This window comes from Aedes aegypti, chromosome 1, assembly GCF_002204515.2.
Source record: "Aedes aegypti strain LVP_AGWG chromosome 1, AaegL5.0 Primary Assembly, whole genome shotgun sequence".
Lineage (NCBI taxonomy): Eukaryota > Metazoa > Arthropoda > Insecta > Diptera > Culicidae > Aedes > Aedes aegypti.
The window spans coordinates 43,629,861-43,774,039 of record NC_035107.1 but is presented as its reverse complement, the minus strand read 5'-3'; the positions used below and the strand labels follow the sequence as shown (position 1 = coordinate 43,774,039).

The window sequence follows — 144,179 nt, the reverse complement described above, 5'->3', positions numbered from 1 at the left end:
GCCTCTTTGGCTCATTGGCTTTTTGGCTCGTTGGCTCTTTGGCACTTTCGCTCTTCTCTTCTTTGGATCTTTGGCTCTTCCTCTCTTAGGATTTTTGGCTCTTCGCCTCTTTGGCTCTTCAGCAACGGTTTGGCTCATTGGCTCTTCTCTTCTTTGGCTCTTCTCTTCTTTGGCTCTTATCCTCTTTAGCTTTTTGGCTCTTCTCCTGTTTGGCTCTTTTGATCTTCGTCTCTTTGGCTTTTTGGCTTTTCGCCTCTTTGGCTCTTTGGCTCGATGGATCTTTGGCTCATTGGCTATTTGGCTATTTGGCTTTGGCTTTGGCTTTGGCTTTGGCTTCGAGTTTTGGCTTTGAGCTTTGGCTTTGATCTTTGGCTTTGAGCTTTGGCTTTGAGCTTCGGCTTTGAGCTTCGGCTTTGAGCTTTAGCTTTGAGCTTTGGCTTTGAGCTTTGGCTTTGAGCTTTGGCTTTGAGCTTTGGTTTTGAGCTTTGGCTTTGAGCTTTGGCGTTGAGCTTTGGCTTTGAGCTTTGAGCTTTGGCTTTGGCTTTGAGCTTTGGCTTTGAGCTTGAGCTTTGAGCTTTGGCTTTGATCTTTGGCTTTGAGCTTTGGCTTTGATTTTTGGCTTTGAGCTTTGACTTTGAGCTATGGCTTTGAGCTTGGGCTTTGAGCTTAGGCTTTGATCTTTGGCTTTGAGCTTCAGCTTTGAGCTTTGGCTTTGAGCTTTGGCTTTGATCTTTGGCTTTGAGCTTAGAGCTTTGGCTTTGAGCTTGGGCTTTGATCTTTGACTTTGAGCTTTGGCTTTGAGCTTTGGCTTTGAGCTTTGGCTTTCAGCTTCGGCTTTGAGCTTTGGCTTTGAGCTTTGGCTTTAAGCTTTGAGCTTTGAGTTTTGGCTTTATCTTTGAGCTTTGGCTTAGAGATTTGGCTTTGAGCTTTGGCTTTGAGTTTTGAGCTTTGAGCTTTGGCTTTGATTTTGAGCTTGAGCTTCGGGCTTTGGCTTTGAGCTTTGGCTTTAAGCTTTGAGCTTTGAGCTTTGGCTTTGGCTTTGAGCTTGGGCTTTGAGCTTGGGCTTTGATCTTTGGCTTTGAGCTTCGGCTTTGAGCTTTGGCTTCGAGCTTTGGCTTTGAGCTTTGGCTTTGAGCTTTGGCGTTGAGCTTGAGCTTTGAGCTTTGGCTTTGAGCTTTGGCTTTGAGCTTTGGCTTTGAGCTTTGGATTTAAGCTGTGATCTTTGAGCTTTGAGCTTTGGCTTTGAGCTTTGGCTTTAAGCTTTGGCTTTGATCTTTGGCTTTGAGCTTTGGCTTTGAGCTTTGGATTTAAGCTGTGAGCTTTGAGCTTTGAGCTTTGGCTTTGAGCTTTGGCTTTGATCTTTGGCTTTGAGCTTTGGCTTTGAGCTTTGGCTTTGATCTTTGTCTTTGAGCTTTGGCTTTGAGCTTTGGCTTTGAGCTTTGGCTTTGAGCTTTGGCGTTGAGCTTTGGCTTTGAGCTTTGGCTTTGGTTTTGAGCTTTGGCTTTGAGCTTTGGCTTTGAGATTTGGCGTTGAGCTTTGGCTTTGAGCTTTGGCTTTGAGTTTTGAGCTTTGGCTTTGAGCTTGAGCTTTGAGCTTTGGCTTTGAGCTTTGGCTTTGATTTTTGGCTTTGAGCTTTGACTTTGAGCTATGGCTTTGAGCTTGGGCTTTGAGCTATGGTTTTGAGCTTGGGCTTTGATCTTTGGCTTTGAGCTTCGGCTTTGAGCTTTGGCTTTGAGCTTTGGCTTTGAGCTTTGGCATTGATCTTTGGCTTAGAGCTTTGAGCTTTGGTTTTGAGCTTTGGCTTTGAGCTTGGGCTTTGATCTTTGACTTTGAGCTTTGGCTTTGAGCTTTGGCTTTGAACTTTGGCTTTGAGCTTTAGCTTTGAGCTTTGGCTTTAAGCTTTGAGCTTTGAGTTTTGGCTTTGAGATTTGGCTTTGAGCTTTGGCTTTGAGTTTTGAGCTTTGAGCTTTGGCTTTGAGCTTGAGCTTCGGGCTTTGGCTTTGAGCTTTGGCTTTAAGCTTTGAGCTTTGAGCTTTGGCTTTGGTTTTGAGTTTTGGCTTTGAGCTTTGGCTTTGAGCTTGGGCTTTGATCTTTGGCTTTGAGCTTCGGCTTTGAGCTTTGGCTTCGAGCTTTGGCTTTGAGCTTTGGTTTGAGCTTTGGCTTTGAGCAGGGCTGGAACGCGTCAATGTAAGCAGAGGGTGTCGCGCGACTTTTACATAGATGCTTCCCTCACTGTCATCGGACGGCGAGACAATGACAGTGATTCTCTTCAAATTCTCTCTCATTTTTCCGTCACTACGGCCTGTGACGGAATCACGAACTTGACTATTTTTAGTTCATTATCTGGTATAATTATTATTTATATTGATGGAACCAAGGAAGGATTTCCACTTAACGTTTTGCTTCGGCTTTGAGCTTTGGCTGTGGGCTTTGACTTTGACTTTGGCTTTGGGCTTTGGTTTTGGACTTTAGCTTTGGCTTCGAACTTTAGCTTTAAGCTTTGGCTTTGGGCTTTGGCTTTAGGCCTTGACTATGAGCTTTGGATTTGTTCTTTGAGCTTTGGCTTTGACTTTGAGCTTTGGCTTTGGGCTTTGGCTTTGAGCATTAACTTGGAGCTTTGCCTTTGGACTTTGACTTTGGGATTTGTCTTTTGGCTTTGAGCTTTGGCTTATAACTTTGAGTTTTGGCTTTGGGCTTTGGTTTTGGCCTTTGGCTTTGGCTTTGAGCTTTGGCTTTGAGCTTTGGCTTATAACTTTGGTTTTGAGCATTGAGTTTTGGATTTGAGTTTGGTTTTGAGCTTCGGCCTTGTCCTTGAGCTTTGGCTTTCAACTTTGGCTTTGAGCAATGGCTTTGAGCTTTGGCTTTAGGCTTTGTCTTTTGGCTTTGAGCTTTGGCTTTGAGCTTTGGCTTTGAGCTTTGGCTTTGAGCTTGAGCTTTGAGCTTTGGCTTTGAGCTTGGGCTTTGAGCTTTGGCTTTGAGCTTGGCCTTTGAGCTTGGGCTTTGAGCTTTGGCTTTGAGCTTTGGATTTAAGCTTTGAACTTTGAGCTTTGGCTTTGACTTTGAGTTTTGGCTTCGATCTTTGGCTTTGAGCTTTGGCTTTGAGCTTGGCCTTTGAGCTTTGCCTTTGAGCTTTGAGCTTTGGCTTTGGCTTTGAGCTTTGGCTTTGAGCTTTTGATTTGACTTTGGTCTTTGGGCTTTTGCTTTGAGCTTTGGCTTTGAGCTTGGGCTTTGAGCTTTGGCTTTGAGCTTTGGATTTAAGCTTTGAGCTTTGAGCTTTGGCTTTGGCTTTGAGCTTTGGCATTGAGCTTTTGCTTTGACTTTGGTCTTTGGACTTTGGCTTTTGCTCTAAGATTAAGCTTCAAGCTTTGGCTTAGGATTTGGCTTCGGCTTTGAGCTTTGGCTATGGGCTTTGACTTTGACTTTGGCTTTGGGCTTTGGTTTATGACTTTAGCTTTGGCTTTGAACTTTAGCTTTAAGCTTTGGCTTTGGGCTTTGGCTTTGGGCTCTGGCTTTTGCTTTGAGCTTTGGCTTTGACTTTGAGCTTTGGCTTTGAGCATTAACTTGGAGCTTTGGCTTTGGGCCTTGGCTTTGGGCTTTGACTTTGGGCTTTGGCTTTGGGATTTGTCTTTTGGCTTTGAGCTTTGGCTTATAACTTTGAACTTTTGCTTTGGGCTTTGGCTTTGGGATTTGTCTTTTGGCTTTGAGCTTTGGCTTATAACTTTGGTTTTGAGCTTTGAGTTTTGGATTTGAGTTTGGTTTTGAGCTTTGTCTTTGAGCTTTGGCTTTGTCTTTGAGCAATGGCTTTGAGCTTTTGCTCTAGGCTTTGTCTTTTGGCTTTGGGCTTTGGCTTTGAGCTTTGGGTTTGAACTTTAGCTTTGAGCTTTGGCTTTGAGTTTTGCTTTGAGCTTTGGCTTTGGGCTTTGGCCTTGAGCTTTGGCTTCGAGCTTTGGCTTTGGCTGTGAGTTCTTGCTTTGTGCTTTGGATGTGGCTACTATGCAAATGGTTCCGCTATCTATATTTTACATTTTTGACATAAAAGTAGATACACACTAGAGCCCAGTCTAACGACCGCTTTGACCCATATCAGATTGATTTCATGCAAGGAAAACTTATTGGAGGTTTTTCATGGCAGACACGTACACCCAGCGGAATAAATGAACTTGGTATTGCAATAAACGCCCTAGAGATGTAAACACATTCGTTTCATTCGATCGTCGCTGCTAGATGACGGCAAAAAATGGGATGACGTAAAACTTTTAATTTTGAAATCTGCAACTGCAACGCACTTGCGAGGGTAAACAGTGTTCAAATAAAGTAAATGAACGGACTGTGTGCAGAAATTTTAATCAACTTTGTGACGATATTGCTTTGCTCCGAAGAAAATCAAATATATCACGTGACGAAACACTAATCATAAATTGATAAATAAATTCAAATGCCACAATGTCCCCTCAAAGCAATAATAGTAATATGATTTAAAAATTTCATTAGTCTTTTAAAGCTCATCAAACCCAGTCCAGTCAATATTGCAAGCAGCAGAGGTGAAATTACCAGCAAACTCTCGTAAATCTCATCGGAAGTAAACTTCTTGGAGAAAGTCTTCCCAACGAAAACGACGATGAAACGCCATCAAGAAACTTCTCCGGGAGCTTGTTTGTCTTTGTTGTTTACAGTCTGACTCGGTAAAAGGACTTTGGCGCTCGGAAAGTTAACTGCCATGAACATTTTCATTTCCGTTTTACCATCCCAAAGTTGATGTTTCAATTCGCCGGAATCACACTGGAAGTATGTTTTGTTTCTTTTTTTTTTCTTCACCCCATTTTTTTGAGTCGAGTGTTTCAATAAAATCATCTTGTGAGCGTTACTCGCAAATGTGTTTATCATAACTTTTTAAGTGGCGCTTATTGCGGTTTGTTTGCTGCGGGAGGTTAACATTTCTTTGACCCGATGGGAACATGTTATGATGTCAAAGCATAGAAAAATCTTGATAAAAGAATCTTTTCTACAAAATATTTTATCTATATTAAGGAGAAACGATGATCTGTTATTTGTGTCAAAAAACGTTATAATCTGTTACTCTATATTTTTGTAAATGCTTTCAATACACTATTTGCATATACTGGTTGAGTAGAAAATTTCTTTAGCTGAAGTTTCTTCGTGCTTACCACATGATTTATAATTGCAAAGATGGAAAACTGCCAAAGTTAGCTCTCAGATAATACCTGGTATAAGTGCTCATCTAACTCTAAAGTGAGAACCAGTCTCTGTTTCGGATAGGATGTAATACCAGAAAGAGTTATTTAAAAGGATTTTTCATGTACTGGCGGAATGTAATTTTGCAGGTATTTTGAAGAACAGTTCTATTACATGTGAAAATACTTTTGAAGCTTTCCGATGTGGAAAAATTCCAGAGAAGTTTTTCATCTTTATGAAAATCTGTTTTGTTGTTCAGTTTAGCATTCAATCCGTTGCCAGATTTTATTAAACCAGAGAGATGTTGTTTCCTGCTCCGCAAACCATCACTTGCCAAGCACAAAACCGAAAAAAAATCCAAATCACTCCAAGCCCATTGATCACCGAGCGTGCCGTGTGAGTTTAGAGTATTTTGAACTTGAAAATAGCACGGACAATGTAAACATTGCCTCCCACTCAGTTCATATACGGGATGGTTTCATTCTAGCAGGATGCAAATTGATCGCTTCTGTCGCTCAATGGGATATTTACTGTGCTACTCTAGTAGTTAGGAATTTCAATAAAAAGTCGAGTTATTCTCAACACAACTCAACCATTTGTTTTGGCTCCAGCTTTTTATAATTTTTAAATTTATTTGCATACAAATTAAACTGTCCTTGAATTTTTACGCCATTTTGCTTTTTGTTTTTCAAAATAATGGAAGTTTTTAACGTATATGGCTACATTATTTGCCAAAACAGAAAAAATAGATGAGAAGAAGACCATAGGTCTTACGGACGCATGGATTAATAGAATCGGATAAATATTTCATTCTCACTACAGTCATCTCTCCCTTACTCGATATTGAAGGGACCATCGAGTTAGGGAGGTATCGAGTTACAGAACACAAAAGCAGTGCAACTGCGTTCCAAGGGACCATCGAGTTAGCCATGAAAACTAATTTTTACTATGGTTCTCTAACTCGATATCGAGAATCGGAATATCGAGTAATGGAGAGTTAACTGTTGTTTGATGAGCTTATTACAGGAATAGATCATTTTTTCATACGGTTGATTTGAATGGTTATCTCAAGGGCTCAAGATCCCGGTCGAGAATCTGTTATTAATTGAAATTTTCTCGACTTCCCCTAGGCAACTTCCATTAACTATGTAATGTTAAAATTGGGAATTTTGAATGTTTGATGTGCAAAATTATGTGCAAAGGGGGCCCAGATAGCCGTAGCGGTAAACGCGCAGCTATTCAGCAAGACCAAGCTGAGGGTCGTGGGTTCGAATCCCACCGGTCGAGGACGAAATTTTCTCGACTTCCCAGGGCATAGAGTATCTTCGTACCTGCCACACGATATACCAATGCAAAAATGGTCAATTGGCATAGAAAGCTCTCAGTTAATAACTGTGGAAGTGCTCATAAGAACACTAAGCTGAGAAGCAGGCTTTGTCCCAGTTGGGACGTAACGCCAGAAAGAAGAAGAATGTGCAAAATTAAGATTTCTGTTAATATGAATACTTTGCTTGATTCATCAGATGATTTTGAAGTAATGAAAAAAGCTTTGCATTGCTCTACCCCGTTTGGCATATTGGCCATTTAGCATAATAGTCGTTTGGCCTGCACATAAGAAGGAAAAATCGATATTGAAATGTAACATTGGTTGATAATGTATGGTAAACAAGAAATATATGAAGTGAAAGAATAGCTAATGCACATAAAAACAAAAAATAATGATAAGAAAGTATTCCTCAGTTTCATTTCGATTCGATTAGGTACGGTTTTCCATGTGTTTTTCATAAAACTCATATTTTTTTTTTACAATGATTATCCCTTCTTTTGTATATAAGCTGTTCTTTCAAACTCGATTGATTTCCTAATGTTTCATATATAATCATTCCCATTGATTTTGTTATGACTATCCCTAACGACTTTTATATCAAACGGTGTTGAGCCATTCTTTCCATCATTTCTTTAGCGATTCCTGTTCCTAAGACCTATAAGGCTTTACATTTGTATCAATACTTTTAACATCTTCCCTGGACATAGAGTATCATCGTACCTGCCACAAGTGATACGAATGCGAAAATGGCAACTTTGGCAAAGAAAGCTCTCAGTTAATAACTGTGAAAGTGCTCATAAGAACACTAAGCTGAGAAGCAGGCTTTGTCTCAGTTAGGATGTTAATGCCAAGAAGAAGAAGAATAAGACGTAGAGTAAAGTGGGGCAAAAGTTCGAGTGGGGTAAGAGTTTCTTTTTAAGATTTCTAGCTCAAATCAAATCAAAACTTAGAAATGTCATGGTGGTTCGAATGTTATTCAAGTAAGAGACTTTCACTCCAAATATCATAAAAATCGATTGAGATTTGGAAAAGTTATGGCTATTTGTTGTTTTTCGACGTATATATTGTAATATTTGGTCAAACTTTCGATGCATGGAACCAAATGAAGATAAAATATTTTTCAATATTTTATGTAAGGGCGTTTCTAGGCCTATCATAAGGATGCTTTAACGTGGATTAGTTTTTCCATAAATAGTTGGAATCAATTTTTGGCCCATAGCGGGGCAAAAGCTCGAATCTGCGGGGCAAAAGTTCGACCCATGTATAAGCCCACGAAAAATTTTTCAAATTTCCTGAAATCTACATATTATCTTCAAATTTAGCGAAATTTGCCTGATCGTGCGAAAAATGTCCCAAAAATTTTACATTTCCCTTAGTTTTGCGAAAAACTGCTATTTATTGGGTGTATTACAATTAATCCTGTTTTGGGCATTTTTTGATGAAAATTTAGTGTGTATTTTTCGGCAAACATAAGTTTACGGCTGGTAGAAAGTATGCCTGGCATAAAAGTATTGATATTTTGTGTTTTAGCCAACGATCTTTTGCCCCACACTAGATTCGAACTTTTGCCCCACCGGTGGGGCAAAAGTTCGAATAAGACAATTAATTTTGAAACTGTTATAACTAAAAATGGGTAAATATTTTGACACAAGTTTGTTCAGCAAAGTTATAGCCAATATGATGAAGGTTCGCTGTATGGTATTTGTTTTGTTTCATCTGCTATTGTTTTCCTGGAAACTTTGATTATACCACTAAGGTCGAACTTTTGCCCCACCTTACTATTAGTTTTTGCATAAATGCTCTAAAACATTTTTTGGCCCATAGTGGGGCAAAAGTTCGAATCAGCGGAGCAAAAGTTCGACCTATGTATAAAATCACGTAAAAATTTGCAAATTGCTTAAAATCCACATATTTTCTTCAAATTTAGTTACATTTGTCTGATCGTGTGAAAACTGTCACCAAAATTTTACTTTTCCACTTAGTTTTGCAAAAAACTGCTTTTTTGGAGTATATTACAATTAACCCGGTTTTGGGCAGTTTTTTGAAGAAAATTTAGTGTGTATTTTTCGGCATACTTAAGTTTAGGGGCCCAGATAGCCGTAGCGGTAAACGCGCAGCTATTCAGCATGACCATGCTGAGGGTCGTGGGTTCGAATCCCGCTGGTCCAGGATCTTTTCGTAAAGGAAATTTTCTCGATTCCCAGGGCATAGAGTATCTTCGTACCTGCCACACGATATACACATGCAAAAATGGTCAATCGGCAAAGAAAGCTCTCAGTTAATAACTGTGGAAGTGCTCATAAGAACACTAATCTGAGAAGCAGGCTTTGTCCCAGTTGGGACGTAACGCCAGAAAGAAGAAAAAGAAGAAGTTTACGGCTGGTGTAAAGTATGCCTGTCATAAAAGGATCGATATTTTGTGTTTCAACCAGCGAACTTTTGCCCCACACTAGATTCGAACTCTTGCCCCACCGGTGGGGCAAAAGTTCGTTTAAGACAATCAGTTTTGAAACTGTTATAACTAAAAATGGGTTAATATTTTGACACAAGTTTGTTCAGCAATATTATAGCCAATATGTTGAAGGTTCACTGTATGGTATTTGTTTTGTTTTAACTGCTATTGTTTTCCTGGAAACTTTGATTATACCACTAAGGTCGAACTTTTGCCCCACCTTACTCTATGTTCTCCTTGACAAGTTGGAAGCTGTGAGATACATAGGCATTAGGGCGATTCAAAATTTAAAAATGTTTGATAATTCAATCTCCCTTACCATCCTTACCATAAAAATAGTGATCTGTAAAATTTTCAGCTTTCTAGGTGGTGATTTGAAGGTGATCCAAAAACAATGTATCTATCTATTTTGACCAAGCAAGTATTGCTCCCTACATCCTTTAGAACCTTTCCACAATGGCTGGAATGTTGAATGAATGTTAACGGTTTGGCTTCTAGCCAGTGGCAGCATCAGCAGTAATCCGTCGATTGGTGATTGGAAAAATGTTCCAGGTCGCTTCAATTTGCAGTCCTGGTTAGTAGCTCCTGCTCCCAAGCTAAAATATATAGACAAAAGTTTATATTTTTGTTTTTTTTTTTTTTTTTTAATTTGATTACGTGAGAAACCGGTTCGAAAATTGTGACATTTAATCGTCAACATAAAAGAAATCATGATCCCAAAGCTTGCTTTGATTTAACCATAAAAATTATAGTGTGGGCACAAAATGTCTGAAGGGAGTGATTCGCAATTTATGGCAAGCTAAGCGTAAAGAGCTGGATGCAAATTACAATGGATAAATTTTGAGATGTGTTCCAAATACGCTAGTACTGTAATTTAAGTATAAATTTATTATCCCATAGTAAAAATTCATTCTTCAAACCATAATAAAGAAATTTGCTGAAGAGAGAAATTCAATCCGATGGATAGCAGAAAAGATATTCATGAGTTTGTTTGCTATTATGTAGCCTTATATGGGATTATAGCTCTGCAAACATTTAAAAAAAATCCCGAAAAAAATAGCTCGAAAGGGATTTGTTTCTTCAGCAACATGCTGCATTAAGGTTTGAAGAATGAGTTTTCAATAAGGGATGATATAATTTTCACACATTCCCAAGTAACAATTATAACAGCTTTTTCGGCTAAAATATAATTCATACAACCTCCTTTCAGCTGAATAACTGCTGTTCAGCTACCAATGTTACCTGGGTTACATTACAGTACTAGCGTGTTTGGAACATTTCTCAAAATTTCTCCATAGTAATTTCCATATAAACCTACATTGTCTTTGGGCCAACTTTAAATCACCTCCTAGAAAGCTGAAAATTTCACAAAACACTGTCAGTAGCATATGGCAGATTGGAATTTTGAACATTTTCAAAATTTGAATCCTCTTATTAGGCATGAAGGCTGGTTGCACAAATGACGTTTCCTTTTATTATTATTTGAAACGTCATTACGAATCAGGATTTGGCTCTAATGAAGGTAATGATTTTTGCGAATATAAAACGAGGGTTAAAAATTTAGAGCAGAGAAATTTAAACATAGGTATTTCTATATAAACATTTAAAAAAGATCCAACATTTGCAAACTTCAGCTTCTCTCGTCTATCCTATGCATTTATTTTATATATAAATTTAAACCGCTAGGCAAACGAAATCTCTTGTAGCTGCTGAAATTTTCCAATTTTATTCCAAGATACGCTTGTTGGGGATAAAATACCTTTCATGTTCCAAAGACTATATAACTCTTTACACAAAAATGTACTTAAAATTATACGAAAATTTTACTTTCCAAATATGAATAGTTAAACGTGATGACAATATTCTGGCATTGATTAAATCCACATACTTCGAAGCTTGTTGGAAAGTTTAGATGCACATACATTAGCGTTAAATCTTTCTTTGCCTGTGATAAACACGTTTTCAAATTTTTCAACGAACGGAATAATAAGTTGCTGTAAGAAGCATCAGCATTGCAGATAATAAATTTCCAGTTTGTTGCAGATATTTGTGATTTTTGAGCCTAGGCTCGGAATCACTATCTCCCTAATTTTTTTCCCACCATTTTCATTTGTAATGATTGAGGGTAATAAAATATGGTTAAATACCGACTAAAACTATTTGAATCTTCAAACGTTGCATCAATCAACTGTTTAAACGGTCTCAATATGCATGCATATCTGCTTGTATGTTTGACAAACTTCTCGTTCGAAACATGCAGTATATTTATTAATAAAAGGCAAAAAATCCGTTTTTATTAAACTCTTCGGAGGTCTTAGAATTAAAAACCACAACTTATAAGCCGTAACTGTAATTACAACTTACTGCTCAGGTGTTTGTGCACTGTAGTGTTGAATTTCTAAAATGTATTTGATAATTTTTTTTCGCCATCTTTTTAAATTTTATTTTTCAATTATTGATTTTAAAAACATCATGAGAATGTTATTACAGCATCCTCATGGAACCAAATGGCACCCAGACTTCGGAACTGTCCACTTCGAGCCAGATTCCTGTAGGATTGGATAATGCTACGAATCTATAGCCCCGTAATGTTAATTCTGACATACATTTTACAAACTTTTAAGCACTTCATCATTTACTTGTGGGCCATGTGAAATCGATAATCGCATAAGTGACCTTTATTCAATAAATTGATATTTCCTTAAAACTGCGTAAGGATACAATAAACAACAATTAAATGTATTACTGTATTTTCTACGCATTGGTTAAGAAAAAATAATAATAAAATGCTAGATATGGATATTACAAAACTGTATGAGTTTTTTTGATTTACAGAACGTTGAAATCAGTTTAAGTTTTAGGCCCCAACGTAAATGAAACAAATGTAAGTTAAGAATGATTCCTATAGTTTATCCTTCTGACAAAGTAAGACATTTTATATCGAATAATTTACTGCAGTCAAAAAGAAAAACAAAAAAAAAACTTCTTATCATTTTTGTTTTCATTGAGCTTCAGTTGTATTTTAGAAGTTGAGCTCGATGTATGTTATCAACTTATAGAAATTTACAGGACTTTGCTGTATATTGCTAGGAATCTACAGAATCCCAAGTGTATCACCTACTGTCACCTACTACCATACTGGTTACACAGTATGAATGCCTGAAAACAGATACTGGTGGAGATTGATGAAACGTTGTGAATGCGACTCTATGACACTACCCCGAACGCAACTACCCCGAACGCCACTACCCCGAATGCCATTAGCCCGAACGTCATTACCCCGAAAGCCATTACCCCGAATGGGTCATTACCCCGAACGCCATTACCCCGAATGCATAACATTTTGAGACTTATTTTAGTTAGAGAGTGGGAAGATAAATAAACGATTCCTTATAAGTATTTAAAGAGTTTGGCTCAATAATTTATTTTTCAAATATTAGAAGATAAAAAAGCAGCTAGTTTTTCAGCAAATAGTTTTTACATATTAAGTTTTGTTTAAATTTGTCCTCTAATTTTGATGAGATTCACACATTCACATTGCAATGCTCTGAAGAACAGCCTATTTCGAAAAGAAGGGTGAATTTATTATGAACAAGATAGCTATAATATGCACAAAAATAGGATGTAGTAAAATCGTTTATTGGACGTCGGCACCCGCTTCCTTTACTCATTTTTTTGAAGGGCTACTAGCATTAAGATCTCCTTAAAGATTTTGTTTCGTAAACGATGGCAATGAAAGATCACCCTGAGATAGTTGCTGCAAGTGTTGTTCTAAGGAACCCGCTTAAAGACCAACCTTATTCCGCTATAGCAAGGAAACGTTAATACACTTGTACATGCTAGAAAAACGGCGGCATCTGACCGCTACAGTAAAAACTTTCGTTGGTTTGAGGGACCATTAATTTGAATTTCAATGATACAATCAACATTTTTTTTTTTTTGATTCAAGACAATGAAGAAATGATGATGGCAGAACTCTTATAGATTTGTCTGTTTTGATACAAGAGAAAGATAAAGGAAAGGGAAATGGAAAGGAAAGATAAAGGATAGGAAAAAATTTATGATTAAAATTATAGCAGGGTTCACTTTAGTGAATGCCTTCAGTATATATTCCTTTAAAAAAAGCTGTTCAACAGTGAACCCTCAATGAGTCGTTGATTCGATATTGACTCATGGAACCATATTAAAAACAAAATTTCATGATTATTATGATGGTCCCCTCAAACAGCTTTCCAAAGCATTTCTGTGCCTTTGCTTGATATTTCCATGAGTCGATGGTCCCCTCAGGTATCAACTCATGAAGGTTTGACTGTATATGGAGATACTAGTGACTAGCTTATCCAATGAAAACTTGAAAGAACAGTCTATTTTAGAAAGAAGGGCATATTTCTTATGAAATGTTTGCAGCTATGACGTGAATGATCACTGTAACAACGTGATGCTATGGCAAAGTAAGGAAAATATTTGTTTAAAAACAAAATTGAAATGAATACCACCAAGAAGTCCAAATATCGGTAATCTCGCAGCTGTTCACCAAGACCATATTGAGGGCTATGGGTTTGAATTCTTCCGTCGGCGGAACTTATACATTGAACATTTGCTTGACATCCCTGGGCCTAGAAGCACATGTACTAGAATGGTAAATTGACAAGGAAAGTTCTCAATCAATAAAAGGCTTATTTTATTAAAAGCCCATTCACAAATTTCGTAACGCTAAAGGGGGCAAACATTGTTGATTGTCCTTAATTTGTGAATGAACCCTTTAACTGCGAAAGTGCCCACTGAGCTGATAAATAGGCACTATCTCAAAAATAATGAGAAGAATATAGTTGCGAACAGCTATTCAGCAAGACCAAGCTGAGGGTCGTGGGTTCGAATCCCACCGGTCAAGGAACTTTTCGGGTTGGAAATTTTCTCGACTTCCCAGGGCATAGAGTATCTTCGTACCTGCCACACGTTATACACATGCTAAAATGGTCATTGGCATAGTAAGCTCTCAGTTAATAACTATGGAAGTGCTCATAAGAACACTAAGCTGAGTAGCAGGCTCTGTCCCAATGGGGACGTAACTCCAGAAAGAAGAAGAAATGGGGAAAATACATGGTGAACATTTTACCGATGAATTTCACTCACCATTAATTACCAACTTTCATAAGAGACGCATTTTTGCCCACAAAACAATATGTTGTGCTGTACCTCATACTATTCGGGGTAATGGCTCATTCGGGGTAGTGGCGTTCGGGGTAATGACCCATTCAGGGTAGTGGCGTTCGGGGTAGTGGCGTTCGGGGTAATGGGATGGAGCCTGCGAATGCATGACCAATGACCATCCCGAATTAAATAAGCACGTACGCGAACCCGTAGTAGTTGGTGGGATTTGGGAATATCAAAAACGATGGAACTCTGGAACGTAGTCGGTGTGTAGCTGATCTGTAGGGGAACTCCGGTGCGTATTTTCCTCGAAGAAAAGAAAATGTTCTTGCTGGTGAGTAATGGAAGAAAATTTCTTCTTTTCGAAGAAATTGTTCGCCGGAATTCACCTACTGCTGTTTAAATAACTTAAGCAAAAGACACGATAATACTTACAAAAAATCACATATTTTAGTGGTATCTATTGATGTTGCCAAAAACGAATCCATTATCTTGACAAAATCGGGGGTAGGGGTGGTGGTGTCAAAAACGGAGCATGCCAAAAATGGAGAATGTCAAAGACGGAATCTATCTGAATTTCGAAGGAATTTTTTTCGTGTTTTTACCCTAAATAGATACACATACAGGTCGGACTCGATTATCCGGGGTATCGATTTTTTTTGCACTCCGGATAATCGAATCCTCCGGATAATCGAATCACTAAGAAAAAATTGAAATCTTTGATAAAAGAACTTAAATATTATATTTTTTCGTCATTTTATTTATATGATTCGGTGACGTAGCCAAAATTTTTTTCTTCGAACAGTAGGGGTCTTCACAAGAAAAAACAAAAAATGTTGACCAGCATTCACAAAAAAAAAACACTTTTTCAAACCCTTCTTTACCTCAATACGTTCTAAACTGAAACACCATTCATATTGTATATTGCAATACCAAATTATCTCAGATTTATGCATAAAAATTGAAATACAAGAACATCAAAAAACAAATTCTGGATAATCGAGTCTAAAATTCCGAAAAATCGAATCCCGGATAATCGAGTTTCCGGATAATCGAGTCTGACCTGTATCTGAAAACCTTCATTTTTGCTTTAAAACTCAACTATTTCATCTTTACCAAAACTCGTGCAATTAAAGGTTTTAACGTATGTTTTTCTGACCGGTATCTCATTTTTATCTATATTATACTTTTCTGTATGCAAATTTATTTTCATCTGTCGTTAACCCCATCGAATTATCAACTATTATTATAGGTACCGTAGTCCGGGGGCAAATTGATCACTATTTCAAACCTTTTTGCTATGTTACAGTACTGTAATTTCGGGTGAAATTGATCATTTGTCACGATTTTTCTAATCTGTTTTCTATAATGTTAACAATGCCAAACAACTAAATGCAGGAAAACAAGTACGAAGCTGAACGTCATCGACTCATATACCGAAATTTCCTAACAAACATTTTAGTCTAACGGAGTGCTTCGTGAAGCCCATGCATGACAGTTCGGCTTTGCGACGTCCGATAGATTTTGCTGACAATTTCGCGCGTGTTTTCGTCGCCGGACAATTTTTTGTTTTCCCTGTTTTGGAGCGTCTTGCTGGGTAGGTATTTGGGAAGGCCCAAGCAAGACGGTTTGTTTTCGGGACGCCAAAAAGTTTTGTTGTCAGTGTCAGTTATGTGTTCAGTCAAGAATGGATTTCCAACTGTTGAGTTGATTCTACTCCATTACCCCGAATCCCATTACCCCGAGTGCCATTAACCCGAACGCCATTACCCCGAATTCCAAAACCCCGAAAGACCCATCACCCCGAATGACATTACCCCGAATTCCAAAATCATGGGAAAATGTCATCAATATCATCATGTCCAGATAATTGTGAATTCGGGGAAATAGCATTCGGGGTGATGGAATTCGGGGTAATGGTACATTCGGGGTAATGGAATCCGGGGTGATGGGATTCGGGGAAATGGCATTCGAGGTAATGGGGTAGAATCGTTGAGTTCGTTTCATGTTTGTGATAACACATTTTTTCTTGAAAGCGTAACTTTTATGTAAAATTAACCTTCCGGCTGTCGCGCAAATTTTTGTAACGCGAGTAGTCGCGCGTTGTACTTTGTACAACACGCTTGTTTTTGCGAATATCCCAGGAGCCTGACTGCTTAGAGGGATGGCGTCTTCGGCAAAGTTGTTCAGTGGCTGAGGGGCTGTAGTTGATTGAGTTGGTTGATGCTTCATTTTGCCAACAGGTGACGCTGGTGAGCATGAAACATTTGTTTTGCTGATCTTAGGATCTTGACCACTTAGAAAGATGGCATCTCCGGCAAGGTTGTTCAGTTGCTCAAATCCTTTCTTTGTTTAATCCTTGAAGTTCGAGATTAGCTAGAATAATGATGGTCTTTGAGCTACGCATTAACTTTCACAACAAAGTTGATTTGACTACGGATTAATTCGACTTATTATATACGTGTATACTAGACGAGAGAGAATGCACTAGTGAGCTCAGAAAATAGCGTATAATGAGAAAAATGCTATCCTTCCTTGGTCGAACGGTTAGAGTCCGCGGCTACAAAGAAATTCCATGCTGAATCGTGCCTGGGTTCGATTCCCGGTCGGTGCAGGATCTTTTCGTAAAGGAAGTTTGCTTGACTTCCCTGGGCATAGAGTATTATCGTACTTGCCACACGATATACGAATGCGAAAATGGCAACTTTAGCAAAGAAAGTTCTTAGTCAGGCTTGACAGAAACTCCTCTGTGATGCAAAGATAAGGCTATTTTGCCGTTTTTATGAGGAGTAAAAACTGAACTCAAAATTTTTTCAGATATTTTCAGATCTTCAAGCGATTCGAGTGAGAGTGCAAAACAGATTGAGAGTTGCAAACGAGATACAGCGATTCATCATTCACAACTTTTGGTTGTTTTCGGATGTTTTTCGAGTTGATAAAATAGAGAATATTTTTTTCTGAAAGCATTTTATTTCATGTTCTTATACAATGATGGAGCGTCCTATTTTGATACAGATTTCTTACTTTTTCATAATGTTTACATTTTTTTTACTATCATTACAGTTTGAAAATTGCCTAACTTCTATTTTATCTACAAAAACTGGAATAAATGAATGGTATTTTTGTGTTTCCTGAATAGTTATTGCTTTCGAATATTGTTCATTAAGCTGCTCCTTGATATGTTCATACTCTGTTGTAGTTACATAAGAAAAGAAAATTTGTGTTTGTTGCTCCTCCTTTCGCTTTTGAGCCCAATCAAATAATTCCTTGGTATAATTGTTCACGTTCTTTAGCTAGACTAAACTTGATTATCACTTGCTTGTTTATCACTTGCTTGTGTCTTTGCTGCATAAGCTCTTTTTTATACCAACATGGGTACTTAAATAAACTTTTAGGTACGTTTCTGTCCGACCACAAAAATATACCAACGTGCTATACTTTAAGAAAACATCAGAAGACAACTGGGCACGTTACTCCTTTACTCATAAAGCTTTGGTTTTCGAAGGGAAATATTTCATTATCTTAAATCGATATAAATGCATTTCACGTATTGATTCTTTGTATTCGTTATTTTGTTATTTTTTAACTTTTAACATTTTGTTCTATATTTTCTTGATAATTACATATAAAAATATCACAATGTTGAATGTTGAAGTTGTGTTTCGTTGAAAAAAAAAAATAAATCATTTTTACAGGGCACATTTTTTTTTTTCGCCGTAAATTACCAAATCAATATTTTTTCAAACATTTTAATCAAAAACTATCTGCTCTTTCAGACAATGAACAAATTTCTAGGCTTATTAGCCTCGAAAAACATTCGAAAATGACCGAAAATTGAAAATTATGTCATAATTTTGTATTATAATCGCTGTATATTTAAAACGGTAAAAGTTAGCCTGATTTTCCCGTACACTTTTTTTGTTGTAAATTTTGCGTACTTTCATAAAATCGAGTTGAAAAACATTTAAAAAGTTTATTATGACCATATTCAAATATTCACCTTTTTTTAAAATATCATAACTTTTTTGTCCATGATTTCTCCATCTTGACCCACTGTGCTAAAGACTTAATTTTTTGTCTACTTTAACATATAAAAAATATAAAAAAAATCAAAAATACGATTTTTGAGAAAATTGATTTTTAAGCTTTATTTTCGAAATTAGAATAAATACAACATTTTATTTACAGTGTATATTTTTTTCAGATAGTCCCAACAAAAACCTAAAACTTTGCGGAAGACACCAAACTGATCGGACAAACCGTTTCTAAGTTATAATATTTTGAAAATAATTAAGGATTTTTTTCTTAGGTCCTTCTCAGAAGTAAGGCTAGAGTCAAAATGGCGAACCGATGATGCAAAAAGGCATATTTGGGCATAAAGAAAGCATGTGCAAAATTTAATCCAAATCCAAAAATATAAAAATGAAATTCGGGAAAAAAGGCGGCATTTTCTTTTTTTTTTTTTTTTATTTGATTATTTATTTAATAGGCTCATGCGCCATTAGGCATTACGGAGCCGAATTTTTTGAAATATATTTACAATTTCAAGCTTGCTTCTTAAGTATAGTGTTAGCTTTGGGGAACCGTAAAACTCGCGGTTTGGTCGAGGTTAGGGGTAACAATAATATATAGGGAGGGATAGGGTAATAGGGCTTGGCGTTGGCAGTCAGCAGCATGAAGTTGAGGCGTATTTGCTGCTGGCCTAACGATGGGTGGACTGTACAACCTGTAACGATGCAGAAGAAAAACAATTTTCAAAGGGGACACAAGGTGGACAAGTGGAACGACAAGACAAGAAATTAAACACTAATTTCAGCTTGCTTGATAAAAACATACACAAGCTTCATATACTCTAGGTCAAGTCTACCCAACACATCTCTAATGTCTTCCTTTTCTGGTTTCCCTTGGGCCCTGAGGGATACACGTAATTTGGATCTGGCAACACCGTGTTCAGGGCAATCCCAAACCACATGATTGGCATCTTGATAGCCTGCACCACAGCTGCAGTGATTGCTGTCTATGAGCCCTATTCTATAGAGATGCGAGCCTAGTGAATAGTGATTGGACATAAGACGACACATTACCTTGATAAAATCTCGGCTTATGTCCAAGTCATTAAACCACGGTTTCTTCGATACCTGCGGGAGAATGGAATGTAACCATCTGCCCATGTCTCCTGCATCCCATTTTTGTTGCCAACTGATCAAAGAGTGCTGACGAGCAATTGTAAAAAATTCATTGAAGGCGATTTGTCTGTCATAAATGTCACCTTCCATAGCGCCCACTTTGGCAAGCGAGTCCGCTTTCTCATTGACCGGAATCGAGCAATGAGAGGGGACCCAAGCCAAAGTGATAGTATATGATTGATTCGATAAAGCACTCAGAATAGTTCGTATTTCACTAAGGAAATACGGAGAGTGCTTTACCGGCCTCATTGAACGAATAGCCTCTATGGAACTGAGGCTATCAGTAAAAATGAAGTATTGATCAGAGGGAAGAGAGGCAATTCGCTCTAATGCGTAATGTATAGCCGCTAATTCTGCGACATATACGGAACAAGGGTGTTGAAGTTTATGGGCGGCGCTATGAACCTCATTAAATACACCAAAACCAGTGGAATCATTTGTTTTTGACCCGTCGGTGTAAAACCTTTTATCGCAACTAACATGACCAAATTTGCTTGCAAAAATTTTTGGTATGTGCTCCGAGCGAAGCAGATCTGGAATTCCACGGATGTCTTGCCTCATGGACAGATCAAAAACTACAGTGTTATTCATGGAGGCTGGGAAACAACAACGATTGGAAACATTCGAAGAAGGGTTAACCTCCAGAGTCATGTACGAATAGTACAGAGTCATAAATCTTGTTTGAGGATTACGTTCGATTAGCTTTTCAAAATTCTCAATTACCAATGGGTTTGACACTTCACAGCGAATGAGGAACCTCAACGACAATTCCACGAAACGATCTGATAAAGGCATTACTCCTGCTAATACCTCTAAACTCATGGTATGAGTCGAGTTCATGCACCCTAGTGCTACCCGGAGACAGCGGTATTGGATACGCTGTAGCTTCAGGATGTGTGTATTCGCGGCGGATTGAAAACAAAAACTACCGTATTCAAGGACCGACAGAATCGTTGTTCGATAAAGCTTTATCAGATCTTCCGGATGGGCTCCCCACCATGTTCCTGTGAGTGTACGCATGAAGTTGATTCGTTGCTGGCACTTCTGGTACAGATACTTGATGTGCTTTCCCCAGGTGCATTTAGAGTCGAACCAGACCCCTAGATACATATGTGAAAGGCTTTGAGTGAGTTCCTTACCCATGAATTGAAGCTCGATCTCTGCAGGATCACGCTTCCTAGAAAAGACAACCAACTCAGTTTTCTCCGGAGAGAATTCGATACCCAGCTTTACAGCCCAAGTGGACAAATTGTCCAGAGTCTCTTGCAATGGTCCTTGCAGATCGTCCGCCTCTGGTCCTGTAACAGAAACAACGGCGTCATCCGCAAGCTGTCTTAGCGAGCAATTTCCCATGAGACAATCATCGATATCTCTAACGTAAAAGTTGTAAAGGAGGGGGCTTAAGCACGAGCCCTGGGGGAGACCCATGTAACTAATTCGTGAAGTTGTTGAGGTTCCATGAGAGAAATTCATGTGTTTCTCAGACAACAAGTTATACAAATAGTTATTAAGAATCGGGGAAAGACCACATTGGTGGAGTTTGTCTGAAAGGACATCTACGCAAACTGCATCAAAAGCCCCCTTAATATCCAAGAAAACTGAACCCATTTGTTCCTTTCGAGCGTAGGCCAGTTGAATTTCTGTAGAAAGCAGCGCAAGACAGTCGTTCGTTCCCTTGCCTCTGCGGAAACCAAATTGCGTATCTGAAAGAAGGCCATTCGATTCAACCCATTTGTCCAGTCGAAAGAGAATCATCTTCTCTAACAACTTTCGGAGACACGACAACATCGCAATTGGACGGTACGAGTTGTGGTTCGATGCAGGCTTTCCTGGCTTTTGGATAGCAATAACTCTCACTTGTCTCCAATCATCCGGAACAATATTGCTCTCCAAGAAAACATTGAATAAGTTCAACAGGTGCCTCTTCGCGACGTCTGGGAGGTTTTTCAGCAAGTTGAACTTAATCCTATCCAATCCTGGGGCAGAATTGTTACATGAAAGGAGAGCAAGTGAGAATTCTGCCATCGAAAAGGGTAGGTCCATTTCGTTTCGTTCGAGTGGATAGTCACGAATTATCGGTTGCACTTGGACGGAATCCGGGCAAACTTTCTTCGCGAAATCGAATATCCATCGAGAAGAGTTTTCGCGATCTTCATTTACCGGTACCGCGTTCCGCATTCTTCGGCCAACCGTCCAAAGGGTTCGCATCGAGGTTTCTCGTGATAGCCCGTTGACAAAATTTCTCCAATATCCGCGTTTTTTCGCTTTCACGAGATTCTTGAACTTGCGATCAAGAAAAGAATACCGCTCGAAATTATCCCGCGTGCCGCGTTTTCTGTAATCTTTAAACGCGATGGATCGTTCGTGATAGACTCTAGTGCATTCATCATCCCACCACGGAGTAGGAGATCGTCTTCGTACCGAAGACCCCGGGACCGGTTTACGCTGCGCTTGTAGAGCACTGTTTATGATCAACGCGGACCAAAACTGGTATTCTTCCTGCGGAGGAAGTGTACAAGCCGATTGTACACCTACGGAAATCGTTTCGGCATAAAGTTTCCAGTCGATATGCTTCGTAAGGTCATAGGCAACATCGATCTGGTGTGTCTGACGCGAGTTATTGGTAACTGAGATTCTGATAGGCAGGTGATCACTACCGTGGGGATCTTGAATAACTTTCCACATGCAATCCAATGATAGTGAATTCGAACAGATTGAGAGGTCTAACATGCTCGGAGGATCTGGAGGTTTAATTCGTGTTGCTTCCCCAGTGTTTAAAATAGTCAAATTGAAATAGTCACAGAGGTCATATATTAAGGTTGCGCGGTTGTCATCCCTCGGTGACCCCCAGGCTGTACCGTGAGAATTAAAATCTCCTAGGAGCAACCATGGCGCAGGCATAGCTTCGCATATAGCAGCAAGATCTTTGCGAGACATTCTAGCGTTTGGCGGAATGTATACGCTAGCTACGCTGAAGCCTTTACCTCGGACTGTAATATGACATGCAACTACTTCAATGCTTGTCATCGAGGGAAAGTCGATTCTATAAAAGGAGTGGAGCTTGTTGATCCCCAAGAGCACCCCTCCATAACCATCCCCTCGATCCAAACGAATAATATTAAAATCGTGGAAAGTGATATCTTTATCCGAAGTAAGCCATGTTTCACAAAGTGCAAATATATCACAGCTTGTGCTATGAACTAAAAATTTAAACGCCTCAATATTTTTTAGAATGCTTCTGCAATTCCACTGTAGCACTTCGATCATATCCCTGACCTCATTGGATTGATTATCCATCGAAAGATATGAAAGATTCAAGGATCGGCCATTTTGAAGTCAGTTGCTTCAAGAAAGGTTTTACCAAAGAAAGTGCCATATTTATAACATTTCTTGTAGCGGGGGAGACTTCTAACATTTCGAAGATGAAATCCACTAACCCAGAAAGAGTCAGTTTTCCAGTAGCATTAACATGCTCCTGCTGACGAGTTTGTTGATTTTCTGGGCGAGAAATTGGAACAACTGGGGTTTTAGATGTTCCTGGAAGCGACGGAAAGTCTTCTGATGAGAACTTAAAACCAGGAGGTGAAGCCTTTTTGGTGTTTCCGCCACTTCTTGATTTAGCCAGAGGGGTTGGATGATTTTGTTGACCAACAGGGACGTTATGTGAAGCATGCTGTTGCGAGTGCCGTTTTGCAACAGCTCGCTTCCTTTTCGTTCCTGTCTCAATGACGGTATACTCTTCTTCCCCCTCAGTGTCAGAGCCTTGATCCGGCAGGGATGTGAAGATGTTTTTGCTGATAATAGAATGGGTCGATGGAACAACCGTCGGAGCGATTTTTTTTAGCATTTCAGCATAAGATCGCTTCGACCGTTGCTTCAAAGAATTGATTGTATGTTTCTCCCGCTCTAAGTACTTCGGGCATGCGGTAAGCTCGTGAGGAGCCTGGCCACAAGAGATACACTTTGGTTCCGTATTGCAGGAACCACCAGCATGTTGATCACCGCATTTGCTACAACGTGGTTTGTTGCTACAGTAAAGTGCAGTGTGGCCCAACTGCTGACACTTTTCGCAGTGCATTACCGTCGGTACATAGAGACGAACAGGTAAACGAAGACGACCTATCACTAGTACACTTGGTAGAGCTGATCCGGCGAAAGTTACCCGAAAGGAATTTGACGGCTTTTTTGAGCCGTCAGGGAAAGCTTTGTTCATTTGACTAACTTCCAACACCGGAACAAGTGGAACGGCACGATTTTTAAATCCACCAGCTCCGGACATGATGTCAGCACGAGTTAAATTGTGTTCTGTGATCACACCATAGCATTCTACCACGTGACTTGGTATATAGACCTTGTACTCAAGCGAAAAGAGCTCAAAAGAGGCAATCTTGTTCGCCTGGTCGCGATCACTGACTGTGACTCGCAACTTATCACGGCTGGGTGAGTCTATCTCCAGGATGCCGTGAAACCATTTTGCCAGATCTTTCTCGATTTGAAGTTTATTCAATTGTTTTCCATTAGCTTTGGGCCGAAAGAAAACCAGAAAGGGACCCTTAGATCCGGGTGGATAAGCTTTTGGGCGGGGGTTCGCTGAGTTAGGAGATAGGCTGGTAGAAGGGAATGAGAGGGGTTCGTTTGAAAAAACAGGTCGACTACAGTTGTCATCCGTTGGGGTTTGAGACGGGTGCCGAGTTTCATCAGTTTCATCAGCAAAAAGGACATCAAGGGGAAAGCCAGTGTCTACGGGCGCTTGGTTGGTCTCCATGATCTCAACAGATTGGGTTTGTAATGATTGCTTACGGGCCTGACCTGCAGTAACTTCATCATCTGATGAAATTAGGTACTCCGGCGAACCCCCGCCTGAATCATGCGGCTCCATTGCACAGCCACAATAAGGAGGCTGTTAGCTCGTGATTAACTAAACGAATTATTCACTTTTCCAATTTGGAGCAAATAAGTTACTGTATTACAACTTATAAATTGACTACAAACTAAAAAAATAAAAAAACAACAGGGTGTTGTCTCAAAAAAAAAAAAAAAAAAAATATTTGCGAAAAAAAAAAAAAACACTTAAGGAGAAAAAAAAATTATATACAAAAAAAATTATAATAATAAAAAAAAAAAATCTTAAGCGTAGTCCTACGTCGAATTCAATTCAGTAGTGCTACTTAAACAACGGGGAAAGAATATAGCACAAAAAAAAAAAAAAAAGCAAAAAAAAAAAAAAAAAATTGGGGACCACTGTAGTTTGTGGACCACTGAACAACGGGAGAGCGGCGAAGAGAGAGAGAGAGCGGATCAAAATAATTACCAACACTCAGCAGTACTATTCGATGACCTTGCCGCCTCTTGCTTTCCGTCCTACACAATGCCTGGCTGCACGGCCGATAGGTACACCGATTGTTTGCTGTCCGTATCTGCTCGCCCTTCGAAAGTACGGTGCTTTGTTGGGCTGACTGCGGGTGATCACTTTAGGTGCGACTGCACTGCGCCGATGATGCCGATGACGGGGAGATTTGATGTGGCGTTGTTGGCAAAATGTTTGCACCGCGGATCCAATGGTGGTATAGTCTGATTATAGCTTTGCTATAACCAGCTACTTCCTCCACTAACGATCGATGCTTTCTGATACGCTACCGGTGGGATTTATTACCCGTACAAAAAAAACTCACTAGGGAGAAAAAAAAAACCACTGTTTTAACTCTCGCGCAAAAAGCAACACGTCCGACTCTGACGAGTGATCGGTGAGGAATCAAGCGGCATTTTCTGTGGAACCGCTCCATAGCTTGATATTGAAGGGACCATCGAGCTACAGAACACATAACCAGTGCAACTGCGATTCAAGGGATCATCGAGGTGGCCATGGAAACCAACTCTTACTATGGTACACCGAATCGTTATCGAGATACTAAATATCGAGTACCTATGATTAAACTAGTTTTAAGGCCCTAAGTGCTCATAAGAACACTAGAAGCAGGCTTTATCCCAGTGAGGACGTAATGCCAAGAAGCAGAAAATTTGATTAAATGACGATTTCATTCACCATGTTGTGCGGATGTATGTATTCATACAAGTAAATTACTTTTTACGTAAATTCTTATGCGGTGTCTGATCGTCTGGGTACTTCTAGACCCACTCATATTCGTGATCAAACGTCATCATCCCACCGCATAATCACTAGTTCTTAGAGGTAGTGTTTTCTTCCAAAATGCGGAATAATCACCTCCAACTTAGTTACAATACCTTCCGTTATAAGAGGGATGGAGACGCTTTGATCATTTTAACAGTCAATGGAATGACAATAGTCTATAAATTCAACTGTCAAAGTCATGTTGAGCGAATTTATTTGGTTTACAGAGACTCCAGTCGAGTAACTTTGGTCGATTCTACTTATAGAATAGACTTCTTTTTTATTAATCACAACTTAATTCGTTATCGATTTGATTATTTTGATGTTTCAAGTCAGAAGGAAATCTGGTTATTTATTTTGACATTTCTTCATTCATTCATTCATCCTAAAGCGAAGTATGCTCTTCAATAGAAAAGTAATCGCCTATCTCGATGCGTGTGAAATTTCTTGCAAGAAATGCTCAAGAAAAGCATTTTTCTTTGATCGCAGTACGCAGTCGAAAAGAAATGCCATTTCAAATGGAGCTTGCTGTAGAAAATTTCTTGACCATTTCTTCCGCAGAAATTTTTACTTTTCTTGAGCAAAACAGCATACTTAGCTTAAGCATCGCAGTTCAACCTAGCGACGTGACACCGTAGCTATACTGCTTAAAATCAGCGATGACAAATCACGGCAACACTCAGCTCTGCTCCTCGTACATTACATGCGGGAGGAAATTCCTGTCTTTATTTTGAGAGACCAGCACTCGAACATGTTTGTTTAAATTAGTCTCATCTTTCAGGATGGACAGGAAGGCAAACGAAAGAATTTAAACTGACTACGCACCGCCATCTTCAGCAACTGGGGGAGGACCCAACTGAAGACGAAGGAAATGTACGACCAAGGGGATTAACACACTCTTTTTTTTCGGCTACCGTGAAACCGAAACCTCCCATAAACAACCGGATGAAGGCGAGAGCGTAGGTGTGGATGATTTTTGCTTTTATATATTCTGGAAATCAAGCTATAAATAGTCACGTCCGTCATATCGTTTAATCAACAAGGCTTTTACGGTTGTGCGTAGTAGCCAATTGGAAAAAAGGGAAAATTCATCTAGATGGCGTTGTGTGATGGATTCAGTACACCCCGCAAAGACGTCATCGTGACGTTCTTCGATCTGTCAAATCAGTTCTATAAATGGAGAACGGTCAACTGATGACTTCGCAGCGCAGTGCACAGCTCGTTGCTTTGGAAATAGAAAATGCACTGCAAGAGGCCAAATGCAACGCGGGTTGCTTTGTTTTCGCAACCGAGATTGATGTCAAGCTTCTTGATGGAGGGACGCTGTCAACGTGTCACGCGCCACCGAAATGTTTATCATTGTTTGTCACGGCGGTGATTTAGCGTACAAAATAATGCTTGCTAGCACGAATGTCGCCATCCGACGAGAGTGTGAGTACTTGAAAATCGTAAATTTTTGATTGCTAGTCGAATGACTAACCATTACGCGTGTCAATTTTTTTCGAGAGAGAATTATTGTAAAAGTTTGCTCGGTGTCACTGCGCTAACACGTTCGTAAACCACAAGGGCGATATTGAGGTAGAATCATAATATTTTCTAGGAGCGATCATTTGCACGCTCACACGATTTGCCGAGGCGAAATATTTTACGATGATGTGGTTTTGGCTCAGTGGCAGTTGGTGTGAATGTTTGTTCCACTGTGGGGGCCCTCGAAGCAGGCGTTGGACGTTGTTTCTTTGGTATGCGTTGCCCTCCTTCCTTCTCATTTCCCAGTTTTCCCACCACTTACTTAGAAGTGGATGATTTAGGTTTATTTAGAGGTTGCTGCAGCAATTTAGGTTAACTGGCAAGGGCACACTTGTTTCTATATGCAGTCAGTGGAAGAGGCTAAAATAACACCTATGAACGAACGAACATTTATTCTCTGACTGCTGATGATGCTGCTGGTGTGATGTTGTCTTCTCCTCTTGTACCCGTAGCAGGTCAAGGTGAATAGCGAAAAATATCGCAGACTTAATGATTCATAAAGGTAACGTTGAGTTGGCTGGCTGCCAGGTAAATAAAATATATTTCAGTGAAATTTTTCACTGGTGGTGTTTTGATTCAATTATAGAATTGTGATTCTGTGGTCGCGCGAGCGCTGTTTGGGCCACGCCATGTAGACACGTATTTGAATGCGTTCAAGCTAGACAAAATATGAACGACCATTCGTCTCCATTGAACTGGTAGACTTTGGTAAATGTAAGCGCAAAATCAAGGGACTATTTTGATAATACAGCGTAACAAAAATGACATTTTTGCGTGTCTCACGGATCAAATTATGTGTCTTGAGTAGATTTGGAGTTGCTGAATCTGATACCATTTTCAGAAATGTTCCAGCACGTCACTATTTTTAGCTACAGGTCACCAAAGTTGTATTAAACACTGGATTTATCGATGTTAACATAAAATTTAAGGAATAATTTATCAAACTTTTTCGTGGTCTTATCCACCAAGCATGATATTTTGCACGTAAAATAAAGTTTTAGACATAATTTGGTTGAAATCGCACGACTAAATTTTGATTAAACCGGTTTTTTCAACATACTTGTTGTCTGCATACGAAATTTTTCGTTTCTCTTGTATGGAAATATACAAAACTTTTTTAAAACATCAAAAAATAACTTTTCCGCATCGAAAGTATTATAAATTTTGTTGATAAGTATTGTTATACGCATAAAGTTTGAATTCTGAGGCAATTGAAGCGAATAAATTGACTTTTAAGCCTTGATTACACTACGCGCGTGATGCACGAACGTTTGCTCAAAAATGTTAGTTTAATATTCGCGCGAACTGTTCGTGGTTCTGTAAGTACGAACTGTTCGCTTATACAGTCGACTCTCCACATCTCGATGTTCTATATCTCGATATCTCTCCCTATGTCGATGATTTCTTCGGTCCCTTCATTTTGCATACATTCTCACTCTCCGTATCTCGATATCCTCTATATCTCGATATCTCCCTATCTCGATGTGTACTTGGTTGATTTCCGTTCCAGTTTTTCTCTCCGTATGTCGATATTCCTATTATCAAAGGTTACTAGACCCAACTTCACTGATTCAAAACAGTTCGAGAGCACGAAGTGACGTCTGCTTGTTTATTATTTTCCTGGTAACGGAGTGGTTTTCAATCTAGTATTCATTAAAAATGCGTTCTTTGTCTCGATCTCTTCCTATCTCGATGGTCGCTTCAATATCGAGATGTGGAGAGGCGACTGTATATTACACAGTTCGAACATACACGTAAGCAAGGTATTTAGAAGGGAGGTAGGTCAATGTGTCAATAACAGTGTTTCGCCATATTGAAAAAATAGTTGACAGCTAGCCGATTTGTTTAGCTCGATCAGGTCAGCAAGCCATGAAATCCGAGAAACATTTTCTTCTCAACCCATTTCATATGAAGAAACGTCATTCAACATCTAGTTCTATCCATTTTTGTTTTAGATTTCAGATTGCATTTGATAAATCAAACAACTTTAAGTTCAACCATTCATTTTATTCAAATATATTTGCATTATATGAGATCATACAACAAATTTAGTTCAAATTCTGAACATTCTAAACAGAGTCATGATAATCAAAAAAAAACTTTATCTTCGAATTTCAATCTCTCGGCTTTTATGCATGACCAGTTCAGCTGGAGCTAGCGTTGTACATATTCAGGCATTGCACTATACCACATAACATATGTGGAACTCCGAAGGGAAAGCGAGTTGAAAAGTTGCACCCACTTCCAGCTGCTGGCAAGTGGTATTTCTAGTATAGAAGACATATGATTCGATCGGTAGACCAGTTGCTGCGAAGATTACAGACATTAAGATCGGGGAAAGGTCGACAACGTTGGAAAGCAATGTCTGAAGATAAAACATATTTATTTATTCATAAAATGTAATTTTTTCTGCCATACTATTTAATATTCATGTTTCATAACCACAGAATGTGATCGTTTCGAAAATATTATTTCCTATCAAAAAACTTCCTGTTTCGTAACGTGAAAAAGCTTTTGCTTTCGAAAATCCTTCCATTCATTCACCCAAAGGATATAATTCTAGCATAACAACATAGATATCTAATACATTGACTAAATTATCTCAAATACGATTGGTAAATCTCATTTTCATTCCCTTCGTTGCCACTTTGGATATACACGGAGCCGCAAATCAACCCAACTTTGACTTTTTTTTGACGCAATTCGGCTCTTCCGTGGGATAACCCAAATTTGGGTTAACTGATATATACCTATCATTGAGTTGTTTCCATTTGACAGCGGCAAAACAAACAACCCAGTGCAAAAAAAAATCTACCCAGCGTTAGCTTTCGAAGTCTCCGTGATGGGTAAAAACAACTTAACGTTGGGTAAACTCGAAAGAACCCAAATTTGGCTTATTCCATTGAACTTCGACGATGGGTCGGTGCATCTCTCTCTGATTTTGACAACATTGCTGTTGCGAGAGAGGCAAAACAACCCAACCGTGGGTAAAAACTAAATGCAGTTTACCCAAATTTGAGTAAAAAGAACTTATTTTTTGGGTAGTCTGATTTCTCCGTGTATGTTATCTTTGGTTCATTTCAATACAATGCCGCATTAGGCCAGACCGCAAAATTAAATGAAAAAAAATATTTTGATTATGAAGATGATATTTTAGAACACTTAGGCAAAAATGTTACATATGATGAGGACTACATTTTGACATTAAGTGACATTAGGGTGGTGCAACAAAACACGGAAATATTTTTGCAACCTTTATGCTTTGCAATTTAACGCTTCTATAAAGTTGATCTTTGTTTAATTTTGAACAACTTTGCCCAAGACGCTAATTTTGTAAGTCTATTGTAGCCTCCCTACTGAAAGCTTCCTATGAAGTTTTCAATGATGCAGGGTAGGGTAGTCCATGAAAAATTAATATTTTGCCCATATCTTTTTTATTTTAAATTCTATCAAAATTACGTCTTACGTAGATTTAAAACTAGTTGAAACGCGTATTTTGGTGAAATAATTAAGTGATTATATTCATTCGTTTATGAGTTATGACCATTTTCATCCAATAAAGTTTTGTGTGAAATGGAGTAGGCATTGCAATATGCACAGAAGAACCGCAGCAGCAAAACAAATCCAGTGAAAACTATCGACATTTCAATCAACAATCTTCAATTATCGCCTACTAAGACTAAACTATAAAATTGATAGCCAAGAAATGTCAAAGACAAATCACCCCCCGTTGTTTTAAAGCTAGCGTAAAAAGCTGGATTGTTCTGATAAATTTCATTGTTGTTTCAACAATGTTTTTTATTACAAAAAATCGAAAACACTTATTGAAAACAACAAAAATATTTATTATTTTGAATAGCTGTCAATTCTCTGCGTGATGAACATTACTGTAAAGTTCTAAACATAATTTGGTTGAAAACTTTTAAACTGAATATTTTTTAGCATATTATACTCATTTATATAATGTTTGGATTCATATTCCGAACACTTGCGGCTTAGGCTGACTTGAAATGCAACTAATAGGCAAAAATCAGCCTGAATTGGCGAAAAAAATATTACAGTGGGGATTCGCCCGTTGGGGGTCCGCTACATGGAATGACTCGATGGTTGGATGTTCGCTGGATGGAAAATATTCCAACTAAAAAGCACTCATATGTCAACAGAAAATGTCAAACTGACTTTGACGTCTGAGTACCGTTGCATTGAAGTCTCCAGATATAGAACAAATGCGTATGTATATGTGCGTTTCGTGACGATTTGCTCTCCAGATACGTTAGTGTGGAGCATTTTCACCAGCTGTCAGTCGTTCCAACTAACGGGTCGGATTCGCTAGATGGAAGGCAGTCGTGTTCCAACCAGCGAATCCCCGCTGTAATAAATCTCTTTTTATTGTAAGTTTTTCTTAAAAATATTGAATAATATTTTGTTTCCATTGTCAATCACTGTGATTATTCTGCCGCATATTCCGAACAGCACGAATAAATCCTATTCATATAAATAATTTAGCATGCAAATTAATTTAAGCTGGTTTACCTGACATCGAGCTAGAAAGTCATTACTACTCCCAGGGTATAAAATAGGTTCAAACACAATAAATTTGAATTGCAATTGATTTCCACTTCCTGGGAATTGGATGACATATATCAGTGAAATATTTCAACCACCACGCCATACAAAATCCGCGAGTTCGGAATATAATCCCTCTTTTTTAAACATCAATGAAAAAATTTTGATTCGTTGTACATTTCCAATGAATAGGCTGTGTATGGTTGAAAGTGATCAAATTTAATAAACAAAAAAAAATGTGAAATTGCTATGCTTTTTGGTTTTGTATAAAAAATAACTTTGCAATTGAGAAGCACGTGCTTGGATCAGTTTACACTACAGAGAACAAACGTTCAGCTTCATTGAACAACATGCGTAAATGCTTGTTAATGCCATTTCATAGTATGTCATTATGTCATAGATATGTACTCTGATTATTTCGTATTTATAAATTTATATGTATTTATAAAAGAAAAATATAAACATGTATTTATAAAAGAAATATATAAACACATATATTCGATTTAGAAGATTTCCGATGGTTTTGACTTTGTTTTTGACAGCACTCAACAATATTTCAGCTAAAATCATGAACTTTCTGTAAAATATGTTCGTTTTCTCATCAAAATTGAATTCTGTTTGATCCTTCGTCCTTGGCGCTTGTCCCTGCGGGGGCGGCGATGGGGACATGATCAAACATGTCGCGCTTAAAAAAAGGTCAAAGGTGTCGTGATCTATTTGATCCTTCGATCTTGACGCTTGTCCCTTCGGGGGCGGGCGATGAAGGCAGGATCAAACATATCGCGCGTCGGTCGAGTAGTGAAATGAAAAAGCGTCGCGGATTGTTAAGGTGAAGATGAATCGAAGCCAAAGTTCAAATTTTCAAGAGCACGGATCTGGAGAACCAAACACCCGTTTGAGCTGAAAACCTAATCGATTGGTCACTAGCTGGTGGTGACCAATCGATTAGGTTTTCAGCTCAAACGGGTATTTGGTTCTCCAGATCCGTGCTCTTGAAAATTTGAACTTTGGCTTCGATTCATCTTCACCTTAAAAGTGTTTGATCTATTGATCGTGTCGCTTGCTCTTGCGTGGGCAAGTGATGAACACATGGTCGGCGTACAATACGTTTATCGAATGATATGTTCATTTTCTCATCAAAATTATACGGTAAATCCTCCAATATTCTCCAGTAATACAATATACCATTTGAACCTCTAAGCAGGGCTGGCATCTCCTCAGTGAAAACAGAAAAACACAAAGAGCGCGCACTTTGTGTTGATCATGAATTTGAGTGCAGTGCGACAGCTACACATTCTCACTGGTTCTTCCCTCTTTGACGCCTCTTTGTGTTTCTGCTCTCGCTGCAATGCATCCTTCGACACAAAGTGTTGATAGAAAATGGTGAACACACACTCTTTGTGTGGCTCATTGAGTACCTACCGAATGCTTCTATAGGAGCTTATATTGGAATATATGGGAGTATTGTTGGAACGGGACCGACGAGTAGGTAAAGGAAATCGATGTCTGATGTCATTTTGGAATCCAAGATGGCGACTTCCGGTTTGTGAAAATCATTTTGATCCCATGCAATATGGGTATTTTTGGAACGGGGCCGACGAGTAGATGCCGGAAATCGATGTCCGTTGTCGTTTTGGAATCCAAGATGGCGACTTCCGGTTTGTGAAAATCACTTTGAACCCATGCAATATGGGTATTTTTGGAACGGGACCGACGAGTAGATGCCGGAAATCGATGTCCGGTGTCGTTTTGGAATCAAAGATGGCGACTTCCGGTTTGTGAAAATCACTTCAAACCCATGCAATATGGGTATTTTTGGAACGGGGCCGACGAGTAAATGACGGAAATCGATGTCCGGTGTTGTTTTGGAATCCAAGATGGCGACTTCCGGTTTGTGAAAATCACTTTGAACCCATGCAATATGGGTATTTTTGGAACGGGACCGACGAGTAGATGACGGAAATCGATGTCTGGCACCAATTTGGAATCCAAGATGGCGAAATCCGGTTTAAAGTGATTTTCACAAATCTTGGATTCCAAAATGGCGTCAGACATCGATTTCCGTCATCTACTCATCGGCCCCGTTCCAAAAATACCCATATTGCATGGGTTCAAAGTGATTTTCACAAACCGGAAGTCGCCATCTTGGATTCCAAAACGACACCGGATATCGATTTCCGGCATCTACTCGTCGGCCCCGTTCCAAAAATACCCATATTGCTTGGGTTTGAAGGGATTTTTGCAAACCGGAAGTCGCCATCTTGGATTCCAAATTGGTGCCAGACATCGATTTCCGTCATCTACTCGTCGGTCCCGTTCCAAAAATACCCATATTGCATGGGTTTAAAGTGATTTTCACAAACCGGAAGTCGCCATCTTGGATTCCAAAACGACAACGGACATCGATTTCCGGCATCTACTCGTCGGCCCCGTTCCAAAAATACCCATATTGCATGGGTTTGAAGCGCTTTCCACAAACCGGAAGTCGCCATCTTGGATTTCAAAACGACACCGGACATCGATTTTCGTTCATCTACTCGTCGGCCCCGTTCCAAAAATACCCATATTGCATGGGTTTGAAGGGATTTTTGCAAACCGGAAGTCGCCATCTTGGATTCCAAAACGACAACGGACATCGATTTCCGGCATCTACTCGTCGGCCCCGTTCCAAAAATACCCATATTGCATGGGTTTGAAGTGATTTTCACAAACCGGAAGTCGCCATCTTTGATTCCAAATTGGTGCCAGACATCGATTTCCGGCATCTACTCGTCGGCCCCGTTCCAAAAATACCCATATTGCATGGGTTTGAAGCGCTTTTCACAAACCGGAAGTCGCCATCTTGGATTCCAAATTGGTGCCAGACATCGATTTCCGTCATCTACTCGTCGGTCCCGTTCCAAAAATACCCATATTGCATGGGATCAAATTGATTTTCACAAACCGGAAGTCGCCATCTTGGATTCCAAAATGACGTCGGACATCGATTTCCGTCATCTACTCGTCGGCCCCGTTCCAAAAATACCCATATTGCATGGGTTCAAAGTGATTTTCACAAACCGGAAGTCGCCATCTTGGATTCCAAAACGACATCGGACATCGATTTCCGTTATGTATTCATCGGCCCCGTTCCAAAAATACCCATATTGCATGGGTTTGAAACGCTTTTCACAAACCGGAAGTCGCCATCTTGAATTCCAAAACAACTACGGACATCAATATCCGACATCTATTCGTTGATCTCGTTTTAAAAATACCCATGTTATAAGGTAAAAAGAGCCAAATTGTGTACACTTTGAGCATGTTTTGCCAACACACTCCGTCAGCATTACTCTTTGCGTAATCGCTTACACTCTCTTTCCTACTGCGTGCCCTCATTGTGTTCGTGTTGTTACACTTTGCGCGCGTCTGTCTCCTCTTTGTGCAGTGGTTAAATTCTGCTCTTTGCGCGCATTGTGCGAGTTGATGCCAGCCCTGCCTCTAAGTTATACCTTTCAGATCCTGTGCAAATTGGATCCCCGTTATTGTCGATATTGACGTTTGAAAAATATGATTTTTTTTTTAATAAAACTGATCATATTTCATAAAAAAATGAATAGAATCACTTAACTCTTTCACCAAAATGCGCGTTTCAACTAGTTCTGAAACTTTGTAGAAGACGTAATTTTGATAGAATTTGAAGTTAAAAAGTTATGGGAAAAATATCAATTTTTCATGGACAACCCTACCCTGCAACATTGAAAGCGCCATAGCAAGGGCCATAGTAGACTAACAAGGTTGGCATCTTGGGCAAAGTTGTTCAAACTTTAACAGAGATCAACTTTTTAGAACAGTTCAAAGCACTAGCTTGAATAGCATAAAAGTTGGAAAAAATATTTCCGTGTTTTGTTGGGCCACCCTTATGTCACTGAACGTCAAAATGTAGTCCTCATCATATCTAACATTTTTGCCGAAGACAGTTTTGTTCTAAAAAATCATCTTCATAATCAATTTTTTTTCTCCTAATTTTGCGGTCTGGCCCAATGTGCAATGTCGATTGATGTATTGAAGGTATAACACTTTTGACATTCCGATGTCCTTATACCAGCATGCAAATATTAAAGTGGGTGCCACTTTTTGAGCTCGAGTTCCACTTATGTTATGTGACTATACGGTATGTCTTTGCCATAGATGATCAGTCTTGTAGTGCTAAAAATGAGATAAAACGTTAGTGTTGGGTTATAACTCTCGTCTTAAAAATATAGTGAAACATCCCACACTCAGCACTTGCTCTGGTCAATTCAGCTGGTAGCTTCCGATGAAGTGTTCGCACAATTCCACTCGGGTTTCAACACGTTCTCTTGTCTACCCTACTAGCTTGTGCACCTCTTGAGTATCGTAGAGAGTTCAGTGTCATAACGGTATCCTGTAAACAGTGCGCCAATATTACAAAGATTTTTACTTACTACCGAAAGCTTTCGAAAACAATAAACAAATGAACAATCCCATGGAAACGATAGCTGAGCAACAGCAAAATCATTGAGACAAACTTGCCAGCACGCTGACTCGCCAGCTGTCATTTTCCTCCCCCTCTCGGTTTACCACTATCCGCATCCACTGACTGCTTAGATCCTTTTACCTGTCTTCTAAATACCTTGCACGTAAGTTCCATGACTGATGATCGCAGCATCCTGTAGCCACCAATGTGTTAATTGTTTGTCAAAATGTCGCTACCAAGGTATCTAGAAGGGAGGTAGAACAATGTGTCAGATTTTCCATTCCGCCATTTTGAAATGCCAAGTGACAGCTGGCGAGTTTGTTTTGGTTGTTTGGATATCAGGTGCGTGGCGTGACAAAGTTAAAGTTACAAGAATACAACCGTCAGACGGCAACACCGTGACACATCCTCTCTTTCATCGGTAGACAGTCGGTGGTGGGTGGCTCTCACCTGCAGCACGATTCGAAATTTCTACATTAATGCATGTAAATGTAAACCAATTGTAAACAAACTTTTCAAGTAATCTACTTTTCTTCGACACGATACACCGGAATACTAATCAACGACGAAAATTTGATTCGCTACAAAACAGCTCATCAATGCTGGAGAAAATTTTCACTTCACTGTGCTTATGTTTGTTGGAGTAAACATTCCCTAACAAACCCATAGAAACGGTAGAGTGAAATAGAGTGTTCACAAACCCGCCAGCTGGTCAACTCGCCAGCTGTCATTTTCACCTTCCCCGCAGCTAACCACACCGCGCACCCACTGACTGCTAAGATCGGTAAAACTGTCATTATAAAAACCTTGGTCGCTACTGCTGTTGCTGTTATTGGAGTATATTATTAACAAATGTTTTCCCTCAACTAATCCTTCTTTATTTTTAAGCGAAGTATGCACTTCAACAGAATAGTAATCGCCTATCTCGATGCGTGGAAAATTTCTTGCAAGAAATGCTCAAGAAAAGCATTTTTCTTTGATCGCAGTACGCAGTTGAAAAGAAATGTCATTTCAAATGGAGCTAACTGTGGAAAATTTCTTGACCATTTCTTTCCGCAGAAATTTTTACTTTTCTTGTGCGAAACAGCATACTAAGCTTTAGGTATGAATTCAAATTCTCCGATGAATGCCTTCATAGGCCCTTCCAAAAAGGAATGCAAGAATTTTCAGAATTGCCTTAATGAATGACGCAATATTAATGTCGAGGAAGTCCTTTGGAAATTTCGTTCGGAGCTCGGAAATTGCATGGTTTTTAGAAATTCCTCCAGGATATCGTCTATTGAACTTGCAGCGATTCCTTCCAAAACCCAGTTACAGACTTTGTGCTAAATTTCTCCTGCGTTTTCGTCAAGATTGTTTCCAAAATGTGTTTTCAACATTCTTTGTCAGTTACTTGTAGAAGATACCTCACGAATACGTCCTAATATTTTAAGGCCATCGTCTAAAAAACTGTGAAGAACTTCATTGAACGTTTGAAGAGATGTATACGGTAATATTGATGTAAATTTCTGAAGTATCCTGTACATTTCTCAGATACATAAAAATTTGTAATCTGAAGAAAAGTTACACAAACATGTATTCTAAGTATTGCTACATCGCATTCCTTCAGAATTATCTTGGTAGATCTACAAATATTTCAAGAGTTTCCTCCAGTGCTCTAATATTTCTCATAATTATCCAAGAGTAGACTACCAGGCTTTTAACCAAAAATATCCACTTTTTTATAATGTCACTTTTTTGAGGACTCGGTTTGGAATGGAATAGAATTTTCAAAATTGAATTATATATGATTAAATTTCTTTTTTAATGTATTTGAAAAACTAATGGAGCATTGCAGATCCAGATTATTTGAGGAATCCTTAAAAAAAATAAATCATTAATCGGACAGGATCCGGCATTAATTTTAGGATTTATAAAAGCAGATTTTTTTTCTTATTGGAAATTGACAACATTTTCATTAAAAAGTGTTCACTATATATTATTCTTTTCAATAGGAAGCAGAAAAACTTCTTCTGAACCATCTGAAGTTTCGATCATTACGATGACGGATTTTTCAACGTTAAAATATTACGAAATAAATAAAAAAAAATTCTTGGAGACCTTTTTCGCGAAAATTTGGCAACAAATATTCCCACGGAAAAATCTACAAGTGTTTCCTGAAAGCCAATATAAATTCTTCATTTCATAAATATTTACTGCAATTCCTTAATCATTGTTTCTTTTCATTCGCTAAAGATTTTTAATATCTTCTCGAGATTCCTCGGAGATTTCCTTGGACACATAAGCGATGAACTTTCTTGAGATTCCATCAAGAATTTCTTCATAAATCATTTAAGTGTATAGTTTTAGTCAATTTGTAATTAAGTGCTCTTGAAAATTTCCACCGTGTTTTTTTTTTTTCAAAAATGTTAACACATGTATTTCAGAGAATTTTACAGGCCAGGTGTTCTAACACCAGGATTAGCTCTAGAATAAAGGTTTACTGATAAATTTCACTAATTTAAACTCCCCTCGTACGTAGCTTCCAAACGAAATCGAGGCTGGAGGGGTTATTCTCTGGGAGAATTCTAGAAAGGATCCATAATGAATTTCTACAGTTATACTAGTAGCCATTTGTTGAAAAAAACACAGGGAAAAATTCTGGTAGAACTCCTGAAACCACGCTTGGATGAATAACTAAAATAATTGAAGAAAAATGCCTGGTGTGATTCATTCTCAAATTCCTGAAGCATTAAGCACCTTCGAGTTATTTGCCATATTTTGTTTTATTTTTTTAGTTAATTACTATCCAAGAGAGTATTACTAAATGGTTTCCTGAAGGAATGTCTGAAATAATCCTAGAGGAATTTTTGAAAAGACATTGGGAAAGAATCCTTTAAAATTTTTGGACTGATTTAAGTAGGAAAGTATTTTTAAAAACATTCTGCGATAAGTTCTTGGAAAAATTCATGTTTTTATTTTCACGTGGAAATAATAATAAAGTCATCCTATTATGCAGCTTTTTATAATCTACTAATCTACTAAATACTTTTTAATTGGAAAATTGTAGGAAAGATTTTCGATTTAAAATGTTTTGTAAAGATTCCTCACATTCTACAGCTTTCTTTTGGATTTTATTATTCATTCATGGATTTTACTTGGAAACGTTCTTTACCTAACCTAATATATTCCTTTGGAAACTTCTTCAAAATCAATGCACTTTTACGATATATTTACAAAGATACTTTCAAAAACTTTACTGTTTTATGGATTTTTCAGATGTTCATCAAATTTTATATCGCCCTATAATTCCTGCAGGGATTTTTTTTAAAACTCTCCAAGATCCCTTTCTAATGTTTTTCGAGAAATTTATTAGGGACTTTCGCAATAAAAAAACTCCCGAGATTTCATTTCCGAGCAGTTACCCGGCTAACGTTATACTGCCACCCAGTAGGTCGTTTCATAATTCAAAATTTTCTTCAAATCTCTACAATATCTATTTCTCCTGGGATTCCTCTAAATAATTTTTCAATGAATTTCTCCAAACAATAATCTAGGAATTCCTTTAGGAAGAACTTTCAATCACAATCGTATATTCTAAACCAGTTCCAATAGAGCTCCATTCCAATACTCCCAAGAATTTCTCTAAATAATTCTTCCAGAGACTCCTCCGGTGATTCCTCCAGTTGTTGTTTGATGTCCCTTGATTTCTCCAGTAATATTTCCAGAGATCTTTCCTGGTATTAAAAAATAACCATAAAATCCATAATTCGCCAAGGATTATTCCAGGGATTATTCCAGGGAAATTCTACCCCATTACCCCGAATGCCATCACTCCGAATTCCATTACCCCGAATGCCATCACTCCGAATTCCATTACCCCGAATTCCATCGAATGTGATTTCCCCGAATTCACAATTAGCTTGACATGATTATATTGATGACATTTCCCCATATATTGGAATTCGGAGTAATACCATTCTAGAGGATTTCGAGTTCGGGGTAGTGGCGTTCGGGTCAATGACATTCGGGGTAATGGGATTCGGGGTAATGGGGTAGAATCGTCTGAGCATACTCCAGGGATTTCTCTACAGATGATTCCGAGGATTCCTTCAGCAATTTACTCGGGTAATCCTTCTTAGATTTCTCCAGCAATTTCTTAAGGAATTTCCCCAGAGATTACATCACAAAACTCTTTTTATTATTCCTTCGAAAGTTGTTCTAGGAATTTTGTCAGCAATTCCTCCAGATATTTTCTCAGGTATTCCAGAATTATTTCAGGATTTTTTTTCCAAAGATTTAACCAGAGATTCTTCCATGAATTCTCGCAAGGGATTCCTCCATAAAATCCATAAAAGTGTTTTTTTAAGTGCCATAACAATATGATTCAAGTGTTAATTTTTGAAAATTTGCTTGAGCCAACATTAGCTTTTTAATATGAGTTCAAAAATATTTTTCACTATGGCTTACGTGACTCTAAACTTACTTCCTAGCAGAAAGATATTCGAAATTTATTGATTGGATATTTATTGATATTCGAAGTCAATTTTTGATTAGAGCCTGTAGTGAATGCAATTGTGGAGAAATAACTGGAATAATTTATAAATGTTCATAGGTGTAATTGTCTCTTCGATCTTCCAGAAGTCTCTTCAGGGATTCCTCCAGGAGAGAGTCCCTTCAGGAATTCCTCCAGGCAGGGATGAGAAAAGTACTGTAGCAAACATTTACCGCCTCTACATTTACATGTTTCTACACGACCATCAACTCATGAACTCATGGAGATATCCCTGGAAGAGCTCCTGGAGGAATCCCCGATTAATCTCCTGGGGGAATTCTTAAAGGAACTTCTGGTTGAATTTCAGAAGAAACTCCTGGATAAACCCCCGGAACAACTCCTGGAGTAATTCCTGGAGGAACTTCTGGATTAACTCCAGCAGGAACTTCTGGAGGAATTCCTGGAGAAATTCCTGGAGGAATAAATTAATGAATATCCGGAGTAACTCTGGAGAAACTCCTGAAGTAATTCCTCAATGAACTCCTGGAGGAACATTTGGAGGAATTCCTAGAGGTATAATTGAAAGAATACTTGGAGTAATTCTTGGAGAAACTCCTGGAGTAATCCCTGGAAAACTCCTGGAGGAATTCTTTAGAGAACTTTTGGAGAAACTCCTGAAAAAACTCCTGGAAGACTATTTGGAGGAATACTCCTGGAGTAACCTCTGGAAAAACTCCCTGGAAATATTTGGAGGAATAACGGTAGGAATTCCTGCAAGAACTCTTGGAGGAATTCTTGAAGAAATTCGTGAATTAATTTCTAAAGATGAATCCCTGAAAAAATTCCCAATAAAATACATAGTAAAATTTCTTTAAAAATCCTTGGACAAATCTTTTAATAATAAGTAGATGAAAAAACGAATTTAGTACTATACCATTTAATTCCACTAGAGTTTGTATCCTTTGACAGATACGCGTATTTCGACCTCAACTGTAAGGCCGTCTTCAGTGTCGTGTACTGGACTCGACTTTTAAGAATCCCTGGATGAATTCCTCAAAAGACCTCTGGATAAACTCCAGGATGAATCCCACGAAGAACTTGAGGAGGAATTCCTAAGCTAACCCCCTAAGAAACTCTTGTAGAAATACGTGAAGGAACACCTGAAGGAACTTCTATAGGAATTTAAAACTCTGTTAGTCTCAATAATATATTTTTGAAAGCATTACCAGAGATCGCGACAGTCGAACAAAAGCCAAAGGATTGCGAAAATCGATAGCCCCGTAGATAATCTCAAAACTATTCATATCATCTACATATTCTCAAATAATTTACAACATTCACTATTTATTCATGGAATCCTTCAGCAACCTGAATTTCCACTACGGGTGATACACATTCAAACATTAAATACTAAAAATTTTGCTAGCAACTTGTTCTGGGAATTAGCCTATATCATACTATACGTTTATGCTTCTGGTGTTTGCCCTGTAAAGGAAGCACCACACTAGACAACGGACTAGCATGCAACTCTCAGTGGCACAGTTGAAAAACATACCTCACGAAAAGTTTTTCGACCTGAGCTGGGAATCGAACCCACACTTCTTAGCAAGATACGCCTAAGTGCCTTGATAACACTAAACGCACGGCTGCGAAGCCCATTTTATTTAAGGGCACAAAAGCCATCGTAGAATTTCCGCAAAGCTTGCATAAGTTTAAAACAGAAGTCTTCGTAGAATTTCCAAAGAAATATTCATAGAAGATGCTACATAAGTCTCGAAAGTTGTTCCCAAAGATGCCTCCACAGAAGCCTCTACAAAATACTTAAAACAAGTCTTCACGAAAGTCTCCACAATAGTCTTTACTAAAGTTTTCTACAAAATCCGCAACAGTAAATGTCTCCATTGAAGTCTTCACAGACGTCTTCAAAATAGTTAAATAAATGTCACCTTCGAAGTTTTTTCAGATGTCTTCAGAGACATGTTGACAGTTTTCTATGTAAACGTTACATTTCAAGTCTAACATAGAAGTGTGCATAAAGATCTCCACTAAGGTCTCGATGAAAGTTTGCACAGATTTTTATACAGAAGTCTCCACTGAAGAGAAGGCAAAAGCCGCATTAGAACTCACCATGAAGGTTTAAGTAAACGTCTTTACAATCTTCATAAAAGTCTTCACAGGTGCCACCTTGAAATTCTTCACAAGATTCATTACATATATCTGAGCTTGAATTCATATGAGCGTTTCTATAAAAATCTCCAAAAAATACATCACATAAATCTACACTAAAGGCATCTCAGCAGTCTCTGCAGGATACTTCAAAGAAGTCCTTGCAGACGTCTTTCCAGAATTATTACAACAAGTCTTGACCGAAATCTTCATATAAGTGTTCAGATTCAACTTCAGAATAGTCTCCAAAGAAGTCTCTGCAGAATTCTGTTCATAATTCCTGAGACAAGTCTTCACATGAGCCTCTACAGAATTCTGCTAGAAAAGTTGCTGAGTATTACTTGTAGGGGTCACTGGAGGAATCCATGAAGAATTTGTAGGGATGCATCTTAAGGAATTTCAGAAATGTTTCTAAGCAATCTAAGTGCCTGAGTAAAAAAAATATTCTGAAAAATCCTTCTTCAATTACAGGAAGAAATCCTGCTCAAATCCTCATAAAAGATCTAAATTTAGTCTTGAAAAAATCTCCAGAACGATTCTAAAAGGAGAGTGAGTAGTGTTTGATCCTTCAACCTTGACGGTTGCTTCTGCGGGGGTGGGTGATGATTATTTCGCAAATCCGGTTAGGCGTGATTATATCATGGATCGCATCACCAAACATTTGTGACTCCCAGATCTCTACCTTATCCAACGAACCCAATATCCTTTCCATGACAACTGTGGAGATGCAAAGGTGATCTCAGTCTCTAGTAACAACGGTAGTCACACTAACATTCCTTCCCTTTTCCGATGACCGTAAGGACGTGACCGGTGCCGTTATTGACTTATAAAATTTGAGCTCTCGATTTCGAGCCTAGTCTGTCCAACTGCAAAGTATTCTGGAGAGAAATAATGACTAGTGTTAGGTACAAACAATCAATTACACTCTACATAAAAATTGTTGCAAAAGAGTAAGAATTTGTCAAATTTCGTTTGTTTCAGTGTTTTGTAACAGCATGATATATTTTTACCGACCTCAACACCCGAACATATCACCAATTTCTTCCAAAAGCGTTGCGTAATTTATGGATAGAGTGAAAACATTTTACGTTTGTTTGCACTGTGAGTGTGGTAAGTTTTTCGGCAATACAACTGTCTCTAATTTTATTTTGCTTTTAATTTTATTATTTTGTTCTAACTAAAATAAACAAGCATACAAACAGTACACATTAGTTCCATAACAGGTTAAAAAACTGAAAAAAAATTGAAAAAATGTAAACTTGCAAAATATCTCCACATTAGACCCTTACTAGCTACACTACTGCTTCACTCTTGACAATCCCATTCTAATTGCACTATTGAAAAAAAAAACATGGAATGCAAATTCTGTTCTCTACCATCACAACAAATACTCTTTTCACCAAAGTTTCAATTAACTCAATAATTTGCCCCTTTCAGAGTCCCTCCTGACTTCACCACTGGTTCATCACCCGAAAGGCTTTGGGGTTTTTCATACTTCGAAATGTAGAATATAACGAAAATAGTCCGGTTGAAAAACGCGTGTAACACCATCGTGACCTTCCCTTGTGAGAACTAGAGCTGATTTCATAACGTCGGTAACGCCTGCTAACAAATCAAATGGAGCTGTATTTTTTTTCGGTACAGAAAAATGTGCCGCTCATCAATTCCGCAAGTGCAATTGACACTTCACTCATACTGGATCAGCTGTTAAAATAACTTCGGTTAAATAGAGAAATTTTACTTGAGCGCTTCACATTTCAGGTGCATACAACGCATAAGTAGATGGGCGTTACTACCCGTTACAACAATAATATGTACAATTACACTGTGGAACACGTTTTTGTCTCAAGCATCAAAATACCGCTATTAACTTAATTAGGGGTTGCTGAATCCATTACCGTTTTTTTTGAAATATCATGGCACGTCTAGTTTTTGACATATTAACCGTTGAAAATGCAAAATTTGACTATTTAAGTCAACTTGCATGCAAGTTTTCCAGCTTGTACGGCAATTTATTCGCTCAATTTGCCACAGAATTCAAACGTCATGTGTCAAACCATGATTATCAAATATTTAAAAAAGTATTTTAGTTTGCCTTATAAGAGAAACGAAAGTGTGTTGAAAAAAATCGATTTGTTCTAAATTTATTCATGCAATTTCAACCAAATTATATCTGAAATGAAAGTTAAAGTCCTATTTTTCATGCTTGGTGGATTAGATCACAGAAAAAATTGATAAATCATACCTTTAATTTTATGTAAGCATCAATGAGACCAGTGTTTTATACAACTTTGGCGATCTGTGATGGAACATTTCTGAAAACGGCATCAGATTCAGTATCCTCAAATTTACTAGAGACACATAATTTGATCCTTGAGACACGCAAAAATGTCATTTTTGTTGCGCTGTGTTATTGTCCTTTCTGAATTTTAAGCGGGTAAATGAAGCTGAATCGTACTAGTACCTACCTATTGGAACATTTTTCCCTAAAGAAATGAAGGAAACCCGAAAGCGAAAAGGTTTTAGTCCGTTTCTGGTTCTAGCAATTGCTATAACCGTTATGAGATATATAGCGATAGATAGATCTTTACACCAACAAGGTACATCAAAAAGGACGGGCCTGGGATTGAACCCACGACATTCTGCCTACAAAACAGAAGTGATAGCCATTGTACTACCAAGCCCGTCTAGGAGTATGTTGAAGATTTTTTATGACAAATTTCGAATTAAATCTGAGAAAGTTCCTCGAAAATCTCTGAAGGAATTACTGGAGAATGCCTTGGGTGATACCTTCAATGAATTTCATAGGGAAGTAATGGTTGTTGATGAATGGGAGAAACACAACTCTGTGAAATTATACGCTTGACAGTTAACAAGCTTCGTTTGTGGTTAGGTTTTTAATCATACCTTTCTAACCATCCATTACTAGAGCCGTCTATGACCATGATCACTTGTGCTGTCGTCTTCTACCGACGGGATCAAGCGTTCCGCAGAGTTACTCATAGCTAATTGGAACAATTTCTACCGATATATAGCTCATCTAGCTGAATCCTTTTTTGGCATTACATCCTCACTGGATCAGTGCTTGCATCTGAGCTAAATTTTCTTTGAGCAATTTCACAGTTATTCTGTGGGAACTATCCTGACAAAGTTGCTATTTTGACATTCGTATATCATGGGGCAGGTACGACTAATTCCAATACGAATAAATTCTGGATCGAACCCAGACATCTTTGGCATGACATTGCTTTGCAGCCGTGGACGTTATCACTTGGCCAAGGAAGCCTCCAGGATAAGAAGCTAAAGTTGATGGTTGAATCCCAACATGTATGGACAACCACTAACGAGAATCCATTATAATGGTGAGTTCAATGATAAGGGGACACTTTCCATGTATCGAATCTTTGATGAACAAGGATTTCAGTCTAACAATCCTTTTGTGGATTGAGCTGTGCCTACACGAAACACGTCCGTCTTTGTTCTGCTTTTCCCGTAATGATGATCAGAAATGTCGGAAACCGTCGTCAATTACGTAGCTCCGTATCACTCCAATACTTCGGTTAACCTGTGCAATAATCCCATCATACCCTCGAACTCCATTCAAATGGTAGGTGTTTTATTCATTTCCCAGGTGAATGGGCTTCGACCCGAGTACGGAGCACGTGAACCCGTGCCAGATGCTTCAGGGGAACAAACCGTTTTCCATAGAAACTCTACATGACGATGTCCACTTTACTAGTGGTGAACTGACTTTGGCGTCGTCGTCGTCATGCTTAAAATAGAAGTCGGTTTCATTCATCGCCCAACCACAACCACACATACTAACCACACAGTCTGCTATTTCGATCCAGCTGACCCTCTAGGTTTACTTGGCCAGCGTAGGAAAATATATACAGCAAATCCGATAAAATTGCTCCGGTCAGGGGCATCAGAGTACAACTCATGGCTAGAAACAGATAAGAGGACGTAAAATGACTTCATTTCAAATTCCCAAAAAGCGATTCTCAATCCTATCAGCTCCACTTTCAATCACTTTCGAACCGACTAGGATACATATGAAACATATATCGATAGTAATATTGAGGTGAAGATGAATCGAAGCAAAATTTCAAATTTTCAAGAGCACAAATCTGGAGAACCGAACACCCGTTTGAGCTGAAAACGTAATCGATTGGTCACCACCAGCTAGTGATCAATCGATTAAGCTTTCAGCTTAAACGGATGCTTTGAGGTTTGGCTTCGATTTATCTTCACCTTAATGATAACATTTTTGCTAACAAAACCTAATATTGTCAATGATCTCGAAACTTTTAAAATTCCATAGTTGAAGCAATATAATAATAATAAATTATAAGCAATATATGTAATATATAACAATACCAAAATTCGAATCCGTGATTATAGATGATGATCTTAATTTCTTGATCCGTCTTAAAACGTAAGGAGAAGGCAATTCTGCTATGAAAATTATATGGTAGAATCTGAAAAAAAAAATTAAGAACGTTTTGCTCGACTAAGAAACAAAAATTATGAAACTAAAATTTCTCAATTGCACCCTGGCTCTAAGCCCTATTGGAAATTATAGAAAATTTTGAAAAAATCTCAAAAGCCGATTCCGGAATTGAAAGAGGGTAACATTCTGGATCTCTCTCCCTATATCAGGGTACTAATGAGTTACATAGAATTTTCAATGTTGAAACATTGGAGCAAATGTCGCATATAATAATCAATGAGTCCTTCCTGTGCTACCCGGAGCAATGGTGCAGGTGACCTTGTGTTTCTCCGAGATAATCGGCTGCCCTTCTTCAGTCTCTATCTTGAGGCTTAATAAGGGTGGGATTACGAATATGTTGACATTTAATTTAAATTATCACCTATATGGATTCGCATCATGCGTTTTACACAGTGTATTCTGTGCTCTTTCGCCTTTGGCGACTTTAAATAGATACCGATCTGGTTTTTTCGTTGCTGGTCTTTTTCGTGCTGAGATTGCAAAAAGCTTAATCCTGCCTAGTTTGGGTAGTGGCTACGGTTAGGTTAGCTCAGATCAATCTTCAGCATAAAAGAACAGCAACGATCAATCTTTGCAGACTCATGCAAAATGGTGCAGCCCAAGTGGCGCTAGTTCAAGAACCCTACTTTCGTAGAGGGAACTTCTATCTAGGTAACCTTGTGGACCCAGTTTTTGCTACTTTTAGCAAGCTTGAAATGGCAAACTCGCGATCCATGCCCCGCGCATGCGTGCTCGTTAATAAAGCAATCGTTGCTACACTCATTTCTGAGTTAACTACCAGAGATGTATGTGCTGTCACAATCGATGTTTCTGTTGGTGACCTCAACAGGAAATACGTCTATTGTTCGGTATATTTACCACATGATGAACCATCCCCAACGGATGACTTCAAACGAGTTGTCGTACACTGCGTAACAAAAGGCCTTCCGCTGATTGTGGGCAGTGATGCCAATGCTCATCACATCATCTGGGGCAGCTCGGATATCAATTTGAGAGGCTCCAGTCCGATGGAATACTTAAGTAGTTCAGACCTTGGATTACTTAACATAGGCAATCGCCCAACCTTCATGGTTTCTAATAGAGAAGAAGTGTTAGATATAACGCTCTGCTCGAATAGAATCAGTCACGAGTTAACGAATTGGCATGTATCAGATGAGGAATCATTATCTGATCATCGCTACATCTTCTTTGAACATTCAAATGTAACTGCGCAGACTTTGCGTTTTAGGAATCCCCGGTCAACAAACTGGGAACTCTACATTGAATTGGTTGCGACCAAATTTCATGGATATTCTCCGTCCATTGAAAATCCAAGTGATCTGGATGATGCCGTTGATACTACAACATCCTACATTATGGAAGCTTTTGAAGAAGCATGTCCTCTGCGGTCTGTAAAGACTACAAGAGGGACCCCATGGTGGAATTCCGATCTGACTAGACTCAGGAAACAATGTAGAAGGAGTTGGAACAGACGCCGTTCAGCTGGATCAGAGTCGTTCAAGTCAACTCGCAAGGCTTACAAGAAGGCTCTTCGTTCTGCTGAACGATCCGGCTGGAAAAACCTTTGTACAAATGTTTCCAGTTTGAGTGAAGTCAGTCGGTTGAACAAAATTCTTGCTAAATCTAAGGATTTCCAAGTGAACGAAATTCGCTTACCTAATGGTGACTTTACTTCTTCCGATGAAGAAGTTTTAGAATGTTTATTCAATACACACTTCCCCGGATGTGTGGACATAGCATCTACGGATGAACCAAATGTCTTTTCATGTAGTTACGAGTCTCTGGCCTCGGCTCGCAGTATCGTAACTACTGAATCGATTCAATGGGCACTTAATAGTTTTGCTCCTTTCAAATCTCCAGGAGCGGATGGGATTTATCCTGTTCTGCTCCAAAAGGGATTTGAGTTTATCAAACATGTTTTGAAAAAGCTACTTGTAAGCAGTTTTGCTACCGGGTACATTCCCAAATCCTGGCGTGATATTACTATAAAGTTTATCCCAAAAGGAGGACGTGCGTCGTATGAGGAAGCGAAGAGTTTTAGACCAATCAGTCTGACCTCTTTTCTTCTGAAATGTCTGGAACGGATTATCGATCATCACATCCGTGATGTTTATTTGGCAAACATGCCTCTTCATGTGAATCAACATGCTTACATAAGCACCCTATTCGACCTGATGCAAAGTGCTCTTCAGGTAGTCGAGAGTTGGTGTCGCCAATATGGCCTTTCGGTTAACCCGAATAAAACATCTATTGTTCTTTTTACGGAAAGACGAAACCGCGATGGAATTCGACCTTTACGTCTTTTTGGCACTGAGATTAATGTGACTGATCAAGTAAAGTATGTCGGAGTCATTCTAGATTCCAAACTTTCATGGACACCTCACATTGATTTCAGAGTCAAAAAAGCTTGCATGGCCTTCGGTCAATGCCGGCGAACCTTTGGTAAAACTTGGGGCCTCAAACCATAATATATCAAATGGATTTACACAACAGTTGTTCGACCAATATTGGCATATGGATGTCTTGTGTGGTGGCAAAAGGGCGAAGTGAGAACAATCCAATCAAAATTGGGCCATCTCCAAAGGATGTGCTTGATGGCGATGTCTGGTGCGTTCTCTACAACTCCCACAGCAGCGCTCGAGGCCCTTTTCGACGTTGCGCCACTACACATATATCTTAAACAAGAAGCACTTTCTTGCTCTTACCGTTTATGGGTACTGGATCTACTGGAGAAAAATCCAGTGAATCGTAGATCTACACACACTTCGTTGTTTCCACTTTTGGTGAATTGGGACAAAATTGTCCTTGCTCCAAGTGATCTCACAATTGCTTGTAACTTTCCTTACAGGACATTTATCACACAATTCCCTTCACGGGAAGAGTGGACGTCTGGCTATTTGGAAAGAAGTATATCAAACAATATAGTATGTTACACTGATGGCTCCCTTCTTGAAGGTAGAGCTGGTGCAGGAGTATATTCTCGTGAGCTAAGGCTGCATCAGTTTTACTCACTTGGTAGAAGCTGCACCGTTTTTCAGGCGGAAATATTTGCTCTTATGTGTGAAGTGCAATCAGCACTTCAACAGCGCGTAATGGGTAAAGTCATATACTTCTGTTCAGATAGTCAGGCTGCTATAAAAGCTCTCGCTTCGGCCAACTCAAGGTCGAAGCTTGTTATCGCATGTCGAACTCAAATTGAGGAACTGAATTCAGTCAACTCTGTAAACCTTGTATGGGTACCTGGCCATTCTTCCATCGCTGGAAATGAATTGGCTGATGAGCTAGCTCGCGATGGAGCATCGCATGACTTCATTGGCCCTGAGCCGGCTATTCCAATTTCGAAGTGCTGGGTGAAGCTTCAGATAAACTCTTGGGCGGCAACTCAGCACAAGCAATATTGGAATAGTTTGGAGTCGTGTCGTCAAACAAAATTGTATATTACTGAGCCATCTCCAAAGGTGGCGAAGTATTTAACAAATCTGTCAAAGCAGAATTGCAGTCTCTTGGTCAGAGCGTTGACAGGCCACTGCCGACTCAACTATCACATGGCAAATATTCAGCGTGCTGACTCATTTGTGTGTGATAGTTGTGACTCCGATTATGGAACTTCGTATCACCTGATATGTAACTGTCCAGTTTTTGCGCAAATGCGATTCCAATTACTTGGTAAACACTTATTAAGTGAAACTGAATACAGAAGCCTGAATCTTCAGGACATCCTGTTATTCTTAACCCGCTGTGGTAATGAGCTATAGGCTCTCTTTACGCTCATGCGTTTTGCAGTGCCCTTTTTAGGGCGCTGTTCGAACCCATTGTGGTATGGAGCTACATGCTCTCATTTCGCTTATGCGATCTTCCCTCTTCAAGGGACCCCACTCCTATTTCCTCCCATCTTTCCCTTCCCTTTCCTCTCCCATCGGGTAGATGATGAAATAGGCTCAAATATGGCGATGGTACAAATCTCCCAACTGGTGGGGAACGTGCCTTTGGAGCCGGCCTTCTGATACCTGATAATATATAACAATACCAAAATTCGAATCCGTGATTATAGATGATGATCTTAATTTCTTGATCCGACTAAGAAACAAAAATTATGAAACTAAAATTTCTCAATTGCACCCTGGCTCTAAGCCCTATTGGAAATTATAGAAAATTTTGAAAAAATCTCAAAAGCCGATTCCGGAATTGAAAGAGGGTAACATTCTGGATCTCTCTCCCTATATCAGGGTACTAATGAGTTACATAGAATTTTCAATGTTGAAACATTGGAGCAAATGTCGCATATAATAATCAACCATTTTAGACAAAAAAAATCGTTGCTATCTTAATGTCTACTTACATTGGATTTCAAATCATATCAATGAGTTTTCCTGCGAAAACTACCAGATGAAATAACAGTCTATTTGTCTCTGTTCCAGACATCTCCATCTGATTCAGCGGAGACGACGTGTGCAGGTACCACCAGGAATTCCTTACTCAGCCGTACGAAAACGAGAAGGAATGTGCGGTGAAGGTCACCGAATTATGCCCATCGAAAGCCGTGTATGATTGACCCACTCGATGCGCATTTGCCATACGCCCTCACGACGAACCATGATCCCAAGAATCTCGATTAACAGCGCCTTTCAGGACAAGAGAGGGATGTGTAATGAACTGTCGTCGAATGTGCCACGTTTACGCCATTCAACGGACACGGTGTACGACAGACCGTTACTGTAAGAGAAAAATCTCCATTAAATCTGTGAACTGTCAAAGTCGTTTTCTATGGCAAAACAGCATACTTGGGATTTTTTAAAAACAATCGAATTTTAAATTGTTTTTCATTTACCGTGATTATGCTTTGAACTTTTCATGTCAGTGTGGCTATTGTCGGCAGCCTCGTTTTCTTCGTCAGTTGTTCCTATAACTGCGGATCAATCTGTTGTTCTATTATCGGTAACTTAAAATCTACAACGTTTTGAGCCGTGTTTATTTCAATTAATGACAACTCGAACGACATTGTTCGTCTAGTCTTGAAAATATTACCAGAGGCAGTGAATAAATTGTCAACAAACACGTGTCAATAAAGTCCTCTCCTGTTCTTGTTGCAACAATCTCACACCACAACAAAAGTTTATGGCAACATACAAGGGTATCAACCGTGATAATTATATTTTGAATTTGTTTACCGGCATATCGGTCTATTTTGCTCGAAGTAAAAAGAGCATGGAGAAGAAAGCAATTAATACTAGATGGATAGATACCGTAAGGGAACGGCGAGAGAAATTGGATAAGATGTTGAAGAGGGCATACCATATGAAACAGTATTACTTAAATGTCCGTCCTTGTGGCTAACGTCCCCTATGGGAACGGCTTGGCGTGTTTTTAAGAATGACACACCAAGACAACCAAGGCTGTCTTACATCAATTGATAAACCGTTACTACACATATTTTCAGAATAATTTAAGGCGAAGTAGGCCGTCATTAGGGCCGTTATAGGGTGGTAAATGACTGGACAATGGACCAATGCACGTGTTCACTAATTTGACGTTTGAGCGGTGCCGAATTCACTCGTTGCCATGGTTACGTAAGTAACACGGCACCACTCAAACGTCAGATAGTGAACTCGTGCATCGGTCCATGCGTACCATTGGTACTTCGTGTACCTGCAGGTATAAAATAGACCCCATTTGTGGTCCTTAGCCTCTTGTCCAGTGCCGCCTGGGATACGAGTAACCGTAGGGAAGATCGGGTAACCAACCCTGGTGGAACCTTGGTCGTATGCTGACAGGAAAGGGGGGCTCCTCTCTTCTGAGGGTGTAGCTTATCAGAGCGTCTGTTCTCCAAGTTAGGGGCGGCTCAAAACAGCGTCTGTTCTCCATGTTAGGAGCGGCTGATCATCGTCCTAGTGCCAGCGTGGGACTCTAAACAGTGCTGTGCACGATGATCTTCCGGCGAGACAGGGGGTTGGTGCAGGCCTTACAAGCCAGCCGTAAAAATCATCAGTACAGGAAGCATACAATGTAAATTCGGACCGGAACAATCGGCATAGACCCAGGCATCGAAAACGGACTAACGATTGGAAACTCGGATCATGGAACTGTAAGTCTCTCAATTTCTTGGGAAGTACCCGCATTCTTTCCGAATTATTGAGAGTCCGCAAGTTTGACATCGTAGCGCTGCAGGAGGTTTGCTGGAAAGGGTCGACGGTACATACGTATAGGGATGCTTATACCATCTACCAGAGCTGCGGCAATAGACATGAGCTGGGCACAGCTTTTATCGTGATGGGCGAAATGCAGAGGCGCGTGATTGGTTGGTGGCCAATCGACAACAGAATGTGCAAGTTGAGGATCAAAGGCCGTTTCTTCAATATCAGCATAATCAACGTGCACAGCCCTCACCTAGCAAGTGACGATGACGATAAGGACGCTTTCTACGCGCAGCTGGAACGTGAATACGACGGCTGCCTAAGCCATGATGTCAAAATCGTTATCGGAGATCTCAACGCTCAAGTTGGCCAGGAGGAGGAATTTAGACCGATTATAGGGAAGTTCAGCGCTCACCAGCTTACGAACGAAAACGGCCTTAGACTGATTGATTTCGCCGCCTCCAAAAACATGGCCATACGTAGGACCTACTTCCAGCACAGCCTCCCGTTTCGGTGCACCTGGAGATCACCCCAACATACTGACTCACAAATCGACCACGTTTTGATTGATGGAAGGCACTTCTTGGACATTATCGACGTCAGAACCTATCGCGGCGCAAACATCGATTCGGACCACTATCTAGTGACGGTCAAAGTGCGCCAACGACTCTCCGTTGTGAACAACATTCGGTACCGACGCCCGCCCCGGTACAATCTGGAGCGACTCAAGCAACCCGAAGTCGCAACTGAATACGCGCAAAGCCTTGAGGCAGCGTTGCCGGAAGAGGGAGAGCTCACCGAAGCCCCTCTTGAGGACTGCTGGAGTAGTCTTAAAGCAGCCATAAACAACGCAGCGGAAGGTGCCATTGAGTTCGTGGAAGCAAATCGACGGAACGGTTGGTTCGACGAGGAGTGTCAGACGGTTTTGGACGAGAAGAATGCAACGCGGGCGATGATGCTGCAGCAAGGCACCCGTCAAAACGTGGAACGATACAAACAGAAGCGAAGACAGCAAACCCATCTATTCCGGGATAAAAAGCGCCGCCTGGAAGAGTTGGAGTGCGAAGAGATGGAGCAGTTGTATCGTTCTCAAGAAACACGTAAGTTCTACAAGAAACTAAATGCATCCCGCAAAGGCTTTGTGCCGCGAGCCGAAATGTGCCGGGATAAGGATGGAGGTATCTTGACGGACGAACGTGAGGTGATTGAAAGGTGGAAGCAGCACTACGATGAACACCTAAACGGCGCAGAGGAGGAAGATCAAGACAGCAGGAGGAATGGCTTCATCAGTACGGCGAATGAGGGAGACGTGCCAACTCCCACAATAGGTGAAGTTAAGGATGCTATCAAACAGCTCAAGCACAACAAAGCAGCTGGAAAGGATGGTATTGAAGCGGAACTTATTAAAATGGGCCCGGACAGGTTGGCCACTTGTCTGCACCGATTGATAGCCAGGATCTGGGATACAGAACAGCTACCGGAGGAGTGGAAGGAGGGAATAATATACCCAATATACAAAAAGGGTGACAAGTTAGAATGTGAGAACTATCGAGCGATCACCATTCTTAATGCAGCCTATAAAGTGCTTTCCCAGATCATCTTCCGCCGTCTATCGCCACTGGCAACCAGATTTGTTGGACGGTCGATCGACGACAGACCAAATCTTTATGTTGCGGCAGATCCTCCAAAAGTGTCGCGAATATCAAGTCCCTACGCACCACCTATTCATCGATTTCAAAGCGGCCTATGATACCATCGACCGCGTAGAGCTATGGAAGATTATGGACGAGAACGGTTTTCCCGGGAAACTGACTAGACTGATCAAAGCAACGATGGATAGTGTACAGTGCTGTGTGAAGATATCGAGTGCTTTATCGGACCCGTTTGAAACACGCAAAGGACTTCGACAAGGCGATGGTCTTTCCTGCCTCCTATTGAATATTGCGCTAGAAGGTGTTATGAAACGGGCGGGCTTCAACATGCGGGGCACGATCTTCAATAAATCCAGCCAGTTCATTTGTTTCGCTGACGACGTGGACATTGTCGGAAGAACGTTCCAGGTGGTTGCTGAACAGTATACCAAGCTGAAACGTGAAGCAGATCGGGTTGGATTGAAGGTAAAGACGTCGAAGACGAAATATCTGCTGGCTGGAGGAACCGAGCGCGATAGAGCTCGCATAGGCAGACGCGTGACAATCGATGGGGATGAGTTCGAGGTAGTGGACGAATTCGTCTACCTCGGATCATTGGTAACGTCGGATAACAACTGCAGCAGAGAAATTCGAAGACGTATCATCGCCGGAAGTCGTGCTTAATATGGACTCCACAAGACCTTGCGGTCTGGTAAACGTCACTTCCGTACTAAGTGTACCATGTACAAGACGCTAATAAGACCGGTAGTCCTCTACGGGCATGAGACGTGGACAATGCTCGAAGAGGACCTGCAAGCGCTAGGAGTTTTTGAACGACGTGTGCTTAGGACGATCTTCGGCGGAGTATGTGAGAACGGCGTATGGAGGAGAAGAATGAACCACGAGCTTGCGCAACTCTACGGTGAACCCAGTATCACGAAAGTCGCCAAAGCTGGAAGGGTACGATGGGCGGGACATGTTGTGAGAATGCCGGACAACAATCCCGCAAAAATGGTGTTCAACTCAAATCCGGCCGGTACAAGACGAAGGGGAGCGCAACGAGCTAGGTGGTTTGACCAAGTGGAGCAGGATCTTGGAAGTGTGGGGCGACCGAGGGATTGGAGGTTAGCAGCCGTGGACTGAGTTAGTTGGCGTAACATTGTGGCGCAGGTCATGTCTTGAAGGACGTAGAGCCAGCAAAAGTAAAAGTAAGTAAGGCCGTCATTGAAATTTATACACGTCGTTGATGATTGTTGCTAATTCATCTCACGATTTCGAATCAAAGAAAATCAGTTGGTTTTGCACTGACACAGCTGAAAAAGTATCAGCATACTTTATGCATGTTAGTGCGTGTAGTGATACTTTTTCAAGTCAATATAAACGATCAAGACTGAGTTTTATCACTTTGAAAAGCAAGCTGAAAAGTCATCATTTTTACCAAAACGAATGACGGGCTTCTTAGCCTTAAGGTAAATGAAAAGTACATTGAAATGTGATTCAGCGTTTATTTATTTGCGATATTTTTATACGTATTTAATGAAAAACTATGTTTCGATACATATCATTCATATGAAATAAAATGTATCTGTAGATATGCTCATTTAAAAAGATGCAACAAGTTAACGGTACACGTTAAAAATGCGTAAATTGAAAAAAGGAACAAACAATCAAGGAAATTCCACTTGATTAAAACAAAACGCATTAAAAATCAATTCAGCAAGCGCGAAGCATTCGCGATTATGCGAGTCATCAAACATGTGGCTGATTTGTACTTCAATTGAATGGCCACATTATCATTGCGAAGGAATTTGCGGCGTTCATACAGGCGTCCTGTAAATCTATCTATCTATCTATCTATGTAAATAAAAATGGAATGGTGTTTGTATGTCACGAAATGGCTTGAGAACGGGTCATCGGATTTCCATCATTCTTTCACACTTGCTTTCGTCCAGGACTCCGACGTGTTCGTGCGTATAAAAAGTTTAGGAAAGTCTCTGGAATAGTCGAAAAATCTGGAAAAAAAAACTAATCTGCCATTTTCTATAGCGGATTGCATGGCATTTGTCCATAGCCTACTTGATGGAAAGACGAAGTTTGCCGGGACCACTAGTGTAAAAAAAAATAATATTTTAACAATAGGGTAATGACTGTTTATTTTGTTCTCAAACGCTAACAGTTGACGCCAGCAGCAAAAATTACAGACAACAACCTTTCGAACATTCAGTTTCTCTTACCGGCCGCCGAGCGACGATACTGTTGTTTGTATGTCACCCACTGATCGCTCTACGCTGGATTCTCAAATTTCTCAAACTTTCAATACAAGCGCATGGAAGAATGGTAGTCAGAGAACTGTCAAAACGTATGGAAAATAATGAAAATCGTAAATTGCTTGCAATTAGGAAACTGGATCAAAAAAATAGTGATTAGTGAATCAAGTGTAAAGTGAATACATTACTTTTTGTGTTTAGTTCATCTTCCGTGGTGCTTTCTTTGCTTCAGGATTTCGTTTTTACTACCATTGAAAAAGAGCCATCTATTGCCTTTTCAGTTTTGAATATCTCCCTATTAAAGCAAAATATCATACTTTTGATCCATTTCACTTTAACTGGGTCCAGAGACTCAGAAGACTCAGAAGATTCATAAGATTCAGAAGATTCAGAACACCCAGAAAACTCGGAAGACCCAGAAGACTTAGAAGACTCGGAAGACTCAGAAGACTCAGAAGACCCAGAAGACTTAGATGACCCAGAAGACTCAGAAGACTCATAAGACTCGGAAGACTCAGAAGACTCAGAAGACTTAGAAGACCCCGACGACCCAGAAGACCTAGATGACCCAGAAGAACTCAAAGAACTAGAAGTTCCAGAAGATTCAGAAGACCCAGAAGACCCCTGAAGACCCAGAAGACCCGAAAAACCCATAAGAAGACTCAGAAGGCTCAGTAGACTCAGAGGACGCAGAAGACTCAGAAGATCCATAAGATTCAGAAGATTCAGAACACCCAGAAAACTCGGAAGACCCAGAAGACTTAGAAGACTTAGATGACCCAGAAGACTTAGATGACCCAGAAGACTCAGAAGATCCAGAAGACCCAGAGAAGCTTTGGCCGTGTCTCTCGCTGGCCTTGGGACATTTTCGTCCTCATTTTTCGTCCGACCCATGAGGAAAGAGCCACATTATTAGGAACTTGACGAATAGGTAGTTTTTAGTTCCAGCCTCGTTTGACAACTGAAGCATAGTTACTGAATCGAGGAATCCTTTCTCTTGCGTGGGCAGCAGCTTCGAGGTTAAAGAGTCCTGCAGATTTGCACTCCCAAGCAACTCTTCAATGGATTTTTTTTTTTTCGACTGTATGTACGAGTAACCTGCATTGACGGATCACGCATTTCAGCGTCCTTGGTGTCGGAGCAGTGGCCGAAATTAAATGACAGGATCATAACCATGTGCGCCATAGGTGGTTCCGTTTTCATATCGATCGTTTACTCAGTTTCCGTCTGTTTCCCATTCCGTTGACCATAATTTTGGGGACGATTCTGCTTCCTGTAATTAAAATGTTGGTTATGTATTGAGAATTAGGTTATAAAACACGACACCATCCGTATTTTTCAAGAATTCTCCCCGCTCAACGTATAAATAAACTTATAGCAATATATTGATGTGTTTTGAACCAGTTCATCGAATTAATGAGGAGAAATGTCTTGAAAATGGCAAGCATTTCGCCAAAAACCAAAGAGGCTTGTGTGTTTATCGACTATCTTACCGGCTTCAGCTCAACAAGAGATTGCACAATAAAAATGATGTTTTTATCCGTCGCCGCTTTCAGGACGCGTTCTAACACATTTAGCCTTTTACGGAGCATTGCACTTATTAAAATCAAAGTAAGTTTTCACGTAAAACAACAACGAAATAACAAGCGAAGTTTCTTTCCCAGCGCCAACGAAGTGAATGAAAATGACGTTTGTCAGTTACACACAGGGCCGGATTTACAAATGTGGGGACCCCGGGGCCAGAGTCTTGTGGAGGCCTTTTCCCAGAAAACAATTTTACTATAAAATGCTATAGTATGTTTTCATTGCTAATTCCATAAGTTTCATGCTCAATGTTCCACCGTGCGGTGTGACATTGGGCCTAGGAGGTGACTTTGACCGCCCTTTTCGATTCATCTTTTGGCTAGTGCGGAAGTCAAAATACTAATCCATGGCCATCCAGTAGCTATTTATAACGTATTCATGCTTGAAGCTTGTTACATCACACGAAATTTATGGATATGATTTTATTTCCCAGAAGTTAGCTTTGAACTACTGTTAAACCCTCAGAAGCGCAAGTTGGGATCAATGGATGTAAGTGACAAATACCTTCTTTTGAGCAAAAAGAGTTTGAACTTTTTCAGCAATATTTAACTCCGTACAAATTGTGTGATAGCCAAAACAATGAGCCAATCTTCTCCAAAATATGATATTTTGAGATGGAAGTATGACTTGAAAATACCATTGGAAAGCTTGAAAACAGTTATATATTACAGTACACCAAACTTGAAATCGACCAAAATGTAACTTTCAGTTACTTTTGGCCCCTCAATAGCATATCAATATTACTTATTTAAAATATATTAAACTAATGTTGTATTTCCTAACTTTTTGATGATTTTGTTCTTTAAAATTCTATAAATGTGTTTACCGCAGTGTTCCAACACTACTTTTTCATTTTCAGATTTATGTAAAAGAGTACTTAACAAACCCAGAAATCAACAAAAACTGAAACTCTCAGATAAAAAACAGTAGGTCAAATGTACTGCACACTACAGAACAGCCTAAAAATCATTTAGATTTGAAACCAAAATATTATCCTCAAAAATTTAAAATTAGAATCCTTAACCCCTCTACCGGCAGCTTCATTTTTACCGCTAAAAAAATTTCCAAATCACGATAACTTTTTTGAGATCTTGTGGAAAAATTGAGCAAAATTATCGAAAAACAAAAAAGTAATCGCGATTTTAATATTTTTTTTTCCGGTAAAAATGAAGCTGACGGTAGAGGGCTTAATTTAATCAATCTTCCGATGTCATTTATAAATATGGCACAATTTTATCGGTTTCTATAAAAGTTCTCAAATATTTAATAACGCTTAGTTACGAAGTATTTAGTGGGGGCCCATAACATGTGGGGGCCCGGGGGCCATGGCCCCCACTTTCCGCCGTTGTCGTCTGTCACTACACCTCGATAAAATAATCCGCCTTCAAATGTCACTCGACTCTTTTCCGGAATTACAAATTCTTGATTTCCCGGCATTTGCGGATCACCTTTTTCTGCGCGTTATTTGTGAAGCGTTGATTAACCCCATTCGAAAACTCAGCTGCAACTTTTCGAATTATTCTGGCTGGAGGACCAGAATCAAGCTCTGCTTGCCGCTTGAGGTTGCTGCGGAGTTTGAACTCATCAACCGCTGTAGGATCCGGAGCGTGATGATGAGAAGCTGGGTTTCCCGAAATAATTACGTGGTTGTTGCCCACGAATTTTGTCACCAGTCTGGAAGAACACTTGCTCTCTTGTAGCTTGTTGTGTTTTCTTCGGGAGCATTCCCAGTTGTGGATATCATCAGCCTGGTAATACAAAACAATGTTAGGTTTAAGTAAATTAATACAACGTTACTACTTACTTTCTTATTGCGATGATATAAGTAGTCGTTAACTACTAATATTTCGCCACCACGGGAGCTACGCAATACTTCAATATGGTCGGACATTATGACGAAATTCGAAAACGCAAAATCGGCCCGCTTGCGACGACAACGAAATGGAAATAATTTTATTCTTCAGAATCAACAAATATGTATCATAGCAACATACCAAAATACTATAGCAACCACGATGAAATTACTTGTTACGATATTTTTGTTAGAAAGACTCTATGCTTACTTAGTTAATTTGCAGACACTAGATCATGACAAAAGCTGGTTAGGGATCGTTCAAATATTACTTAACGTAACAGAGGGAGGGAGGGGGTCTTACGTAGTGTTACGTTCCATACAAAAAGGGAGGGAGCCTAAAATTAGCAAATTTGCGTTACGTTATATTTGAATAAACCCTTAAATGCATTTATAGGAGTTTTACTATTGTACTGTTAGCCTACTGTAAGTATAGGCATGCGCAATTTTGGGAAGCTCGAGCGCTCTTAATTTAACGTCTTATCCAAAGATTGCTGATGTTAATAGAATAAAAATACAAAAGATGAAAATAAAAGCAACTATAACTGCAATAATAACTAGTAAAGTAAACAATCTGTCAACGTTTAAAGAAGAAATAATATCTGACCTTAGCATGTAGTCAATAACCACTTTGAAGCTTAACATGAAAGAAAAGCCGATGTCTTTAAAAAGGATCATCACTGAAGAAAATGTTTCAAATATAAAAAACTTTTTTGCCTTAAGGAAATTGGACTTTTTTCAGTTTGAATTAATACAGAGTTTTACTGGAGTGGATAACAAACAAAAAATCTTAAGGGACCTTCCATAAATGACGTAGCATATTCGCGGTTAACGAAGAGTTTAAGATTTTGAGACGAACCATGTATATATATTGTGTATCAAAAGAAAAAAGAGTAAGATGGGAGAGGGCGTTTCAGAAAGTGACAAGAAAATGCTGCGTCATTTATAGATGCTTACTAACGAGTATTTTTTATCTACTCATCTATATGACTAAATCTGCATTATCTCTTCTGACTCTATACAGCCGCTGTCAATAATAACTAGAAAGAACAGCCTTCTTTTAAAAGAAGGAAAAAACACTGATTGATGTCTTAGCCATTTTGAAAAAATGTTTGTATTTTGCATCTTAAATATTCAAATGTCATTTCCATTTGATTAACCCCTCTACCGACAGCTTCATTTTTCACCGCTAAAAAAAATTCAAATCGCGATAACTTTTTTGTTTCTCGATATTTTTGCACCATTTTTTTCACAAGATCTCAAAAAACTCTTCTAGTTTAGTAATCCCTGCTGATATTAATCATTGATGAACTAGTTTTGAAAATATTCCGATGTTCCTTGGGGGACCGACATTCTTCATATTAAATGTCTTTGGCAGCCATTTCGTTTTTTGATCAATTTATCAAAAAAATACAATGTGTACTATACAATGCCAGGTAATGAGGAGCTACTCTGAAAAAATCAGTATTCCTAGAGAAATCTGAAAATTACGATATGATTTTTTAGGGGTTTCAAGATCTTTATTTGTCCAGCGTGGTACCAGAAACATAAATGCTCATTACTCAAAGACGGCTGCACCAAATTGTTTCATTTTTTCACAACATACTCGAATTAATGTTTCATTTCGTGGATTGAATATCCGAATACCAAAAAAAATTTGTAGCCTGAGACACCTTTTGTCCCAACGACCCTTTCGGCCTAACGACCCTTTCGGCCTAACGACCTTTTCGGCCTAACGGCATTCGGCCTAACGGCCTGCTCTCATAAAAAAATATAACTGGACTTGATATGTTTGTGATAGATTAAAAACACATATTGTTATATTTATGTTACAATTCATAGAACTTTTTGTAATAAATTTAGTTATTTTAATACCATCCTGCATCAAAATTGTAACAACCTATGCTCGATAAAATTTTCATACCATAATAACATAAGCTGATATAATTTTACTATGTACCCATAGTCGGGACATCATTCCTGTTCTCGACACGACCACCAGCACTAAATGCGTTTTTTGTTCCCAGTTGCATTTTGAATAATTCATCAATCTGTGCATTTGCTAAAGATTCATATTCAAAAATTGACTGGGGGAAGCGTTTAGATTAATTTCTTGCTTTTGTCATCTCAAATATATGGCTCAAATATTTCTCCGATTGAAACAGCAAGCTTTCACAATATTTTAGATTAACTAGAGGAAAGTTAGAGACTAATAATGGAAAATTTAAGTGAAGCAAATATACCTCGTTTGATTAAAATATATCCTTCTGGGTTACATGCGTGCCAACCGTAATACTTTGAAAACTACGCATGGGAATTGAAATAAAGTAAAAAATGAAATAAGTTATCTATACAAAGTCACGACAAATGTTATGGATGTTCAAAACTTTATAGACATATACAAGCATCTTTTTAATGACCATTCATTTTACTTTCAGGAAATAGTAATCACCCTGTGAGTTTTGATGGTGAATCCCTTTTGATTATCACGATTAATTGAAATCCTTACAATTATCTCTGATTTAATTCAATTTCGTGGACCTTCAATTGTGACGCACGATTATTTATTTTTGTCCCAGACATGCAGATAAGCCCTAGAAAAGAAATGCAGCTCAGCACAGATTTGATGGAGATTTTTCCGGACATTGCCGGTCTGGGAAGCACCGCAATGGATGGATGGATGCAGTCGTCCTCAGTGGACATTGTACAACAAAGAGCGGAACGAAATTGCTTGCGCTTGCCTGCAGGAGACGGCGGGCGGCAGGTTGTTGATAGCCGCCATCAGGTGGTCAAACATCCAACGCGACAAGTGCTACGCTCTAAAAGGCAATGTTTGCCAAAGTGAGCAAAGCTGACGCCGATGGTGACAACAAGTGGACGACCATATTGCGACGTACCGACGACGGGGCTATTTTCGTTTCGCACGGTGCATTAAATTGGTTTTCCTTGCCTGCTATTTCGTGGGGCCCTCTAGCAGACATGCTGTCAGCTGTTTTGTGAGACCGACTCAAGTCAACGGTATTACGGACCAAAGCAAATCCCGTTTGGCCGTTTTTGGTGCGATAAAGGATTGTTTTGAAATGGATAATTACTTTGCACTCGGGGGGAAACTTAGTGGGTGTTTCGAAATCTGCGCTCATCCGTGGTGGACATTAAATACTTTGAAGGCAGTAAAGCACGTGATGGGGTTCAGAAAACTTTCGTCTTGACGAAATTAGTCGAACTTGACGAACGTTTCAAACCTACATCATTTCACTTTACCACTTTTTCACTGAGAAGTTCCCAGCAGCGACGCGATGTCAGAAAGAAAAAGAAAAGGAATGCATTATAAATGTTTACATGACGCTTTCTAGCATTCTATTTTCTTCTACAAGTTCCAAAATCCAAAATCCAAAATCCAAAATCCAAAATCCAAAATCCAAATCCAAATCCAAAATCCAAAATCCAAAATCCAAAATCCAAAATCCAAAATCCAAAATCCAAAATCCAAAATCCAAAATCCAAAATCCAAAATCCAAAATCCAAAATCCAAAATCCAAAATCCAAAATCCAAAATCCAAAATCCAAAATCCAAAATCCAAAATCCAAAATCCAAAATCCAAAATCCAAAATCCAAAATCCAAAATCCAAAATCCAAAATCCAAAATCCAAAATCCAAAATCCAAAATCCAAAATCCAAATCCAAAATCCAAATCCAAAATCCAAAATCCAAAATTCAAAATCCAAAATCCAAAATCCAAAATCCAAAATCCAAAATCCAAAATCCAAAATCCAAAATCCAAAATCCAAAATCCAAAATCCAAAATCCAAAATCCAAAATCCAAAATCCAAAATCCAAAATCCAAAATCCAAAATCCAAAATCCAAAATCCAAAATTCAAAATTCAAAATCCAAAATCCAAAATCCAAAATCCAAAATCCAAAATCCAAAATCCAAAATCCAAAATCCAAAATCCAAAATCCAAAATCCAAAATCCAAAATCCAAAATCCAAAATCCAAAATCCAAAATCCAAAAATCCAAAATCCAAAATCCAAAATCCGGATGTATCCGTGGCGTTCCAATTGGATTCTACCATGGACATTTCCCAATTTTTCAGTTTCATCCTGAGAGTGCACTCAGGAATACCACAGAACGGTTCAGGGCCGACAAAGCTTGAAGCTGCACCCTGTCTTGCTAGATTGTCGGCGATTTCATTCCCCTCAATTCCACAATGGCCGGGCACCCAGTACAATGTAACTTCGTTCCTACTGGCCAATTGCTTCAAAGAAAGAATGCATTCCCACACATTGCCTTTAGAGCATTCAAAGCTGCTTGACTGTCTGAGAAAATACAGATCTTTGCAAACCTATAGTTTCTTTTGAGACAAACATTTGTACAGTCAATGATGGCTTGTATTTCAGCTTGGAACACAGTGGGACTGCGCCCCATAGCGATTACCTTGCTGATACCAGGGCCGAAAACTCCAGCTCCGGTATTGACGCCCATCTTTGACCCGTCGGTATAAAACACAATAGAACCTGCACGTAAACTTGGCCCACCAGAATCCCAAGTATAGCGGCTTGGTTTAACCACTTTAAAGGGAACATCATAGTTGGTCTTTGTTGTCAACCAATCTTCTATTGTTTTGTTATCTGAATTCAAATCGAATTCCTTGATGATTTTCATGTGACCAATCAAATCACCATCTAGTATTTTATTATAACGAATAAACTGCAAGGCATTTTTTGCAGCTTGCAGTTTAATGAATTGATGCAAAGGCAGTATATTAAGAAGGGCATCCAAGGCAACCGATGGTGTACTTTTCATTGCCCCTGTCATTGATATACAAGCAAGTCTCTGCAACTTAGCCAGCTTCTTCTGAGCGGTTACCTCATTTGTCTTGGGCCACCATACCAGTGAAGCATAACTAATTTTTGGTCGGACTATTGCTGAATAAATCCAGTTTACCATATTAGGTCGCAGTCTCCAAGTTTTTCCTAGGGCTTTATTGCAGACCCATAGGGCATTAGTACCCTTACTTATGACCTTGCTCAGATGAGAGTTCCAGTTCAATTTCTTATCCAAAGTAACACCAAGGTGTTTAACTTCTTCCGAAAATTGAATTTGAACTCCATTCAAAGAAGGCTGTATAAGCTTTACCTTTTTCCTTCTGGTAAAAGGCACGATAGTAGTTTTTGAAGGGTTTACGCTTAACCCCTCTTTCCTACTCCATTTGAGAGTAATGTTTAACGCAGTTTGCAACCGATCGGAAATCGTGTTATCAAACTTTCCACGAACTAAGATGGCCACATCGTCGGCATATCCAATTACCTCAAAACCTTGATCTATTAAATTTCTGAGGAGTTCGTCTACTACAAGAGACCACAGTAAGGGCGATAACACTCCTCCTTGAGGACATCCCTTCGTAGATCTTATAGATATTTGCGCACCTCCTAGATCAGAAGAAATTGTGCGACCCTTGAGCATGGTCATAACCCATTCGATAACACTTTTATCCAAGCCCCTTGCTTCCATGGCTGAACTCATAGAGCTATAGGATGCATTATCGAATGCTCCTTCAATATCGAGAAAAGCAACCGATTAGAATCTATGGAGAGATTTTGCTAGAATCTCTGGATGAAGTTGACTTGAATCTTTGAAGAGATTCTACTATTTCTCTGGAGAGATCCGACTAGAATCTCGAGAAAGATCCGTCAAGAATATCTGGATGTATTCGACTTGAATCTTCGAAGAGGATCTCTGGAGAGATTCAACAATAATCTCATTCGATATTGCAGGGACCTTTGAGTTAGAAAGGTATCGAGTTACAGAAAACAAAATCACCCAAGGAATTGTCGAGTTCATCGAATTTCTAAGGGCCTTTGAGAAAACAAAGTTTTCCGGAAAGAAACATTCGGGAAACCGATATTCTTTTACCATCTCCAGCAATCACAAGGACATAGTCAGGACAGTTTTCACTTATGGTAAATCAATGAATAAAAAATACTGTTCACGAATCAGCCAAGTAATGAATCTGTTATGAAGTTGAGCGGAATGATTGAGTATATGCTGAAGATAAAAATAGTCAATGTGAACACATTTCCGAGGAATCAACAGTTCACTAAAATATTTTTCTGAAATATCCAGAGACAACCCATAAATCACTCAAGATCCGCGTTCAATAATCATCGTCTTAATAATAATTTTTGCTCCAATCGTGACATTGGCTTCACTTGTTTCACCTGAATACGACGAAGATATCGCACCGTCGATCGCCACCAAATCGAGGAGGTGTTGGATCGTCAAATTATCCATCAAAACGGTACGATTTCCATCCGAAGCTGGCCGCTCACACAAGCACAAGCGATCCACACAACATTCCCACGCCAACCGACTACTCGGGGCGCTCCGTCGATCGTGTCCTCACCTTGAAACACATCTGGTCCCCCGTCCGATTCGTCGTCGTCGTCAATGTATAAAGGTTCCCCCCAAATGGAGGACGAATAAATAAATAAGCAGATCGCTTTGGGAAAACTCTCGCACACATGGACGATCGTGCCGCCTACCTTCGCCATAGCGTCATCATCGCCGCAATGATGGGATTGTTGGAGCCTGGCCAACATTTGGTCAATTCCACGCAAATGCAGCCCGAGTAAAAGAATTTGAATTATGAGCAGCGTTGCAAAAATCTTAAATACTCATATCTCATGCTTAAGATCATTCATGTTTGAGTATTAACTTATGCAACTCAACACGCATCGTTCGAATCTCTCCAGAGATTATAGTCGAATCACTCTGGAGATTCAAGTTGAATCTCTCCGAAGGTTCAAATCGAATATCTCCAGAGAAATTCCAGACGAATCTCTCCAAATATCCTCGTCGGAATTCTCCAATCATTCTTTTTAAATCTCTCCAGAGATTCTTGTCCAATCTCTCCAGAAACTCTTGCCGAATCTCTCCAGATATTCTTGCCGAATCTCTGCAAAACAAATCTTGTAGAATCTCTTCAGAAATTCTTGTCGAATCTCTCCAGAGACTCTTGTCATATCTCTTTAGGTGTTCTAGTCGAATCTCTTCAGAAATTCTTGTCAATTCTCTCTAAAGATTCTTGTCGAATTTTTCCAGAGATTATAGTGGGATCTCTCCAGAGATTCTTGTAGAATCTCCCCAAAGATTTTAGTCGAGTCCTTCCAGAGATTCAAGTTGAATTCTTTCATAGACTCAAGTCGAATCTCTCAAGGGATTGATATCGAATCTCTCGGAGGATTTCAGTCAAATACCTCAGGGATTCAAATTGAATCAATCGGTCCAGAGATTCGAATGCCTCGAGGGATTCAAGGCAAAACTTTCCAGATAGTTCAAGCGAATATCTCCAAAGAAGAAAGTCGAATCTCTCCAGGGATTCCAGTCTCTCCATAGATACTAGTCGAATCTGTCCAGCGATTCTAATTGAAACTCTGCAATGATTCTAATCGAATCTCTCCAGAGATTCCAATCGAATCCCTTCGAATATTCAAGTTTAATATCTCCAGGGATTCTTGTCGGATCTCTCTTGAGATTTAAGTCGGATCTCTGCAGAGAAATAGTAGAATCTCTCCAAATATTCAAGTCGAGTTTATCCAGAGATTCTAGACAAATCTCATCTCTCCAGAGATTCTAATCGAATCTCTCTAGAGATTCTAGTCGAATCTGTATAGTGATTCTAGTCGAATCGCTGTAGTGATTCTAGTCGAATCTCTCCAGATAAATTCTAGTCGAATCTCTCCGGAGAAGAATCTAATTGAAACTTCTCTAGAGATTCCAGTCGAATCCTTCCAGAGATTACAGTCGATTACCTACAGAGATTCAAGTGAAATCCCTCAAGGGATTCATATCGAATCTCTCTAATGATTCAAGTCAAATTTCTCCCAAGATTCTTGCAGAGTATCTCCAGAGATTTTAGTCAAATCTCTCCAAAAACTTAAGTCGAATCTCTCCAGGAATCCCAATCAAATTTATCCATAGATTTGAGTCAAATTTCTCCAGAGAATCTATAATCGATTTTCGATTTTCGATTTTCGATTTTCGATTTTCGATTTTCGATTTTCGATTTTCGATTTTCGATTTTCGATTTTCGATTTTCGATTTTCGATTTTCGATTTTCGATTTTCGATTTTCGATTTTCGATTTTCGATTTTCGATTTTCGATTTTCGATTTTCGATTTTCGATTTTCGATTTTCGATTTTCGATTTTCGATTTTCGATTTTCGATTTTCGATTTTCGATTTTCGATTTTCGATTTTCGATTTTCGATTTTCGATTTTCGATTTTCGATTTTCGATTTTCGATTTTCGATTTTCGATTTTCGATTTTCGATTTTCGATTTTCGATTTTCGATTTTCGATTTTCGATTTTCGATTTTCGATTTTCGATTTTCGATTTCGATTTTCGATTTCGATTTCGATTTTCGATTTTCGATTTTCGATTTTCGATTTTCGATTTTCGATTTTCGATTTTCGATTTTCGATTTTCGATTGTCGATTTTTGATTTTCGATTTTCGATTTTGATTTTCGATTTTTGATTTTCGATTTTCGATTTTCGATTTTCGATTTTCGATTTTCGATTTTCGATTTTCGATTTTCGATTTTCGATTTTCGATTTTCGATTTTCGATTTTCGATTTTCGATTTTCGATTTTCGATTTTCGATTTTCGATTTTCGATTTTCGATTTTCGATTTTCGATTTTCGATTTTCGATTTTCGATTTTCGATTTTCGATTTTCGATTTTCGATTTTCGATTTTCGATTTTCGATTTTCGATTTTCGATTTTCGATTTCGATTTTCGATTTTCGATTTTCGATTTTCGATTTTCGATTTTCGATTTTCGATTTTCGATTTTCGATTTTCGATTTTCGATTTTCGATTTTCGATTTTCGATTTGGATTCCGAGATGTTTCACCTTAAATCTCTCCAGAGCTTCTAGTCGAATCTCTCCAGAGATTATTATCGAATCGCTCCTGAGATTCTAGTCGAAACGCTCCAAAAATTCTAGTCGAATTCTTTTCAAAACGCTCCAGAAATTCTAGTCGAGTCTCTCCATAGATTCTTGTAAACTCTCTCCACGGATTCTTGTCAAATCTCTTTAGAGATTGTTGTCGAATCTGAACAGAGGTTCTGGATCTCCAGAGATTCTTGTCGCATCTCTCCAGAGATTCTTGTCGAATTTCTCCAAAGATTCTTGTTGAATTTCTTCAGAGATTCTTGTCGAATCTCTCTAAAGATTCTAGTCGAATCTCTCTAGAGATTATTATCGAATCTCTCCAGAGGTTCTTGTCGAATCTCTCCAGAGGTGCTAGTAAAATCTCTCCAGAGATGTCGAATCTCTCTAAAGATTCGTTTCGAATCTATTGAGGTCCGTACTTCTTCAGAGCCACAAATTGAAACAGGATAAGAACGGTTCGAAAAGGTTTTATATTTAGCTTGTGGTTTGGCTTAAAAGACTTACTTGTTTTAATTATGAATCGTGGTTTACGGCCAACCAGCCGAGTGGAAGTTTAACAACTACCGAAAAGCTAAACATTACATATAATTTGCAATTGGATTAGATGGACAAATTGATGTGAAGATTTGCGAAAAAGTTACACGTCTTCTCAGTGAGAATCGAACTCACGACTCCCCGATCTCTAGTTGGGGCGCGTTAACCACTACGCCATGAGAGGACTCATGAACGCAGAAGTTAACCTGAATTCGATTTCAGCTCAATAATCACGTGGTCCTCTTTCGCAAAGTGCACCTCTTTCGGAAGAATTAGATGCCCATCCAAACACAACGCTTTCTATATATATCCAATGCCTAGCCCGAGAGCGCATTGTTTTTTAGATATAGGAATAGCACACTACACTAGCCAGCAACTGCGCTGGCTGAGGTTTCTATTGTGTGGGCTTCCAATGGGTCGCGACGTTCTCAAACGACCGGTTACGGAACATGAGTCCGTTGCTCGATAAATACTTGTTTTAATTATGAATCGTGGTTTACGGCCAACCAGCCGAGTGGAAGTTTAACAACTACCGAAAAGCTAAACATTACATATAATTTGCAATTGGATTAGATGGACAAATTGATGTGAAGATTTGCGAAAAAGTTACACGTCTTCTCAGTGAGAATCGAACTCACGACTCCCCGATCTCTAGTTGGGGCGCGTTAACCACTACGCCATGAGAGGACTCATGAACGCAGAAGTTAACCTGAATTCGATTTCAGCTCAATAATCACGTGGTCCTCTTTCGCAAAGTGCACCTCTTTCGGAAGAATTAGATGCCCATCCAAACACAACGCTTTCTATATATATCCAATGCCTAGCCCGAGAGCGCATTGTTTTTTAGATATAGGAATAGCACACTACACTAGCCAGCAACTGCGCTGGCTGAGGTTTCTATTGTGTGGGCTTCCAATGGGTCGCGACGTTCTCAAACGACCGGTTACGGAACATGAGTCCGTTGCTCGATAAATACTTGTTTTAATTATGAATCGTGGTTTACGGCCAACCAGCCGAGTGGAAGTTTAACAACTACCGAAAAGCTAAACATTACATATAATTTGCAATTGGATTAGATGGACAAATTGATGTGAAGATTTGCGAAAAAGTTACACGTCTTCTCAGTGAGAATCGAACTCACGACTCCCCGATCTCTAGTTGGGGCGCGTTAACCACTACGCCATGAGAGGACTCATGAACGCAGAAGTTAACCTGAATTCGATTTCAGCTCAATAATCACGTGGTCCTCTTTCGCAAAGTGCACCTCTTTCGGAAGAATTAGATGCCCATCCAAACACAACGCTTTCTATATATATCCAATGCCTAGCCCGAGAGCGCATTGTTTTTTAGATATATTCTGCGTTCATGAGTCCTCTCATGGCGTAGTGGTTAACGCGCCCCAACTAGAGATCGGGGAGTCGTGAGTTCGATTCTCACTGAGAAGACGTGTAACTTTTTCGCAAATCTTCACATCAATTTGTCCATCTAATCCAATTGCAAATTATATGTAATGTTTAGCTTTTCGGTAGTTGTTAAAAGACTTATTATCTACGGTTGCTGCGATCTACGATCCTCTGCATCAACGATTGCTAGATCCGCAACACCCGCTCTCAATCGGTGACCCCGATCTTGGCTCTAAGGTATTGGAATCCGGTAGCATCTAAAGCTTTTGTGAAAATATCCGCTTGCTGCTCGGTGGTATAAATAGGTTCTATCTTGATGGTCCCGGCAGCCACGTGATCCTTGATGAAATTATGCTTTATATCCAGGTGTTTAATTCTCTTCGATTCAGCATTCTTCGCTAGTTCAATGCAAATAGTTACGGGATCCGTCGGTGCCTTGCAGTTGAGGTCCTCCAGAACTCCAGCTAACCAGATTCCTTCAGATACATCGGCACACAGCGCCACATATCCAAGCAACCAAAAGTTCGGATAAAAGGTCATGTTTTGGCTTAATCAGCTCCCTTTTTAAGTAGTTAACCGAACTTTACAGTTTACATAAAGTTCGTTTAAGTTTGATTGTTACCTTCAAGTACAAAAGAAGTTCAGTTCAAACTTGTTCTGAACTTTCAAGTTGTTGATGAGTTCATAAATTACTTCTCTGAGAATGAAGTTCATTTAATATCCATGGTGTTCTCTTAATCAGCGAAAAAGTTTCACTGAAACTAGATTTGTACCAAAAGTGAACTCTGGAGTTCACTGCCTAAGTACAATCCGAACTACAGGTATGTTCCGTTTTTATCAACACGATCGGCAATTTTCAGTTGATAAAAACGGAACCGTGACAAAAACGGAATAATTTTCTTAGACAAAATATTTTACAAATTTGAAAAGAAAATTGCATATTTGGCAGGATAATACATATTTTCATCATATTAATGTACAGTATTGATGTTTAGGAGCTGTGAGGAGCATTGTGATCGTTAATTTTTATATGTTCGTGATGAAAGTTGATGGCAGAATATGATTTTGTAATAAATCAATAATAGTTTTAGTTTTCTTGGTTGGAATTTTAATTATTGTAATATAGAATATTAAAACTATAATCACATAAATGTCCTTTGCATCATAAGGTGTGTCATATTTGTAAAAATGACTATTAGGAAGTGAGTCATTGTTTTTTTAAGATAGTTCAAACAAGAAACAACTTCTTTTTCTACTGTTCATCCTCATCTTTCTGGTCCTTCTTCTTCTCTATGGCTTTACATCCCAACTGAAAAAGAGTCTTGTTCCCAGCTTCTTATAAATACTTCCGCAGTTATCTATTGAGAGCTTTTTTGCCAAGGTACATTTTCTGCATTTTTGGCCACACTATTGGTGATTAAATTTTATTTATTTATTTACACCATCTTCGACCTACTAGGTCGCACAGATTGCTTGTTAAACTTAGTTTAAATCATACATTGCATCAGAAATAACGAATAGAACACAATTGAAATTAAACTTACGAATCACATATCACACGTTGGACAATACATTGTTGCAAAAGTAAATTAAACTGAAATTTGGGTTATTCGGGTTGCAGGTCGCCACGCTGAGCTGGAGATATCACGAAATTCCCTGCATCGTACTCCACTTGGCCAATTTGCTATCTTGAAGGCAGTTTCACGGAACTGAGCATCGACGGAGACTTTATACGAAACGTAGTTAAGGTCGGAAATATTCATCCATGAAGGCACCAAGCATATGACACGCAGCACCTCCGGGGCTCCTACGGATTCGCATACCATTTTCTCGATCTCATGCTCGGTAACGTCCGGTGCGATATTAGACACGTACAAATGAAGAATATCGTTGCTCAATGTACGTTCTGCAAAATCCACCGCATTGCGTTTCGTAGAAGAAAGAGGCGAGCTGTGTTTGTCATTGGAACGATGCAGATGTCCAGATGACGTAGACGGATTCGATACTGAAGTAGAGTTAATTTCAATTTGGGATATGGTTTCGCTAATCCGTTTCACTTCGGTTTTCAAACAATCCAGTTCACTCCTCGTTACGTAGCTACCATTCTGCTTATCATTGAAAGCCTTCCGAAAACGAGCATGCTCAATTGCATCCCGGCATGAATTGCACATCCAAAAAATGTTTTGGTGTAAACATGCGCATCCTTCGTCGTATGACAGCCCAACACATTTCGCATGAAAAAATCGTTGCACCTCACATAGCCCTTCGCCTGACACAACTACATCTTCGGCAACTATTTCGATGTTGCAGACTTCACATTGTTGAATCATTTTCGGTAGGTATGATAACGCTTACTGTTCAACAGCTTCCAATATAGACGGCAGATCGATACGATTAAAGGCGAGCGCACCGTGATAAAACAAAGAAAATCGTTGCTTGTATTGTTTGGTAATGAAGATCGATGATCACTACGTTCTCGCACGATAATATCAAACAGGATGTAGCTTATGAATTACTCGATAAACTAGACGATTTTAGTACGTTTGCTTAGAGAAACAGTTCACACGATAGATGATAGAAAAATTGGCGATTTACGAGCACAACACACAACGTAATTTGCGAAAAAATCAAGCGACAAAACGACGTGGCGCTAACGACAAACGACTCACTCAACACTCAATGTCGAGATATTTTGCGAAAGTTTTACAAACTAAAAACAATATTTTTGGTTGTCTGTGCTTTGAATTTCCAAAATCTTATGAGTCAAATAATTGTGGTGATCTTTCTTCTAAAGTTATTACTACTAACTTCGACAGGGATGCACTAATCGCCAATTTAGAACAGCGCCATCATCTTTTTTTAGCTTTACGTTAGATCACGAATAGACTGACAATAAAGTAACCTAAAACTAAGTTCTAGTTTTTTTGTAAACTAAAATAATATTAAATACTAGTGGTCCCGTCAGTAGGCTGCTGAAAAATGTCATGCAATCTCTCATACAAAACGACAGATTAGTTTTTAGTTGTTTTTCCAGTTATTCCAGAGAATTTTCTAAATAATTTCCTTCACTCAAACTTCTTAAGTCTTTTCGTGACATACAAACATCATTTCATTTTTATTTATATAGAAGTTCATCAAAAACACAAAAGTATACAAACTCTAGAACAAGCATCACCAAATTAGAACTTTTTGTAAAGTTTTATGAATAAGCGTATGGCTGTTGGTATATGACTTCTTATTGAACTTTTAAACTTCATGTGGGGAAGGGGTTCTTGTCTGCTCAAAGATCAAGATCGCAGCAAATTTGGGATGGCAACGTGCGTGACGTAGGAACTTCCGGTATCAACAGTTTCTCAAATTGTCGGCCATTTCATCCCTTTACCCACTTCCTCGATGCAAACATATTGTATGGAGATAACAAATTTTTCTATAGATTGCTTAGTTTCGCTGGACCTCTTCCCCTACCTCTTTGAACAGGAGCTAATCAATGGCTGTTTGCTATAATATGTGCAATGCTATCGAGTATGAGAGATAGAAGGTAGTGTCCAAATTATGACGGGATCGACAGCCTTATCAAAAATGAAATGAACTCGATCATGTCTCTTGCCGTCACCTAAACATTCTTGACTTCATTCCCATGTGCATACTAAATAAAAAAGAACTGAACATATATGGGTACATCCATTAATCTCGTAAGAGGTAAGGGGTTTGAGATATTTTACCTGCCATACAAATTATTTTTTATTTTCATACAAAAAAAAAACATACTTTAGAGGGAAAAGGGGTTGAAAAATCGCCAAAATTGCCTTTCGTAATTAATGGACAGCCCCTATGTCTATCAAATTTACGTAGAAAATTCTTTGATGCCATATTATATAAGAAAAAGAAGAGGTCTGTTCAACTCTCTTAGGTACGTAATCACCTATTCATAAATTCCAGTTGTTGCTAAGACGTGGCCAGAGCAACTCTCGATTGCTAAAGGATGATTCGATCTTGTCCAATAGACCATGCTAAGTTTGAAAACTCCAAATGATTAGTGGATAAGAAGAAGTCAAACCTTATTGAATCGTATATGACTTGACACCTACCATATATCGTAGGTGCTCAACATTAACATAATGTTGAAAATTCAACTCTGAGACTATTGAAAAGCATTTAAATTGCTGGAAAATAAGTATTTAATTTATATTCTAAACATTTTGAAAATAAAAATAAAACTATTTTTGTGTGTTGATAAAAACGGAATAATTTGTTGACGAAATCGGAACGTGACAAAATCGGAGCGTGACAAAATCGGAACGTGATAAAAACGGAACATACCTGTATTGGTTGCTTGGGTATTCAGCTTCGCTTGAAGACATTGAGACTGTCGATTGTTTGCGAATTGTCCAAGAGACCGTTGAACCGTAAACTTTGAACAGGAAGCCCGTCAACGGCTTACGATCTTTTGTATCGGAAGCCCAATCGGCGCCGACGAACCCTACGAGTGGTCTGCTGTCTTCATTGCTCTTGAAATGGAGTCTTATGATAGTTGTTCCCTTAAGGTATCTCATAATCCGCATCAGTGTTTGCCAGTGATTCTCCGTTGGCGACCGCTGGAACCTTCCCATGTAGGCAACAGGATGGCACAGGTCCGGCCACACACACAGCATTTCGTACATCAAATTGCCTTGTGACTCCCGGTATGGCTGCACAATACGGCTTCCCTCACGGTTCATCTGAAGTACTTTCTCCATCGAACTCTCTGCGGGATTGCATTCGGTAATTTGGTAACAGAAGCCTCCTGAGTTCACCACAATTCTGGATGTACTCCACTCGCATCCTCAGGAATGTGGTCCACAATCGGTCAACTCAAAGTCATCAACAAGACGGCGCTTCAACTTCTTGATTGTTGGGATGTTCCCTCCGACTATCAGAAGGTCGTCTACGTAGAGCACCAGGTAGACTTCATCACCTTCCACGGTGAACACAAACAGGCAATAATCACGGTTGGATCTGCGAAATCTAGTCGAAACTCTACAGAGATTCTAGTCGAGTCTCTCCAGAGATTCTTGTAAACTCTCTCCAGAGATTCTTGTAGAATCTCTCTAAAGATTATTGTAGAATTTCTCTAAAGATTCTTGTAGAATCTCTCTAGAGAATCTTTTAGAATCTCTCTGGAGATTTTTGTCGAATCTCTTCCGAGATTCGTGTCGAATCTCTTCAGAGATTTTTGTTAAATCTTTTTTCAGATTGTTGTTGAATCCCCCCGAGAATCTAGTAGAATTGTTTCAGAGTTTCTTGTCAAATCTCTCCAGAGATTCTTGTCGAGTCCTCCAGGGATTCCAGTCGAATCGCTTCAGAGATTATTGTCAAATCTATCATGAGATTCAAGTCAAATCTCTCCAGAGATTCTAGTCGAATCTCTCCAGAGATTCTAGTCGAATCTCTCCAGAGATTCTAGTCGAGTCTCTCCAGAGATTCTAGTCGAGTCTCTCCAGAGATTCTAGTCGAGTCTCTCCAAATTTTTTGTAGAATCATTCCAGAGATTCTTGTCGAATCTCTCCAAAGATTCTTGTCAAATCACTCCAGAGATTCTTAAAGAATCTTTCCAAAGATTCTTGTGAAATCTTTCCAGAGATTCTTATTGAATCTCTCCAGAGATTCTCGTAGAAACTCTCCAGAGTTTCTCGTAGAAGCTCTACAGAGATTCTCGTAGAAGCTCTCCAGTATAATCTCTCCAGAGATTCTTGTAGAATCTCTCCAGAGATTCTTGTAGAATCTCTCCAGAGATTCTTGTAGAATCTCTCCAGAGATTCTTGTGGAATGTCTCCAGAGATTCTTGTGGAATCTCTCCAGAGATTCTTGTGGAATCTCTCCAGAGATTCTTGTGGAATCTCTCCAGAGATTCTTGTGGAATCTCTCCAGAGATTCTTGTGGAATCTCTCCAGAGATTCTTGTGGAATCTCTCCAGAGATTCTTGTGGAATCTCTCCAGAGATTCTTGTGGAATCTCTCAAGAGATTCTTGTGGAATCTCTCCAGAGATTCTTGTGGAATCTCTCCAGAGATTCTTGTGGAATGTCTCCAGAGATTCTTGTGGAATCTCTCCAGAGATTCTTGTGGAATCTCTCCAGAGATTCTTGTGGAATCTCTCCAGAGATTCTTGTGGAATCTCTCCAGAGATTCTTGTGGAATCTCTCCAGAGATTCTTGTGGAATCTCTCCAGAGATTCTTGTGGAATCTCTCCAGAGATTCTTGTGGAATCTCTCCAGAGATTCTTGTGGAAAAATTTAGAATAAATTACTTTTAACTAAAACTTGTTTTGATTTTAGACAAATTTGATGTTTTACAAAGTTTTCATAAATTTAATTTTGAAGGTATTGATGCTAAAAGTTTCAAAATTGGTTGAAAAATAACAAAGTTATGTTTACTTCACTGAAAGTCATTTTTTATAACTTGAAAATTCACCTTCAAGACGCTTGCGCCACCTCTAAATGTTAATATTTTTGGCTCAGATTTTGAGGTTTCTCTTTTAATGTGATTTGCATTCAGTAGAACACACGAATTTTTAGTTTTGAAAACTTTTGAAAAATAAGCCGCACCCTACTCTCCAGTGATTCTTGTCAATACTTTCAAGAGATTCTTGTCGAATCTCTTCAGTGATTCTAGTGGAATCTCTTAAGAGATACTGGTCAAATCTTTACGGATCTCCTCAGAGATTCTTGGGCAATCTCTCCAGAGATTTGGGCCGATTTCTTTCAGGAATTTAAGTCGAATTATTCTAGAGAATCAAATCAAATCACTTCAGGGATTCAAGCCGAATCCCTCCAGGGATTCTACATGAATCTTTTTAGGGATTGTACATGAATCCTTCCAGAGATTCTACATGAATCTTTTCGGGGATTCTACACGAATCAAGTTGAATCCCTATGGGGATTGAACACGGTTCTCTATGGGGATTCTACTCGAATCCTTCCGGGAATTGTACTTGAATCTCTCCGTTGATTCTCTCAATGGATTCTACTAGAAACCTTCTGGGGATTCTACTCGAATCCCTACAAGGGATTCTATTCGAATCCCTCAAAAGGATTTCATTAGAATCTTTCCAGGGGATGCTACTCGAATTCTTCCATTGGATTCTACACGAATTCTTCCGAGGATTCTACTTGAAGCCAATCAGGAGATGCCACCCGAATCCCTTTAGGGGACTCTACTCGAATCACTGCAGGGTATTCCTTCCGGGAAATCTATCTTAATCCATTCTAATTTGTGTGAATTGATTGCAACTCGGACTGAACATTACTTTTGGTCGGGATTCCACCACAGTCTGCCAGAAGGGCGTGTGGGCGGTTGCTCCCGGCCAATGCAGAAGAAAATTCCGTGATCGCACGCCGAATGCTGCCATGTGTATTAGTGCTCGTCGCGATAGTTGCGATTTGGATTTGGATTTCGTAAAAAAAAATAACGGATGGTCTGAACCAACTGGGGGCAACAAATCGCGCGGCCCGATCCGGCGATTCAGTACTGCGATAGAATCCGTTTGTGTCTGGCCTGGTAGCCACAAGAGAGAGCACTAATAGAAGCAAGAGCAAGGTGGTCAGTCGGTTCAGTAGCTAAGAGCAGCTAAGAGGAAGAAGATCGAGTGTTAGTCGCTCTTTCGAGTAGTTAAGACCAACGCGCGCGTGCATTTGATTGTTTGAAGGTGAAACGTGATTCCAGAATTCCATTTTCTTCCCAGCAGCTGTGAAGTGATTGAGTGGAGTGACGATCGACCCCCCAGGGATCGTACCTTCCAGTTACCTGATAACACGGTAAGTGTGGGTGGTTTTTGTAGGAGGAGACATTCTTTGGACAAGGTCCAAAAGTTCGTTCACGGGGGCCATAAAGTGCGCAGTGGACCTTGATGGATGGGATCGAAGAATGCTCGGAACAAGTCGTCAGTGGTCTATTTTTGGAAGTGTTCGTCCGGTGGCGATATCCAGCTTTCCCGTTTGGTGGAAATCTCAAGTTCAAGATTTGACTCAGCTCGAATCGAAGTCGATCGCGTGTGAATGAAAATTTTTGCTCCAAAACACCATTCGGAACAGAGTGCGCGAGTTAATCTTCTTGGCGGGGCCACACGCTCGACGATCAAGTGAATAGTTTTTCCTCTCTATAAATAGAACATTTTTATATTGTGTATATGCATAGGGAGAGACAGAGAGTGGGGTGCAATAATTGTGATTTTTTAACGAGCGGAATTTTCTTTCTGCGAGTTCAGGGTGCATCAGGTGGATTAATTTTAAACAGTTGCGATGAAGAAACGTGCCGTGTGGAAAATCTGCTCACCTAATAGGATTCGCGCTGCCAACTGATGATGACGATGATGATGATGATGCAACCGAAAAGAGCGAAGATTAACAATCAAAATGATAACATCCCAGTGGGAAGGTTATGAGTGCATTTGTGTTCCATTGTCATCTCTGATTGCAATCTGAACGGAAACAATATAACAGTTATATTGTATAAACAACTGTTTTTTTTTTCAACTGATGTGCAATCTGCTTTTAAATTTTGTCATTAAAAATCACATGTTGAGCTCATTTGTATTTTATGGCATTTTCCACGTGCGATATGTTTATCCAAAGTGTCATATTGTTGGCCACTAAATTTGGCCACCTGATGTCCGTCTGGAGTCGGGTCTGGAGTAAACTTCTACAATATGCAGATGTTGCGATTGCTTGTAATTTCATCAAGAAAATTATCCCATTTAAGATATTCAAAAATTCTTAAAGTTTTTCTGTATCACGAATGTTTTATGTGACGTGTCAAATGATGGTTACAGTTACAGCAAGTCTGCCTTACGTAGGGCTAGCGGGACACATTTGGCTCTTGACTTCATTTTGTGCGGCCCGCGATGAGCTAAAAGCCCCTTCTCATATCCGGTTTTAAGCTGCTATACCAACTTGATATTTTAACCTTTCAATGCTAATTATTACAATTTCGGATTCTTCAATTTAAGTTTTTTTTTTTTGAAAGTTCCAAACATTATCGTTAGGCCCTCCAAAATTTTCTTCAATGATTTTCAATGAACCAATCGTATCATTTTCAAAAAAAAAAGAATAGACAAAGTTAAAATATTGAGTATGAACAAATGTTGTCGATACAAAATAAAAGACTAAACATAATCTCAGTAAGCAATATGGTTGACTCTCACAAACTCCTGATCATGAAATTTATACCTGAGGAACATTTTAAGGAATATCTAAAGGCAGATCAATAGCTCAAACAATTATTATTTTTATTATTATTTCTATTATCGTGATATTCAGCCAGGCTCTGTTAGAAATGGTATCAGAATTGTATTTTAAATTTTAAATCATTAATGCAAATAATTCAATGGATAGTTTTTCACTTTTTTAACTTCTCGGGGGCATTTGCCTCCTCGACACCCCCCAAATCCGAGCCTGCCTCTCGTGAGGTCTGGGTAATTCAACTTTGAATCAAAATCAAGAAGCAATGCCTGAATGGTTTGTACGGCTCTGCTGATCCCTCAAACATTTCATTAGATACTCCACAGTAATCCTTTTGAATCTAATTTCAATTGCTTTTCAAGCCCTAGCATTTTAATGAAAAGTTCACAAGAGTAATGCAGCAACATAATCGCAAAAGCAGCACGCAATTGTATTGAGTGTAACTTTGAGGCTTGCGCTGGGTAAACTAAAAGTTTGCCAATTAAATTGATCATATTTTATAGTTTATCATGATTGTTTTTATAAGTTATCGATTTCAACAAACTTAAGGATAATGAATACAAAAGTGTTACTCATATGCTCATGTACATCCACCAGAAATGATTTTAGAGCTAAAACCTATTTTAATACAATAAGTTAGACTGATCAGTTTCAAGGTTGAAATATTTATTGTTTGTTTCAAAAACTACCCTGTGGATTGATTGAGGGAATCCCAAATTTGAACATGTTTGCCAAATTCTTACAATTTACTTCAATATCCTCACTGTAAATCTTTACAGAAAATTAATTCAGCCATTTCTACGAGAACTCCTTCAGGGATGTATTCAAAAGTTCACCAGAAATTAATTATAGAATTTTTTGTGGCTACTTCTATAGACTGTTCAGGGTTTCTCATCAGAGATCAGGTTTCTCTTAGAATTAAAATAATTTGTCGAAATTAGCCACTTCTCAAACTTGATTTTTTCCAAAATTTATCTAAACTATCATTTAAAACGGCCAAACATTTTTACCCGATTTATTTTACTATTTTCAAATTAAAAAAATACAGCTCCTACAAAACAGTGCTGTATTGATGACTTGTATTTCATTGATTTCACGATCAAAGTAGAATAACTTTAAAACTATATGTTCTAGGTGGGGGACGGACCTGGTGTAGTGGTTAGAACACTCGCCTCTCACGCCGAGGACTTGGGATCGAATCCCATCCCCGACATAGTCACTTATGACGTAAAAAGTTATAGTGACGACTTCCTTCGGAAGGGAAGTAAAGCCGTTGGTCCCAAGATGAACTAGCCCAGGGCAAAAAATCTCGTTAATATAGATAAAAAAAATATATGTTCTAGATGTTTGGTATTTGTGGGACCCAAATAGCCCTAGCGGTAAACGAGCAGCTATTCAGCAATACCAAGCTGAGGGCCGTGGGTTCAAATTCCCAATAGTTGACGATGTTTTCGAAATTTTCTCGACTTCCTATCCAATCCAATCAATCCAATGATCAATCGGCAAAGCGAGCTCTCAGCTAATAACTGTGGAAGTGCTCATAAGAACACTAAGCTGAAAAGCAGACTGTGTCTCAGTTGGGACGTTACGAAAGGAGGAGGAAGAAGAAGAAGAAGATGCTATGTGTCTTTGATGAATTTTTTGATATTGGAAGGCGCTTCTTTTGGTATTATGAGTTAGATGAATCAACCCACCTTAAAGTGGGATAAAAAAAACATTTTTATTGAACACGAAAACTCTCTATCTCTAACCGTTCAAAGGTTATAAACAGATTTAGGTCAATGTTAGTACACTTTCACCTTAAAAATCTCCATTCTATGCAAAATGGCAAAGCTAGTTCCATAGAAGCTTGAAGTTCAAACTTTCTTCTTTTGGATACAGATAATAACTTTTGTAAACACAAGGTTTTTCGTAGTGTTTTTCACAGATATATCGTTAATATAAAATTTTAAACTCTAAACTCTCCTGATTAACTACACTCCAAGTTAATGTTCTTTAAAAGAGGTGAGGAGATGGTTCTGTATAATACACAATCGTTTGCATGTGTTAGTGTACTGCTTTTAATTTCACACAGCAATCATTTGCAACATGACGGTGCGTGACGTCACACAGTTTGTTAATGGCAGTTTCGAGGCTTTCGTTGCTAGCCACCCTGCCGTTACCAAGGTTGTCCTGCGTGCTGTTATTCAGTCAAAAACATGAAAAAATTGCAGCGGAGAGAGATGGCCTCCAGGTGATTAAATCTCGCGAAACATTACTAAAGGACCTATGTACAAATGAGAGGCTCTCTTTGTTTACTTTCTCTTTGATCAATAACTGAGTCACATTAACCTCTTCTGTTGCGTTTTTTGTATGAAATGTTAGTCAAGGAAATTACCTTCCGATCTGTAGTGAAAAACTTCCCAAAATCTGTAGTATTCCTATGTTATAATCGAAAGAGAGCGAGAGAGGAGAGAATCTTTCATTTGTACATAGGTGCTTTAGTAATGTTTCGCGATAAATCAATTTTTCAGTTTCTTCTTCATTTTAGGAAGATACCTTCAACGTAGGAACACCCCATGAATACTATGAATACTATGAATACTGAAATCAAGCCTAAACAATCTTACAACTTGTTGAAAAATCGGTCAATTTCAGAATTGAATGTTGTGAATTACAGAATACACCGCATTAAACACCTAAAGGTATGCAATTTTCTTTGAAATTAGCAACTCGCTCTCTAGAAGAACTTTTTTGTCTCTGAAAACGAATTTTTATCCTCAAAGCAAACTTAAAACTGGGTTTGGAATATATGAAACGGTTTATGTAAATGGTGTCTTTATATAGCCTTGGCAATAGTCGAAGGTTTGGAGTAGAACCTTTCCACAGTTCTTCGAACATTTTCTTAATCATCTGTTTTTTTCCATGGTATAACTATCTTGAACGGCGCACCGAATTTAGAAACATCAAGAGCAGCTGTCAGGTGATGCGATATGACAGAAGTTGTTATAATCAAAGCTCTCTTGGTAGTTTATACATGTGGGTACGAGAATGATCAACTTACCCCCACTAATCAACTACACCCCAAATTACGGAACGCTTAGAAGACCAGCAATTGATAAACACCGACTATCTCCTCAACTCTTATACAGTCAACCCTCCATGAGTCGATATTGAAGGGACCATCGACTCATGGAAATATCGAGTCATGGAACAGCAATGCTATGGTAAGCTGTTTGAGGGGACCATCATAGTAATTATGAAATATAGTTTTTAGTGTGGTTCCATGAATCGATATCGAGTAATGGAACATCGACTCATGACTCCAAGTAACCACTAGCCCGTTAATTCATCTTTTTAGCCTTATACGGCTATTGTGCGGCTAATATAGGGCGTGCCAGCTGTATAAGACAGCTGTTTCTTGACCGGAATGAGAATGTATCAGCGAATGTTACAAGTCTCGATTACTTTTTCGAATCGACGTATAAGTAACTTTCATACGGTTTTGAGAAAATTAATTAAGAAGAATTATAACCTGCCCTCTAAAATTGTTTTAAAATGAATCACCTTTTTAACATTTTTTCGCCGTGTACTTCGCTTAAATGTTGTATACAATCAGCTCGCGTTAAAAAAAACTAGGTAGTTTCTATTCTTCTTCTTTCTGGCGTTACGTCCCCACTGGGACAGAGCCTGCTTCTCAGCTTAGTGTTCTTATCAGCACTTCCACAGTTATTAACTGAGAGCTTACTGTGCCAATGACCATTTTTGCATGCGTATATCGTGTGGCAGGTACGAAAATATTCTATGCCCTGGGAAGTCGAGAAACTTTCCAACCCGAAAAGATCCTCGACCGGTGGGATTCGAACCCACGACCCTCAGCTTGGTCTTGCTGAATAGCTGCGCGTTCACCGCTACGGCTATCTGGGCCCCTAAGGTAGTTTCTATTGTTCCCACAAAAAAAAAGTATAACAATATAATAATCCGTTTCATTCAGTTACTTACGACGTTTTTGTACCAGTGTAAAATCGGCTCAAGTAGTGTTTTGTTTTGATTCGTGGTTAAGTCACTTTGTCTCTCCATATGACGGAGCGGTTGGGCTGCGAAAGTTGAAATTCTTACTTACGCCGTTTTGTAATTCCGGAATTAAACGTTCTAAAAGTGAAAAATCTAGTTGGGTAAGAGCGGAACGTGTGGAATTTCGTCTGCGAAACACGTAGGATCGATAAAGTAAGTTTGTTTGCGTTTCTGACTTGAGACTGTATGAATGAGTTTTGGAGAATACATTTAACATTTTAGGACCCAATTTATCAAACGCACACAACAAAAAATACACTTTTATGGCTGAAACAGGAATCAATCCCACAACCAATGACACTTACTGCACGTCCTCAAAGCCCACATGTTTGACGACAGGTGGATTTCTATTACATTTTACGGAGTAACTGCTACCGAAAGTATTCATAAGGTAGAAGTTGTTTATAGACAAAAAAAAAGACAAGTAGAAACGATTTAAGAAATGTCTTGTGTCAATCCGATGTTCAGGGACTAGTAAATTGAAGTAAAATTTAAGTGAAAGCTAACCCTTCATTATCAAGAATTGAAGGACTTCCTAAAGTTCATAAACCTGGTAATGAAATGCGTGAGATTGTTTCAGCTATTCATTACAAATATCGATGGACAAGTGACCGAAAAGGAGATAGCTGACTTGGTATCAAAATCGCTAGGAACGGATGCAAATTGTTTAATTGAAATTCGTAAGCTAGTACCGAAATGGACAGTTAACCCATATAGGCCTGAGTGAAAGCAAAAATACTGAAACCCTCACCGCTCAGCGAATTCTTAACGGATTCAAATGATTTTTTGGCAGAGAAACTCGGAAATATTTCTGTGATCGGAATAATTCCGGTGGGTTACTGGGTCAAGTCGGGTAAAAAAGGGCTATTTTTTGGGACACGCCAAGATGCCTTTATTTATTTGCAATGACAATCATTTTAATTTGCTAAAATAATTAAGATCTGATATTCAACATTATAAATGAAGAGTTTTGCACCGTTTAAAATATACCGGATGTGGCCATTCGGACGTAATGCCCGGAAGAACAGGCTGTAGATTTGTTGGATACTAAACCGTTTCAATTCTCGAAAAGTAGAAATCAAACGTAAGTTTGCACTAAACTGCGTTCCCATGATCTTGGCACAGATGTTCAGATACAAATTGGCTACTTTATCATAAGTTTGAGGCGTCCCGGGACTCGAAAATGCTCATTTATAGGATTAATCAAATGCAAAACTCATAGTTATCCAATTTAATCGTTTCTCAAAAAATTTACACTAATGTAATTTTCTTAAAATTCCGTCATGCAGTGGCCACATTATAGCCGATTCCGGAAATTATCTGTGACTTGAAATTTGCCTACATTGAGGGGCACAAACGCACAGTACCCTTCTCACCCGACCTGACCCAGTGATCCACCGGAATAACTCCGGCCAAAGGAATATTTCCGCGTTCCTCTGTCCACTTCTAGAAAGTAGATATGTGTGCCAGTATACTGACAAAAAATCATTTGAATCCATTAAGAATTCGCTAAGCGGTGAGGGTTTTAGAATTTTTGCTTTCACTCAGGCCTATACGGGTTAATAGTTTAGTCGATTACGCGTCTTTCAAAGTCGTGTTGCATGAAAGATACAAGGAACCCGCCTTGCAAGCTAATACATGGCCTGTTGAAGTAATGTATCACGAATTTTTTGAACGACCCAGGTAACATGGAGGCCAGTGTAAAGTTATAAACTATGTATGATGATTGTTGAATGTAGTTTTTAATTTGAATGTTATAATGAAATTGAGGGGCCCAGATAGCCGTAGCGGTAAACGCGCAGCTATTCAGCAAGACCAAGCTGAGGGTCGTGGGTTCGAATTCCATCGGTCGAGGATCTTTTCGGGTTGGAAATTTTCTCGACTTCCCAGGGCATAAAGTATCATCGTACCTGCCACACGATATACGCATGCAAAAATGGCCATTGACATAGTAAGCTCTCAGTTAATAACTGTGGAAGTTCTCATAAGAACACTACGCTGAGAAGCAGGCTCTGTCCCAGTGGGGACGTAACGCCAGAAAGAAGAAGAAGAATGATACTTGTATTTACATCCAGTTGTCGTCACGATGATGTACCTCTTATAAATTATGTTATTCTTACGTTCACATGTTTTGTACCTGTTCTGTTGTATTGTAATTGTAATTGATTTTAAAATAGTGAGCCGTTTTGTTACATGTAGTACATTAGCTTGTAAGTATCAGTCTGTGCAGTTTTCAAACTGAAGATGAAGAATAAATAAATAAATAAATAAATAAATAAAAACTTTTAACCTTCCAGTCGTCGCGCGGTATGCAACCGTCAGAACCACCACGCCGCTGCTGTGTACGAAAAGCGAGGTTTTTTCACCAGTGTTGTACAAAATACAACAGCGCGACGACTGAAGTGTTAAGTTATGAAGCAGAATTTGAACTAATGGGTCATTAGGGTAAACAGGCTTCATATGGTCATTTGGATTGTGTCACATTTACCCGAATTTCGTTTCCCCAAATACCAGTTCCTTGCATAGCCCATTTCCCCGAAATGTTTTTGGCACTCATAATTGTCATAACTAAGTATAGGGAAAGTGTACCAGTTATGGCCCTATTTGGCCATATGTGAAATTTTGATAACTTTAACATTTTAAATCTTTTCGAATGTTTTAACATCAAGATATACCCTATATCTTACTGCTAAAACACACAAAACTTTTCAAAATGTGGAGGCATTCAATTTATTCCATATGGCGAAATAGGGAACCACTATGGCCATAACTGGTATACCTACCCTATTCATTTCAGGGTGATGTATGACCCGTGCATATGATATGCACCCTTCCTTATTTTATTGACGCTTATCTAATTACAGTATCGGACATATAAAATGCACCAAAGCCGTTTTCCCATACTAAATGGTCACCTTCAGATAGCTATATCTCCGCTGTTTCCCAACCGATTCTTTTCATTTTTTCTGTAACGAACTACAAATTTCCTCAATTTTCAGAAACTATTGTAAAAGTTGTGTGAAAACTATAGATTCAAAAGTTAAAGATATGTTGAATTTTGACATAAAAAATGCACCAAGACGCAAAGTGATGTAGCGAAAAAACTAAGCGTCGTAGCATCTTGGTGTCTTCAGCGCATTTGTTCATTGCGTGATAAGGGCCAATTGCGCTGAAGACTCCGAAAGTATACGACGCATAGTTTGTCTGATACATTACTTTTCGTCTTGGTGCATTTTTTATGTCAAAATTCAACCTATCTGTAACTTTTAAACCAATATTTTTCGAACAACTTTTTCAATAGTTATTAAATATTGAAATAATTTGTAGTTCGTCACAGAAAAAATGAGAAGAATCGGTTGGGAAACAGCGGAGATATAGCTATCTGAAGGTGACCATTTAGTATGGGAAAATGGGTTTGGTGCATTTTATATGGCCGATACTGTATATCTTTTATATCTTATTGTTTGGTCGAGAATGATCCAATATCTTCTTCTTATGATTGTCATTGCGAAAACAGAGCAGAATCGATTAGAAGATAAAAAACCAGCTCCCTTAAATCTGGTGGAGCTACATTGACGATGTTTTCAGTATAGTTAAAAAACACATCTTACCCCAAACTTTAGAAACAATTAATAAAGCTCACAAAAACATTGAATTCTCTTACGAAGTGCAAGTCTTGCAATATTCTAACTGTATCACATTTCAGGAAATTGGGTCATTCGAAGAAAAGGTCATTCGCGAAAGTAGTGTTCGGGGAAACGACATTCGGTGAAAAGTAACACAATCGGTCATTTGTACTGTTATGCCGAAAAAACAATGAGACATTTGGCCGAATAAGCCATTAGACCGAAACCCGGAGAAAACTCTTTAACATTCAAAGATTCGATTACTCCAACCATTTTATTGTCGCTTTTATATTGAAACCATGTTGAAACTAGTTGTTATTATGTAGCTTTTATGGGCGTCACATGACTTAATCTATCATTGTTTTACCTATTATTTATTTATTTGGTTTTACATCGATTAGCTTGATAAAATATCGCCAACAACAGTTCGCCAATTTACTCGGTTGATGGCCGCTTCTCTCCATCCTCGATTGCGACCCACGCTCTACACGTGCACCTGATCAATCCACCTAGCTTGCTGCACCCCACGCCTTCTTGTTCGGACCGGATTCGTAGCGAACATCATCTTTACAGGGCTGTTGTCCGGTATTCTTACAACATGCCCTGCTCAGCGTATCCTTCCAGCTTTAGCTACCTTCAGGATACTGGGTTTACCGTAGAGTTGAGCGAGCTCGTGGTTCATCCTTTGCCACCACATGCCGTCTTCTTACACGCCGTCGAAGAACTCGGCGTTCGAAAACCCCAAAAAATTGCAAGTACTCCTCGAGCATAGTCCACGTCTCATGCCGTAGATGACTACCGGTAAAATGTTGTCAGCCGTCAGCAAGGATCCGGGGTAGGCGAACTCGTCCACCACCTCGAAGATATCCCCGTCTATCGTGACACTGCTTCCTAGGCGGACCCAGTCGCGTTCAGTTCCGCCTACCAGCATGTACTTTGTTTTAGACGCATTTACCATTACCCCGACTCTTGTTGTTTTGCGTTTAAGGCGGGTGAAAAAATCTGCCACCGTTTCAAATTTTCTCCAAATAATATCCATGTAGTCCGCGAAGCAAACAAATTGTCCGGATCTTGTGAAAATCGTGCCTCGACTGATAAGTCCGTCTCTCCCCGCCGAGACTCGATCGAACTGGAGTGATCGCCCGAGATCTTCACGCAGTTTTGCACACCGTCCATCGTTGCTCTAATCAATCTTGTGAGCTTCCCGGGAAAGTTGTTCTCGTCCATGATCTTCCATAGCTCTACACGGTCAATACTGTCGTAAGCCGTCTTGAAATTGATGAACAAATGGTGCGTAAGGACCTGGTACTCACGGCATTTCTGTAGGATTTGCTGCACGGAAAAGATCTGGTCCGTTGTCGAGCGGCCGTTGATGAAACCTACTTGATAACTTCCCATGAACTCGTTTGCAATAGGTGATTGACGACGTTAGAGAATCTGGGATAGCACTTTGTAGGCGGCGCCCTTTTTGTAGATAGGGCATATAACGCCTTGCTTCCACTCCTCCGATAGCTGTTTTGTTTCCCATATTCTGATTATCAGCCAATGCAGACAAGCGGTCAACCTGTCCGGGTCCATTTTGATGAGTTCGGCTCCGATGCCACCCTTGTTTACCATCATGTTTACCTACCTCAAGTAATAATAAGCTGATCTATAAAAACCACCTGTTTTCAAGCAGGTCCTTTGTCAACGACAACACAGATTTGTTTTGCTGTTCGGTACAACTATCGTTGAGAATAACTTGATTTTTTTTATCTTTAAGTCTCTTAAATTGACAATCTAGCAACACACGGTCAGGAATTATCTTGAGGTTATTACCACTTTATAAATCATGTTCTCCTACTGATTTTACCTCTACTTCAGAGGTTCTTCCATTTGTTTTTGAAGATTTTTCAACGGATTCCTTCAAGATGCCCAAAATATTAATCATAAGACATCCCTATTATTTCATCATCAGTCAAAAACAAGAGGAATCTTCCTTGGAAGCCCAACAGGATTTCATTTTACATTATTATTTTTTTTTTATTTGGTCGGTTTTCAGTCAGACTGGACAAAAAAATGACTGTAAAAATACGCGATGAATATATCAATATGTATTTTTGTACAGATTTTTCATCAATTGTATAAATTCAAATATTACAGCAAATAATGCGGTTAAAGGAACAATGTATTGATGGTAGAAAACGATAGTATAGCTGTTTGCATTTGAGATGCAAATGTTGACTAAATACCAAGGGGTGGATCACTTTTTCAATGCACATCAAATGTACATCAAATTGCATTAAATGCATTTTTTCGATATACACATCAGCTTAGCACTGGTCCTTTTTATCATGCCGTGCTGTAGCAACGCGTTATTGTTTGTTGTGAAAGGATCAACATAGTTTCACTGTCTCAGGTTCTATTCTTCCTAATAAAATAAACTATTTACTAATATTTTATTTCAGATACTCAAACTGAACAAAAATGTTATACAAAGCTTTCTCGAGCCCACGGCATGGATCCTTGGAGCGAATAGCGTCCGATCATTATCAAGTTTTGTTAGTACACAGTGTACTTCATGAGTTAGAGGATGATAGCTTGACAAAAAAATCATCGGAACCACCTTCCTGAGAAACCCACATACTGTGCCTTAACTGCTGGAACGACCAAGAAAAGCCTTGAAAATTATTTGTCTAAATAGATTGTTTTATTATTTTCAACATTAAACTCTAGATTAGATGTGTTAAAGCCTTATCCATCTTATTTTTACATTGCTTCCAGAAATCTTTCCTTATCTAATACAAAAATGTTTAGGTTGCTATTGAACGTTTATACGGAACATATATTTGCTGAAATAATTTCATAATATTGGCCATGAATAACAGCAAATGAACAGATCTTTAGGTCATAAATAATGTACCACAGCGTGTGAAAAGCTACTTCTGGATGAACTCCTTCTATAACAGAGCGCAATAGAACTACGCTTTTGATTTGATATCTATGCATTAGCAGCTTTGACAAATAAAGCAACCACTAATCATTTCGGATGGGTTTTCTTTTTATTTGAGCACGCCAATGGTCCATTTTCACAATATGACGATTTCAAGCTTCCCCGAAGCAGGAGTCCACCTTGTATTCAGCTTAATTTCCACAAAAAAACAAAAACGCTTTTTGATGAAGTTGTTTCTCAAAGGGTTCATTCAAATATTACATAACGCAAAATTTGTCAATTTTGAACCCCCTCCCACTCCCACGTAACAGCTTTTGTGTGAGAAAATTTAAATTTTTGTATGGACCGTAACACCATGCAAGACCCCCTCCCTCCCCCTGTTGCGTTACGTAATATTTGAACGATCCCAAATGTCGATATCCGATACTCTAATGAAAAATGTTTTCAGTACCTCCAGGCACTACAGAACCCGATCGACCATTTTTTGGGTGAGGTAGAGTAGCTCTTCTGAAGTTTGTAGAAAAATGAGATTGACACTTCAACAAGTACAACAATGAAACGTGTGAGCAAGCCATGAATTTCAAATCAATCGAGTGTGCATTTAAGGTGATTATAAAACGAAGCCAAACTTTGAATTATCAAGTGCACAAGACTGGAGAATCTGACAACAGTTTGAGTTGAAAATCAATCAAATTGCTTGCTTGCTGGTGGTGACCAATGGGATAAAATTTCAACGTGGAGCGCTGTTTGGTTCTCAAGTCTTGTGCTCTTGAAATTTTGAGGTGTGGCTTCGTTTTATAATCACCTTAAATGCATTTCGATTTAACAGATGCATCAGAAGTGATCCACCCCTTGCTAAATACCCTCCAAATGCTGTAACACAAAATAATCAAAGGACACCTAGCAACGATTAAATAAATCACAGCCGCCCTTGCAAGAAAAATTTATCATTGACATCGCATTTCTTGTGAAAAATCTTTCCGCATTTGGTGTTTCCGCATTTGATATTTGCATTTCAAACGCACACTGCAATAAAGTTCCATTAACTAAATTGCAAAGCACTCCAGCAATATTTTTTTCGAAGGATTGTATTTCATGATATGATTACTTCAGAGATTCTACCATGAATTTTTATAGCAGAAGTATTAACCGAAGAATGCTAATGTCGCTGCTGTTCGTGTGACCAACATCTAGTTTGCTGCGATGTGACAGCGTGAGTACCGGGCCTGAAAGTGTCACAGGCCAAAACAAAACATTCTCTGTTGCGTGGGATCGATCATTTAATGAAAAATAACAATTAAATGTAATAATTAGTTAAATTAGTTTTGTAACAACAGTGTCACTAGCGTTCTACTACTAATATTTATATTGTTTTTATTGAGTTTTGCAGGATTCCTACAAAACATTATCAGTTTTTTTCATGGATTCCTCCAAAATATGAAGGAAAGGTTCTTTGGGAAATTTTCTAAGGATTATCCTTAAATTCATGCAAGATTTTATTTATAATTTCTCAAAAAAAATGAACTTGAATAAAGTATCTAATTAAATTCGTTCAAATAGCCTTCTATAAATTCTTGAAACACTGCTCAATGATTTTTTCCTGAGCATTCTACAGGAATCCTTACAGGGACTTTCTTCTTTTTTCTGAATTTATAATTTAATAAATTTATCTATGATTTTTGTAGGATTTCTTCGGGGAGTTCCTCCAGAAATTATATAAAAATCACTTTAGGAAATCTTCAAAAAATCCCAGAGATACTCGTGAAATAATCTGAAAATCTTTTTCATACTCCCTAATTGGCTTGCTACAAAAATTCCACCACAAAAGTATTCAGCAAATTTGTATTGTTTTCCAAGATTTCACTGGAAATTTTCCTGGAAAATATATTGGAGATAATCCAAAGATTGCTCTACAAATTTCTCCAGAAATGATAAACAACTGCTGAAATACTTGGAAATTTGGAAACACGTTTACACCGCATGCAGCTGATCAATTCTTTAATCGAAGAACGTAATATGTATGCACAAATTCCTTGCGTCAAATTTTGTTTTGCGAGAACAAATAGATCACACTGTTTTTGCAAATTCTCACATATTTCTCGCAAAGAAAATCCCAAAGGTGAGCCACCCGACTACCTACTTCCATCGAAAAAAAAAAATCAAAACGAAATCAGCATTTCGAGAACGCAAGATGTGCAAATAAATTTCCCCGAAGCGATCTCGATGACGGACTTCGTACTTTTGTATATATCTGCGTCCACACACGCGGATCACCGCCGCGATTCGCGTGGGCGGAAAAATTACCTTGAAGTCATCGTCGCCGTCGTCGGGCGCCTCGTCCAAGCTTGCTTGCTTGGATAAACAACACCGACTGGATTCAGGGAAATTTTCGCGATCTTCAACCGCTCGCCGATTCAGTGCGAAAGCGAACGTTCCCAATCCAAGAGCTCATCCTCTTGGCCGCGAGAAGGATTAGACCGCGAAACGGTTACTTAGTTGCGAACGAAATAATTCATATAGGTACATAACGGTCAGTGCTCAGGGCCCACTAGATGCCCTCTCGGTGTGCTATTAATAAAAACGGAACTTGGTGGTGCATTTTTTCCAGTGCACATTGGTCCAAAAGTCATATCTAAGAAGACAAAAAAGTTTGCGTTTAAATTGTCAGTTTAAGATATATGGTGTCTTCGGGAAAGTTTCTCCGTGAATTTAGGACATTTTCTCAGTGATGTGAAATCGGGATGGTTCTTGTGGTTTAATACAGCAGAATACAGACAAAATCTCACTTACTCGATATTCCGTATCTTGATATCGAGTTAGATAACCAAAGTACAAGTTGGTGTTCATGGCTACCTTGATGATCTTTTAAATCGCATTTGAACTGGTTTTGTGTTCTATAACTCGATATCTCCCTAACTCGATGGTCATTATTTATGTCTACCGAGATATGACTTTGAGACCAATGTGCAGTGGTGGTTAACATAGAAGGGATTTTGTGGAGAACTGTCTGTGGCTTTACTGGCGGTGCTGAATGGAACTAGATTCCGGGAACCAAATTTTATGCGGACTGCACTGGAAACAGTCGTGGCGTACCTTCAAAGTAATAGCCATTCCATATGGGTGCACTATTTATATGAATAAATCCTCTTTTCCAGCGAGATGGACGCGGCGGCATCCAATTATACTCCCAATTCCGAAGCCTAACGTAGCAGGATGGAAATTTCGATGGAACCGCATCTACTGTTCTTAAAACGGTTCGATTCATTACGCGAAATTTCATAAATTCTAATGAGGCATTCAGTGCATGAGTGGAAATGGTATTGACTATTCATGGAGGCTTATTTGCCCTTTTGAGTAATGATTGGGTCTGCAATTAACTCTTCAGTGAACCATTTCAATGAAGAATGGAACTATCAAAGCTTTATATACGAGAACACGCAATTTCATAATCGGAAAAACAACTATCACAAACAAAAGTAGGTCAGTTCGTTGAAGTAATTGCAATGTGATAGTTGAGTCAGCAGCAGTTGATCTGAAGCTTTACCCAGCACTTCAAAAATGGAATAGCATTCTCAGTGCCAATGAAGTCATGCGATGCTCCATTGCGAGCTATCTCATCAGCCAATTCTTTTCCAGCGAATGGCCAGCCTAAGCAAGGTTTACAGAGTTGACCGAATTAAGTTCCTCAATTTAAGTTGGTCAAAGCAAGAGCTTTGATAGCAGCCTGGCTATCTGAACAGAACATTATGTATGACTTTGCCCATTACGTACTGCTGAAGTGTTGATTGCGGTTCAGTGTCTACCAAGTGTGTAAAGCTGATTCAGCCTTAGCTCACGAGAATATACACCAGCACCAGCTCTACCTTCAATAAGGCAGCCATCGATGTAACATACTATATGGTTTGATAGACTTCTTTTGAAAAATCCAGACATCCAGTCTTTCCGTAAAAAGAATAATAGAAGTTTTATTCGGGTTAACCAAAACGCCATATTGGCGACACCAATTCTTGACTACCTGAAGAGCACTTTGAATCAGACCGAATATGGTGATTATGCACAAACCAACTATCGAAGCTCCATAGTTTGGAAAATCGCAATAATAAAGTTGCCTCAATCGCGTATCTGCCTACGAGATGGCACAAAAGTGGTGACAAGACTCCCCCTTGGGGGCATCCGCAAATACTCAATTTTCGAATCGCTGCTTCACGCAATGTTGGTTTTTAAGCATTTGGTAAATTCTGTCGGTAATCATTTCCAGAATAGCATCAAAAGACACGTTATCGAAGGCACCCTCAATATCCAAGAAAACACCCAATCATGGTTGCTTCTGAGCGAATGATTTGTCGATATCGTATACAACTTACTGTAGACTTTCCAGATTGATAAGAATGTAGATTCACTTGAAAAAGGCTTGTTGGCCTAATAAATATCACGCATGTTATGATCGATGATGCGATCCAGACATTTCAGATGAAAAGAGGACAGACAGATTGGTCAAAAACTCTCTTCGCTTCTTCATACGAGGCACGTCCTCCTTTTGGGATACTTTACATTACTTTACTTTACAGTAATATCACTCCAGGATCTGGGAATATACCCGGTAGCAAAACTACCAGCAAGTAGCTTTTTTAAAAACATGTTTGATAAACTCAAATCCGTTCTGGAGCAGAACAGGATCAATCCCATCTGCTTCTGGAGATTTGAATGGAGAGTAATTCCACCGAACATGACGAATTTTTTTTTAAATTTAATTTTTGTATTTTTTGAATCGCCTGAAAATTTGCATACAGATTCTATATGACCAAAAATGCCATTTTGCACCTTCAGACCACCATTTTGAACCTCGCCTTATTTTTGAGATGGGCGTATCGGAAAATGCATAGCAAATCTTTAAAAAAAACTGTAACTCGAAAACGGTTTGTCCGATCGATTTGAGATCTTCTACAAAGTTGTAGGTATTGCTTAGGACTATATGGAAAAAAATATGCACGGTAAAAAAGCTAGAGATTATTTTTGATTTCAAAAACAAAATTTTAAAATCGATTTTCTCCAGAAACGCAGTTTTGATTTTTTTTATTTTTGGATATGTTTTAGGGGACAATTTATGTGATTTATTGCACAATGTTTCAAAATGGAAGAATTATGGACGAAAAAGTTTGATTTTTTTAAAAATTACAGATTTTGAAAAAAATCGAAATAGAGGAAAACAATAATTTTTTATGTGATTATTTGAAAGAACAGAAAAATTGCAATCAAAAAGTACGTAAATAATTTTTTTCTAGGTTGCATCAATTTCGAGATATACTCATATTTATATAAAATTTTCAAATAAAAAAAGAAAAATAGTCCCTTTTCAAGCATATTTCGTGTTTCTCCATTCCAGAAAAAAAATATTTTGATTGAGCGAATCGTAGCTAAATCGTTTATTGTTTGATCAAAACATGTATGCTTAAGTATTGAAAATAGAGTGCACGGTAAAAAATATAAACGATATTTTCAAATGAAAATTTGAAACTAATAGTTATTAAAAACCGCAACATTGATGTTTTTAATTTTTTGATATATTTTGTGGTTTTTGTAGGTATTGTTTAGGACTATTTGGAAAAAAAAACATGCACGGTAAAAAATAATGACAGATTTTTTTAATAAAAAAAAATTAAATCGATTTTCTATGAAAATGCATCTGTGATTTTTATTATTTTTGGACATGTTTTAGGGGACAACTTATGTGATTTATTGCATAATGTTTCACAATGGAAGAATAATGGACGAAAAAGTTATAATTTTATAAAATATTACAAATTTTGAAAAAATCGAAATAAAGGAAAACAATATTTTTTATGTGTTTATTTGATAGTACAGAAAATGCATTGGAGTACTTAAGTCAAATTTTACTAGGCTGCATCATTTTCGAGATATACTCATACTTATATAAAATTTTCAAATAAAAAGAGAAAAATAGGCCCTTTTCAAACATATTTCGTGTTTCTCCATTCCGGAAAATTTTATTTTGTACCGTCAATGACCTCGGTCAATACGACTGATTCTGAAATAGGTGAATGTTCACAAAGTGTATATATTTAAATTTTTAACAAATCAATTTCCAGTATTTTCACTTCTCCAATTGATCGTAAAAAAAATGAATTCAATAAATTATGTAAAGCGAAAATATGAAGAAGTTAATAAAAAAATAAGAAGAGAAATATTCAAGTTAAATACAATTGATGAAATTGACAGAGATAAGGTCAACGAGTTCGATGAAATGATTGCACAAATTAAAGATAAATTTTCTAAAGACGGTATCACCAGGAACGAAAAACTCTAACTACTTTCAATATTGCCGAGGTCATGGACGGTTCAGAAAATAATGGATACATTTAATACATCCAGGTATTTGGCAACACAAGCTAATCAGTCATTAGAAGGAACAAGTAAATCTCGTACATCTTTCGGGCTAAGGGATGGTACACAAATTTTATCACGCTAAATTTCGACTTTTTCGAATCCCTCCCCCCCCCCCCTTTTGTCACGTTTTTTGTATGAGTTCTTCGAAAATTTTGTAAGGCTTGTCACACTTGGCTTGACTCCCCCCCCCCCCTCGGAGCGTGACGTTATTTGTGCATGACCCCTAAGTAATGTACCAAAAGAAATTGTAGTAAACTTTTACGAAGATGATGAAACTAGCCGAGTGATGCCTGGCCAATGTGATTATGTTTCTGTAATGAGAGACGGAAAGCGGCTGGCAATTCAAAAAAGGTTAATGATGACTACATTAAGAGAGTCGTTTAATCGATTTACTGAATTACATAGTGGTGTTCAAATATGATTTTCATCTTTTGCAAAATTGAGACCGAAGAATTGTAAACTAGCTCTGGAACACATAATGTGAGCGTATGCACTTTTCACGAAAATGTTAATTTGATAATCCATAGTTTGAAGAAATATAATTTACTGCAAGATTTAATTTTTTTTACTGAAAGTTTATTATGTGATGTGAAATCTGTAATTTTTTTTAAAAATCATAACTTTTTTGTCCAAAATTCTTCCATTTTGAAACATTGTGCAATAAATCACATAAGTTGTCCCCTAAAACATATCCAAAAATAAAAAAAAATCGAAACTGCGTTTCTGGAGAAAATCGATTTTAAAATTTTGTTTTTGAAATAAAAAATAATCTGTAACTTTTTTTTACCGTGCATATTTTTCTACAACTTTGTAGAAGATCTCAAATCGATCGGACAAACCGTTTTCGAGTTACAGTTTTTAAAGATTTGCTATGCATTTTCCGATACGCCCTTCTCAAAAATAAGGCGAGGTTCAAAATGGCGGTCTGAAGGTGCAAAATGGCATTTTTGGTCATAAAGAATCTGTATGCAAATTTTACGGCGATTCAAAAAATACAAAAATTAAATTAAAAAAAAAATCGTCATGTTCGGTGGAATTGCTCTCTTGCGACTATGGTTTTGATCGTTATTTGTTCCAAGTGTTACGTTTGTTTATCTGCACCTGAAGTGACGAATCAATCAATGCTTTTCCAATAAATTCATAATCTAACACTAAAACCGTTTTCGTAAAACGGATGTGTGTTTACATATATGACTTATGTAAAACAGAAGCATAAAACGAGCTCACCAATTGCATAGTTGAAACTAACCGTAAAAATATAACAGTGCCAGGCCAACTCAGGACACAAGAGACTCCAGCAATCCGGCTAGCTACAAGGGCTTTTCGCGAATACAAAAAATACACGGGAAGTTTCACTTTTCTAGCACATATATTAAAATTCCCAAATTGTGGAAAGTGTGCGTTATTCTGTGATTTTCAATTAAGTGTAAATTTGTTAAGTGTAACTTATCCTACTTTGTACCGGTACATGCCGCTGACTTCTGTTGATGTTAAGCGGGATGGCAGACACAGCGACACCAATCCTGCTGTGCAGCCGGAACTCTCGCCGGAATGGCGAAGCGGCGATGTACGGACGGGTACTCACAGGTCCGTTGACGGGCCAGCGGGCATTGCTGGACGGTGGGGTACACCTGTGTCTTCCCTCATGGCCGTAATTAGCCACATTGGACGGTCGAGAGGGAAAATTCTCCTTGGCGATCAAGGTCTATGGCCTGAGGATTCGTCCAATGAAGGACGGCGAAAATCCTTAGCGGTCAGGCACGAAAACCGTTCCCGGTTAGCTCCTGCTAAGGGCTGAAAGGGGGGGGGGGTCCTCAGTGTATTTCACTAAACCACTGCACATTTAAACCACGTTTTTAGCACGTCCTGATTGAAATAGCTGCCTAATTTTGGCAATGGCTGCTGAGTTTCAAGTTTTCTCACATTCCGTCTTATTTTGTCTTTCCACATGCCTTCTCGCTTCTTATACCTATCGTTCCGCCATGATTGTCTATTGGTAGCGAACGAAAACATTTACAGCGGCACGGTACCCTATCACTACTGTGGTATTTATGCTGTATATGCACAATAAACGTGAAGAGTCCGACATTCAACCTATATAATAAAAACAAAAATCAACAATTGTTGCCAAACGGTTACATAGTTGAGTGTAGAAACGGTTGTGATAAAAAGTAAAAACGTGAAAAAGTAAAACAGAGGTTACCTAGAAGTAAAACTTACAAAGTATGGCTCTTGAACTCATCAGGGTTTAACCATTTCGTAAAGATTGATCTAGGCTATCCTAACCATGCAAACACCCAAACTAGACATGTTAAAACTTATTGCAGTTTTAGCAAAAATTAGGACAGTGGTGAAAAGGAAACAAATCTGTATCTATTGAGAGTCACCAATTTCGAAAAAGCACAGAGCACACTGTGTTGTATGCATAGTTCTAAACCGTATAGGTGATAATTTAAGATATCTAACAACAAATTTTTAATCCCACCCTAATTGAGTCTCTGGTTTGAGACTAAAAATGGGCAGCTGATTATCTCAAAAGAACACAAGGTGACTAAATGCTTTGGGTAACGCAGGAAGGGTACAATACTGTAGAAGGCGCCCTGGTACTTCACAGGCTCCGTTTGTGGTTAGGTTTTATTTAAACCCCCTTAACCATTCATTCATAGGCACGGTAAGCATAAAGTCACATCACACCAAGACTCGGAGGTGGATTTGCACCACCCGAACGGGACGTATTGTAATTCGTATCCAATTAAAACAATCGGTACCCGACACTACACAACTATCTAGGCTCATCGGATGCAGAAAATCAAGCTGATAATCAGCGTCTTATATATCCGTTAAAGTCACCATAAGCTGACAGTATAGAACCTTGTGGTACTTCATTTTCCAGCTCGTACTCGCGTATTTCATACCCTTACGAGTAGCGGAGCCGCCATTTAGGATTTCCAGTTTTTTGGAGAAAGTTGTATCAGCATCAGTTAAGCTCGTTTGACTGATGAGCATGAGCATTAGAGTGATTCAAATTTTGAAATTTTAGCTCCCCTATGCTTAAACGATTTCGATTATGGCAAATAGCATCCTCCCAAAGTTTGAAATGATTCGGAAGAAATTTGACTGTGCACACGCCATTTGAAGTCTATATGGAGATTACTATGGAAAACGCCAATATTTTGTGTTCAGTCCTCTATCTCTTCGTCACAATATTTTATGAAAAAGTTAACAAACTCTTTTAATGTGAAATCCTCCCAGCTACAACTTTGCCGAAGACCGCTTTTTGATTGAATGTCAAGATAAATTGTTATTCATCATCATCAATTTTTCAGGCATACCTTCAGGTGGCATTCTTCCAGCGATTTCTTTAAAGGTTCCTCTACAATTTTTTGTGGATTTTCTCCACTGATTTCTTCAAAGACCTGTCCAGGAAACTCCTCCAGAAAATTTCTCCAGAGATTGTTATAACAATTTCTTCAATGATTCTTTCAGGAATTCCTTTAGAAGTTAGTTCCAAGGATTCCATCACGTGATACCCAGGAATCACATCACGAATTCTTTCAACTACTTCTCAAGGGATTCCTCAAGAAATGTATCACCAGAAATTCCCCCAAGGGTTTAACCAGGACTTTTTTAAGGGCTTCCTTCTAGTATCCCTCCTTAAATTCCACAAGGAGTTGCTTCAGAAATTCAACCAGGAATTTCTTCAGCGATTCTTTCTAGTAATTTTTCTATAAATTTCTCCAGGGATTTACACAAACACTTCCCGAGGGATTTCTTCATTGATTGATCCAATGCTTCTTCAAATTCCAGCAAAAAAAATTCTCCAAAGCTTCATTTAAGAATTCCTCCAGCGAAACTTCAGGCATTTCTAGACAAATTTTTTCCTGCGATTCCAACAGGAATTCCACTAGAAATTCTGAAAAAAAATTATTCAAGAAATTAATACAGAAATTAACACTTAAATATCCACCAGGAATTGTTCCTATCAAAATCTTCCAGTGATTCTTCTCGCTATTTCCCTAGTAATTCCTCCACAGATCCCACCACAAAATCCTTCACTTATTTTCGCTAGAAATTCCTTCAAAAATTCCTACAAAAATACATGCAGAGATTTACTCCAGGAACTCTTACCCAGAATTTATCCAAGGTTTCATCAAGGAGTTCCTCCAGGGATTCCACCAATAATTCTTCCAAGGATTTTACCAGGAAGCTTTCAGGGAATCCACAAGAAATACTGCAAAAAAATTCATCGGAACTTTGTACACGGGATTTTTTTCAATAAATTAATTTACGAATACCACCAGTGCGTTTCCTCCAAAGATTCTTCTTGGTATCTCTGAAGGGACCCTACGAGGCATTCGTCCTGGGATTTCTGCAGAAATTACTCAAATAATCTACCATAAATTTCTCCGAGAATTTATCCATCTATATCTTCCAGTATTTCTTGAAGGATTTTTTACAAGGAATTACCTTAGATAATCCTTTAGGAACTCCTTCACGGATTGCTTTAAAAGTTCTTCCAGAAATATATTTAGGAATTTCTCTAGATAATCCTCTGGGAATATCTCCAGTGATTTCTTTGGTGATTCCTCCAAGGATTTCTAAAGAAATTCATGGATTTTTTTTTTCGAAAAATTTACAATAAAAAAATCTTTCAGGTCCACTTAAGTTATCCAACCTGAAGCCATTCAGAGAAATGTTTGTTCGATCCTCTGAGTAAATATCAGTTAATTCCCTGGAAGAATTTCTGATATCCCTGTAGGGAAATCCTAGTAAAACCTTTGAAATATGTTATGGTTGAACTTCTGACGAAACTCTGTTTGATTTTTCTGGTGAAAAGTCTAGCGAAACTATGCTGATATTCTCAGTGTTAACCCTAGAAGAACACCTTGTGAAATTTCTTAAAAAACTTCTCTCGCGAAAAATTTAAGGTGAAATAATTAGAGAAAATACTGGTGAAGTCTCTGAAGGAATTACTGGTGGAAACTTTATAGGAAATTGTGGTCAAATACCATAGGAAATTCGTTATGGGATCATTGGAGTTCATCTTGGCGGAATTCACGAAGGAACCTATGGTGAATTCTCAGAGGAAACCCTGAAGGAATTCTTGTGTTGAATTCCAGGAGGAACTCCTGATAGAGTCACTGGATGATATGCTGGTGGATTTCCAAACTACAGGTGAAATTCTTATAAGAAATTTCTGGTAAAATCACTTGAGGTTTCCTTAAAACCCCCAAGAATCCCTGGAGTTATACCGCGGGAAATTCCTTCAAAAAAATCCGGGGGATTCCCTTGAGGGACTGATTACTGAAGGAAATGCGCAAGGAATCCTTTGAGCAATTCTGGTAATGAAATTCTTATAAGAAATTTCTGATAAAATCCCTGGAGGAATTCCTAATAACACTCGAGAATCCTTGGAGATGTTCCTGGAGGAATTCCTTGAGGATTAATTCCTTCAAGAATTTCGGGAGGCATCCCTCGATTAATTCCGGGAGAAATCTCTTAAGGAATTCCGGAAGAACTACCTTGACGAGTTCCTGGATGAATCTATTGAATAATTTTTTGGAGAAACCTCTGGAAGAAAATTCGGGTAGAATTCCTAAATAAATTTCGGGGAGAATTCGTAATAAACTGCCTGATGGAATCCAGAATAACCCTAGAGGGATTCCCGAAGGAACCTTTAGGAGAATTCCTGATAGTATCCCTGACAGAGCTTCTGATGGAATCCCAGAAGATGTTCATGATGGAATCTCAGGAGGATTTTATAATTAAATCTTGAATTTTTTTTCTAATGGAATCTGAAAAGAATCCCTGCAGGTACTGCCAATGAAATCTGTTAAAGAACTCTTGATGAAATCCCTAGAGAAACTTCTGATGGAATCCTTGGAAGAACTTGTGGTGTAATCTATGCAGTAAATCCTGATGGAATCATAAGATAAACTCTTGATAAAATTCCTGTAGAAATGCCAGGTAGAATCTCGTAATGGATCATAATGGACACCCCAGAGGAACTCCTGATGAAATTCTTAGAAGAACTCCTGGTGAAATCCCTTGGGAACTCCCGATGAAATCCCAACAGCAATTTTTTATAGAATCCCAGGAGGAATTCCAGGGAGAATATCTAAAATGAATCTAATGAAATTCCTTGAGGAACTCTTCTTGAAATCCCTAAAACAACTCCTAAAGTAATTCCCAGAAGAACTCCTGATGTTATCTCTAGAAGAACTTCTGATGTAATCTTTGGAGGAATTCCAGGAATCTCTGAAGAAACTTCTGATATAATCTCTAGAGTCTAGAGGAACTCCTGATGGAATTTCTATAAGAAGTCCTGTGAAAATTTCTGAAGGAATTCCTGATGGAATCCCTGGAGAAACTCCTGATGAAATCCTTGTAGGAATTCTTACATATATTCTTGCAGGAACTCCAGATGAAATCCCTTGAAGAACTCATAATGGAATCCCTATAGAAACTCCTTATGAAATCCCTGGAGAAATTCATAATAACATTCCTGAAAGAACTCCTGATAGAATCCCTATTGAAGCTCCTTATGATATCCCTAGAAGAAATCCTGATGAAATTCCTCGCGGAACTCCTGATAGAATCTCTGAAAAATGTCAGATGGAAACTCTGAAGGAATTCTTGATGGAATCCCCCCTCCTGATGAAATCTCCAGAAGCACTCTGATGATAGCCCTAAAGGTACTCCTGATAGGATCCCTATGAGAACTCCTGATGGAATCCCTGGAGGAATTCCAGATGAAATTTTTGGAGGAATTCCCAAAGATATTGTTGAAGGAACTCCTGATGGAATCATCGGAAACCTGATGAAATTCTCTGAAGAACTTTTGATGGAAGCCCTAAAGATACTCCTGGTAGAATCCCTAGATAAACTCCTGATGGAGTGCTTGTAGTAATTTCTAAAGATATTCTTGAAAGAACTCCAAATGAAATCATTGGAGGAATCCCTGATAAAATCCCTTTAAGAATTCCTGATGGAATCCCTATAGGAGCTATGAAACTCTCTATAGAGGAACTCCTTATGATATTCCCAGAAAAAATATTGATGGAATTCCTCGAGGAAGTCCAGATAGAATCTTTAGAGGAATTCCTAATAAAATCTTTTGAGAAATACTTAAAGATATTATTGAAGGAACTTCTGATGGAATCATTGAAGGAACTTCTGATGAGATTCCAATAAGAACTATCAATGGAATCCCTAGAAAAACTCCTGATAGAATCCGTGGAAAAATTCCTGGTGGAATCTCTGAAGATACTGCTGATGAAATCCCAAGAGGTACTCCTAAGAAACCCTTGAGGAGTTCCAGGTGCAATCCATGACTTTTCTGGCATATGGTTGATTTTTATTACCATGAATAAATGTAGCACGTCGTACTAACATAAAACTTGAAAACTAATTTGATTTCAAGCCCAAAAAGATGATAATTAAGGTAATTTTGTAATGATTTCTGAAATTATCAGCATAAGTATTAGGGAGACCAGATACCCATAGCAGTGAACGCGCTGCTATTCACCAAACGGAACTGAGGGTCATGGGTTCGACTCCTGCTAGTTGCGGGTCTTTTCGACTCCCTAAGGGATAGAGTATCTTCGTACCTGCAACACGATATATGTATATATATATATATATATATATATATATATATATATATATATATATATATATATATATATATATATATATATATATATATATATATATATATATATATATATATATATATATATATATATATATATATATATATATATATATATATATATATTTATATATATATATATATTTATATATATATATATATATATATATATATATATATATATAAAAATATGAATCGAAATCAGTAAAAGATGAGCAGGAAATTAATATTATTTCGCTACCTTTCCTTCTATTTTCAGCGAACGACACATAAACCTTAGCCAAAATGTTTAAGAATCACCTAGCGATGATCGGCATGAACGAAACGCCAAACAAGAAAGCAAGATTCTGGCAATCATACATCAGATCACTGAAAGGTAAGTTCTAATTCATAAAACCACCATGTAATTTGATTCTAAACTCCCTCGCAACCCACAGGATCCGATGATATCCGCGCACATGACGGCCCCACCTGGCGGAACCGACCGATCCTGCTGCTGAACGAGCTGGACACACCGGCAGGCCGCGTCCAATCGCCCGGATACCACTACTCGCCGGTGCACCGGGAAACGTACGGCTACTCTCCGCGACCAATCTACGACCACCAGTATCCACGCCACCGCCGGGCAGGTGAGAACGTTATCTAGACTAGATCTTGGGAGGGTGGATTTGAAATTTAACCGGCCTTTTTCTTTTCCGCTTGCAGCTAGCGTAGGCAGATTGGCCGATGCCGAGAGAGCCTGGGCCGACCATCTGGAACGGATGAGAGATATCGATCGCAGGTAGGTTACTCGGGGGACTGGTAGGGACACTTTTATGAGTCATGGACGTTATATACGTCCCAATGCAGGTCAATGAGGGATCAGATGTTGTATTTGCTACCCTCATAGACATGTTATGCCATTGCATTTGCTCAGTTTCGTGCGGATTTGAATGGGTGTCGGAGGTAAGTGATTAACGTCACAGGTTAGCTTTGACTAGTATATTGTCATGATTTCAGACCTACGGTAAAGTGTAAAAAAGAGATGAAAAATTTAATAAAATAAAAACGATTATTTATACAACCTAAAAAGTACAACTAGGACTGGGATTGATCCCATGATCTTCTGCTTATAATGCGACAGACATTAGACTCAACTTTGTAGTATTTTCTTAAGCTGGAGTAAAACACGTGAAGTCAGGTTACTAGTTAGAATACGAATGACCTTTATTGTCTCCTCGAGTATACTCTCCCCCATACATCTACCATGTACCCATAGTATATAAAATGGATGCTTTACCACAAGATCATTATTAAGGAGGTATTACATTAGTTTAGTTTAAAACACTACATTCACTTTCTCTTTTTTATATAAATTTAATTTCTCGACACTCTAATCAGTTTTAACCGCTTGAACATAGTCTCGCATATAAGCAGGCTTTCGGATGACCCGTTTAAGTCCAGGTAGTTGTTTCCTAGTCAAATCCTCTGAACGGCTCTCCTTGCTCAACGAACTGTCTGGGGTTGGTGTGTCATCTGCTTCTTCAGGAATCGAAAGTGTATCATCGTCACTGGGGATCTGCTGTAGATGAGAAACATGTCTGCGGTATTTTGCGCCGGATTCTTCTGAAGATACAATGACATCTCCGCCTTTTCTTTTAAGGACTTGGAAAACATTTGGTTCAAAATTTGGTGTAAGCTTATTTGTCTTTGCCATTTTCTTTAACAGAACATTGTCACCTTCGGAGATTGGGCTTGGTTTGGCACTCCGGCGTTCGTCGGCGTACAATTTCCCTTTCTCCTTCGCAATCTTGTCTCGATCAGCAGTTTCTTCATCATCATCTTTCGGTTGGTAGATAGATGACAGCCGATCCCGTATGTTGTAGCCGAAAAGCATTTCCGATGGCGTTTTCTTCGTAGTTGAGTGAGGGGATGAGCGATACATAAGCAGATATTTGTTTAAATCTTCGATCCAATCAGCATTTGTTGCCTGACTGATCGTCAGCCTTTTCAACAGAGATCGGTTCTGTCGCTCAACCTCGCCATTCTGCTGTGGCCAATACGGGGTCGTGCTGATCAGTTTGATATTGCTAGAGTCACAAAAAACACGGAATTCTTCGCTGGAGAACTGGGGACCGTTATCAGCAGTAATGGACATAGGGAGGCCGAACCGTGCGAAAATCGAATTCAAACGCTTGATAGTCTCGCCAGAATCAGTCTTTGTCATAATCTCGACTTCTATGTAGCCACTACAAACAAATAGTGCCCTGAAGGAAGCGGGCCGAGAAAATCAATGGCTACATGTTGCCATGGACCCGATGGCAACTCTCTCCGTTTCATTGATTCCGGTGCAGATGGGGCTGCGACCAGCATGCATCCACGACAGCTCCTGACATACCGCTCAACCTGCTTATCCAGTTTTGGCCACCATACCTTCGCTCTCAACCGTTGCTTCATGATGGTCATGCCAGGATGACCCTCGTGAGCCAAGCCTAACGTTCGCTCCCTCAAGGTTTCTGGTATCACTATCCTAGTTCCTCGCAACAAAATCTTATCAGCAAAGCATAGTTCCGTAGCAAATATTTTAAATGGATCCGTATCTTCTGACCAAACACCTTGGTCAATACCAACTCGAACCGACTGAATTATTTTGTCGGAATCTGAAGCTTTCTCTATTTCTGAAATTTTAATCGCTACCGGTAATGCATTTGAAGCAACCCATGCAATATAATGCTCGGCATATTCGTCGAAAGTTTTTCCAGTCGTGCTACCCATAATAGCTAATCGGGATAACGGGTCAGCAATATTCGATTTTCCCTGGCGGTAAACAACTGTTGCCTTATATGATTGCAGCCGAACTACCCACCTCTCGATTCTAGCGCATGGTTTTGACCTTGATCCGAAAATAGTTTCCAACGGTTTGTGATCGGTTATCAGTTCAAACGAACGGCCGTACAAATAAAAGTGAAAGCGCTCAACCGCCCACACGAGAGCTAGCGCCTCCTTCTCAATCTGCGCGTAACGTTTTTCCACGTCTGAAAGACTTTTGCTGGCATATGCTATAATTCTTGGGCCCGTTTTATTTATCTGAATAAGGACCGCTCCTAAACCAACTGGGCTAGCATCAGCCACCAATTGTGTGCGATCCGAAACATCAAAGTAACCAAGCGTCGTCGGACGAGTCATATGTTCCTTCAGTTTTTCAAATGCTGTTTGTTGCTCCACTCCCCAGACAAAACATTGCTTCTGAACCGTTAGTTGCCGTAGTGGGTACGTTAGTGTCGCAAGATCGGGAATAAACTTACTAAGGTAATTCACCAGACCCAAAAAGCTTCTAACCTCTTCTCCGGATTTTGGTTCGCGGAAGCGCCGAATGGATTCCAGTTTATCTGAATCGGGTTTAATTCCATCCGCCGAGAGAATATGTCCCAAAATCTTCATTTCAGACACCCCATACATACATTTACCATCATTTAGAGCCACATTCCAGTCATCTAGCCGCCGAAGAATCATTTTAAGCCTCATGTCGTGCTCTTCCTTGTCAGAGCCATGCACTATGACATCGTCAATGAAAATTAAACAGCCTTCACAACCACTAAGAATTTGTTCCATGGTCTTTTGGAATAGTTCAGGCGCGCAGTTTATACCAAACATTAGTCTGGTATAGCGAAACAGGCCTCTACGCGTGATAAATGTTGTAATTTCACGCGATCGCTTAGAAATTTCAACCTAAAATAAAACAAACTAGCTCAATTTTCAAGTTTGAATTCTCTTTTATTGAAGTCAACAACTGACAGTTTTATTGTAAAACAAATCTCAGGTAGTGCATCGAGAAAAAAATAATAAAAAAATAAATCGAATTCAATTATGATCAATTGTTTGCACATCGGTAAACGTAAACGTGTCAATTCAGACTGAAATTACTCAAAACAAGGATGACATACCTGATGGAAAGCATTTCTCACATCCAAACGAGAGAAAACCTTAGCTTTCGCCAAATGCGGTAGAAAATCTTCAAACGTTGGAAGGGGGTGATTCTCTCTTTCCACGGCTTCATTCGCGCGTCGCATATCCACGCAAATGCGTACATCTTCATCTCCCTTCGGCACCACGACTACCGGAGAAATCCACTTTGCCGGCTCGTTCACCGGCTCGATAACTCCCTGGTGAAGCAATTCGTCAAGTTTTCTATCGACCATAGTTTCCAGCGCAACCGGAATGCGTCGATATGGTTGAACAACTGGTACAGCGTCCGCTTTGATCGGAATATCCACCACGATGTCCTTTATGGTTCCTAGTTTCTTGGATTTCTCACCAACTTCCACTTCGTTCACAGGTATGTCGATCTTTAGAACACCCATTGCCGTGGCAGTATCGCGACCAATCAAGATTTTACCGTTTCCTTTAACAACGAAGAATTCAGCTGAATCACGCGCATTGCCCAGTTTAACTGTAGCGGTAAATACACCAATCAGTGGCAACGACTGCCCACCATAAGCTTTAAACACCATCTGCGCTTCCCGTCGTTGGTTCGATACAATCACTTTCTTATCCTTTAATTGCTCCCAGTTCGACTGACTGAGCAGATTGTATTTGGATCCTGAGTCTATCACAGCGTATGTGCTTACACCGCCAATCTCACACTGCACTTCTCCGTTACCATCAGGTGTGGTTAAATGGAAGACGTATTCCACATGCTCATCGACTATGTGCTTCACCGTGTGAGTTTCGTCATCTTTGCGATCAATTTTATTGCTGCGACCGATTCCTTGTGGTTGAATTTTCTCGTTTCCATCCGTTCTTGCGTGTTGACTGATCGGATACTTGGTGCGACACTTTTTAGCAAAATGGTCCTTGCCGCCGCACTTATTGCACACCTTCCGTTTTGCTGGGCATCTGTCATCTTTAGCGATATGTCCGAAGTACCCGCAGCGATGGCATTCAAGCTGCTTTAAATCACTGATTTTCCTCCTTTTTCCATAGGGTGTAGTGTCAATCCTGTTAACATCGACGTCTGGTTTTGATTCACTTCCACTAACAAAAGACTTTTCTTGCTGAGCAACAGTCTCAAAAATGTTTGCGATGCTCAACACTTCCTCAAGACTGGCATCTCCTCGTTTCAGCAAATCGCGGCGTAGCGTAGCTGACTGGCAGTTCTGAATGATCTGGTCTTTAATGTTCTCCTCTACCCTATCGCCAAAGCCGCAACGCTCTGCTTGGACTCGCACTCTGATAGTAAAGGCGTCAATATTCTCACCCGCTCGTTGTTTCATCTGCCGTAGCAAATGCCGCTCGTAGGTCGAATTCTCTTTCGGTAAGAAAAACTCGTTCAGCTTCGCTCTAGCCTCTTCGTAGCTCGTCATGTTCGGTGTATAATGTTCGATGTTCAGCAACGGACCACGCATCTCGGTTCCAGGTACTTCTGGTAGCGTATCAAATAGCTGCTGGACGTTCGATCCAGCGTAGTGCAACAACAAGTCCTTTTTCCATTCTTCATCATCAATTCGACTCGCGCGGATCATTGTCTCAAACGATCTTAACCACTTTCGCCACTCGATGCCCACATCGTCCGAGTGGGTGGCATAATCGAACGGTTGCAGCTGCAATCCGAGTGAGCGTATCATGTCTGAAAAAGATCCAAACACGGCAACTTCAGCATTTCCTTAAACACATCAGTTTTCAACTTTTTAGGTCTCAATAATTATTAATTAATCACGCTGTTTACATACTTTTTACGATTTGCAATTGCAGAACAGAAAAGGAACTGTAAACACGTCTTTCTTCAAAACAATAATTTCTGTCCAACTTTCTATCTCGTCGTCTTCGTGTCAAATCCTCTGTCAGTTTTCGTTTGCATCAGTATTGGTTACGTTTGCCCCAGTGAAAAATATACGGCTCGCTCACTGGCAGATCATGTGCATCGTACCTTTGTCGTCTTTTACCAATACTACCATATAGGCTGCTCACTTTGAGAATCATTGCACTTTTCTTTATAGAACAATCAGATGTTTTTTTTTTATCTCCGCATTGAAGCGACCATCTTGCAAACATTCCTTGCTCTTTCACAAAACATGTTTCGACTCACTGCATTTAAGCATCTGTACCATAACCAATAATTTGCTTCAACGCATATTAACTCATAATCCGACATAATGTTTCTGCATTTAAGCCAATTTCAATTTTGCTGATTAATCTTCAAAGCCTTTTTTTCCTCTTCCGAGTAAGTTCCAAATATAAGAATTTTGAAAATCAATTACTTACCAAATGAGCTGACCATTTTTTTTTATTCTCGTCGCCAAAATGTAGTATTTTCTTAAGCTGGAGTAAAACACGTGAAGTCAGGTTACTAGTTAGAATACGAATGCCCTTTATTGTCTCCTCGAGTATACTCTCCCCCATACATCTAACATGTACCCATAGTATATAAAATGGATGCTTTACCACAAGATCATTATTAAGGAGGTATTACATTAGTTTAGTTTAAAACATTACAAACTTCAGCTAACCAAAGTCAAAATCCAAGGTTGAAAGATTTTACCAGAAATATATTAAGAGACTACAGCTTCCCTTACAAATTCTACGGGGACATTTCTTCAACATTTTACCAAGGGTCTCTCTTGGGAGCAATTTACTAGACGTATTTTCAATCATTAATCAAAATTAATTTCATAAATAAATTTGCTCTTTTGGGCCCCAAAAGCTATTGTGGAAACTTGAGTGGAATCCGTAAGCTCTAAACTAGGTGAAGTTTGTTTGGAGAAAAACAACCAAATATATGGAAAATCGGACCTTATTATATTTTTGACTATAGATGCGGCTGTAGAGATTTAATTCCTTCCATTTTTCAATTGAAGGTTCTCCAGTCAATGTAGAAGAGACTACATTATTGAAAAACAAAAAAGTTATACACAGGCATACAGAAATTCGAGTTTTAACCGGGGTGAAACATGGAGGAAAAATAGTTGTTGACCGCTCTAAATAAAACAATAAAAAGTTAAATATAAAAAATAATACGAGTTTCATACTTTCAATAACTTATTCAACTCACAAAATATTGTCAAAATCGAAGTAATTTTGAAAATAATGTTACTTTTTTCTGCGAAGCTACCCGTTGCATCCCGGGAGAAATCTGAATACTAGTATTCTTGGGTTTTCTTTTTATTTCTAGCGTTACTTCTCGACTGAAACACAGCCTGATTCTCAGCTACTCTCAGTGTTCTTATGAGCACTTCCACAGTTATTAATCGAGAACTTTATTAGTCATTTGACAAGATTCTCGACCAGCAGGATTCGAACCCACAATTCTCAGTATGGTCTTGCTGTCTAGCTGCGAGTTTACCGCTACGGCTATCTGGGATCCAGTTTCACTAGGTATATTGTTTAAGTTTCTAAGCGGAAAGGCTTCCGGATTGTACCAGTCTCTTCGAAAAATTGTCCACGTTAAATTTACAGCACACTTTGGCCGAACTTTGGCGAACTTTTGTTGGTAAAATATCATTTCCCTTTTGAACTTCGGTATAAAGCTAATCTGGATGCACAATACGATGTGACGATGTGGGAGCATCAACATCATCAACACCGTCAACAAAGCCATATATTTGCTTAAAGAATGAATCCAACAGGCCATAAATAAAGAAATGTATCCTGTTGCCGAGATTCACTTCGTCTTTTTTCCTGCCGTTTCAATTATGTTTTCCGCATTCGAAAATTGTTCCAACGTCCATAAGCTTCAAAACTCAGAATACATTCTCAGAATGCTTCTATTAGATGCAGATCAGTAGTTCATTACAAAAAATGATGACATTGTGGGATATAGAATCCACTGCGATGGGAGGTAGCAAAATAATGGATCGCAGCAATCGGTTTAGACATGTTGGCATCCCTACTGTCACTTGCAGACTAGATGCATTCTGGGAGGGAGGCACCGATATTACACACGAAATATGACACAAAGTTATTTCAAACTGCAAGAAAACTCCAGCTTGCCAACTACAATCAAGGCAGACTTGATGAAAATCGCCAGTTTTGTTGTGTTCCTTCGATCGTTCTGGACAAACATGGAAAAAGGGCCAAAGTTTTTTATGCATTTCATTTTTGTTTTAAGTGGAAAAAGTAAAATGAAGCGTATTTGAATACTTTATATTCAATCAGAATAAAAGGTGCTATTGTGACATTACTTTTGAATAAGCATAAATAGCTTTTCAATCGATTTTTTGTCACATTTGATAAAGTGCAAACATATGTTTTAATGAATTACGCGCTTTTGTCATGTTTATCCATTGTTTTCGATCTGGGCTCACAGTGACAGTTCCAGACAGCAGAATCTCGGCTCACCTTGACGTACATAAATTTCGTATCGGTTTCTCCCTCCCAGGATGCATTCATACCTCACTCTCGAACCGACACTTGGCTGGGTAAGCTGTGTGAGCATTGCGTGGAGGGTGATTCCTTTCCCGTTGATAATCGAAACTCCACATTGGCGATCCTGCCAGTTTTCTGCTTTTCAGCAGAAAGATACCTGGCCTTTATTTTCATATTTAATGGGAGGAATCACCCTGCACCGTTGCTAAGTGAAAAAGACAAGGTGAAAAAAGCTGCTTGTGCAAATTTTGGTTCTGTGCTAAAGAAAAAGTGTAGTGATTAAAGTTTCCCACATACAAAACAAACCGAGAAGTTTCTATGGCGCATGTTGTAGAAAAGTGTTCAGAAAAGCTGCTGGTTGAGTCGATCTTGTTGTTTTGCTATAAGCAAATACCAGATCGCAAGCTTACAGCGTGTTGTTTGCCATGGGGAAAGAGGAACCCCGGCTATGTCCGCTGCCGAAAAGCTATAGTTCGTTGATCTTGTTGTTTTGATATATTCGAATGTCAGATCAGATGCTTACAGCGTGTTGTTTGCCTGGGGGAAGAAGTCCCGGCAATGTTCGCTACTGAAAAGCTAGAAATTATTGATCTTGTTGTTTTGCTACGTGCAAATGTCAGATCAGAAAACTTTAGCGTGTTGTTTGCCGTGGGAAAGAGGAAACCCGGCAATGTCCGCTTTCAAAAAGCTAATTTGTGATGATCTTGTTGTATTACTATGTGCAAATGTCAGAACACAGGATAAAAGCGTGTTGTTTGCCGTGGGTAAGTGGAGCCTCGGTAATGTCCGCTATTTAAAAGTAAGAATTTGTCGATCTCGTTGTTTTGCTATGTGCAAATGTCAGATCAGAAAAGACTTCAGCCTTGCTATTTGCCATGGGGAAAAGGAGCAAAACTGTCAATTGACGGAAAAATGAGAATGTATCGATTTAGTTGTTTACAAATGTCACATCAGAAGCTAAGAACGTATTGACTGATCCGCAAATATCCTAGTATTGCTTTATGTGGCATGTGACCACACAGTACCCTTTGAAGAAAAGAGGAAAAATTCAAGCATTATATTTGTGTTTTTGTACGAAATTTCAAATTCAATAACATTGAGCGTGTTGTTTATCAATGCTTACTGACAGAAGAGTTTGTATTTCTCAATTATGCTTTTTGCAAGTGTCAAAGAAAAATATCATCAATAGTTTACAAAAAAAGTATGTAGAAACCGCTGACGGGACAGCATATATAAATCGATAATTTCGTTTGAAATTTGAACAATGGATTCAGACTGCTGGATGAGCAGTACTTACTGGTTGTGGTTGTGAAGAATTTCTTTCTTACAACAAAAATAGCGTGGCTTGATGTACTGATTGTAAAAGTAATATTTTACAATCGATATTCTTATATATGCCAAATATAGAGAAAATGAAAGACAGACGTATGACCGCGTAGAATTTCAGAACCTATCATCTGATTTCAACGAGGTCTGTGTCCAAGGGGTGGATCACTTCTGATGCATCTGTTAAATTTCAATGCATTTAAATGCACACTCAGCAAATTGGCAATTCATGGCTTGCTCCAATGTTTATTTCCTATTCTTGTCAAAATGTCAAACTCATTGAGTGTTTCAGGGCGCTCAGGAAAAGCTACTGCTCTCCAAAAAAAAAAAAAACACTACCTGAGTTCCCTTGTATTGTAACCGGACTTGTCCTCCGTCCCGACTGATCTAGCGACTGATAGAGTGTGATACCATCCGATAACTGTACTCGTAGCCAGTGTGACGGTGCTATTTTCTGATGCCGATTGTAGTTAGAAAAGTCTTAATAATTTACTGCAAACCGGCAGCTGTGTAAGCATTTTAACGAAGCTTCAGACCAGCTCCAATTATTGTTTTTTTTTGGTGGCCGAAGTGAAGAAAATTCTAAAAACTTCACTTTCGGTCGGCTCAGGAATACGTGCTTCGAAGAAACCTCGGCCTGGCTGCTTGTGCCACTCCCCGGACCCATTGGAATTATCGAATATGGAATCAATATAATCCTAATCATTCCGCTTGAATATTCGAAACCCTTACCTCCCGTCAGTCTGTAAGCTAGACAGTGTAGTCGCAGGATGTCTAGAAACGAATTTTGTAGTGTCTGTTATTTCAACGACTTTTAGACACCAGTCCTGTTCCTTCATGTAATCCAAATAATGCGGTAATTAAACGCTTCTTCTTAGAAATGTACATTCTGCAAGGAAAACCGGATGCAATACTTAAGAGGGAGAATATCAATTTAAAGAGCCCATCGTCCCCAACATCCCCAACCGACATTGTTGGAAATAAGATAAGGGACAAAAAATGCAATTGTTTGTTTTTTTTTATTATTAATTAGCGAATCTATGCAGATTCTTTTTGCCACTGGTAAATAGGTTTCTTGGGAAGATGGTTCCGAGTACTTCTGATTAGTCCTCAGTGCAACAATGTATTCCTGTCACCCGGCAATTTATCTTTTCTCTACAATGTACGCATGGGCCGTTCTTGAAGAAAAAGTCCTTCTGATACATGCTTGATCTTCATGTCTAGCATCGTCAGGATTTTGAACTGATTTTATTTTCCGGTTTTAAAAAAGCTTGATTATCTGAAACGAATAAGTTTTGTTATTAATTAGTTGAAGAAAATCATTGTAGAGTACCGAATACAACAATTTCATAACAATCACAACAAACAATGACGTGTTGCTATAGCACTATACAATGGTATGGGCCTGTGCCAAGTTGATGTGAATACCAAAAAAATGCATTTGATGCAAATTGATGTACATCTGATGTGCACTGAACAAGTGATCCACCCCTTGTCTGTGTCGCATGATTGATTTTCACGCAAAGAAGGATCATGAAATAAAATATATGATGAAATTTGAAGGAATATTAAAAATCTCTAATGTTTCTGATGTATGAAGTATTGGTTAAATTAAAACATCGCAATAGACATAACAAAGATTTCTTCATGACAGCTAGTATTGAACAAGAATGACGAGAGGTTAGTATGACTGGTTGAATGGTCGGCCAGATTGAAACGAGTGATATTTGATACCAGATGACCAACATTACACGATGACTGTGAAGGTGTTCCCGACAACGCGGTGAAAAGCAGGATAGAAACAGGAAATGACTATTATACATCATGTCAGTGGATGGTTTTTTTTAACGACTTGAATTATTGTAAGACGAAAATAAAATAGAATGCAAAAGTATTCCTACAGTATAGAAAACAAAAAAAAATCGGCAAAAACGGGAATTTCTGTTAAAAAGATTTCTATTTATGAAATTTACAACGAGTATTATCATCTCAAATTAGATGTTAAAAGTACATCACAATGGTCCATGAGTTGATTGTTGCAATTGAATATTGAATATGGATGGTGTTGAATGGAATTCGTGAATTATCAAAATAATTGTATGAATAATCAAATACACAATGATCCAATTATATGCAGTACAAAAAAAAACATTCAATGAATGAAATAATCTAAATTCAATTAGAAAAAAGGTGTTTTAATTAAGAATTATTTTTATTCAAATATTTAGAGTTTTAATTTCCTTTTGTTTGAAAGAAATCAAATTTCATTAGAGCAGAGGGAGAATGTGGGATATAGAATCCACTGCGATGGGAGGTAGCAAAATAATGGATCGCAGCAATCGGTTTAGACATGTTGGCATGCCTACTGTCACTTGCAGACTAGATGCATTCATACCTCACTCTCGAACCGACACTTTGCTGGGTAAGCTGTGTGAGCATTGCGTGGAGGGTGATTCCTTTCCCGATGATAATCGAAACTCCACAGACATTTCAAAAGAATATCATATTCAACAAATCATTATATTCACATCGTTGAGTGATGAAAAAACTTGTTGAGCAACTATTTTAAGAATGATGGTTTTTTTCAAAGAATAAGTTATTCATTAAAGATAAATATTCCAGTCGAAATGCAAGATTTTTGCATAACGTCACAGGCACGTTCCCCGCCAATAGGAGAATTTATATCTGTTTACTTAAAAAAAAAAACTATTGATAAAATGTTATAAAATTTACACCATGCACTCCATTGTGCAAAAAGTTGCATTTATTATCAAATGATCTAACAATAAATCATTACACAGCGTAACAAAAATGACATTTTTGCGTGTCTCAAGGATCAAATTATGTGTCTCTAGTAGATTTGGGGCTGCTGAATCTGATGCCGTTCATAGAAATTTTCCAGCACGTCACAATTTTTAGCTATAGGTCGCCAAATTTGCATAAAACACTGGTTTTATTGATGTTTACATAAAAAAGCATACAAAATAGGACTTCAACTTTCATTTCAGATATTATTTGGTTGGAATTGCACGGTTAAATTTAGATTAAATCGATTTTTTCAACATACTAACAGTCTCCATACAAAATTCTTCTTTCCTCTTATATGGCGAAATACAATACTTTTCTAAACCAACAAAAATAACTTTTGTGCATCGAAAGTATTATGATCATTGATTATAAGTATTGTTATACACATGAAGTTTGAGTTCTGAGGCAAATTAAGCAAATAAATTGCCGTACAAGCTGGCAAAGTTGGCTGAAAGTTGGCATGCAAGTTGGCTGAAATAGTCAAATTAAGCATTTTCAACAGCTAATATCTCAAAAACTAGACGTGCTATGATATTTCTGAAAATGGCAATGGATTCAGCAATCCTTAATAAAGTTAATAGCGGTATTTTGGTGCTTGAGACAAAACCGCGTTCCACAGTGTTATTGAATAAACTTTTGACCAAATTTCCGGTAGAGCAAACGTCATTCGACCAAATGTCATTCGACAAAATGTTCTTAAGGTTCTCGACCAAATGTCCCTTCGACTAAATGTACGTTCGATCAAATGTCATTTGACCAAACGTCATTCGAAAAAAATCCATTCGACTAAGTGTCCTAAAGCCGAATGTAGCACGAAGCGAAGGGTTCTGTGAAGCAGTGTGTGGGATCCATCCTCCAATTGATGATTACTGTAATAATTAATAGATAAACAGGCCATGTATATATGCTGTCGATCATAATTGTCACAGATAGTGTGAAGTTGGAGATATTTTCCGTTTAGAATTTTTGGTTTCGTTATCAATTTCATATAAGTTACGCTTGTTATTTGCCACCTCGCCAGAGAGCCCAATGCAGGAAATTCGTTTCTCAGAATAATCATTTCTCAGAAGAAATAGGAAATCCTACTGTTTGATAGCACTCAACTGTCAAAATTCTTGACTACTCACCGAATCTTCATACGCCTTTTCACGAGACGTTTCAAATCAGCTGATTTTGAAGAATTTTGACAGTTTTTCTATGGAAATAACAGCCTCGTGTATGCACCTGAGAGAGACTCGCGAGAAGGAAAAATGTCAAAGTCATATGCAGCCCAGATTCCGCTGTCACGAGACGTCAAATGGCAGCCCGTCGTTTTTATTGCTAAAAAAAAGTCGAAAGTATTGTATTCTAAATAAAATATTATTTAAAACATCAATCAGCGGAGTAGTTTTTCCAAAGATGCTAATAAATCTAAGCACAAGACTAGATATCTATATGTCTATATACGTTTGCTGGCATGAAATTCCACTCAAAATGCCGTTTATTTATTTATTTACTTTTATTTATTTTATTTACTTTTTTTTGCTGTGAGAAAACAAACATAAACAGAATGCGGAGCATTCACTTCCTTGTTGGACTGACGTTGACCGAAAGCTTAAATAACTTCATACAAACATGTTTTCATTCTGAGAAAATCGACTTGTGTAAGATTGATCGTGCGTTGGTATTCGTGGCAGTTTGCTTGTAGAACGAACCTGTCACTTTGCCACCTGTCGCGGTTGCCAGAAACCTCGTTACGAAATACGAACAGCGTTGCCAGTTTTTGTATTATTTTTTATATTCTTCATAACTTAATAGCAACACGATTAACGACGTCCTGCATGTTCTATTTTCAGCGTATATAACGTTTTGAAGAAACTCCTCGAACGGTAAATAGCTGTCAATGTTCAAACTTTCGTTAAAAGTCCCTCCAGCCCATAACCGACAACGACAACGAAGTGATCGTCCATTTTCCATTATTTCACTCAGATCCAATATTGCGGTTTGTCATCAGGACAAAGATAAACTCTACAAAAGCCAATGAACAAACAACTTTCAGAGCTCATCAACTGTGTCGTGCCTATATGTACACCTCAATTCAAAAAGGGAACAACTTTTACGACAGAACAATCACTCACAGTAGAAGTTCCAACAACAGTATCATTTGATGAACAGTATATACGCAAACGCACAAAAAAAAAAGTTATTACAAACTCTTTCACCTGGTTTTTGCGGGAGGAAAATGTTGATGTAAAACTAAATCCTTCCAAGAAGGCGGAATGGGATTTACTCCTCTTTCACTCACGAAGTTTCAGTGTCGTATTTCCGCTGTTCCATTTCCCGTTTATTCACCTGATCGAAAGCCACACAGCTGCCATATCACGCTATGTACAGAGGGGGTTATTGTGCAATTTTCATGTATCTTGGGTTTTCTTTACGGGAAGTTGCTCTCGATCACGAGAAATAAACTAGTAACAACAGCAAAAAATAGTTTAATTTTTTATATTGTTTTTGAGAAATCGTATTGTAAAGTATTTCAAAATTGGTGAACAACGAAGTTAAAATAGAACTGTAATTGTAATTGTAACTGTAATTGTAAGATAATTAATAATAATAATCAAAACTTTACAATCATTCTTGATTAGAATTGCCTTCATCATCGTACTTGAGTATCATCGTAGTAGAAATGCATTGCTCATGTAACCAGCTAGAACTTTACTGCCAATAAACGCATAATTGTCCCATGTGAATAGAAAATCCATCAAACATGGGACTGGCATGCATATGGAAACGTCAAAATCCCATACAAAATCAAAACAGTGCAGAGGCCTATTTATCCTTCAACCACAGAGAACAGACGTTCATCTTTTCTTGTCAGCGTGTGTAAAGCTTGTACTGGTCATTTCAAAGTATGTCGTTATGCTCCTGTTACGTGGCGCTGTCGTCAGATTGAGAACGCTACAAATTTGCCGCTTTTTACACTTTGGCGCTAGTGTCGATATAAAAAATTGCCACTTGTCGCTAGCGTTGCTTTGTGTGCTAGGGCAAACGCTCCCTTAGTGGAGGTAGCTCCAATAGTGGAGGTAGTGTGTTTTGACATGTTTCGCGCTAATAAATGATTATGTGATATTTTTGTATTATGTACGATGCGAAAATGATACAAGTAATCGAATAATATTCATGAAATTTAACCGTAAAACTATTTAAAACAATTATTTTGCTTAATTTTTTTGCTCCTTTGCACCTATAGTGGTGCATCAGTACCCATAGTGGAGGGTCCCATAAGAAATCAATGGTTTGCGCCACTAAAGGAACCATCCTTAAAATATACCTCCACTAAAGGAACAGTGTTCCTATTATTGGTGCAAGGCTTTTTGCAGGGAAATTTCAAATGAATCGTGATTTTTATACATTTGAATGATAGAAGGATTTGAGATCTATCGAATGATACGTTAAAATCATATATTTCATGATCTTAACACCGTGTTTTAGCAGTTTTCCCTTAGGTGCACCACTAATGGTACACTTGCCCTAATGCATTTTGACGTTCACTAGTGGCATCGTGTTGTCGAAACGAGTTTGTATGTCGGGCTGTCTGCGTTGGCGGCGCTGATGGTTGATTCGAACCTTTACACATGGTTCAGATGAAATTTTGTTCGAGCCTCCATGTCTGTTCTCTGTGCTTCAACATAAGACCCTTTTCCAAACCAACCTACTGAGATCTCACTAGATTCGTGATCATCCACAGTATCATTATTCCCCATAACTTCTAAGAGGAACTATGAAAAACTGCAAAATACGATACCTCGAAAAATCAAAGATAGAAAATTCTTCAATTTTCACTAGCTTGTTTCACATAATCAAGAGCAACTTCCTGCTAAACGCAATCTAAGGTACATCAAAAGTGTATGATTACCCCCATTGGACATAGCGTAGCCATTCGATACAATATTAACTTTGTTTTTCTCATTTTTCTACTCTAACCAACCCGCAGATACCCATCACGTTACGGACTGTACCTGCGGGACAAACCGAGCCAGGTTGTGCTGCCACAGGAGCTGGAGTACGAACCGGACACAAAGCCAATCTTCTCACTGCATTAGGACGCTTCCTCCTCCAACTCGATGAACCCCAAAGTAGAAACAGTAGCCAAACCAAATGACCTACTAAAACGATAACCGTAACTGATGTAAAATCTTAAAAAAAAACAGGAACTCTCCCGCTAGAGGACGAACATTTTATTTTATTTCTTATTTAAATATTTACTAAGTTTTAAAAATAAACGTGTATCATATTTCTAGAAAAGAACGTCAAATTAAATGAAAGGAAAACATTTTTCTATTAACCCTCATATTCAATGTTCAATGAAAAATGTACCAGAAAAAATCGCACACAAATTAAACGTCGAAACCAGTATAAGCAACAGGGTATTATCGTGTAGCAAAAAATCAGTTGATCAAAAAGGATCAGCGAACAAAAAAAAAGATGTCAATCGACAACCATTCGATGTATACTTCCCCACACACAGTAGGCCCAAATGTATTATTTCTTTCCAATCTTTCAAAAAACTCATATCAACGATTCAAGCGAAACCCCATCTCGAATCGAAGTAGGCATCGCAGGGAAAACACACGCACACACACACAAACAAGCAACGTCAGATCAATGGAATGAGGGCACCCGGGCCTCATATCCAGTTCTCATTAAGCCAGGGAAAAGCAACCTATGATGAAAAGCCGCGTTCATTCGGAAAAAACGCAACAAAAAGAAATAAGTCCTGCAGGCACGTCATTTTTTCCGCGCGCACACACCTACAATGCGAGTCAATCGACAAGTAGCCATGAACACCCGCATGTGTGCGTTTCCATGGTGTTGCATCATCGCTTACTCTTCTCTCATCATGTTTTTAAAACATCCGTTGCTGTGATTGTAACCACGTAATTCCCGTGCTTGTCTTTATCGGAGGATGCGCTCTTATTGAAAACAATTTTAAATTTTCGTTCGAAACGATACGGTCAGGAACACAAAGAACCCACACTCACATATACATACATACAGACACTAGTAAGTGAGAGGATGACATAAGAAACTGAAACAGCTTAAAGCTACATGGAATCAATAAAAGATGTGCTCTTATTACGAGTGTTAAATACTTTGGGATTGACGTTAATAGTAATAAGAACGGAAAGAAATCCCTTGTCCAATAATGTGAAAATGATAATTTCCATCAGCTCTCCATCCATAAGCTTTGATCAGCGAGTACTTGCAATTCTCCCAGTTTGCAGTGAATGATACTTATACAAACCGATGCCAAATAGTTCTTTAGCAAGTCGGTTTTCACATTGTAAAATGAGATTAAGATCCTTTATTGGAAATAATGCAATCAAATCATTACTTACCGTTGCAAATTTTCGTCCTATCCATTTTTATTTCGGTCGCAATCAGTTTTGATTCGTTTTTCTTCTTCTTCTTCTTATTCTTCTTCTTCTTCTTCTTGGTATAACGTCTCCACTGGGACAGAGCCTGTTTCTCAGCTTAGTGTTCTTATGAGCACTTCCACAGTTATTAACTGAGAGCTTTGTTGCGTTGCGTTGCATGGTAACAGAGTATTTCGTAGATTGCATACTGGCATGTTTGTTACTTCACCACTCTTATTCCAATTGCTAATGGAAAACTATTTTGGATGAAATAGCCATCCAATCAAAAGTCAGAGATGAAAAGACATGAGAATTTCCATTGCCGGCATAATGATGATATGACACCTACTTGAAGAGAGGCCTGCGACTCACCGCCCAAGTAACATTAGTAGCTGAACAATGGTTTTTTAAACCGAAATAAGCTTAAAAGTGATTTGTTCAGCTCTTATTCAGCAAAAATGTTTGTTGGGCGACGCCCTCATAGATGTCAAAGAGTTGGGTGATTGGAAGGGTAATGGTCTAGGATTCACTATGAGCGAGTGATGCGACCGAATTGATATTTAGTGTATGTGTAATGTACTTTTTTGGACTTGGATAAGGGTGAGAATGCAACATTTCTATCATCGATGGGAGTGACGCAGCTAAGAAAGTTATTGTCCTTGCGCGTTTGTCATCGAAGGATGGGGTAAAGGTATTTACACCTTGAGTTCTAGCTAAAAGCTTTGGTTTTAGCGCCATTACTCGCTCTCTGAAACGAGGAGATATGTTTATTCTGGCCCATGATACAAAGAGCCCAGAAAATAAGCATTTTAATCGGAACAAACTCACCAAATCCGTTTGTCGGTCTAAAGATCAGCAGCTGCTTCCACAAAAATATAATCATTTTGTTTAGAAATTGAATGCATATCCTCTAGACGGTTTCGTATCTCAATAGAACTACGACATACGAGTTTAAATAATTTCTGTCGTCAAAACACACACACAATTTGAGGACCAACTCTTCACACAACTATGCGCAGCACAATGGTCATTATTGAATGCGGTTGTCACTTGAAGTGCACTTTTAAATAAATCACTTAGCTGGAGCTATCAAATCAATCAAAACTTATATGGTTTTCGATCACTAATAACAAACTAAATAAAATCCGGGTGGCGTAGCACCGGCCGAAACATCATCGGAATCGCGAGAAAATTCAACACGCAGAACACGAAAAAAAAAACGTGACAGACAGTTGAAAACACAACCGTTCGCGGCGCGGCCTACTACGTTTCGCGTTATTTTTGAGCGACTTTGTTTTACAAAAGACGGATTTCACGCCAACCAGTCCTGTCGTCGTAACATTTGAGCTTCTTAGTCGTTTCCATTTGAGGGGGGCGTTGCTATAGCCTCAGGCGTTAATGTGGGTGTCTCATAATCGAAATTATCACAAATACTTAAACATGTATTCCAAACACACAAGAACAAACTAAAATGTGGAATGACGGGGTTTGTGGTCTAATGGCTACCGCTTCTGGTCCATAAGCAGAAGGTCATGCGTTCAATCCCAGGCCCGTTCCTTTCTTCGTACTTTGTATATTTGCTTCTATCTTCCGTTCTTAATCTATCATACTCAAACTATTCGTTCATAGCAAACGCTATGACTTGCCTTACGCCTGATTCATAGGTAGTCTGCTAACCACAAAAGCAAACCCTCTGCCATGCCTTTCCCCCAATCTATACACTCCCGCATGAACTGGCGTAGATGCTGTCGGACTCCACGGTCTACAGTGGGCCAGTATTAGTGCAACATTATTTCCTCCCCCTTCCCCTCATTGGTGTGCATTCTGACGTGGCAGGCGCCTTTGTTGCCTAAAGCTAAGTATGCTGTTTCGCTCAAGAAAAGTAAAGAAATTCCTTGACTGAAAGGGTCAAGAAATTTCCTACAGAGAGCTTCCTTTGAAGTGACATTTCTTCTCAACTGCGTACTGCGATCAGAAAAAAGTGATTTTCTTGACCATTTCTTGGGAGAAATTTTCCACGCATCGAGATAGGCGATTCCTTTTCTTGTCAGTAGCAAACCGGCCTTAAAAATAGAAGATCACCAGCACTTATACACTGAGGATGTCTGTTAGTCCCAAGCAGTAATTCGGTTGGTGGTTCCTTGTGTAAGTGCAGCTGATCTGGTTATACTAGAGTAGCATCCACGGGCGGCCAATCAAGCTCAAGCTCAAGCTCAATTTCAACTAAAATGTGGAACGAAGAGACCAAATACATGAGCATTGTTCTATTTAAAAAAGTTTGTGTTAAACGTAAACTACTATTTTGTACATGAAATTACTTGAGCTACAATTGGTACGCATATTTCAGTAATTTACCCTCGTAGTGTAAAAGTCATCTCTAGGACTTTTCTTCATTTTTATATATCTATTTTTAATACTGCTTCTATTGGTTGATCCACTACTGGAACACGATGGGGATGGAAGAGAACTATTTTTTTGCGAGAACCTTATAACCTTATTGCTTAGCACAGGGTGGCCAACAAATGTACATTTTGAAATTCGCGCTTTTGTCCCGGTTTTTTATTTTGTCAATCATACCTTCAACTCAATTTAAAACTCTAAACTTTTTTCATGAAAATCAAGGGACCTCTAGAGCAAATAAGTTTAAAGTAAAAATCGACAAATTAGCTTCCCTGCAAAATTTTTAGCTAGCTAGCATACCACGGTTCTACCAATATGAATTAACCATGACAGATCACCTCTAGTTTTGGCCTACTCTAGCGAACTAAAAAAATGGAATTCTAACGATATGTGCCGATGGCAGCCGGGTTTCTCAACCATAACAGACGCAACTTTCTTAGAGATTTTTGAGATTTGGTTTTTAGAATGTTTGATTGTGTTTGAACGTGAAGTAATATATAAAGCAGACTTTGAAGAACAATATGATTTAAAAAAAATCGGGAACTTTTGCTTACAAACAAAATTTGAGGTTTCTTAAAGCAAGGCATCTAGAAAGTTTGAACGTTTTTTGGGAGTGGTTTTCAAACTTCAGCCAAATATATGGCTTAATTTTAAAGTCAATTGTCGTTCCAAAAAAGTGTGCAAAACAATTGACCATTGCTTTGGATTTAAGATTCTACCCTATTACCCCGAATCCATTACACCGAATTCCATTTACGCGAACGCCATTACCCAAAATTACAAAACTCCAAACGACCCATCACCCCGAATGACATTACCCCGAATTCCAATACCATGGAAAAATGTCATCGATATCATCATGTCAAGATTATTTCAAATTCGGGGAAATGGCATTCGGGGTAATGGGGTAGAATCTTTTACAGGTGTCTTTCAAACTAATTTCATCAAATAAAAAATAAAAAATCTGGTTTTGATGCATTTGATGCTTTCGTCACTATTATCTGCAAAATATTGGCCCTTAATGAATAATTATATTAACTAACATATGGTCGAAACTTAATTTTGAGATATTTAATTCAAAATCCGTAAACTGTTCACTATGTATTTTATGTTTTGATGCTTTTTTCAGCTTCAAACTTTCATATATCTCATCAAACTTCAGGAGTCGCTTGATATAATTTGATCGATATTGATTCAGTCATGCTAGAGTTAACGTAACGATTTCAACATAATTTTGCTTTCCACGTGGAAAAGGTAATTGATACCAGAGGGATACCAGAATATCAGAACTTATTGGTACAGGGCGTTAAGATGCTCCATGGTGTTTATACTGCTCAAAAATGTCGATTGATATCCAACAGAACGTTGGGATGCACCTGATCTATGTGAACTAAGGTCAAGGGCGTTTTACAAGGCATTAAGGCATGTATGATGAATACATGAAACAAGATCAAGTTGCTCCTGGAAGTGAATACAGCTCAACAATTTCGGTTGATATCATACAGGGCGTTAAGATGCAGCTGATCTACGTATGATACGGTCAAATTACTCCAGGGCGTATCTACGCTATCTACGTTTAGAATTTGGAACTGATGGCACACAGAGCATTGTGATGCACCTGATATACATAGGATAAAGTCAAATTACACAAACTTACATTTCGCAAAGATCTGTGTGGAATAAAATAAAAGTTCTCCAGGGCATTGATATTGTTTGATCGAATGATGACATATAGGGCGTTGAGATTCATGCGATCTACATAACATAAGGTCGAATTACTCCAGGATGTTGAAACAGCTCGCGTTGCAGGGCGTTAAGATGTACTTGATCTACATAGTATAAGTCAAATTACTTCAGTGCGATTATAAAGTTAAGAGATGATCTAGATCGCTTAGATCTATGTGGAATAAGTGCGTTGATACAGCTGGATCAATTGATGTTTTACAGGGCGTTAGGATGGACCTGAACTACGTGGAATAATGTCAAATTACTCCCTGGCGTTTATAAAGCTTGGTATTTTCAACTGTTGTCCTACAGGGTGTTAAGATGCACCTGATCTACATGCGGAAAAGCCAAAATACTACAGGGCGTTGATACAGCTCGGGAATTACGATAGATTTTCTACAGGGCGTAAGTTTACTCCAGATCTCGCAAAGATCTATGTGAGATAAACTCAAATTACTCCAGGGTGTTGATATAGCTTGATCGATTGGTGTCATTTTGGGCCTTAAGATGCATCTGATCTACATGAAAAATCTAAATACTACAGTGTGCTGATAAAGCTTCGAGTTTTCAATGATGTCCTCCAGGGCGTTGAGATAGACTTCATCTATATATGATAAGGTCAAAATACTCCAGGGCGTTCAAACTGCTTGGAAATTGTGATTGATTGTGATTGATCTACAGGGCGTGGAGATGCTCCAGATCTAGCAAAGATCTGTGTGGAATAAACTCAATTTACTTTAGGGTGATGGTACAGCTTAATTGATTTATGTTATACAAGGCGTTAAGATGTAACTGATCTACGTGAAATAATGTCAAATTACTCCAGGGTGTTGAAAAGCTTGTAATTTTTATTTGATACCCTATAGGGCGTAAGATACACTTGACATACATAGGATAAAGTCAAATTACTCAACGGTGATGATACAGCTCGGAGATGCCCCAAGTATCGCAAAGATATATGCGAAATATAGTTACTTCAGGGCGTTTATACAGCTGGATCGATTGATGTCATACAGGGTGTTAAGATGCATCTGATCTACGTGAAATAATGTCAAAATACTCCAGTGCGTTAATAACTCTCGGATTTTTTAATTGATGTCTCACAGGGCGTTGAGATGCATTTGATCTACAAAGGATAAAGTAAAAAAAACGCCAGGGTGTTAGGCATTGATACAGCTCGAAAATTTCGATAGATTCTCTCCAGAGCGTAACGATGCTCCAGGTCTCGCAAAGATCTATGTGGAATAAACTCAAATTACTCCAGGGTGTTGAAAAATCTTAATAGATACATCTGATCTACGAGGAATAAGGTCAAAATACTTCAGGGTGTTGATAAAGCTTGTAATTTGCATTTGACGTTTACAGGGCGTGAAGGTGCACCTGATCTACATGAAATAAAGTCAAGTTATTCCAGGGCGTTGATTAAGCTTGAAATTTACTATTGATTTGATACAGGGTGTTGAGATACATCTGATCTACAAACTACCTTAGGGCGTTTATATAGCTTGGAATTATTAAATAATACCCTACAGGGCGTTAGGTTGCATTTGATCTACATTAAGAAAAGTCAAATTACTTCCGGTCGATGATACAGTTTGAATTTTCAATTGAATTCCTACAGGGCGGTAAGAAAAAATCTGAAAAAAGCTTCTTAGTCGTCGACTAAGCGTGACTAAGCAGGACGACAGGGCTGACGCCAACTCGACAAGGGATTGGCAGCACCCCTTCAGAATTCAATTAAACTTTCTGGGTGTGAAGACTATGTGAAACTAAGATACTTTGCGTACTTTGTTTTTTCAAAATCGATCTAGACTAACATTTGGAAAGGGTGAAAGTTTTTTTTTACTTTTTTTATAAACCCGTATAACTTGCAAACGGTAAGACCTACAAAAAAGTTTTGTATGGAGGACTGTCGTGAAATTTCCTGACGTTTTAGAAAAAATATTAAAAATATAAAAACACATTTTCTACACTGAAAAAAAAAATATTCAAAACTTTAAAGTCGATTTAAAAAACGGCCAGATTTTGATCATCCTTAAGCAAAAAGTTTCGTAATTAAATTTACTAAAAGTCGTCCATACATTGCAAATAGGGCATATTTTAGAGAAAAAAGTTTTTCTAACATCGAAATTTTTAAGTCCCAAAGTTTTTTTTTTCTTTTTTTTTTATAAACCCGTATAACTCGAAAACGGCAAGACCTACTTAAAAGTGTTGTATGGGGGACTGTCGTGAAATTTCCTGACGTTTGAGAAAAAAATATTGAAAAAATAAAAACACATTTTCTACACTGAAAAAAAAATATTCAAAATATTAAAGTCGATTTAAAAAAAAACGCCCATTTCGGATTTTTATCATCCTTAAGCAAAAAGTTTCGTAATTAAATTTACTAAAAGTCGTCCATACATTGCAAATTGGGCATATTTTAGAGAAAAAAGTTTTTCTAACATCGAATTTTTTAAGTCCAAAATGAATTTTTTATTTAATTTTCATTTCGCTTTAAATAGTCTAGTCTGATCATATTTTCAAGTGATAAATGAGTTTTAATCACAAAATAGATTATATTTGTTTTATTGGGAGTAGTTAAAAGAAATAAAACAAAATTATACAGTTTTTTTGATTAAATTCAATTGATCTCGCACCATATCGCTTATGAGAAAATCAACTCCTTCTAAAAATCCGATGGGTTTTTTAATGGTTGGAAAGATATCACAATAATATTTAATTTCTTATTTGGTCAAAGCCAATCTTAACAGGTGTCTGGAAATAAGATGCTTATGAAAAAAGTCGTGGTTTGTTTTTATTTTTATTATTGCTATATATCCTAAAACGTAGTATCTGCACATGAATATTTACATTATTTTTGGGCTTTACTGAATAAATTGAATATTTTTGGTTCATCCTCTGAATTGGTACACCGTTTGGCTGCAATTTGTGTTTATCACTAATAGGCATAAAACAATGATATTTTTGGGTACCAGGGACAGTTTTAATCTTATCAAACAATTCCACCAATTCCTCTGACATTTTAACATATTGTTCATTAGATTTATAACAGAAATTTAATTTGGTGGTACATGTATCAGTTTGTTTCACTGCCCACTCGAATAGTTCTCGCGGAGTTGCGATTGTGTTTCCATAGTATTTTGCAAGACTCTTTTTGCCATTCGCTTGAGAGTGCCACCAATAGCGTCACAGGGGCCTTTACCGTGGGATGTGACAAAAAATGCCACTCTGCTTCCAATCCATTTATTTTCTTGAAATTACATAAGCTGGCATTTTTTTATTTTTATAATGAGCTGCAGCTCCATCTGACTTAAAAATAACTTTTGATTTGTTTAACAAAATTTATCAATTTTGAAATAAATAGCTGAACTGCTACTGTGTCATGGGTCTGATATTATAATAAAACTAACATTTTCCAGTTTATTATCTTTTTATGGTAAATCTAGAATTGGTGTATCACTGCTAGGGAAGTATTCCAGTGATATCCTTGAGCAGCGTTATAATTCTCAGAAAAGTTGCTAATTACCAGTATTTAACCTTCGTCCTTGACGCTTTTTTGTCTTTTTTGTTTCGTAGAAAAGAAGACTGTTATTTGCAAATAAAATCATAAGTTATGAGCTTATCAACTTTTTTTAGGTAGATAACAATACAAACATATTCATTATTTCTTATTCATCTGGCATTTAAGGCAGGTACGTTTAGTAAGTTTTTTTTTCACAACACTTTTTCTAGAAGAGAATTTAATGGGATATGGATAAGGTTGTTACTTTTCAATGTTTGCAATACTGTTGTGATACCTTTCGAACCATAAAAATCCGTCGGATTGTTAGACGGAGTTGATTTCCTCATAGGCAGAGGCGAAGTCCATTGATTGCCTTCATTTATAAAACATAATCACTGTATAAATCCGTTTTTCAACTATCCTCAATAAAAAATACAATTTATTTTCTGATTCAAACTCATTTGTCACTTGAAAACACGATCATATTTGACAGTTTAAAACAAAATCTTTGAAAAAAAAAATTCAGTTTGGACTTAAAAAATTCGAAGTTAAAAAACTTTTTTCTCTAAAATATGCCCAGTTTGCAATGTATGGACGACTTTTAGTAAATTTAATCACGAAACTTTTTGCTTAAGGATGATCAAAATCTGAAATGGCCGTTTTTTTAAATCGACTTTAAAGTTTTGAATATTTTTTTTTTCAGTGTAGAAAATGTGTTTTTATTTTTTTCAATATTTTCTTCTCCAACTTCAGGAAATTTCACGACATTCCCCCATACAACACTTTTTTGTAGGTCTTGCCGTTTTCGAGTTATACGGGTTTATAAAAAAAAGTGAAAAAAAAACTTTGGGACTTAAAAAATTCGATGTTAGAAAAACATTTTTCTCTAAAATATGCCCAATTTGCAATGTATGGACGACTTTTAGTAAATTTAATTGCGAAACTTTTTGCTTAAGGATGGCCGTTTTTTTTAAATCGACTTTAAAGTTCTGAATATTTTTTTTTTTTTTCAGTGTAGAAAATGTGTTTTATTTTGACGTAGAAGTACGTCTTTCTTCTCTATACAGGAGTGAAATTGGAATTTCAAAACCAAGAGCGTTACGCTGGCATGAAATATTTTAAACGTTTATTACTTCTCGCTGGCTTAACGAAATTTCTTGATTAGCACCTCAATCGAAAGATAAGACATCAAAGCTTCATGTCGTTCACTTACTGAATCCCACATACCTGTCCAAATAGTTTAATAACTGTTTTAAAATAGACGGTTGATTTCAAGCAAATCTATAAATAGGGGTGCTAGAGAAAATTTGACGTCATTTGCTTTTCACTCTCCGATTGGCTCGCATCACAGCAGGCGACAGATCGGCTTGCTCTGACCAGGCGTGCTTCTCAGGCACAGACATCGATAGCGAAGGACGCCCCCGTTTGTCTTGCTTCGCTCAAATGAAACTGTCGAGCGAGCGAGAGAAGATGCCGTCCGAAGCTAAATCCATCACCGTTGCCGCCGTCTAGAAGAAGAAGAGGAAGCAGTCCACAGGTGAATTTGCGGTCGAACTGTGAACACGGTCGGGCGAGTCATTCTCGCTTTGTGGTTCACCGCTTGTTTGCTTTCACCCAGTCATCGCCGCCGCAAATTTCATTGGCCGAGGAGCTGTTGACTCGCGCTTCAAAATTTCGACTCGTGATGAAATCATCTTTGGTGGTCAAGAAGCAATCCCGTTAGGAGCAAATACCAGAAGCCCCCTGAGTTTTGCTGGTCCGAGCAGTGTCATTTATCCGTAACAACATCGAAGCTAACAAAGCCATCGGTTCTTTTCAGAGCCATCAAGTTTGTGGAAAAGAGTTAAAAGAGAAATATTTCCGACTTTATTTATAACTTCTAATATTCCTAAATCAATTTCACGGCTTCATACAAAATTTCATTTGTCATGAATAATTTATGACTCAACCATTTGAGATTGTACTCGCGAACGCTGCTGCAGTGCCGTCGGGGTGAGCGCTCAACATTTTGTAAAATAGAGTGGCATTTCCAACAGCGCCTTTTATGTTCCATATTTCATGGGAACACTTTGATTTGGAAAATTATCACATGTAACAAAATTGCGACATATTTAGAATGCTTTTGATAAGACATTCTCATTGAACAATTGTAATAATTTTGGCACCCATGGATCCGAAATTTACCGTCATAATAAAGAAAACTATTAATTATCAATAGCTCGTATTTAATATTTAGGGAATGTCAATCATTCCAACAATTCATGTTCGACCAATTTCTCACGTATCAGTATTCTCCGCAATTTTCAAGTAATTCCAACCCCAACACATTATTGGCACATACCCATTTCCCAGATTGGTCGATCAGAAAGCGAAGAGCACAAAAGGGAGGAGCATCATCTGCTATTCCCAGGTTATAAAACATGCTGCCTTCGTTGGATTCAGTTTCATTCCATTTCCGCTTTCGAGCTGGTAAGAGCTCTTGCTTAGCGAGAAGTACCTCGCTGCTAGAAGCCTGCTGAGCTGTTAATCCAGAATCTGGTTTGTGAAATCGCTCAAGATTTCAAAATTGAGCTACGTTTCCAGATTTCAACTAAATCCCTGTGATCCGCTACCCTGTTGCTGTTGTGCACCCATGAAATATTTAGCTGGTTTGTCGAATAAACTGAGAACTTATTCACATCTTCTTATTCTTCTTCTTCTTCTTGGCATTAACGTCCTCACTGGGACAGAGCCTGCTTCTCAGCTTAGTGTTCTTATGACACTTCCACAGTTATTAACTGAGAGCTTTCTTTGCCAAAGTTTCCATTTTTGCATTCGTATATCGTGTGGCAGGTACGATTATACTCTATGCCCAGGGAAGTCAATAAAATTTCCATTACGAAAAGATCCTGAACCGACCGGGAATCGAACCCAGACACCTTCAGCATGGCTTTGCTTTGTAGCCGCGGACTCTAACCACTCGGCTAAGGAAGGCCCCAACTTATTCACATGCATTTGAAACTTTTTCAATTTTCCATACAAAATGACCAACTTTGGTAAGTTAGATCTCAGTTATTTATGGAAATATTTTCGAATGAAACTTTCACAGAACTTCAGATGTAACTTGAGTTTTAACATATATTTTTGAATAATTTTTCCAATCATAAGTTTATAAGTAATAACGGTTTGACTAAACTGTAATTTTCGACGAAAAATTCATAACTTTTTATCTTAAAATCTGACAGCCTTACACAAAAACTGTCTTCAGCAAACATATTCATCTCTTCAAAATCTACAACTTTGCTGAAGATACCATGAAGCTATTCCTTCAATATGTTTAGTTATGTCAATTATAAAAAAATCGTCAAAAAATTCGCTTTAGTCAAACCGTTACTGCTTTTCAACGTGTGATTGGAAAAATCACTCAATAATATATGTTAAAATTCAAGTTATGTCTGATATTCTGTGAAAATTTCATTCAAATCGGTCCATAAATAACTGAGATATGGTTTATCAAAGTTGGTAATTTTGCATGAAAAATCAAAAGAGTTGCAGTTTTTTTTCTCAGCGAAGAATCACACCCAGTGTTGCCACATTTTTTCGAATCTCATCTGTGTTTTGAGTTGAAAAAATATTTTTTATCTGTAGCCCACCTACAAAAATCTTGGTAAAAATCTGTGTTGCACAAAAATTTAAAATTTCAACTTTTTAGATCAAAAAGAACATTTGCTAACGCATGTTGGGTGTTCTTGGCATGTCAACAATTTTAAATTTAAACTTACTCTACTAAAAGTGAGAAACAGATGCACAATTGTTTCGAAATATTTGAAATACTTACGAATTTTAGAAAATTAAACAGAGTAATGACATTTCTTTCCACATCCATGTCCTAAACTCGTGTTATATCCTAAAATCTTAAAAATCTTTTTGAACTCAAAATTATGTGATCTGTGATCACAGATATCTGTAGGCAAGAAAAAGAAAAAAACTGTGTAATTAGAGATAAATCTGTGTATGTGGCATCACTGATCGAACCATCAACGAAAATAGCGCGAAAGCAATAACCAATCGCGTGCGAGTAGCGAACGGAGTGACGAAACAACCAAGCGAGAACCCCACCACTCGCCATCGGTGAACGGAGCTCGAGCAAATAAAACCACTGGTTGTTCTGCTCCCAGCTCATTCACAAATCGAACGGCATAACGAACGGATCAGCAAAGAAGAGCGCGTGAAAGCCACAGCAGTGTGCGAGTAGCGAACGGAACCAGAGAGCAACGAAGCGAAAGCAACAACTGAAAAACATTCAGTGGACGGATTAGTAGTCAGCGCCAATCGGCGACCTATTGGAAAGTAACGCCAGCGAAATATACACCATCTGCTTCTCCTTACCATTCATATTCTTGTACTTGATGAATTCAATGAAATGGTTTGGTTTGGGGATGGAGCAAAGAGTTATTTAGGATGATTTTACTTGACAAAGAGTTGTTGATAAATATTCCAATCAAAAAGAGTTGTCTTGAAAACGTTCACTTTTAGCAGAATTTTCTTCGGAAAATTTATGCTTTACCAAAGAGTTGTTAATGAAATTCCTGCAGCAAAGGGTTGAGTTTCTCCCCACGAATATTTCCAGCCAGGATCAGTCATGGCCCCCGCTTCCAAAATTCTCGAGTACGGAAATTGGAAAATGTATTAAAATTGCGACAGATTTTAAATACTGTTCAATAAACTGTTTCTTGACCAATTGTAATGAGCAACTAATGATCTGAATTGATTTTTTTTTTCTACATGTTGTCTATTGCGTTAATCTGAGAAACAGGCTATATGAAATTGATGTCTTGGCAAGGGATGTACAAGATGAGCATTATGCTGTTATTGCATCCCGACGGCACTGCAGCAGCGTTCTCGGACCATCCTAAAATTGTCGTATTGTCGATTATTCGTGATAAATTAGATATTGTATGATGCTACGAGATGAATTAAGAGATTATAGCAAGTATGTGGTAAGCACATTAAGAAATATTACTAGATATACTGTGTTTATCACGAGAAGTTCTTACTAGCTCGAAAGTGTAAATGAAATGAACCGAATCCTGTTGTTGTTTCAGAGGGATTTTAATCCGAAGGTCATTCGTCCCTTAAATGAACCGAATCTGTCGAAGATAGTATGTTTTACATAATTTGAATTGCAGACGATGCTCCTCCCTTTCATATTTTCGCCTTCTTCTGATTGACCAATCTAGGGTAAGTTACATGAAGTTGATGTCTTGGTTAGGGACTTACATATCTTGGAAAATTCACATGCGCGTTCGTATGGACAGTAAAAATATCAACATTATTTTAACAGCTTACAATAAATTAAAATGACGCATGTTTTGGTTTCGTGCAAATTTTAAATATTTCTGATCACCGCGACGGCACTGCAGCAGTGTCCGCGATTACAGTCTCAAAATGGTCATAAATTATTCATGAGAAATGAAATTTTGTATGAAGCTGTGAAATTGATTTAGGAATATTAGAAGTCATATATAAAGTCGGAAATATTTCTCTTTTAACTCTTTTCCACTAATTTGATGGCCCTGAAAAGGGCCGATGGCTTTGTTAGCTTTGATGCTCTTCCAGATAAATAACACTGCGGGATGTTATCAGTTGATTGCCATGGTCAAACGGGGAATCCTCAACTCAAATGTATAAATTTGAGCAAGTTATTTGCTTATACGACGAACCGAAAGTTTCGTGGCGTGGATGGCGCACAACAGTAACAGTGGATCACCGGGCTTAAGTCGAAATCTGATGATGGCGGCGATGACGATGGCTGGGTGAACGCAAACAAGCGGTGAAGCACAAAGCGAGAATGACTTGCCCGACCGTGTTCACAGTTCGACCGCAAATATTCCTGTGGACTGCTTGCTCTTTTTCTTCTCCTTCTTCTTGGCGGCAGCAGCAGTGATGACTTTAGCTTCGGACGGCATCTTCTCTCGCTCGCTCGACAGTTTGATTTGAGCGAAGCAAGACAAACGGGGAGGTCCTTCGCTATCGATGTCTGTGCCTGAGAAGCACGCCCGGTCAGAGCAAGCCGATCTGTCGCCTGCTGAGATGCGATCCAAGCGGAGAATGGAAAGCAAGTGACGTCAAATTTTCTCTAGCACCCCTATTTATAATCAACGTTCTATTTTAAAACAGTTATTAAACTATTTGGACAGGTATGTGGGATTCAGTAAGTAGACGACATGACCCTTTGATGTCTTGTCTTTCAATTGCGGTGCCATTCAAGGAATTTCGTTAAACCAGCAAACAGTTATAAGAGTTCAAAATATTTCATGCCAACGTAAGGCTCTTGGTTTTGAAATTCCAATTTCACTCCTGTATAGAGAAAAAAAAAAAAAAAAAAAATTTAAGGCAATCCAAACTCTTCATAACTCCAAACAAACAAATAACGGAAAAAATCTTGAATTTAAATAAAAAATCACTAAGAATATTTATTGGGCTGCTTACGGGACACTGTCCGGCAAGATATCATTTGAAAAAGATAAGTCGAAGTCAAATTGATGTCTGTCGGTTTTGTGGCTGTGAAAAAGAGACCTCTCAACATCTGCTTTGTGACTGTCCAGCATTATTTGCAAGTAGGAAAAAATATTTCAACAAGGGCATTCTAAATCCTTCTGAAATTTGGTTACAGAACCCTAATCTAGTAGTAAAATTTATTTTAAAGGTCATTCCGGATTGGGATAACTCGCATCATCAGATAACGGCAGTTATCCTGAATGGTAACTCTCCGTACTGAGCACGTTGCGATAGTAAACAGGGGTATACCACAATAGATCAATTAATGGTCGCAGTGGTTCAAATCCCAACAAAAAAAAAAAAAAAAAAAAAAAAAAAAAAAAGAGAATTTTTATTTTACTTTCAAACTGTGCGGCATAATCAACTACAAACGCATTCAGTTCCCGATGGTTAGTGCCTGTGCTTTTACTGTTCATAAGTCGCAAGGTGGAACTTTCCCCGAGGTCGTGTACGACTATGACAAAAGCCAGGATCAGCAATTGGTATATGTTTGTTTGTCGCGGGTTACTTCACTGCAAGGACTATTTTTGCCAAACTCTACTTTTTTCAAGTTCCATCACGCCAAAGGCAGCAATTCTCCCAAGAGGGTTGACTTGAGGAATGAGCTGCAGCGCTTAGGCAATCATTGATTAGTGACGCTTTGAGAAAAATAAAAAATAAATACTGGATCATAGCGGCCAAGCCTGCATATTGATGAGTATCAATGTACAGAGCCTAAATGCTCATGCAATGGATATTGCTACAAACCAAAGCACTGGACCGATTCTATCGATTCTAACGATCGAAGCACCCGAGCTATCAAACATCTAATCTACTGGAGGAGTTTGGCGAACTACAGCTGGAGCCAGAAACCGATCACCCAACCAATCAACACAAGGAAGCAACGACCAAACAAACAAATTCAATCATCTGGCATTATTCCTGGAACACCAAACACTGGTTTTCGGAACCACAGAACGACAAATGGTTCTTTTCAGGACTACCAAAATAAGTCCGAAAGAGTTAACTTCTGAAAACTTCATCCGATCAATAACAACACAAAACTAGTACACTTACAAATTCATACACATGACAAATCAAATTATTTATCATCGTAGTTCTACGTCAACCCCGCGGTAATGTAAAAGACATTACCCACCCCATTTTTTTTCAATATTTTTCTCTAAAACGTCAGGAAATTTCACGACAGTCCCCCATACAACACTTTTTTGTAGGTCTTATCGTTTTTGAGTTATACGGGTTTATAAAAAAAAGTAAAAAAAAACTTTGAACCTTTCTAAATGTTAGTCTAGATCGATTTTGAAAAAACAAAGTACGCAAAGTATCTTAGTTTCACATACTTTTGACATCCAGAAAGTTTCATTGAATTCTGAAGGGGTGCTGCCAATCGCGTGTCGAGTTGGCGTGAAATCCGTCAAAATTTGTACTCTGTCAGAATGTGCGTAGATCAGCTGTTAAAACGTCAGTTTCTAGCCGATTTTATCAAAATCAATGGAATGCGTTCCAGCTTTTTCTCATTTAGCAAGGGCTCCAGATTCCGTTGTTGGGGTCAGAATCTGCCGAAATACCGTTCATACGATATATCATACTGTAAAAATCTAGATTTTCCCCTTGTAAAAATACTATGATTTTATAAATCGATAGTGTTTTATGTGTAAAAATAACGAAAAGGACTAAACAAAAAGTGAAATGATTTAAAAAACCGTATTGTGGCAGGTTCTGTCCCCAACGGAATCCGGAATAACTCCGGCACCATAAGGTCAATCGATTCCGTTCTGCGGCCCTTGTAAACTGAGACAAATGCCATTGCCACTTGCGAAAAATTGACGATTATGTGCTGATATAGAGGGGATATTTTTCTTCGCTTGTTTTGATCATGCTTCGAAATCAAATGAGAACGAATTCTGCCATGCCTGGTTTTAAGTAAATCTCAAGAAACAGCGCTTCCGCACTAAAATATTCCAATGCAAGGATGTGTTTTCAGTTTGGACCTTGACGACATGGGACGGAGATTGAAATAAATCATCTGGCATCATGCCATGAGAAAAATATGAATTATTTAACTTTGTAATACCTATTTCTAGTGACTTGTTTGGCCAGATGGACCGAGGGCGGTTGAAACTGTAACAGACACTCTAAACCGATGTGATTTCTACCCACGGTTAATCTTTCCTTTTCCCGTTTTTCCACTTGTCGATTTTTCGCTCAGCTATCTGCACCCACCATCCTTCGAGCGGTCACTCAAACGCACGTTTTTACAACTTAACATAGCTACGAATACAGAAGAGAGGGGTCCAGATAGCCGTAGCACTAAAAGCGTATGTTTAAGCTTGTCTAACGATGCAAAAGTGGTAACTTTGGCAAAGAAAGCTCTCAGATAATAACTGTGGAAGTGCTCATAAGAACACAAAACTGAGAAGCAGGCTCGGTCCCAGTTGGGACGTATCGTTAGAAAAAAAAATCTACAGGAGAGTGACCCACTCCTTGCGGAAATGCTGCGGCAAAAAGAACCGTGTGGATTTCGCACGGTTTGTCTGAAAGCAAACGAAAGCGATATTAAGCACCAGCAAACAAATGAACAAATAGTCGTAACGGGTTGGGCCGAAAAAGGGTTAACATCGGTAAACAAAGTGCTTCAAAGAGTTTACATTCCTGCCGAGAAAAGCGGTAATGTTTTTCTCTGTGGCCGGTGGAACAAAAACAGCAATAATTTATTCGCTTTAAAAGGTGAGTGGTTGTTCCTCGGGGGGTTCTGCAAGAATAATGGATTCCATTTGAATGTGGGATTTAAAGTGAGAGGACTACAGGCATTCGAGATTTGATAAAGCCGCTACTACGAATCCATAACAATGCCATCAAATGCTAACAAGAAGCAAGATATGACAGGACTTATTTTTTCTGAACTTCCTTAGGCTATCCTTGTGACTGTCTCACGATAAACGAGTGCACTGAAAGCATCACTGTGAAAGCTATCAGTGACGTGAAGTGATTCGTAGATTACCAAGCTGAGAAGCATGTTATGTCCCGCAATTTGAAATGCTGTTCCAGAAACAAGATGGAATTGAATCGAAACGATTCTTATTTCAGATATAACACAGTATTGGAAACAATAAATCTATTTTTTGTGACGGATTGGAAAACTCACTTTTCTTGCTTTGATGTAGAGACATGGTGAAGAGAAGATGGATAATTGAATGTGTATCTTGTATTCTATCCATTTTTTTTCGATTTACAGTTCTATAATTTTTAATCCTCATTGAAATCTACATTCCATTATAAATCAAAAACAAAAACGAAATCCGAATCGAAAGCTAAAATCTGAAATCGGAATCCAAAATGATAATCTGGAATAGAAATCCAAAATTGAAATCCGAATTTGAAATTCAAAATTGAAATCAGAAATCGAAATCCAAAAACTAAAAAAAAAAATCCGTAATTGAAATCAGAATTGAAATCCTAATCAAATCGGAATCAAAATATGAAATCCAAAATCCAATCCAAATTTGAAACCCGATATCCAAAATCAGAAATCTTGATTCCGAAATCCGAAATCCTTTTTTTTTGTCTAAATCTGAAATCTGAAATCTGAAATCTGAAATCTGAAATCTGAAATCCAATCCAATCCAATCCAATCCAAATCCAATCCAAATCCAATCCAAATCCAATCCAAATCCAATCCAAATCCAATCCAAATCCAATCCAAATCCAATCCAAATCCAATCCAAATCCAATCCAAATCCAATCCAAATCCAATCCAAATCCAATCCAAATCCAATCCAAATCCAATCCAAATCCTTTCCGCAGTTCACAAACTACTTAATCGTTTATCCGGATTAGACGTTCTTTGAATTAAAAACCATTTCTGTTTTTTCAGCAGAATCGTTGAGCAAACATCTGCGAATGCAGAACGGAAGATTAAATTTTGCATTTAGCGTCATTTTTCTTCAATTCACAGAACCGTGAATGTCAATTTCCGCTTTACTTTTTCCTTTGTTCCCATCCTAATCCGATTTCCAGCTAATAGCGCAGGAAAATGACTTCCCAGAAGTAACAGCACGGCACTATCTTCACACCTGTGGTGTCTCCGTAAGGGGGTGGGGAGGCAACTTTAATTAACAATTTATTAAAATCTCGATGAACAAAGATGTACTCGTGCTAGATCAAGGGTTTTGGTTGGGATGCCTCGTGCGGAAGGTGAGTGCTCCACAACAAGGATGACGGTGACGACACTCGAGTGCCGGGGATTGTCACACCCATTTTCGTACATTTGAGATGGGTTCAAACGACACGAGCGGCTGTCTTTTTGATATTGCTATGGGAGCGTCAACTTTCTGTCACGAGTTTATTTAATATCCTTGGGGAAATGTGATTTCATGTATTGAAATTTTTCTTCGGCATGAAATTTATTCGAATTAAGGTGCAGTATCTTGGAATCGAAAGATGGCAGTCACAATGGCCGATTTGTGCCCATATTCTCTATATCAAAGGCACTAAACTAGAGAAATAGTTGCCCAATGAAATCATTCTTCATAAAAAAAAAAAAAAAAACAAGAAAACCAAGCGACAATTAACGATGAAAATTCGATTGGATCGTTCTCTAGATTTAAGTTCTTGAAAATTGGAGGTGTGGCTCAAATCCAATTTTACCTTAAGGTAAATCTTTACCTTAAGGTAAAGAAAAATCCAAAAGCTTTACATGAATAAAGCAATCCAATTATTAACTTCGAAGAATCTCATCAAAGCACCTCCGTTCTTCTCGGTAATTACGACTCCAAACATTTGCAGCGCCGCATAATCGTTTGATTGATGTTCAACTTTCGCCCGAACTAGGTCAAATTCGGTTCACACCCTCCAGGTTTCCATTTTATTGAGAAGGTGTCTGACAAAGCGAGAGATGGCGAAATTGGTGAAAATGTAATCGAATTACCAATAAATCCATCGGGGTGTGAATCGACTTTCCCAGTTGCTTTGTGTTGGATTTCTCCGAATCGGTGCTGGCTGCGCCAGTTACAACCTATTACAACAACCCGGTTTTTCACCTAGGGAGGGGTTGGTGCCCCTGTTCAATGGATGCTTTGATTCACGTTGAAGCAAATGAACGTAACCAACGAAAGGTGAATAAATCATTTACATGGATTGAGAGCAAGTTGTACTTTGCTAGTTGACGTAGGACTACTTGTAACGCACGGAGAAAAAATGTGCTGTCAAATTGTCCTGTCAAATATCTATCGATGAATCAATCTATCAAATTATTACATTGGATTTCAGTCATCCATATAATGTCATTGATTCCACTATGTATATTTTTCGCTCAACATTTGTTTTATTCAACTATTCAAATACTTGAATCAACAGTATATATGATTGCTCCTATATTAACCCGTATAGGCCTGAGTGAAAGCAAAAATATTCAAATCCTCACCGTTCAGCGAATTCTTAACGGATTCAAATGATTTCACTGCGGAACACGATTTTGTCTCAAGCACCAAAATACCGCTATTTATTTAATAAAGGGTTGCTGAATCCGTTGCCATTCACAGAAATATCATAGCACGTCTAGTTTTTGAGATATTGGCTGTTGAAAATGCTAAATTTGACTATTTCAGTCAACTTGCATGCAAGTTTTCCAGCTTGTATGGTAATTTATTTGCTTAATTTGCCTCAGAACTCAAACTTCATATGTATAACAATACCTATCAACAAAGTTCATAATCCTTCCAATGCTCAAAAGATAATTTTTGTTGATTTATAAAATTGTTGCATTTTGCCATATAAGAGAAACGAAGAATTTCGTATGGAGACTGCAAGCAGGTTGAAAAACTCGATTTAAGCTCAATTTAATCGTGCAATTTCAATCAAATCATATCTGAAGTGAAAGTTTAAGTCATATTTTGCATGCTTGGTAGATTAGATCATACAAAAGTTTGATAGATCATTTTTAAAATTTAATGTTATCATCAATAAAACCAGTGTTTTATACAACTTTGGCGACCTGTAGCTAAAAATTGTGACGTGCTGGAACATTTCTGAGAACGGCATTAGATTCAGCAACCCCAAATCTACTAGAGACACATAATTTGATTCTTGAGACACGCAAAAATGTCATTTTTGTTACGCTGTGTTTTTTGTCAGTCAGATTTTTTCCGAATTCAGATTATCTGTGTTTACCATGTGTGGCGTGCTGTTGATTTAACAGCTCTAAGATGGGAAGGTTTGAACTAAATCTCCTAGATATGCTGATATTTCCCTTTTAGATAGCATTTCTTCTATCCACTTAATTATTTTTTGCGGGAAACTTCGATTTCTCATGGCATTTTCATCGATATAAAACTAGCGATGTGAAACGCTCCTTCAACATAGAAAAACGCAATCAGCAGTACCCAGGTAACCACAAGCATTATACCATTGCATTAATTTGATCGTAAGTCAACATTTTTTGCATTAATATTGTTATCATGCATTTATTCAATAACTGTCAAACAATGATCCATTTGACTAACATTATAAATGCTTTGTGGCATTATTTTAATTCCGCATTATGCTAAGCGTTTAGAGTGAATATACAGTTATGCTGTCATACAAGATTACGTAACCTCATTAAGGTGATTATAAAACGTAGCCAAACTTTGAATTTTCAAGTGCACAAGACGAGAGAATCTGACAACAGTTCGCGTTGAAAACCAATCAAATTGCTTGCTTACTGGTGGTGACTAATGGGATAGATTTTTAAC

General features: G+C 38.5%; 1 protein-coding gene across 7 annotated transcripts; it reads left to right on the top strand.

Moving 5' to 3' along the window:
- The first annotated feature begins 79,011 nt into the window (after positions 1-79,011).
- Positions 79,012-123,012, top strand: LOC5573031. 7 transcript variants are annotated; one of them, XM_001654310.2, is made up of 6 exons: positions 79,012-79,316; positions 105,668-105,784; positions 105,846-106,037; positions 106,114-106,189; positions 119,718-119,750; positions 121,856-123,012. In XM_001654310.2, the coding sequence occupies exons 2-6, from the start codon at positions 105,694-105,696 to the stop codon at positions 121,962-121,964; spliced, it is 501 nt and encodes a 166-aa protein (XP_001654360.1). In that variant the 5' UTR covers positions 79,012-79,316; positions 105,668-105,693; the 3' UTR covers positions 121,965-123,012. The 7 variants fall into 7 exon arrangements, with proteins under 7 accessions (XP_001654360.1, XP_001654358.1, XP_001654361.1 ...); XM_021838651.1 differs by lacking the exon at positions 79,012-79,316 and adding an exon at positions 93,739-93,879; XM_021838616.1 differs by lacking the exon at positions 79,012-79,316 and adding an exon at positions 93,742-93,869.
- The last annotated feature ends 21,167 nt before the right edge of the window (positions 123,013-144,179 follow it).

What these genes read in the sequence shown, in the direction of transcription:
- LOC5573031 (XM_001654310.2), top strand. Translation starts at nt 105,694, where the DNA reads ATGTTTAAGAATCACCTAGCGATGATCGGCATGAACGAAACGCCAAAC. An exon ending in ATACATCAGATCACTGAAAG is followed by an intron (nt 105,785 to 105,845) that starts GTAAGTTCTAAT and finishes CGCAACCCACAG; the next exon opens with GATCCGATGATATCCGCGCA. An exon ending in TTGAAGAAACTCCTCGAACG is followed by an intron (nt 119,751 to 121,855) that starts GTAAATAGCTGT and finishes ACCAACCCGCAG; the next exon opens with ATACCCATCACGTTACGGAC.